The sequence below is a fragment of the Mirounga angustirostris genome, unplaced genomic scaffold (genome assembly GCF_029215605.1).
Source record: "Mirounga angustirostris isolate CCGP_5_RB_7025 unplaced genomic scaffold, mMirAng1.0.hap1 SCAF_14, whole genome shotgun sequence".
Classification (NCBI taxonomy): Eukaryota; Metazoa; Chordata; class Mammalia; order Carnivora; family Phocidae; genus Mirounga; species Mirounga angustirostris.
In genome coordinates, this window is record NW_026991722.1 from 16,597,105 (window position 1) to 16,703,369 (window position 106,265).

Below are 106,265 nucleotides of genomic sequence, written 5' to 3' on the forward strand. Positions count from 1 at the left end.
AGGGACCTTGCTTCAACCTGAAAAACGTCACGATACGAAATGCCATGTTAAGGACCTAAGAGACTCAGCCCCCCACATCCGGAAGTGGCTTTTAATTGTTGACGGCATCCCCACGGCAGCGGAAGGGCACCCAGGCTCCAGAAGAACAGAGCTGGGGGCCACCCCCACCCCCTCCGCAGGCCGGCTCTCCCCAGCCCGCCCGAAGAAGATCCCAGGTCATTTCTCCCAGGGAGGAACGGGAGCCCTGGGCCACGATCTTTCCCGCAACCACTTTCCTCACACAAGTCCACAGTCTCTGCCACATCCCCCTGCTTAGGCTCCTCGTTCGCACGTGGGGCTGCTGTGAGGCTTAAGAAAACTCAGGTGCACGCAACATGGAGCCCGGGGCCTGCTGCACGCAGAGCACCCTCACCTGTGTGCAGACACGGGAGGATTGCCTTTGATCTTGTGGCCTTGGGAACGTGCCTAAGGGATGACCGCAGCTCACAAGCAAAGAGTGCACGGGGATTGTTAATCCCAGCTCACAGACCTAGAAAGGGAAGCTCAGGCAGTTTCCAGAACTTGGTCACCCAGCGTCACCCAGCCGGTGAGACGGCGCAGGCTGGATTTGAACTCACACACTCAGCAACCCGTGGGCTCTTTCCAGAGCGGCCACCGCCTCTCCTTCATCATGACAGTTTTAGAAACGGTTTGCCTCACCTGAGTCCTTGGAGGTTTGTGCTAGGGAGACGAGTCCATCATGTCGATGCATTTGAAATGAACTAGAGGCCGTCCTTCAGTGCATGGCTTTCAGGGCCTATTAAGCAGGTGGGGAAAGAACAAGATCAATGCAATGAATGTGATGTGTTTGAGGCTCCCTAATAGGGCCTGTAGCCCTGCCTGTGCTCCCAGATTCTCGGACAAGGCTTAATTGTAAGGCCTCCGAGGAGAACAGCTTTGCACAAAGACAGAGGAGGTAGGTTTTCCCATGCTGGTGTGATTTTAGGGGAAGGGGACCTTCCCTGTGGATGTATCCTTTAGATCCAGATTGTCTGATATGAAATGCACCTGAAGAGCCAACATTAAATCATTCTTCTGAGGTCCCCACTGTCTAGAGTCCTTTTTTTCAAATATGCCTACAAGAAGGAAACCACAGTGCTGGGCCATCTTCCTGGAAGACAGAAAAGTAGACTGTCTAGGCCTGGGGAGGAATGGGGGAACCGGGGGAGGGGGTGCATGAGGACTTCAGTGTTCTTCCCAAGACGTCTGGGGAAATATCTTTGATTGGATGGTATCTGTGTTGTGATCTCTGCTGGGTCTTCTTGCTCTTCTCTGCTAGTTTTTGACCAACAACAGAAAAGAAGGATGACAGAGAAGGGGGCATCTGCCTAGCTAAGTGGTGGTGGGGAGATAGGGAAGCTTCTCTCACCCAGCACACGTGTGTGCACAGGTACACCCCCCACACCCCCCCACGCTCCCACACCCCTCCCACACCCTCCGCCTCATTTCTTGAGAATAACAGTGCCACCTGCTGGTTCTTTACATTCAAAGTTGCCTCTAAACCTTAACTGCAGAATACGTTAACACAAGTCGGTGTTATTCTGTCCTTATTTACTCTGGTTTCCCGCAGTTGAAAGTCCCTCCTCACCCTCCTGATTTTTTCTCACAAAGTGAGCCAAGCTGTGAATGTGCTTCTGAGAAGTGTTCTACAGCATTCCCCAACAGTACTCTGGGCAAGAGAGACAATACTCCGAAAACAGCCTCCCAACAGAAACTCTGGGTTCTTAAGTGTCTTAAAACCCTGGCATTGTGCTTCTTTGGGAAAGAAGCAACAGGCTTGAGGAGCAGAGGTATGTGAAGCCGAGTCTTGACTGCAGGAACTGATCCCAGCCACTGTCCCACACGGTCCATCTTAAAAAAAAATCTATAAATTACCAGAAGAGCAGAGAACCCTTTATTATCAGTCGCCTCCATTTCTGCTTCCCTGACTCAAGCGCGGTCTCTCCAGTAATGTCTCATCTCATTTGCTGTAATTATATGAAATGCCATCCATCTGCAGCACCGAGTTCCCACCCTGTGCCAGGTGCTCTGTAGGGGGGCTCTTCCCATGGCTGGTGACATCAGGGTAGAAGTAAGCACACGTGTGGGGCTTTGTTTTCCTCCCAGGAATGCAAAGCACAGGTCACAGGTGATCTTTATCTCCCTAAGTCAAGGAGATCGTGAGTATGATGAGCATAGCTCGCTGCCTGGTACCTCGTTAAGTATCCTGTAACCGCTGCTATGAATGTTCCAGGTGGGAACACGATACCCATGTGTGCAGCTAATATCTATGCTGAGGGAGTAATGCAGAGTGTTCGGTGCTTTGGGATTTTAAAAGGACTCATTACAAGGCATCAAGATTATTACCTGTGAGGCTTTTTATTTATGTAGGAGTTCAAGGAGTTCTTTCCAAATATTAACTCGTGAATCCTTGCAAAATCGCCTGGAAGTGACAGACCAGGAGAGGGAACACCAGCAAATCATTAATCTGCATACTGTGGCTATGGAATCAGGACAAGGAGCAAGCGGTTCTTCCAATGCCCCCCCTCCAAAGTCGGAGCAGTAAAACTCCCAGGTAAACAACCTGGCTTTGCATCGCTCTTGCCAGGTAAGGGAGATGACTCCTCGTTTGCCCTGAGGCAGGGAAGGAATCAAGCTCTGAACAGTAATTCTGGGTTAGTCTGTAAGCAGGACAACAGAGAGGAGGTGGAGGGCTCATGTCGTCCCTTCTCCTCCCAACATGTGAATACAGGTGCAACCAGGCTAAAGTGAGTATCAAGAGAGCTTCAGGGTGGAGGACCCAGATAGGAGTGCTCATTGGGACATCAGCGCCTGCAGGGGGCGGTGGAGGGAGAATCCGTTTCCTCGCCTTTTCAGCTCCCACTGGCTGCCTGGGTTCCTTGGCCTGTGACTTCTTCCTCCATCTCTAAAGAGTCCAGCTCTCCCCTTATAAGAATCCTTGTGATGGTGCTGGCCCATCCAGATAATGCAGGACAATCTCTCCATCTCAAGATTGTTAGTCGAATCTGCAAAATCCCTTTGCCATATAAGATCACAATCCCAGGGAATTGGGATGTGGACAACTTTGGGGGCTTTTTTCTGCCTCCCACACTGGGAAGTCAGGGCAGAGAGACTGAATGGCATTAAATCTTTCCATAACAGCAATCTAAGTCCAAGGACTATGGGATACCTCATCCATGAGTTGCCCCGGTGGGGGGCTGAAATGTGCCAATGTGGCTGTGCTTCTTGACGTGTCCCCCACCTCCCCCCAGAGAGGTCATTCTTGGGACTCTCCTGAGCTAGGGGTGGGGAGGTATTGGTGCAGCTCAAGGTTCTTCTCCTCCAGAAAGCCCAGGAAGCCCTTTAAAGTTCAACTACCAACTGGGCGGGCCACTCGGCTTGCTGGGGAGATGCCCTTGGCCACAGCAGTCATGGGGAATGGAAAACGGGTTTCGTAACAACCAAACCTCATCAAGTTCTTTTGGACCATCTCTGATGAGACTGTTTCTGGCTTTGAGTTAGTAAGAGGAATTCGGATGGAAACCACAAACACGAAGTGTAAGCATTTCCTTCTGCTCTTCAAGAGAACCACGTTCAAAGGAAGAGTTCTCATCTGCGGAGATGTGTCCTAGTTCATGGGTCCTAAAACCTCCAAGATGGTTCTGGCCACAAATCGGCCTTGCTGTCAGGTCTTGCAGCAGATTCTAGGATCTGATCTGAGCTCACGGGCGCCTCGGACGCCCCCTGCACTGTCGCAGGCACCGGGGTCCACGTGGGCCCTGAGCACTCCGGACTGCTGCCCTCTCTCCTGGTTCTGTGGCTTGGACGTCCCCCGGGGGACCCTCTCTACAAACCATGGTCTGCCCTGAGCAGGACCCACTGGTCGATTCCCCTAGAGCCTCGCATCCCTGCCACGTTTCCTCTCTGAAGAAAGTTCGCTCCATCTACAAAGTCTGGGATAGTCCCAAGTTTGGGATCAGCACACTTTCCCCGCTTGAAAGCTCTTATCATTCCATTCACACAGCTCTTTCAGTCCTTTGATGAGGAAGAACAGTCTTAGTGAGGGGTGTGTCAAATAGGAATTTGTTGGGTGCCTGGGTGGCTCAGTTGGTTGAGCGACTGCCTTCGGCTCAGGTCGTGATCCTGGAGTCCCGGGATCGAGTCCCGCATCGGGCTCCCTGCTCGTCGGGGAGTCTGCTTCTCCCTCTGACCCTCCTCCCTCTCATGCTCTCTGTCTCTCATTCTCTCTCTCTCAAATAAATAAATAAAATCTTTAAAAAAAAAAAAAAGGAATTTGTTAAGATGCAAAACAAAGAAATGTGAGTAATGCTAGGTGAGACCCGGTGGGGCTCTCAGCACTGGTGACATTTGGGGCCAGATGATTCTTTGTCATAGAGGCTCTCCTGTACACTGTAGAATGTTCTGTCACATCCCCAGCTCCTAACCACTAGATCAGCTCTTCCTCACAGGGGGCGGTTTTGCCCCTGGAGGACGTTTGGCAAGATCTGGAGATGTTTTTGGTTGTCAGACCTGCGAGTCGGGGGCCGGGGCGGCTGGGTGATGCTAGTCGCATCGAGTAGCGCTGAGCTGCACAGGACAGCTCGCAACAAAGACTTATCTGGCCCCCAGTTTCAGTGGTGTCAAGATTGAGAAACCCTGGTTGAAAGAGATGGAAGGGGGCACCTGGGTGGCTCAGATGGTTAAGCATCTGCCTTCAGCTCAGGTCATGATCCCAGGGTCCTGGGATCGAGCCCCGCATTGGGCTCCTGGCTCAGCGGGGAGCCTGCTTCTCCCTCTCCCTCTGCCTCTCCCCTGCTCATGCTCTCTCTCTGTATCTCTGTGTCTCAAATGAATAAATAAAATCTTTAAAAAAATAAATAAATAAAAAAAAGAGATGGAAGTGGACATTTATAGTTGGTCCAACAGGATGGGACGAGAAAGTCCTGAGGGAAGGACACGCCCCCCCCCCCCCAACAGAATTCATATCCTGTTCTCTGTGCTGATACAGCCGGAAATAGTCCGTTTTAGGTGACTGGTGCTGGGATGAGGGTCCTCACCGGAGGCATGCCTGGCAGGAGACTCAGGGAGGCGCGCACAGGAGAGCGGGCGCACGCTTCGTCTCGGGCCTGGCTGGGGCAGCACGGGAGAGCGTTAGAAGATGGGCGCAGGGACCGCAGAAGTTCTGGAAGCACAGAGGCCATGGGCTCAGATGCCATGCCTCGGCCACCCGGACATCAGGCGGGCCTGTCCACACGTGCTTGGTACTTTCTGTCGTTTGCACTCGTTTTTTGTTGGTTTAGCACCCCATTTCTGTTGAAACACTTACAGCTCAAAGCACATGCAGACTTCACCCATTCGTACACACAAACGCAAGCAAGCCTCATTTACAGAAAATAGCGAACAGGTAACAAAGGGAATAAGGGGATCAGTCCACCCCTGGGGCGCTAGAGGCTGTCGGGTTTGTTCTGTAAGTAGGGCTGGGTGCTGGGAAATACACAGACCCGGTTGTCCCACTCAGAGCAGCCCACTCAGAGCAGTGGCAGGGTCCCTCCCCATGGCCCCGGCCCTGGTGACAATGAGGTGGGCGCAGGCCGAGGGAGAAGCCCAGCCACTGGCAGCCACAGAGGTTCCTAAAAATCCCCGCGTGCTCAGCTGCCTGCCTCACCTGCCACGACACTGTTTTGAAACCCTGTTGGACCTCTCACTAGCTTGACACAGAAGAGCCAAAAAGCATTTCAAAAGCCAAGCACAGGAAAATAGACCATCATTCCCGATGTCCTGTTCCGCCTTTTCTCTCTGCCCTTTCGCATCGAGGGATCACACAACCTCCCTGGGCTGTCTCCCGGCCAGGTGCTCTTGGGCAGCGAAGTCAAGAATGAAGAAGGGACAGGCTGAGGATGGTCTTCCCCAGGCAGCACTTCCCAAGAAGTGTTGGAGTGGTAAAACATTCCGGACTTTCTCTGGTCCTTTGGTGACATTATTTTCCCACCGAGGCGCGTGGCGGAAAGAGGTGGTGTGACCAGTGAGCAGACACGTGAAGGTCCCTATGGTTGCACCAATGCCTCTTATTCAAGTTCTTATGTGGATCTTTACCGATCCAAAGGGACAGATGTAGGTCAGCGCTAGCTCATCAGGACCGGTGACTCTGACATTGTTCCAAGACAGGGGGGCTCACCCTTCCACCCATTTCTGAGCTCCCCCAGGGCAGGAATGCCCCCAGTCCACCTCCTAGCTGTCCTCCAGCCCCCAGGGCTGTGCTGGTCAGAGAGGGGGTCCTTAGGCCATGTCACTGCAGCCAATGTGCAGGTGCAAATCCAGGCTCCATCACTCACTTCCTCTGTGAGCTTGAGCAAGTCAGCCTTGGGCGTCCGTTTACTTCTCTCCAGCTTGGAGCTGGTAACAGCACCTCCATTGCGAAGGCCTGAGTGAGAGAAGTCAGTCCGGTCCCAGGCTCATAGGAGATGCCGTCTAAACATTCGACATTAATATTAGGGGTTCAAGTTCTGTGTCGTTCAGCTTTGTAGCTCATCAAAGGCCAAATATCTAAGGTATTTTACTGCTTAAATTTTGTCCTCAGTGCTTCTCAGTTACATACTATACAGATAATTCTCAAAGTGATATTTGAGGGGATTTTGAATGGCTTTGTTCCCGGTTCTGAACGTGGGCAGGGGTCCCTTTGGGGTACTCACTGTACTTCCAGATGAGCTGCAGGTTCTGAGCCCCCAATGCACAGGGACTGCGTGGGGCAGCTCCGACGGAGATGTACCGCATAGGACACCCCGAGCCCTGGGGCCCATGCGTCCCGGAAAGCTCATCTGGGCCCGGTGGTCTGAAAAGCCTCTCATACCCGCTTTGGCTTCCTTCCATATCTTTCTCAGCAAAGTCTTTCTCCAGATCTCTGCCTTTTCTTTGAGGTTCGCTCTCCGTGCCCCAGGCTCTGTATATGAAAAGTCGCAATAAAAACAAAGAGTGGGAACAATGTGAGTGCACTTAACACTCCTAAATTGTACGCATTTAAAATGGTTAAGATGAGGGGTGCCTGGGTGGCTCAGTCGGTTAAGCAGCCGCTTTCGGCTCATGGCATGATCCCGGGGTCCTGGGATTGAGCTCCTTGTTCAGCTGGGGAATCTGCTTCTCTCTCCACCCTTCCCCCCTGCTCATGCTCTCTATCAAATAAATAAATCAATAAAATCCTTAAAAGAAATAAAATGGTTAAGATGGTAAATTTCATGTTAGGTATATTTTACCACAATTAAAAAAATACAATCACTAAAAAAAAATCCCAAAGAAGTGGAGTGGGAGGGACGGAAACACCTTCACTCGTGATTTGACATCCAATTCTAGGAGGTTCATTCAAGCCCAGAGTTGCGTCTTCCGTGAGCAATCCTCCTTCCCCCTCGCTGCGGTGGCGGGGGGAGCTTCGGAGCCCAGCTGGGCCTGCGGGTTCTCTTGCTTCTGTACCCAGACTCCTCCCAAGAGGGGCTGCAGGTGGGCATTTGTTGACTGTTGCTCAAAGCAGAGCTTCCCCCAGACGGTTCCAGGAGCTTGTGGCCACGCCCATGCCCAGGAGGGGCGCTTCTGAGCATCTCTGTGCTTTTTGGTACCAGGGCCGTGGGTGCAAGAGGACAGCACAGGAGAAGAACCCACTATCGGCAAGGGCTTGTTTGAGCCTGGCTGCCAACTACCCCTGGGCCGGCAGCCCGTCCTGCATTCCTGGGCCTGTCCGGCTTCCTCTGGCCCCCTGACTTCCCGTCATCGTACTAAGCCACCGGCTGGGTTGGGGAGGCCCTGAGTGCACGTGGAAGCTCAGGGTTATAAAAATGCAAAGCTACTTCCTCCTGCGTCTTCCCACAGCCGATTGGGAAGGGCCCCGTTGGCTCCCAAACCGGAAGGCCCAGGCCAAACCCAAGCCTGTGCTGCCCTCTGCTGGTCATTCCAGCCCATGGCATTCCCTGGTCTCAGAACCAGAGGAAAGGGGAGCCTGGGTGTCTCAGTCGGTTAAGCGTCTGCCTTTGGTTCAGGTCATGATCCCAGGGTCCCGGGATCGAGCCCCGCAGCATTGGGCTCCCTGCTTGGCGGGGAGTCTGCTTCTCCATTCTGCCACTCCCTCTGCTCATGCTCTCTCTCTAATAAATAAATAAAATCTAAAAAAAAAACCCAAAAAACAAACCAGAAGAAAACCAAGGTGAGGCCGGCCCCAGTGAGCAAGGGCAGGCCCAGGAGGCCTGTGGAGAGCTGCAGACCTGAAAGAGACCCCTGGCTCCTAGCTTCCCTGGGGGTGCAGCCGCGCCCTGCTTGTCCCTCCGGGATGTGCCCTGTCACCAGCTTGTCTGCCCACCATTGCCACCTGCTCCTATTTTCTTTCCAGAACAGAGTTCTAGGTACCGTCCGACCCCATCTTGCAAGAGTCCGTCTCCCGCCTTTAGGCCATCCCGCCCGACCCTGCAGCCAGTCTTAAGCAGGCTGCCCGCCGAGCAGGGAGCCCGAAGCGGGGCTCGATCCCAGGACCCTGGGATCATGATCTGAGCCAAAGGCAGATGCTCAACCAACTGAGCCACCCAGGCGTCCCTATTTCTTTTTTTTAAAGATTTTATTTATTTATTTGAGAGTGAGAGAGAGCACGAGCAGGGGGAGGGACAGAGGGAGAGGGAGAAGCAGATGAGAATAATTTGTTAAAAAGAGAGACGTTGATGATGTAGACGTGAAGGGATACCCAGAGAAATGGAATTTGGGGGAGAAAAAAGGAGGCAGGACCCCGAGGATCTGTGGGGGGTATTAGACAGGAGGAGGTCGTGCAGGGAACTGTGGGTGCAGATGTGGGCTTGCTAGTGGTGGTTGTGGCGGCTTCCACGGTCTCCGGGAGGGCGGAGGCCAGGCTCCCAGCCAAGACGGAGAAGGTGGCAGGAGGAACGAGGGTCTGCGGAGGAAGAAAATGTGCGTGAAAGGCGGTTGGGGTTGAGTAAGCCAAACAGACGAGGGCCAGAGGGCAGAGGGGGTGGTTGGTGTTTGCAAGAGTCATAGTAGAATGAGCTGGAGCATCCAGGTTAGGCAAGAAAGTAATTTAAGTCAAGAGAGGCTGGGAATGAAGTTAGAGCCCCCCCCCCCCCCAGCAATATGGATTCGGCTGAATAGTTACTGTCGAGGGGACACCGGAGGAGGTGAGCTGGACACACAGAGTTTGGATCAGAACGGGGACCGTTTAAATTGCTTTCTGGGGTGACAGGTCCAGAGTGGCTCTGGGGAGGTGTGGGTCCGGTTGCAGGAAATGGTCTCTGTTGATGAATCAAGGAAAGGAGAGGAAATTTGCCATCAACCGCGGAGTTCATTTCCCGAAAAAGATGGCAGGACACAGGGCAGAGCTGAGGCTTCGGGACAAGTGCCGAAGGCTTCGCCCTGTTTTTCAAGATGGGGTGGGGGCAAGAATGCACTGTTTAAGAATGTTTTCTTACAAATGGATTTCTGTGTCCGGTTTTGAAATTCCCCGGTTCTCCCGTTTCCCCTGAGATATCAAATAGCTCCGGGGCTGGAGGGGGCGCACTTCTCTCTGCCAGCCAGGAGGGGGGCGCAGGAGACTGCCGCCAAAGAGTGACTCTAGGGAAGGCTCTGGAAAACAAGGTGGATCAGCTCAGGAACCACTGGGCATCCTCTGCCATCAGTGTCCTTGCGAAGTCAGGCTGGGGCTGGAGCCATCTGACGGCTGGTTCGCTTTGTGAGCGGCCCTTCTGTGTTAGTTTCCTAGCCAAGTCCCTTGCTCAGTGCCTTAAAACAACAGACGTTTATTGTGTCACAGTGCTGAGGCCAGAAATCCAAATTTAGTATTACTATTCAGGAATTGGGGTCTTGACAGGGCCATGCTCCCTTGGAAGTTTTTTTGTTTTTGTTTTTGTTTTTAAGATTTTATTTATTTATTTATTTAACAGAGAGAGAGACAGTGAGAGAGGGAACAAGCAGGGGGAGTGGGAGAGGGAGAAGCGGGCTTCCTGCAGAGCAGGGAGACCGATGAGGGGCTCCATCCCAGGACCCTGGGATCACGACCTGAGCCGAAGGCAGATGCCCAACGACTGAGCCACCCAGGCGCCCCTCCCTTGGAAGTTTCTAAGGGACAATCCTGCCTTGCCCCTTGAGCTTGCGGTCCTGCAGGTATCCCTGGCCCTGGGAGCTTGGGGTCTAGGCTGGCTGGGGACCCCAGGCCCTGTGGCATTGGATTGGAGAGATTTCCTGCAGCGTGGGCCAAGAGGCATTTGAGAAACCAGCTGCCCACGTGTGCCCCCTGCACCCCAAAGCCTTCATTCCTTCCTCCCACCTCTCACCTGCAGGGGGCCGGCTATGCCGCTCCATGGGGCAGGGCTTGCTGAATAGTCTTCCTCACCCTTCCTCGCGAAGTTATTTGGTGACATTCTTCTCAGTCTCTGGATGAAGCCGATGCTGTACAGTAACCCCTGCGGTGTGTGCAGCCCTCAGCCCTCCCAGCTGGCCCTCTTGGTCCCCCGTGTCCCACACACGCTGCCACCAAGGGTCCAGGCCCTGAACAGGAGCGGAAGGGTGGTCCTGAGACCACTGGCAAGGTTGGCCATCGAGATGGATGTTTGCGGCATCTTAGCCTGGTGTCCTTAACCACAGGATTCGATGGAGCGCCTCCTCTTGTTCGTACTTACAAGAATGCCTTTGACTGTGATTCCGCCTTCTGCATGCGCCTGCTGCCAGGGAGGGCAGGGCCCAGGATGCTGGCCTCAGAGCGCCACCGCTTGGCCTCCCCCAACAAGCACACTTTGCCTTGCTGGTGGGAATGCCACCGCGTGCCTCCAAATCATAGATCTCCCTGGGCCACAACGAGGTCAGGTGACACCAAAGTGAAAAATCAGGTTTTAGGAAACCTAATACCTATTTAGCAATAATGGGTTCAAATGGGAAAGTATCAGATGGCGTCTTGCCTTGTTAATAACACCTACCGAGAAGCCACATCTTGAATGACAAAGTTGATGTGAGGGCCAAGTTTTGTGTTGTTTGCCAAAACTGCTGGTCAGTGTGGGCATACCCCAGAGATACCATGGGTTTGGTTCGCAATAACGCGGTTATTGCAATAATGTGAGTCCAATGAACTTTTGGTTTCCTAGTGCACATAAAAGTTTATATGTTAACTTATGTTTATACTGAAATCTATTAAGTTATGTTTATACCGTAATCTATTATGTTTATGCTGTAATCTATTAAGTGTGCAATTGCATAATGTCTGAAAATGTACATACCTTTATTAAAAATACTTTACTGGGGCGCCTGGGTGGCTCAGTTGGTTAAGCCTTCCAACTCTTGGTTTTGGCTCAGGTTGTCATCTCATGGGTCATGGGATCAAGCCCCAAGTCCAGCTCTTCGCTCAGCAGGGTGTCTGCTTGAAATTCTCTCCTTCTGCCCCTCCCCCTGCTCTCTCTTTCTCAAATAAATAAATCTTAACAAATACTTTATTGTTAAAAAATGCTAAACATCACCCGAGCTTTCAGTAAATCATAATCACTGATCACAAATCCCCATGACAAGTATAATAATGAAAAATTTGAAATACTGCAAAAATGACCAAAATGTGACACGGAGACATGAAGTGAGCAAGTGCTGTTGGAAAGATGGTCCCTGTAAACTTGCCCCGTGCAAGGTTTCCACAAGCCTTTAATTTGTAGAAAACCCAGTATCTGCGTGGCACAGTAAGCAGAGCACAATGAAACGGGGTCAGCCTGCACCTGCTTGTATGGCCTTTGTCATCGGCAGCCCACACTGGCCTACTGAGCCCTCCCTTGAACGGGGAGGCTGGAAGCCCTCCGCTCAGCGGGCTTCTTTCCCTCCTCTTCTTTCTCAGCACCGTAGCCTGCTGGAAGTCACCCAGCCAGTATGGGGAATGGCTGTGACGGGAGGGTCCCCAAGCAACGGCGGGGTCTAGTGAGAGGAGATGAGGTCCATTGTTTTTCACCGAGAAACTTTCTATGCAAGCCAAAGGTAACTTGGAAAGGCAGTGTGTAAACAGATAAAGGAAGAGATGCTCTGGATGAAACCGGTGGGGAGTCCTAGTCCCACCAGCCAGAGAGAAGCTCTTTTTTAGAGAGAGAATGAGAGAGCATGCACAGGTGGAGGGGGGAGAGGCGGAGGGAGCAGGAGAGAGAATCTTAAGCAGGCTCCACGCCCAGCGCAGAGCCTGACATGGGGCTCAGTCTCATGACCTTGAGATCACGACCTGAGCCAAAACCAAGAGTCGGATGCTCAACCGACTGAGCCACCCAGGCGCCACCCCCCTCCCCTGAGAGAAGCTATTCTGAAGAGTTTGAAAAGCACTGGACTCAGGTGTGAGGTCAACTGTTACAACAGGAAATTGGGAGGGGAGACAGAGCCGCTTACCCAAGCTGTGGCACAGGATAGAGGACACCGAGGTCAGATAATAGTGTCAGAACCCAAGTTTGGCAGCAAGGGGAATACGTGTGCATGGGAGAAATATAGTATAAAAATTATCAGTCTTCAGGGAAAACACTCAATCTTTGCAATAAAGAACATTCTGCACGAAGATGAAAGTGGTGAAACTAAAGCTTATATGAAAATACTTTAAAAAATATATTTTAACACCTTCCCCCGTTAGAACTCTCTTGAGCGTAATATAGCAACATTACTAATTTTTAGGTCAACTCCTTTAGAAATGTTTGGCATGTGACCTGTGACTTTCATCTTTAGAGATGGTAAATTATTTTCTCCTTTAAGAATAATGTTTCAGTGTTTAAAAAATATTTTTCATACACTTAGAAGAATGAAGTATTAAGCCACACTGTTAACACGTCATGAAAAATCACTGTTTGGGGGGCACCCGGGTGGCTCTGTCAGTTGAGCAGCCGACTCTGGATTTTGGCTCAGGTACGATCTCAGGGTCCTGGAATCAAGCCCCGCGTGGGGCTTGATGCTCAGTGGGGAGTCTGCTCAGGATTCTCCCTCTCTCTCTGCCACTCCCCTCCTCCCTGCCCCACACGTGCACACACTCTCTCTCAAATAAATCAATCTTCAAAAAAAAAAAATCACTTGTGGCTCTTTTTCTGCTGTGTTGGGAAAACAGCAAGTTTAAGTTACCAAACTCAAGATGCCATTCCTTCTGTTTTCAAAGTAGGACAGTTTCTTGCAAACTTCAAAGACTTGTATCTCTTAGATACAATATTTGATACTCTATCAAATACGAATATTCAATGTCATGCCACTTTCACACTGAGTGAGCATTTATGACAATAATGATTGTGCATCTCCTCATCATTGGATAATTAGCAGCGTTGGGGAATAATAATGGGCTCTGGTCTGGGTATGAGTCATCCTGCTTCTGCCACTTGTCAGCTATCCACGGTGAATTGACATCTTGATTTAACCTAACAATTTCCTCATCTACAAATTGCAAGGCTGTTTAGAATTAAATGATACTGTGTGTAAAATGATTGTAGGTAGCATGTAGAATGTGAAACACTCCACCCCCGAAGCTTGCTTTCCTTCCTTTGCATAAACATGTACACCTGAGGCTCCCATGTATTCATTTGATAATGTTGATGAACCACTTACTCTACAAAATAATGGATGCAAGCTGCCTTTTAAAAAGTGAGTTTGGAGAAAAAAAATTTTAAAGTCAGTTTGGGGGTGGAATTGCAAATAGGAAAGGGAATAGTTTGCCCACAGTGGTGTTTCTTGCAATGTATGCAAAGTAATCCAAAATTATTTTCAACTATGTGATTAGCTTTAAAAATCACTTACAGATGGATGTTCACTTCCAGCCATGATGTAATGATAGGACTGGATTCACTCTCCCACCTTAAACAACTAGAAAGCTATACACAAAGTATGAAACAATAGTTTTTAGACATTGGACCAAGATCACAGGTCACGATCTGTGAGAGAAGGGAAAGACGAGGGAAGGATTGTGATTCCCAGTGTTTGGGCTCCAGCAGAGGGAGGTTCTGGCATCCTGTCTCATCCGGACAGTTGTACTGTGGTTATGTAGGAGAATGTTCCTGTTTTGAGGCAGTACATACTTAAGTATTTATTTAGGGGCAAAAAGATAACACTTTTGAACAGCTCGGGAAAAATATCATTTGTAGATGTATGTACATATACATACAAACATATATATGTACATATATATATACACACACATTTATGAGACAAAATGATAAAACATGAAAATATGTTAACACGGGGAACCAGGGTGAAGGGAATACGGGAATTCTTTGTACTGGTTTTGAAATTTTTCTCTAAGTTTGGAAGTGTTTCAAAATTTAAAAAAATAGTCAAAGCCTGGTGCTAACAACTTATTAATGTAGGAATACTCAGCCAACCCTTCCTACGACTTAAATGCTGTTCCACAAAACTCGAACATGATGCAAAAAACTGGGAATTACTTCAGATTTGTTGGTAGTTACTTTAGACTTAGCTACTCTGTAACAGGTAGAATGAAAAGTATTGAAGTTTAGCATATTTACATTATACAATGCATGTATCTATTATCTGCAAATTATAGAACAGCTGTTTCCTGTATAAAAACTGGAAAATCCAGGTAAGCAAAGACAAATAATCCCAGCAGAGAAATACTGCTCATCAATTTCTTTGTGTGTAGACACAATGTATTTTATACTAGTAATTGGTGACGTTAAATTTCCATGTTTTTTGAAAAGTGATTTTGGGGTGAACATTCACTTGCAACTTACTTTTTTTTCTTTTTAAAGATTTTATGTATTTATTCATGAGAGACAGAGAGAGAGAGAGAGAGAGAGAGAGGCAGAGGGAGAAGCAGGCTCCCAAGGAGCAGGGAGCCCGATGTGGGGCTCGATCCCAGGACCCTGGGATCATGACCTGAGCCGAAGGCAGACGCTTAACCATCTGAGCCACCCAGGCGCCTGCAACTTTTAAACACTTTTAATTTTTAATGTTTGTTAAAAGGTATACACCCAACATGGGGCTTGAATTCACAACCCCAAGATCAAGAGTGGCATGCTCTACCAACTGAGCCAGCCAGCCATCCCAATTGCAACTTATTTTATTTTATTTTTTATTTTTTTTATAATTCAAATATTTAATGGCATGCAGCCAAAAGTTTGATGTATCCATAATGTGAGGGTAGCCTTTGCAACTTATTTTAGAAGGCAATACTTACTACAGGGCGTCTGGGTGGCTCAGTTGGTTAAATGTCTGCCTTCGGCTCAGGTCATGATCACAGGGTCCTGGGATCGAGCCCTGCATCGGGTTCCCTGCTCGGCGGGGAGCCTGCTTCTCCCTCTCCCACTCCCCCTGCTTGTGTTCCTTCTCTCGCTTGGTCTCTGTCAAGTAAATAAATAAAATCTTTAAAAAAAAGAAGACTACATTGCCAGTACTATGAGGAGTACTTTGTAGGAAGCACCTTGGTAACAAATAATACACACCACACTATGTGCGTACTGACTGGTATGGTTTTGAGAAGGCCAGATTTGAAGGATGACGAGCCTTTTCAAAGAGCAGGCTCTTCAAAGGACTTACCGTCTCAGTACTGCCAGTATTAGAAGCCCTCTGATGTTATATCCTCATCCCCATTTTACAGATAAGGGAGCAGAAGCATGGACAAGTTGGAGCCCACACTTCAAACCACACTGCTGCTGGGTGGTGAAATGAGCCGACTCCTCCTTCCTAACATCACACTGTGTGTCTGACGCCAAAATATCTTTAATGCTGTCAAATTGCAAAAAAATTAAATACATTTATACAACATTCTCATGTTCTGGGTATCTTTTTCTTTACTACTTAATCTTTTATCAGTATGAGAAACAGGTCATATAATTCAAAGGAAAATATTAAAAAACATATTTTAGTTAGGCCTGGATAAAAGTTACAGTGTCAAAATAGAAAAAGATCGAAATTGCACAAAAGTAATATATAAATTTAAAAAAATTATTTGGAAAAAAATTATATTTTTGAAAGAGAGCAAGCGAGCACATGAGCAGGAGGAGCAGAGAGAAAGGGAGAGAGAACCTTAAGCTGACTCCACACTGAGCGCAGAGCCAATGCAGGGCTTGATCTCAAGACCCTGAAATCACAACCTGAGCCAAAACCAAGGGTCAGATGCTTATCCAACTGCACCACCCAGGCGCCCCTAAAAGTAATGGGTAACTTCCGAGTGTTTGGCATCAGTTAACAGTTAAAAGCAATGATAGTATATAAATACTAGGGGAGGAGCGTCTGGGTGGCTCAGCTGGCTAGGTGTCTGCCTTCGGCTCAGGTCATGATCCCAGGGTCCTGGGATCAAGCCCCGCATCGGGCTCCCAGTGGGGACCCTGCTTCTCCCTCTACTTCTGCACCTCCTCCACCCTCCCTGCTGGTGCTCTCTCTCACTATCTCTCAAATAGATAATATCTCTAAAAAAAAATAAATACTAGGGGAATGTTCAAATAAGAGGAAACAATTTAAAATTTATGAGGCCTTTTGTTAAAAAATCAGATCTCATCCTGATATTAAACTTGTGCCGATCTATGCATCAATGTATCAATTATCTGAGCTGTGGCTACATGATTGGATTTCCTGAGTCTAATAATTTTGACTACCGAAGAGACCACCTCATGGCTGCTTTGTGTGCAAGGAAGAGGTATGAAAAGTAATAAACACCGGAGAAAAAGGAAAAGTCTACTGTCCCTTTTCTGTGTCAGTATCCTTCAAAGACTTTCCTTCTCAAGGCTGTGATTTGACCTGTTCGCCTTCAGATGGATACCACTTTCATGTTTTATATTTGATGATCCATGTGTTAACTTTTTAAAATCAGAAAACATGTAATTTATAAATTGTTAACTTTAGAATTTTTTGTTACTTTCCAGAAAATATCCCCTTCCCCAGAATCAAATACTAGCTTTGGATTTAGGTGAGACTTTACTATCCTCATCTCTTCCTCCCATTGTAATTGTTATCAATGGATTACCCTTCCTAAATTGTACTGATGTAGAAAATCCTCTGCTGGGGTGCCTGGGTGGCACAGTCGGGTAAGTGTCTGCCTTCAGCTCAGGTCATGATCCCAGGGTCCTGGGATCGACGAGCCCCGCATCGGGCTCCCTGCTCCGCGGGAAGCCTGCTTCTCCCTCTCCCACTCCCCCTGCTTGTGTTCCCTCTCTCGCTGTGTCTCTGTCAAGTAAATAAATAAAAAAACTTTAAAAAATAAAATCCTCTGCTAATGTTATAAAGCAACTGGCATAAGAAGTCAACTAAAATAAAAGCATGGCTGATAGAAGAGACACAAAAAAATGCACAACTGTTATTCAAAAAATTTTTTTACACAATTGTTATTTTAAAAAATGTTTTAAAATTATAAATACATGTTTAAAAAATTCAAATATACAGAATGAACAGCCACACAGTTGAATATGGAAGCCACTAGCTCTGCGTCCACGGCTCAGGTACCAACATGGGGCCAGGGGCACACACGGCACTTCTCCATCCTCACAGAAGGCCCGTCGGACAGTTCACTGGTTACTGCTCTCCGGTAACCGCCATTAAGCGCTAGTATATAAATGGCTTATTATAAAAGTTCTGGTTACATGTACCTTATCAGACATAATTTTCAAAAAACTCTCCCATTCTGTGGGGTGTCTTTTCACTTTCTTGATGGTGTTCTTTAAAACATAAAAGTTCAATTTGAGCAAGTCCAATTTTATCTTCTTTGTTGCTTGTGCATTTGGTGTTGTATATAAGAAACCATTGCTTAGTCCAAGGTCACAAAGATTTGCTTCTATGTTTTCTTGTCAGTTTTACAGTTGTAGCTCTTACATTTAGGTAGATGATCTATCTTGGGCTGAAATCCGTGAGGAGGGGAATCCTTCAGCATGCGGCTATAGTTGTCCTAGGACCGTTTGTTGAAAAGATTACTCTTATTGAATGCTTTGGCACTCTGGTCAAAGATCAATCGATCATAGACATTATAGGCTTATTTCTGGATTCTCAGTTATAGTTTATATTCCCTTAATCCATGTTTCTTTGTGCCGTATCACGCTGGGTTACTGTAGCTTTGTAGTTAAGTTTTGAAATTGCTTAAGTGTGAGTCTTCCAACTTGGTTCAAGTTTATTTTGGTTTTTGTATTTTCCATGTGAATTTTATCAGTTGGTCAATTTTTGCAAACAAGCCAGCTGGGATTTTGACAGGAACTGCAGTAACCCTGTGGAGCAATTTGGGGAGCATTTTCATTTTAACAATGTAAAGTCTTCCAATCCATGAACAAAAATTTATTTATTTAGGTCTTAATTTCTTTCAACAATGTTGCATAGTTTTTATTCATCTTGATGCTACTATAAATAGAATTTCTAAAAATCTCAATTTCAGAACATTCACTGCTGACATAGAAATAAAACTGATCTTTGTATATTGATCTTGTGTCTATCCTGCAGCCTGGTGAACTCATTTAGTAGTTTTTAAATGAATTTCTTAGAATTTTCTATCTACTAAGATTATGCCATCTGTGAATACATAGTTTTACTTCTTTTCCAGCATGGTTGACTTTTATTTCTTTTCCTTGCCTAACTGCCCTGGCTAGAACCTCAAGTACAATGTTGAATAAAAGGGGTGAGAGTGAACATCCTTGTCTTGTTCCTGATTTTGGGGACAAGGACATTCAGCATTCAGTCTGTTGCCAACAATGATGTTAGGTGTGGACTTTTTATAGATGCTCTTTATCATATTGAGGAATTTCCATTTTATTCCTAGTTTGTTAAGTATTTTTATCATGAAAGGGTACTGACTTTTATCAAATGTTCTTTCTGCAACTGTTAAGACAATTCAGTCAATGTAGTAATTTTGTCCTTTATGAACATGGGACAGTTGATTCTCATTATTTGAGTCTGTATTTGTGAATTTACCAACTTATTTGTAAAATTTGTTTGTAATCCCCAAATCAAAACTGTCAACACGGGGGGGCCTGGGTGGGTCAGTCATTAAGTGCCTGCCTTCGGCTCAGGTCATGATCCCAGGGCCCTGGGATTGAGCCCTGCATCGGGCTCCCTGCTCCGCGGGAAGCCTGCTTCTTCCTCTCCCACTCCCCCTGCTTGTGTTCCCTCTCTCGCTGTGTCTGTCAAATAAATAAATAAAATCTTAAAAAAAAAAACCAAACTGTCACCACTTCTATGATCATTCATAGGTATGTGCAGACCCATGAAAATTTTGAGTTTCTCCATATGCATCTTCCCAGCGGGGACGAACAAGACAATGCTTTTGCCTTCCTGTTTCAGCCCCCACCCCCAGACATGACCAGAAGATGAGGGGGCGGAGGCAGGGCTGTGAAAGCTTTGGCTCTGGGGCCAGTTGGACGGGTATGAATCCCAACTCTGGCAGTTATTAGTGGGGTGGCGTGACCTCAGGAAGGTCACTTAATGTTTCTGAACCTCATTTTCTCTTTTGTAAAATAAAACAGTATATCAGGATAAATTGTTTTCAGGATTTAAGATTATAATCTACTTGACATATGAATACACATACATTTCCCCTAGGAGCAATGGCTCTGCATTCACTAGTTCGGTATTCACAGCGACTTCCTAGACTGTAACCACTGTGAATAACGAGAATCGTTTGCATAGGACATGGATTTTTGGATGTTAAACAACCCTTGCATTCCTGGGACAAATCTTACTTGGCCGTGGTGTATAATCCTTTTCATATGTTGCTAGACTCAGTTTGCTAGTATTTTGTTGACGACTTTTGAGTCCCTTCACGTAACAGATACTGATCTTTGGTTTTCTTGTGATGTCTTCACCTGGTTTTGCATCAGGGTAATACTGGCTTCATAAAATGAGCTGGGAAGTGTTCTCTCTCCTTCCATTTTTGAGGAGAGTTTGCAAAGGACTGGTGCTAATTCTTTAAATGTTTGGTAGAATAGAGCAGTGAAGCCATCCGGGCCTGGTTATTTCCTTTGTGGAATGTTCTAAAATTACTAATTCAATATTTTTGTTACTGGCAGTTGCCTTTTTAACTTGCTTTAGGTAGGACAAAAGGTGGTAAGATTCTCTTTTAAGGCCAGTAAAATTCATTAAGAAAATGTTATCAAGGAAGACATATCCAGTGTTTGTAAGATTCAATAAGCAGCTGCCAAGATTATCCAGTAGGAGAATTATCTTGCTGTCTTGCTCTAACAGAGACAAATATTTCATCACCTCTCCATGTGCTTTCATGGCCTTAGGAACAAGAAACTTCAGCCTGTTCTACATAAGATTTATATACAAACATCTTAACTAACACTTGCAGTAAAGTCCTATAATCACAAATTAAAGTTTGTACATTTCTAGATTATATACAGACATGCATATTCATATATTATCTTTAAATTTATCTACAAACATAATACTTATCTCAGAACCTGTCGGGAAGGCAGTGTGTAGTGGAATAAACACTGGAACAGAAATCTGGAGGTCTCAGTTCTGGGGCCAGCTCTAACGTAAACAAGATGCCTCAATCTGTTTCTCCCACTGATGAAACGAGGTTAAGCCTGATGATCACCAAGGTTTTTTTTCCTGATCCTAAAAATACAATGACTTACACTACAATGCCATTCCCATTGTACTTACTTCAGAGTGCTCAAAATGAAAATATTTTTGCTATAAACACATAAACATATACCCACCCATCCTTCATTCTTACAGAACAAGTCAACCAATTCACCAACTCTTAGAAGAGAACAAAGAGGAAGTCCGTGGGTAATATAATTCCAACACCTCAAAGTCCTGGGTTTGCCAGGAAATAGCATGACTAATCTTCTCTCTGTACAAAATACGTATTTGCTTTTTCATAATGCCTCCCATCATGTCACTGCTGTTGCATATGAGGCTTCTAGTAATTACGATAACTTCCAAAAACAAGGAGGTCACTTTTCAGAAATCCGGAGCCCCTCAGAGAGACTGAATGGCATGTCATCAGTTGTCTCCACCGGCACGTTGCTCCTACCAAACTGGCATGGATAATGGTGGGTGTGGTGACTTGAAATGAATCCATCTGCCATCCGGCTGCAGTGACAGCCATCTGAGGGCAAGACGTTACTGGAGTTACCAAGGTGCGAATGGTAAACACCGTGGAATGAGTCTTGAGTCGAGTGGTAATGGCCGGCTCCCGCTGAGGTGGATGCCGAGCTCTGGTAAGGGCCATTACACATAATACAAGTTTGGAAGCAAGTCTTCCTGCCCAAACCTCGGTGAATGTCCAGTTTGGCAATGAGGGGTTTCCCAACATTCACCTCCTGCTTCTCCTCTACGGTATCTTCCAATCCTGAGTACTGATATGACAGGCAGACTGTGAAGATCAGATGTTCCTGAAAAGGAAAAGAATTATTTTTATCAACCGTGAAAGCATATCAATCATAGAGTAATACTGACAAAAACAAATACACACGTGATCACACAACAACAACACACACTCTCACTTCCCTTTCCCAGGTTCCAAATCCTCAAGGCTCGTTTGCACCTTCCCCACACGAAGAAAGGCCAGCTATAATCACCTTCCCTTTCCCTCATCCAGTACTTAAAGTTCTTGCTACTGACAGAAGCCAGAATCACAGAGATCTTGTACTGTATTCCGGATGAACAGTTTAAAGGCATCTTCCAAGTAGTGGGGTTTGGGAAAATTACCCTTCCCTACTAGTGGAGATGGAGAATGATCCTTTAATGAAGAAACCTGGCTTTACAGCTATGCCAAAAGTTTAGCTGTTTTAAAAAACATGAAATAATAATCCACAGTCCTAGGTGGAGAAGTATAACTGAATCAGATCATACGGTTATTTCAAAGACAAAGGAGACTGTAGGTAAGATTAGCTATAAACAGGGTGACAATAGTCTGTCTTTTGTTCCTTAACTAGGAGATGATTATTTGGAGATGCAAAGGTATTTAAAAGCAGACTATGCAGGCGCCTAGGTGGCTCAGTCCTTACGCGTCTGCCTTCGGCTCAGGTCATGATCCCAGGGTCCTGGGATCGAGTCGGGCTCCCTCCTGGAGGGGAAGCCTGCTTCTCCCGCTCCCACTCCCCCTGCTTGTGTTCCCTCTCTCGCTGTGTCTCTCTCTGTCAAATAAATAAAATCTTAAAAAAAAATAAAAATAAAAAATAAAAGCAGACTATGCTCTTTATTTCTAACTTTTCAACAATATGGAGACTAATCACATGTACTCTCACACAAAAATCCTCAGGCCATTACCAGGGACAGAAGAGAATATGACCAGGGCCACTGATAAGACTCACTGTGTATCACTTATCTCTACTTCAATTTAATACCCAGTGAAGCAGTTCATCTATAAACTAATACAACTGTCACATGCCAAAATGAATTTTCACTTTCATAAAGTCAGTAGTTAATAAACAGGAAAAGTATTAACCTTTAATTTTTGCAGCGAACTGAGCCTAGTGTAGAGGCAATGCTTGGGAAGATCCTTAGATACTAAATAGCTGCCAGTTTCTTCAGGCGTCCCTTTATTTGCATCTTTTGGATCAATATCTAAGTCCTGTGAAAATCAGTGGATGTTATTAATGAAATCAATTAAAGTCACAACATTGTCTATGACAGTAAAATATCTTAACAGGTATTGTCCTCTTATGAATTTTGGCCTGAATAGGTAAGCCCATAGACAGGACTAAAGAAATAATAAAAACAACATTTTAGAGTATAACAGGAATTCCAAATTCTGCACAGATACACTTAAAAAGTTAGCTCTGCAAGGATAGTTACTTTCAAACTATCCCTACAAACACTTCTTAATCCTCTCAAGCTTCCTTTTAAGTTCCAGCCCCGTTAGACTGTGACTCCTGGATTCTCACCCTGCTCACTCATCACTTTTGGGAAGGTGCGGGCGGATTTATATGATTCATATATTTAAAAAGAATAAATGGACATGTACAAGCAGTCCTTCCCTTTTCCTTCTTTAAGAGCCAACCCCTGGGTAAGAGCGGGAGATCTGTTCTGGAACGTCTGAGAGAAGGCCTCAGGCTCTGCCCTGCCCAATGCCCAGGAGGCCCATCTGAGTCCAGCGCTGTTACGGCTGGTAGACAGACCTGTCTAATTCTGGGGTTTAGTGCTGGACCATTTGCTCTCACACTAAGCAGTGTCCTCCATGAAGTCTTTATCAGTAGCAAAGGTGATGTTCTGGATTTGTCTTGCTCCTTGCTTACTTCTCAATTTACTACACTCATGTAGGAAAGAGGGGTATATTTATTGGCTTCTTTAGGCCAACATGAAATAAATATCATATCTTAATTTACGGAAAAACAGAACTAAATTTCTATGCTTCCAATATACTACCATGTTACTTCTTCATATTTGATACCCTACTTAGGGTAAAGGAAATTAAAGGCTTCTTTCCTGGGTGAACTTTAGACATTCCTAAATTTGATAAATTTAAGGTATTTTAGGGATTAGTTTTTAAATATTTTCACCATTGTTACTAAAATACAAATAAATATTTATATAAATGGAATATATAGGTATTCGTATTTCCCTTACATTCACCATCAACTTTAAGTTTCCAAATGTTTAGTCTTTAGTAAGTGAGGCTACACTGTGCTATCCTGGATCAAAGAAGAAAGGGGGCTCTTACAAGAGGAAAATCGGTGACATACGCATCGCACATCAGTACGTCGGGTGGCTTGTGGACTATGCTTGTGTAGATGATCATGACGTTGGAGAACTCGGCGGCAAACCCGAGCTGAATCTGAACACCGCACTGAAATTTAAGACACATACTTTCTGGGAGTTCTGAAAAAGAGCAAAAAGAACAACTTACAAATAATCCCTTGAGGAGCGCTTTGGTAAGTTTTCTGTTAAGCAACGGACAATTGTTCTTTATGGGGCAAAATAACAGTGAGAGCTTTTGCTTTCGCTTAAAAATGTTCTATAACTAACACATTGTTCAAAGACACACAAACACACATGCATGCACTTAAAGAAAGAGAAAAAGCCCCACATTCTGCTGGTCAAGCAAATAAAAATCTTTCATTTACTATTTCCTTCCAGTTCTCGTCCTTCTGCATATGTAATTTTTACAGTGGTAATCAAAAGTATCCATACAATTGTAGGTAACTTTTCACCGTTGCCTCAATCTTCATGAAAATAGTTTTTAATAAAGCATAGTGTCACTGAATATTTGTTACTCTGAACAATTCCACTACTCTTGAATATCTGTAATATTTCTGGGTTTTATTATTTTTCTATCATAGTCAGTGTTTCTTATACATATGTACTTAATGCTTAAACATTATTAGATATAGTTGCTCGATGGTTCCTCACACATGTGATGTTCTCCATTTATACAGAATATAAATAGATTTCACCATAACATTTCCAAAATGAAGTAATATTAATTTTCAAAGTGTTTACCTAGTTGATGGGATTAAAAAGGAAAAACTACACTATCATAATTTTATTTTCTCTAATTACTTAAGCTTACCATTTTCTATATTTATTTCTTAATTATTAATATATTCTCAATTGTGTAGGCTGAATTTGCATCCTTTGATGATTAACTGAGGCAGTTTTTTTTTTTTTTTAAGATTTTATTTGACAGAGAGAGACAGTGAGAGAAGGAACACAAGCGGGGGAGTGGGAGAGGGAGAAGCAGGCTTCCCACTGTGCAAGGAGCCCGATGTGGGACTTGATCCCAGGACCCTGGGATCATGACCTGAGCCGAAGGCAGACGCTTAGCCATCTGAGCCACCCAGGCACCCCTAACTGAGGGAGTCTTAATGTTTTTCCTTTTACCATTTTGCATGAGCTCTTTAACATAAAAAATGCCAAATCTGTTACAAAAAAAAGTGCTCTCTTTCCAAACTACTCCACATCTCTAGAGCCTGTTTGCCTTTGGTAAGATGACATTTACCCATATCTAAAAGATAAGAAATAAGTATTATTTTAAGACCACAATCTTTTCATTATGTTTTAAATATTTAGGCCACGAACTCTCATGCAAATGCAGTTATGTTCTGAGTATCACTCATTCACTCACTCACTCAACAACAATTTTACTGAACACCTACTATGTGCCAGGCATGGTTCAAAGTAATGAGCAAACTGAAAAATACTGGACCAGCCCACGTCTAAAGTTTCTTTTTTTTTTAATTTGAAGATCTAATTGGCTTTATTAGGCAATTCATGAATTGGGCAGCATCTCATCCACCAAGTAAAGAGACGCTCCCTTAGTTTCATTTCATAAAAGGTGTTTTTTTACTATTGATCTTTACCACCATGATTTTGTTACTGTTGTTGTTTAGAGGTTTTTTAAAGGAAAAGAATCAATTTCAATTACTTATCCAATTATCTGGAAAGCCAAGACAATATATTTATGGCATTTTATATTTTAATGTGCTTTAACATATCTAACCAAAAATGTATCTTAGAGAACAGACTATTATGAAAAGAAAGATATTATATAGAAGTTCACCAAATACAATTTTCAACTATCTACAATAAGGGATTCACCATACAGATATTTGGGACTCAGAGAAAATCCAAAATCTTCATTTCAGTCAATAATTTAAACTTACCTTTTCACTAAATCACATAGAATTACCAAAGGTAATTAAGTTATAGATATGATTTCCACCTCACCTTCTCTTTTCTTGCTCACCGACTCACTTATTCAAGAGTTGAAAAGAGAGAATACTAATACTGATGAGCAGATAGTATTTACTGACCAGCATGCTTGTCCCTTTACATGTGTGATAGCATTCAGTACCAACAACCCTCCCAAGTATTATTTCTTATCCCCATTTATATATAACATGTTTATCAAGTGGTAGAGACAGGATGAGAACCCAGGCCTGTCTGATTTTTCAAATAGCATACTTCCAACAGCTCACAATATAATGCAATCTAAGGGACTGTATATTAGATAAGTTGTTTAGTTTTGGGTTTGCCCACCAGGCTAAAATGTTTTCACTACAAAATTGAGAGGAAAACTATTTATCCAGGAGGAAAAAAACCTCCTTCATGATTTAATACAGCATGTTATAGAAAAACCTCATAAGAACCAGGCTTCACCATACCATGTGCTTTGGCCCACTGCAGATTCCGTACCAGAGACTCCGCAGAATATGCTGTTCCCTGAATTGGGTCAGTAAGTGCTCTCTTTTCAGACAAGCTACTCCGAATCTCTAGAGCCTGTTTGCCTTTGGTAAGGTGACATTTACCCATATCTAAAAGATAAGAAATAAGTATTAAGACCACAATCTTTTCATGTTTTAAATACCTAGGTCAAGAACTCTCCTGCAAATCCAATTATGTTCTCAGTATCACTCACTCATTCAACAACTATTTTACTGAACACCTATTATGTGCCAGGCAAGGTTCAAAGTAATGAACAAACAGAGAAAAATATTGGGCCAGGCCACTTCTAAAGACCCCCCTTTTAGCTTTTATCTTCCATAATTCTATTATCATATCCCTAATATTCTAAGCCTTAAAATTCACGAAGAACTGAAAGTATACTTTTTTTTTTAAGATTTTCATTTGAGAGAGAGAGAGAGAGAGAGAACAAATGGGGGGGGGAAGGGAGAGAGAGAGAAGCAGGAAGCCCGACATGGGGCTCGATCCCAGGACCCTGAGATCATGACCTGAGCCAAAGGCGCTTAACCAACTGAGCCACCCCAGGTGACCCTGGAAGTATATTTCTTTACTGAAAGGGTAGCCATGATAATTTTATGTCTATACTCTGTTGAGAAATACATGTATCTAGTAAACAAATGACTACTTATCTATGAAAAAGGTAAGATATCATGCCATCTTTACCTCAGATATTTTTAAGAAAGGAAATAATATGTTATAACCACTGATATGGCTAAAGCACCACCACTCCTCTCCCCCGACTCAAAATAACCACTATCCAATGTAGTATATATATTCTCATGCATATTTTAATTTTCACTCAGGCACAGGCACTGGCAAGTAGTTTATGCTAATGTTTTAGTTTTTTTTTTTTTTTAAAGATTTTATTTATTTATTTAAGAGAGAGACAGATATAGCGATAGAGAGCATGGGCTGGGGAGGAGAGGGAGAAGCAGGCTCCCCGCCGAGCAGGGAGCCTGATGCGGGGTTTGATCGCAGGATCCTGGAATCATGACCTGAGCTGAAGGCAGACGCTTAACTAACTGAGCCACCCAGGCGCCCCTAATGTTTTAGGTTTTGAACGTAACAAAAATGTTATGCTACATGCATGCTCTGTAATGTGTTTTCATTCAACATGTTTTAGGCAAAGACTTGTGACTATTGATAAATGTCAATTTAAATTTACAAAGCCATATATATCATATTCTTTAATATGAACAAATTACAGTTTCTCTTACTTCTGTATATATTATTAATTATTAATAAATAAAGTTATAAAGTAATAATATCTGGTCTTTGGTATGTAGTTACTTATCTGGAAAAAACAGAAGTAAAACTAAGATTCTTAAATAGAAGAATCTATTCTTAAATAGAAGCCAAATATAAAAACCAGATAAAAGCAGAACTTTTCCGGTTGAAGCAGGATGGAGGGAGGAGGTCAAAGCTCTGGCTGGCTATGTTAAATGGGAAAGTGGTTAAGTCAGGTGATCCAGCTAAAAGATCTACACTGATAAAAACATGAAAATAAACAAAGTGACTCACAGCTCTTAGTGAAACACTCACATACCTTATACTCCACCTGCCATCTTTGGAACACCCATGAAACTCCATTTCTCATGGGCTGGTTTGCAAAAGGATTGCCTTTTGGCATGGCTTTTAAAATGGCATTTCAAAAAATACCTGGCAGTCTACCAGGATAATAGGATATACTTGTTTGGCACCTGACAGAAGCATAACATTATCCCAAGAAGGAAAGGGAACAGAAGGAAATGGAAGACATGATGTTAGCCCTCTAGGGTCATGTCCCGAAAGCAGAATTTAAAAACCATTAAGTCCATCAAGAAAAAAATGAACCCAGCCTTTTCCACCCGAATCTCAAAATTTCTGCAAAGTTGGATCTGTCTGATCCTGGGAGAGGCTGCTCTCTGGACAAGGTTTTCTGCAAACAAGCTGACAGGGCTGCACCAGGCCCGAGGCAGAGATGAGGCACAGAGCTCTGAGGATGAAACTTTACTGATTTCAGCCATGCCCGGGACCAGCCTTGCAGCTCGAGTCATGCTGTATAGTTGGTGCAAAGCTCAGTCACCAGGAAGACGAGGAGGAAGGAATGAAACAGGAGTGCTGAACGTTCTAGAAAAAACTGTTTTATCAAAATACATACTAACTCCAAACCTGCACAATAACAGTAGGAATAAAATAATTACCAGAGAACCCTGAGTAGCTTTCTCTTTTTTATTTTACCTTCTGCAACTTCATCCAGTAACACAGTAATTTTCTTGTCTTCTAATAATCTATCTTTTAAAAATTTCATGAAAATTCCATTTGCCAACCCAGAATGCTGGATTTCAAAGGCTTCTGCTCCTTGACACCTTAAACACAGCAAAAAGACAGAAATTTTTTAAAAAGTAAACACTTGCCCCATGGGGCTTGTGTAAACACTGATGAACCTCATTTGCTTCTCTGCCTCTCGCATGACACCCTCATTACAGAGCTGACCTTTCAGCAGGAGCTAAATGCTCTGGGGCTTAGTAAAAAGAAGATGCCGAGACGTGAGGAGCTAAAGGCAATTATTTAACTCATTTATCCTTTCAAGAGTATCAAGGATGGAAATTTTTGCCTACATTTCTATGGATATATCTAGGCTTCTAATCTATAACCAAAAAGAAGTCATCGAAAAATGAAGGTATCTCGAACAGGAATGTAAAACCTCCTTACGTGGCGTATCCAAACACAATATTGGCGGTGACTTTTAGCGCGTCCAAGATTGGGATGGTGTCATCATAGTCATTTCTGTTTAAAAGGGAGGAGGGAGAAGGGCAGACACAAATGTGAAAGAAGTTCAACAGCATTTTAAAGAGAGCATAAATAATAATGAAGAGGTGAAATCTGATAACACTAATCTATTATACATAATTGAAGATTATAGATTCAAAATTCCTTTATCAAATCAGGTACATATTTACCCCAAATAATCTAGGGCTCCTCTGCTGTTGAGACAGCAGACAGTCACATCATCTTTTCTCTGGTTAGCTTTAAAACTGGAGTTACATCTGAACTCTAGCACTGGTTTCTGATCGGTAAATGCTGAGCAAGCACAAAACTGTATTTCTGAGAGGAATAATCACTGGTTCTGTTTCTCAGTAACCCAGTGACAAACAGCTTCAAACACCTGGTCTGGCTACACTTTCTGTATCTGCGAGACCAGGACTGACAGAAGCCCCACCTCTATGCGGGCTGTTTCTGTCCATTTCTGGAGAAATAACTGCAGTGATGACTAGAGACATCTACAGGCATTCTGAAGAGCTGAACCTTCTGGGGTATGAATAAATACCCATACCCTTCAGTTCCTCACTTTTGTTCTATAACAAATAGGAAAAAGGTTAACGTAATTAACTACATATAGAGAAAACCTATTTCCTCCTAGTTTCCTTCTTGGTCAGCTTCAATCTCACAGTTACAAACTCACAAGCTTAAGTGCTTCTTGGCATTCCTAGGTTTCGCTGTCAAGGCTGATATTTACCTAACGTCCACGAGCTTTGTTGAACAAAGATGAGGCAGTTTACCTTTTCCTACACATGTCCAACAAGAACACGTTAAGTCCAGTTTCCTTTTCTTGCATCAATTTCAGTATATTTTGTACACACAGACAGTTTTCAGACCTGTATGGATTTGGAGCATCAACAGGGACCATAAAGCTGTTGCCGAAGTTTTCATAACCATGCCCTGCATAATATAATAGTCCTGGAAAGGAAAACGGAGGAGGTAAACATTAATTCTAAACTGCACTCTGAACATGCATGTAGCACGCTTTAGGGAAAAAACCAGACTCTGTTTTCTTAAAGTTAACGCAAGCTTATTTAAGGATACCCAATTATAAAAACAATGTTAACTAAATTCGAAGACAACAGTCTTCAAGTACTGTATTTTTTTTTTTAAGATTTTGTTTATTTATTTGACAGAGGGAGACACAGCGAGAGAGGGAACACAAGCAGGGGGAGTGGGAGAGGGGGAAGCAGGCTTCCCGCGGAGCAGGGAGCCCGATGTGGGACTCGATCCCAGGACCCTGGGATCGCGATCTGAGCCGAAGGCAGGTGCTTAACGACTGAGCCACCCAGGCGCCCCAAGAAAAGATTTTTTAAAAAGATTTTATTTATTTGACAGTGAGAGATACAGCGAGAGAGGGAACACAAGCAGGGGGAGTGGGAGAGGGAGAAGCAGGCTTCCTGCCGAGCAGGGAGCTGGATGCGGGGCTCGATCCCAGGACCCTGGGATCACGACCTGAGCCGAAGGCAGACGCTTAACGACTGAGCCACCCAGGCGCCCCAAGAAAAGATTTTTTAAAAAGATCTTATTTATTTGACAGTGAGAGATACAGCGAGAGAGGGAACACAAGCAGGGGGAGTGGGAGAGGGGGAAGCAGGCTTCCCACAGAGCAGGGAGCCTGATGCGGGGCTCCATCCCAGGATCCCGGGATCGTGACCTGAGCCGAAGGCAGATGCTTAACGACTGAGCCACCCAGGCGCCCCTAAATGTAGCTTTTTCTAAGCAAAGAAGGGAAATCTAATTTCATGGATTATTTTTTCTTTTTGTTATGAGATATAAATATCACTAATTTTCCATCTAGAGTCTCTTGAATTAATAATCTAAAATTTGGGTTCCTTTTAGTATTCCATAGATGAGTCATTATTTCTTTACTGAGAAATGATCCTATAAAAACTGCACCAAACAACTCTGAAGATTTTCTTGAAGTTTGTTTTGGCTGTACAAAAACTCCCCCAGAATATCAGTATGGGCTTATTAAAATATTTGATAGAAATACTTGTGAAGGGGCGCCTGGGTGGCTCAGTCGGTTAAGCGTCTGCCTTCGGCTCAGGTCATGATCCCAGGGTCCTGGGATCGAGCCCCGCATCGGGCTCTCTGCTCAGCGGGAAGCCTGCTTCTCCCTCTCCCACTCCCCCTGCTTGTGTTCTCCCTCTCGCTGTCTCTATCAAATAAATAAATAAAATCTTTAAAAAAAAAAAAAAAGAAATACTTGTGAAGACATATTCCTCTGGGCATGCAATCTCTAGGGCCCACTGACATTGCTTTCTCAGAATTCTGGATATGACGACCTCTTTCTATGGTATTCTAACGTTAACAGTAAAAAGGCGTTTAGACAGGGAACAACAGAAAAGCTAATCCTTTGTATCCATAGTCCCTATTCCTAGCAAAGAATGGGGCTTTGAACACTAAAACAATGTGCTTCATTTGGTCCTAGAGGGCGGGACCCCGGTCTACTTGAACTCCTACTAAAATGAGAAACATGGTTCTTTCATGTGTAACATTTCAGGTAAAAAATGACAAAATGGGCACATCCATTTATTAAGTGTGGGTTTATTCTATCTCATCTGTGCCCTGAATGAAATCATGTAGGCATTGAAAGAAATGAAAAAGAAAAGGAAGACAAAGTTCCTGCCCCAGGGAGCTTGCAACTCATTCAGTCCTGCTCATGTTGTTAGTTAAAGAACAAAGAAAGTCAGCACATAATGAAATACCATAAATTATGTGATTAAGGAAACCTTGTCCAATAGGAATAGGGTGCAGAGAGGAATCAGTGTGAGGTGAAGCAGCAGTGGGTGGCCTTGAGAGCCTGGGTGCAATCTAGAAAGGCAGAGAAAGAGTGAGGTTCATGAGAGGCAGGCAGAGCAGAAACAAACAAGGTGAGGACCGAGAATGGCAGCTCATAGAAAGGAGACCAGCCTGGCAAGGAATCCAATTATCATTGTAAATGGAAGTGAGTGTGCACTGATAGGGAGCGTTTTGAAAATCATGACACAGGGAGTAGATTTAATACACTAAGCAATGAAGATCAAGTAAGTGAAAAGAAAACCCGAAGAATGAGGGAAAATATTTGCAAAGCATGTATCTAAAAGGATAACCCGTGTCTAGAATACATAAAGGACTCTTCAATTTGACCATAAAAAGACAAATACCCACATAAAAAATGGGCAAAGGACCTGAATAAACATTTCTCCAAAGAGGATATACAAATGCAAATAAGTACATGAAAAGCAAAACAAAACGATGAGACACCACTTTGCACTTAACTAGGGCGGCTATATTAAAAACACAGGCAGTAACAAGTGTTGGCAAGATGTAGAGAAAGTGGAAACCTCATTTACTTCTGGTGGGAATATATAATACTTCTGGTGGGACGATACAATATACAACAAAGTGCACGCGCTTTGCAGAGTTGAGGCAGCTCCTCAAAAAGTTAAACTCAGAATTATCATGTGACCCAGCAACAGCAAACGCAATCCAATCCAAGGTACATACACCCAAGAGAACTGAAAATGTGTGTCCACACAAGAATGTGTACATGAATGTTCACAGCAGTGTTATTTATAACATCCACACAGTTTAAGCAACCTAAATGTCCATCTGATGAGTGGAAATGTGGTAGGCCCATACAGCAGATGATTATCCAGCCATAAAAATAATGCAACAACACGAATGAACCTTGAAAACAGTATGCTAAGTGAAAAAAGCCAGACACAAAAGGACACGTGTGGAATGATTCCATTCTATGAAATGTCTCGAAAAGGCGAATCCATAAAGCTAGAAAGTGGATGTGTTGTTGCCAGGGCTTTGGGATAAGGAGGAATGAAGAGTGACTGCTCATGGACATGGGGCTTCTTTCTGGGGTGATGAAATGTCCTGGAATCAGGGGACTGATGCACAACTCTGTGAATACACTAAAAGCTGCTGAATTGTACACTTCAGAAGAGTAAAACGCGTACTTCTTTGTCAAGTACAGGTACCCCTTGCTTTTTAAGTCTGCGTCAGACCACTTGGCTTTTACGGAAGACCTACATTAGTACCTGCTTTTGCTAATCAAAAGAAACCCGAAGAGGATTTTTGCTTTGATGAAAAAAGGCAAAAGCAAAAACAGCACTGAGTGTGTGTCTCCAGCGAGCACAAGCCCCGTAGGGGCAGCGCGAGCGGCACCTCAGGCTCCTTCCCCGGGAAGCACCCTGGGCACCCCAGCAGCAGCCCCAGCTGTGAACGGTGTCTGTGAGCCTCTGGGCTTTGTCTCCATTTGTGTCGTGCATCTGTTAGCAAGATGTGTCCTTAGGTATTAGAGAAGCCTGTTTGGGTCTGGGAACGCTCCCAAAATTTTCCATACAAATGCATGGTAAGTGCTTCTTCACCGTAGGCCACTTGGGCTTATGGAAGGTGTCGCAGGAGTGCTCTGCATTCCCGTAGCGGGGGACCTGCGTACAAGATGGGATGGTCTTCCCCACTGGTCTGTTCACCGCTTCTGAAAGCAAGCTCTGCTTATTTCTAACCTTCATGACCCTGCTCTGGTGACTCCTTCCCATCCACCCAGATTGTGACAAGTCCTCAAGGGTCTTCTCAGGCTCAGAACGCTCGGCAGGTTATCGTCCAGTTTCTAGCTTTCTGACACACCTCAGGCTCGCCCCGCTCTGAAGCCCTGCAGCACCACTCGGGGACACCCTGCAGTTCTTTGTAGGTTTAATTTCTTGGATAAAAATCACAATAGACATTAATCTTACACAGTGGTATAGCTTTTTCATGGTTTTGAAAGCACCTTCATATACATGAACTGATTTTAATCCATATAAGCAACCTTTAAATGATTTATAACCTTATTTTATTCTTTTTTTTTTTTTTTAAAGACTTTATTTATTTATTTGACACAGAGAGAGACACAGCGAGAGAGGAAACACAAGCAGGGGGAGTGGGAGAGGGAGAAGCAGGCTTCCCGAGGAGGGGGGAGCCTGATGCGGGGCTCGATCCCAGGACCCTGGGACCATGACCCCAGCCGAAGGCAGACGCTTAACGACTGAGCCACCCAGGCGCCCCTATAACCTTATTTTATTCTTGAGGAAATTAAAAAGATCAAATGATTTGCTTAAAATCATAGAGGTGCTAGGTATTTGGACTCCAAAAAAGCATTTTTTTTTTCTCATTATATTAAGGGACTTATAATTTTGACAGTATAAGTCATGTTCTTTATTTTCTGTATCTCCTTCAATACTTACACACTCCTTTACCTGGGCTATGGATATAATGGTGACAGAGCCAGAATTTGGATGCTGGCCAGGTCAACCACCGTGTTCCCACAGCACTGTCTCTTAATAATCTACTGCTGCTTTTCTAGGGACCTTTGCTCTAGAAAATACAAAACGTCAGCGTACTGGTTTTTCATGGCTTCACTACACTAATGTTTTAAAAACTCCTTTTTTTTTTCAAATGAACTCTTGGGCTGAACCTTAATATATTAATGACATATGAAAGCTGGGTTTCTCTAATTGAGGCCTTAAGTGGAATGCTACCTGGTTCAAATCTCCCATCTAAAGATGAAGGAAAAATGGAATTCAGGAAATTACAACAACAATAGCCACAATACTTTTAGTGGGCCAGGCGCAGGGATCATTTTGTCTTATTTATTCTGCAATCACCTCATTTTATGGTAGTCTACCCACTTCATAAATCCTTTTGGGCTTATGAAACTTAACTAACTTGGTTCTAGTTATACACTGGTCAGCAGAAAGGCCAGAGTGATGGACATGAATGAGCTTACTTGAGGCCTCCTGCTTCACCACTCAGCTCTGCTGAGCCGAACGACTCCTCTAGAGTAAATAAGTTTTACGCCATATTCTGACCAGACTCCTTCAATATCCTTCTCCACAAAAGCACAGCGAAGCTGCCACAGGAGATGAGTATAGAAAGGCACAGGGTGGGGGAGATACCGAGCCAAACAGTTACTCTCTATACATATGATAACTGGAGATCTTTATCTTCATTTGTCTGTAAGGACATGTAGTAGAAATCAGTTATTCCTGCTCTTCGAGTGTTTTATATGTTTTAGAAGTAAATTACCTATTTTCTGTTCTGTTGCAGTTTTTGCTTCTTCTACAAACCCACGGGCAACAGGATATAAAAGGGCATAAACTTGAGTGTCTGTGCTTTTCACATCTAAAGTTGTTCACGCTGGAATTCCGACGGCTCTGCCTCGGCCTCCCCTCCGCCCCCCCGCAGGATACTAGCCGGGACCTGGGGCTGCCAACTGGAGGTAAAGGCAAGGTGCAGGAGGACAGCCCTCACCCTCAGGCCTCTACCACACTTTTATGCATTTAATGCAGATGTGCCTGATGTTTGGGGTATTCACAATACTTCAAAATATAATGCAGTCCCCCTGTTAAGACACGAATCAGTAGGATTTAAAAGGCTTCTAGCTTCCTTCAGCTGCCATTTTGCTTTAATATGCTTTTGTATTCTGTACTCCAAGATGATGTTTTTATATTGGGGCAAAGTTTCAGCATCAGCTGAGTTTGTTTTTTTTTTAAGATTTTTTTAGTTGACAGAGAGAGAGCACAAGCAGGGGGAGCAGCAGAGGGAGAGGGAGAAGCAGGCTTGGGGGAGCCTCAGCTGAGCTGTTCTTGCCACAGCTTTTTAATATTTCTGATTCTCGACTTTGCAGGGGCAATTAAAAGTTTTGATTTAAAAAGCTAGACAAGGGACGCCTGGGTGGCTCAGTTGGTTGGGCATCTGCCTTCGGCTCAGGTCATGATCCCGGGATCCTGGGATCAAGTCCCGCATTGGGCTCCTTGCTCAGTGGGGGAGGCCGCTTCTCCCTCTGCTTGTCACTCCCCCTGCTCGTGCTCTCTCTCTGACAAATAAATAAATAAAAACTTAAAAAAAAAAAGCTAGACAAAGGGCTTAAAGCTAAGGTGATAATGTCAGTAAGAAATGAGCATAATCAGGGGCGCCTGGGTGGCTCAGTCGTTAAGCGTCTGCCTTTAGCTCAGGTCATGATCCCGGGGTCCTGGGATCGAGCCCCACATCGCGCTCCCTGCTCGGGGAAATTATTAGAAATTATTGAAGTAAAATAATTTGAAAGATACAGAAACTAAACCGATACTTTCTATTTATCACCGGCATGCCTAATGACAGGCCTGAAGATGCCTCTGTGCTGGTGGTCGGCTGTGAGCACAGGGTACCACTGTGCGTGCACCCCGGGAGATACAGCTCAGATAATCCCGCCGCTGGCCTTCCGTGTGTGCTTCTACCCAGTACAAGTAACTTACCGAAGAAATTACTACTGAAGGCATATTCTGGCTCTTTAAAAAATCTTTACCATAAACGTGGTGTTCTTAACATTTAAATGAGAGAATGAGTAAAACGATTACAAATTTACCATTAGAATTTTTGTGGAGGTCCACCTTTAACTATGTTTGTGTAGAGCTTTCATTTACAAATTGTTTTCATGTGCTTCATTCACCAACATATCCTTGCTAAATTCCAGTTCCCATTAAAGGACTAGAAAATACCAGGCAATAGTCAGAAAAAGGAATAAAACATACAGAATGTACACTTGGTTCCCTTTGTACTACACACGCGCACACACACGCGCACACATGCACACACCCAGCAGGACTGTACACATATGACTATACAATGTGCTGTCTGGTCACTGAGCTTCACTGTACTTGAATCTTACCAATAAAAAAATCACCTAAGATAGGAATAACAATATTGTTTTGATAAAACAACAGACATGAAAGTAAAGACGTTGAGCTAATTAGTAATTCCCATGGAACTACAGAATGAAGATCAAATCCATCATTTTTACAAAAAGAAGAAAACTCTTCAGTTGGACGTACTTACCACACCTTTCTCTGATTTTTATCTCTTAACCTAACTTGTACAATGAAGAGTGGATAATTATAAAAACAAAGATTATAAATATCTTACCATATACTCCTTTGTCTAAAAGTAGTAAAAATTCATCCACAGCATTTCGCATCTCATATTCAGTAAGATCCAACAGTGAAACAACTTTGAAATCTAGTTGTCTTAACAAGTTGGTCAATTCATACACATCCACCAAAGGAGCTTTAAGCTTGGGGTGCTCCCAGTAATTCATATTTCCTATCAAAAGAGCAACCTTGTCCTTTGCTGTTAAAAAAAAAAAAAAGAGGGGGGATTTAGAGGAGGATATAAAGATTAAAATAAAACCTATGGAAGTGGTATACTTATAATAAGACATATACTTTACAAATAAGATCTCATTATTTAACTTCATTTTAGAACTATTACTTTATGTAGTAGGCCACTTTATACGGTATACTCTCCTGAGGAACACGGGTTGATAACTGATGAAACGAAACTTATTGATGCTTTTGAGAACCAGGCAAAGGATATTTATGAGCAGCATATGAAGCGTAATGGTAACACATATTAAATTAATACTTTTTTTCAGTTAGTAAAGAAATTAGTAAAGAATATTCAACTAGACTTTTAGAGCAAATTTAAACAAGCAATGTTAGTAAATTGGGTTCCCATCAAATTAGGTTCTGTTTTGCTGACAGTGGAAAGAGGCTAAAAACAAAAGAAATACCAAAAAGAGGAACAGGACAAATTTTCGTCAGAGCAAGTATGGGGAAAACCAAAGAGGGAGAAAAGCAGGGACTTAACAAGAACTCTATCTGTATTTTTTCAGATGATGTACTGTCTCCTTTCGGCTTCCTTAAAAAAACAAAACAAAACAAAAAAAACCCTGTTTGGGAGACCTTAGGGATACGTGAAGACCTTTTGTATGAATATCTTAACAGTTTATTTTCTGACCTTAGTGCAGAGACTTTGCTCAAAGATGTACTCTCGTATGAGGAATTTCTGTTTTTAAGGGGCAAACAGACCCACACCTATGCCTTAGAAAGTACCAGCTAGCTTTACCACGTGTAGAGCTTGTCCTGAAGTGGCTGTAGAAGGCTGGTCTGGGGTGCGGTCAGTGGACAGAGATCGGAGACCGTGCCCTGAAGGGAGGAACCTGTGAGGACCGGCAGTGGGGACGTGCAGCGCAGGTTCAGGCCCAAACCGTGCCAGAGGTGCCGGAAGCAGCGGACAAGGTGTAACCAGGGCACCTGGCAGAGCCCAGCCAACTGGCTGAGGAGCCGCACGGGGCAGGATTGGGAGCCGTCAACTGACACAGGCCAGGACTAGGTGACCATCCTCTGTCACTAAATGCTGCTCAGTAGTTTCTTTATAAATGATAACTACTACTCTCCTGAAATTGAAACAGGCATAAATAATCCCATTGCTGACTTGATGTCTACAATATGGGGTAGAATTTCAGATGTTTCAAATCATTAAACTGATGAAAAATCTTTGGTAAAATGTCTTTTCTTTCCACAGAACATTTAGGACCAGTGTTAAGCCAGGTCTGGAGAAAAACCAGTGCCAACTCTAGAACGGGGCTCTCTCAGAGTGAAAGAAAACCCCACTTTGTGAAAAGCCTCAATCTTTTTGTCATGACATCTTTATTCTAACATTCACAGTCTTAGAGGCTTCCTGCAAGTTGCCTATTGTTATAAGTACATGTATTTTAGAAAAAAATGAAATCATACTTAAACATTTCTAATTCAGTAAAAGTCACTTCAAGGCCTACATAAATGATAATTTTTTATTCAAAAGAAAAGGTCAATTATCAAGACTATTTAAAACACAAAGATTCAGACATAAAGTTGCTACTGAACTGCCTTTAGTTCTAAAAATCATTGAAAAAGTTGAGGACACTCAGGATAGAACTCAATAGGAGGCAGTATAAAACTTAACATTGCTTTTGTTTGTTTTAATTTCTTCTTAAATAAACTAGATCTGTGCTCTTACATCAAAGTACCCACTGTATGGCAAGACTGTTAGCTGGCTAATCCACAGAAAGAAAATTCTCAGTGCATTTTTTGTGAGTCCATCAACCCCATCAGAATTTAGACCCGTCGAGGGCGCCTGGGTGGCTCAGTTGGTTAAGCGACTGCCTTCAGCTCAGGTCATGATCCCGAAGTCCCAGGATCGAGTCCCATATTGGGCTCCCTGCTCGGCGGGGAGTCTGCTTCTCCCTCTAACCCTACCCCCTCTTGCACTCTCTCTCTCTCTCTCAAAAAAAAAAAAAAAAAAAAATCTTAAAAAAAAAAAAAGAATTTAGACCCGTCGATACAGTGACAGACTCAGTGCAGTCTACCTCTAAGTGGGGGAAGTAAGAGAATGTGTGTGTGGCTTACACACTACAGCCCAAATCATGGGCCCCAAAGTTATGCAGGTAGTGAAGCGTTTGTAAATCATTTTTTTGATGGAATATTATAATAATAATAATTATTTTTTAAAGATTTTATTTATTTGACAGAGATAGAGAAACAGCGAGAGAGGGAACACAAGTAGGGGGAGTGGGAGAGGGAGAAGCAGGCCCCCTGCTGAGCAGGGAGACCAATGCGAGGCTCGATCCCAGGACCCTGGGACCATGACCTGAGTCGAAGGCAGATGCTTAACGACTGAGCCACCCAGGCGCCCCTACTAATTTAATTCTAATATACGTCCTAGACTAAGTTTTACTGGCAAAAAACAATTATAAGAAATATAACCGAAAAAAAAATTCACTGGCGTCTGGGGGGAAAGACCAGTTTTCAAACTAAGCATGTTTTTTGCTAATGTCAACTCTTTATTCATGGATTTAGTCATCTATTTAGAAAGAACACTCGGTACAGTTTACAGAAGGCCAGGGTTCAACAATTTAAGAACTATGTGGCTCAAAATATATGTATCAATAGTTGACCATGGCACCTTAAAAGAATTTTCCCCAATTACAGTTTTTAACAGCCAATTCCTAAAATGTCTTAGAGCACTTTCTCGAGTGTAATGGTAATAAAGATGATGGGTAAGTAAATCTTACCTTGCTCAATCTACTTGTGATACAATTCCTGAGTGACAGGCGAACTGGGGTGCATTTGGAATAGAGAAGCAGACTGCAGTGGTCAACGTAAGAGATGACAAAGACCCATGCTAGGAATTGGTTGTAGAAAGGAAAAGGAAAAGCCAGACTTTAGAGATATGACAGAGAAAGAAGCGGTAAAATGCAAAGTTGGGGAGATAAGGGCAAAGAATCAAAGACAATTTCAAAATAGCAACTACATAAGCAATTCATGATGGCTTGCAAGTGATAAAATAGAGGGAAGAAATCTTCTGAAGAAAAACATTTACTGTAAGAGCCACCCACAACTTCTTGAACACAAACCATTTATTGGAAAAAGGAAACAAAATTGCCAGTTGATTAAGCAACAGAATAATAAAACCACTTCAGAAAGCTATTTTAACTACATGATCCTAGGCATCTTCCAAAGCTTAATGCAATGTATTCTTCAAAAACGGGTACAATGTTACTGTATTAATTCCATGTGTAATTACTTGAATAGTGTGTTATTCATCTTACCTCCTCTAAAATAAGTAATATTTGTAAGTACCTGGAAAAGAACCTGATACAGATTAAGTGCTATTTAGGTATTTGTTAAGTATAAAAACACTTGGCTATCAAAAATTGAGTATTAGCACCAAATTTGACTGACTATACAGTCCCTGTTGGTCTGCACAAAATCTTTTAATCTCTATGTCCTATAAAGTCAAGTCAAAGCCTACCTCTCCAGATGTGGTAGAAGGTGTGGTCACCTCCAAGGAACCACGCTATCCTTGCCCTCAGGGTATAGACCCGCAAGCCAGCTCCGGCCCCGAATCTGGGCTGCCCTGTGATTCTCTCTGAACAACATAATTTGGCGTGACACTTGCCAGTTCTGGGTCTAAACTTAGGAGGTCCAGACGACTCCCACTTTTGAGACCCAGACACCATGTAAAGAAAAAATTTAGCTACACAGCAAGACCATGTGGGGAAGGAGGGGAGGACGGGGAGGGGGAGAGAGTGAAGTAGGCCCAAGGTTGTACAACGGGAAGACGGAGGAGTACAAGACCCTTCTAAGGGGGCGGCCACTATTTAGCACAGCTAAGCTACCCCTCAAAAGCTACCACTTTTCAAAAGAACCTAGAAATCTAAATTTTGATATAATGCCTGATTAATGACAACTGATTCTGTTAAAAAATACTATACGGACTCCCCTCCCCATCCCCACCCCCCACAAAGGTTACCCAGTTTGTGCCCTTTTCTCTGTGGTCTGTGGTAATCTCATGTATGCTACTGCTTGGTCTGAATTTCCATCTCTATGCTGATGATGCTCCTAACTCTACCTCTAATCCTGCTCCCACTCCCCGCCCCTCCGAGCTCCAGATCCATATACACAAATGCCTGCTGTATATCTTCACCTAGATGTGATCAAATACCTCATACAGGTTACGTCTCAAATGGATAGTCATCTACCCTCTGGATCTTGCCTTCCATTCTGTATTCTCTAACTCAGTGGACTATTATTGCTGCCCACCTAGTGGGACAACCAGGAATCCAAGCAGACATGGTGATTCCTCTCTACTTTTTATGCCCTATAGCAAGGTCATGAGAACAGCTTACTGATTCCATCGCCTAAAGGTCTTCTGAGTCTGCTCTGTCTTCTGCATTCCCACTGGTACCATCCTTGTTTAGATTCCCATGATTTCTTATCTAGACTATTGCAACAGTCTCTTAATTTTTCTCCTAACCAAAACATTGTCTCCCTCCAGTTTACCTTCTCCACCCATACCAGGCTGGCCTTTCAGAGAGACAAACCACAGCCCTCTATCAACAAGTTTCCTTCCAATGGCTTGCATGAGAAACGGGGCTCCTCAAGGGCTGGCGTCTTCCGACTTCTCTCCCACCTTCTCTTTGTGCTCTAGAGGACTGTGTGTTACTTGCAGTTCCCAAAATACAGTATACCAGCTCATTCTCTACAACCGTGTGCTTGCAATTTCATGCTTCCTCTGTCTGAAAGGTCCTTCTAGTCATCCTTTTTTTTTTTTTTTAATTTTTAAGTAATCTCTACACCCAAGGCGGGGCTTGAACTCATAACCCTGAGATCAAGAGTTGCACACTCCACTGACTGAGCCAGCCAGGCGCCCCTCTATTCATTCTTTAAAATATAAAGCTGCTATTGCAACCTCTCCTGCTTCCCCGATCTCTAACCTCACTAAGACACAGGATTAATCACTTCTATGTAACATGTGCGAGTTTCTTGTTTACCTAGTTGTTTGTTTGCATGCTGCCAAAACAAAGAAATTGCTCCACAGAAGTTGACTAGGTCCCAGAAACTGAATTCATAATCTTTTTAAGATCCCTGTTCTACAATTTCTTTTACAAATATCCAAAATAAAACATTTGGTCTCAGTGTCATTTAAATATTTATAATGTCAAATTAAAATATCTTGAATCCCCCTCATGACCACCATAAAAGCATTATAAAACTGCATTTTGACCCAGCATTTTATTTACTTATTTAAAAAAAGATTTTATTTATTCATTTTAGAGAGAGAGAGAAAGCTTGCGAGTGGGGTGGGGAGGGGCAGAAGGAGAAGAAGAGAGAGAATCTCACGCAGATTCTGCGAGATCACAATGTGAGCTGAAACCAAGAGTTGGACGCCCAACTGACTGAGCCACCCATGTGCCCCTATTTTGACCAAGCATTTTATTTACTTATTTATTAAGCAGGCATGGAGCCCAATGTGGGGCTTGAACTCACCACCCTGAGACTGAGACCTGAGCTAAAACCAAGAGTCAGACACTTAACCGACCAAGCCACCCAGGCACCCCTGGACCAAGCATTTTAAAGCTCTACTCACCCAAAGGCTGATCAGCTGTTTGCTCTTTATTGTCTACAAAAAGATAAAAATATAAAAAAGATAAGGTGTTATTGTCCATGATACAAACATCTGCAGGGTTAAAGATATATGGAAACAATGAACAATAACATCAGCAGCATCAAAAGACAGAATGTGGTTTCTAACAGCTAACTAATAATTTTAATATTTTCAGATTATTTTTTTTTTAAAGATTTTATTTATTTATTTGACAAAGAGAGACACAGCGAAGAGGGAACACAAGCAGGAGGAGTGGGAGAGGGAGAAGCTGGCTTCCCACCGAGCAGGGAGCCCGACATGGGGCTCGATCCCAGGACTCTGAGAGCATGACCTGAGCCGAAGGCAGACGCTTAACGACTGAGCCACCCAGGAGCCCCTAATATTCTTGATAAATATACCTGGATGGACAGAGTAGAATCAGGACAGGGGACTGTTTTGGTAATTAATGACCATAGCTGGGGGTAGTAATCTTTAATATGCTAGGGAGAAATTAGTCTGGAAATGGTGGGTGGTGTACTAAGCAGTAGCAGGAATGGTCAGCAGTTACTGAAGACTTGCCTGGTACTGTTCTAGGTGTTTTAAATATAATGGATTTAGATAAGCCTCATCTTGTCTATGAGGTATATACTTCCTCCATAATATAGATAAGGAATCTGAGGCACAGGGAGATTGAGTCATTTGCTCAAAGTAATTGAGCTTCTAAGTCTCACTCCATAGTCCATGCTCTTTGCCATCTACATACATAAAATGAAAATAAATACGACCATGCAGGAAAAGATGCAGGGAAAGATGGGAGTTGAGTCAATAATGTGTCTACTATTATAGACAGGGTAACTCTGTTTGCATTCTTAATAATATATGTAACTATAGGAATCTGTTAAAAGTTCATTAAAAATTTTCTTTTTCAAAAACTCAGTGTTGGGGGCATCTCTTGATTCTTGAGGAATAAGGATATAATGAAAGAGCGGGCCAGGAAAATCTTAGAAGCTTAGTGGTGGTTTCTCGCAAAAGTTTTCCTGAAATAACTTTTCACAGTGTTCGCTGAACAGCAAGAAATGAGAGACCAACTTAGGAAAAGAGGATTCTAATGAGACCGAGAGAAACAACTAGCTCCGTCACTGCATGGGTCTGGATGTCTGAAGCACATGTCCCTGGGAGGCCCCTCAGGAGGACGGCATACCCGTAACAGAGGCCTTCCGGTTTGGCTCATTTGCATCTGTGTAATGGGCACAGCCCGATCATCACTAGCGATAATAGAGGTTTATTAGTAAAATGTGGGCACGAAACTAAGCAGACTAGTTACGGTGCTAAAATAATGAGAAATAACATGTGAGAAGACGAGGGATCACTGTAAATATTAAATGATGTAACTGACTTCTTAAACTACTCCTGTAAGGTTTTAGTTTCAGATATTTTCACAGGCTCCATCACTGCCTTTCAGGATCTCAGGCCCATGCTGATGTCCCCTATCTTTACGTGGTCTTCAGTATTACTATGCTTTTCACCATAGTTGAGGCTTTCCTTTCAGCTTTAATCAGAAATCTGATTAAAATTGGTGAGAGTGATGAATACTTCTGCCGTCAGTCTCTCTCTCTTATTATTATTTTTTTAAAGATTTTATTTATTCATTTGACAGAGAGAGACACAGCGAGAGAGGCAACACAAGCAGGCGGAGGGGGAGAGGGAGAAGCAGGCTTCCCGTGGAGAAGAGAGCCCGATGCGGGGCTTGATCCCAGGACTCTGGGATCATGACCTGAGCCGAAGGCAGATGCTTAACGACTGAGCCACCCAGGCGCCCCTCTTTTTTTTTTTTTTTAAAGATTTTATTTATTTATTTGAGAGAGAGAGGGAGATAGCAATAGCATGAGTGGAGGGGAGAGGGAGAGAGAGAAACAGACTCCCTGCTAAGCAGGAAGCCCACCTCGGGGCTTGATCCCAGGACCCCAGGATCATGACCTGTGCCAAAGGCAGATGCTTAAACTAACTGAGCCACCCAGGCATCCCTGCTGTCCATCTCTTAATGGTCCACGACCACCTATTTCTCTGTATAACACCAATGATCCTCAATCACACACTTTTACTTCAAATAAAGACACTCCAGGGGCACCTGGGTGGCTCAGCTGGTTAATCAACTGCCTTCCGCTCAGGTCATGATCCCAGGGTCCTGGGATCGAGCCCCACATCAGGCTCCTTGCTCGGCGGGGAGCCTGCTTCTCCCTCTTCCTCTACCTGCCACTCCCCCTGCTTGTGCTCTCTCTCTCTTTCTCTCTCTGTGTCAAGTAAATAAATAAAATCTTTAAAAAAAAAAAAAGACACTCCATTAACTGCCTTTTTATGACAGAGTTATACACAATGATAAAAACATACATTGATATTTTCTGTTGCTACAGTATACTTATTCTGCAGCCCTATAATCTAGAATATTTTTAATATTTTCACTTGCATGAAATTATGCTTCATATAAGTACTAATTTCAACCCTAAATTATATTATTTTAATAATGAAAAAATTTACTAGTACTACAACAGAAGAATATCTAGTTATTGTATTCAAGCTAATGTTTTATATTACTCACCAGGATGTCCAAGATTATTTAATTCATCTAAAATGAAATAAGAGAAAATAAATTAGTTTTAAATAATCAAACTGCCAACTTAGTACAAGTAGTAAGACTAATCAGAAAAGCAGGTTTCAAGCTATTAAATCATGTTATAATATTTCATTAGTTTAGAACTTTTCAAATGCCTTCAGGGAGAAGCCATGCAACTACCAAGCATGAAAGAATGCTACTGTTGATATTGTGTAGAACTTTGAGCTATTGCTACTTTCATTAAATGACAAAAAGCTGAACAGACTCATTCATCATTTGTTCAAAGTTTTAGACATTCTGGCCTTTTGGGACAGAAACAGTCAAGGGATAGGTCTGTGGTCTCAATGGTAAACTTTGGGAAACTAAGAAACAATCTCAAATGATTTCTTCATTTTTAATAAACTTTTAATTTTAGAATAGTTTGAGATTTACAGAACTAAAGTGAAGACAGTAAAGAAGAGTTCCTGCATACACCCATACCCAGCCTGTTTTAACATCTTATGTTTAGTAAGGTGTATTTGTCACAACTAATGAACCATTAATGTTCTTTTCTCCCCCGGGACCCCATGCAGGACACCACATTATATTTTCTGAGGTCTCCTTGGGCTCTTTGTTGTGACCGTTTCTGAGGCTGTCCCTGTTTCTGATGGCCTTGACAGTTGTGAAGGTTACTGGTAGGGACTTTGTGGAATGTCTCTTACTTTGGATTAGTTGATGTTTTCCTTACGCTTAGACTGGTGGAATGTGTTTTTGGAGGTACAGTGGTTTCAGAATTATTAACCCATACTCTCCAGCTAAGGGAGAGATAAAATCATCTAAGCAAATACCCATGACATTATAGCCATCTATTTTTCCTTTACAAATCTTATGAAGATGCAAATTAACATTAACAGTAAATTACGAATGTTATGCTGTTGATAAGATGTCACAGAGGAACTTATTCTTATCTGTGATGTAAAGTCAACGGAAGAGCATCATCAACTAGAGTACAGGGCTCCATACAATTTCTTTTACCTCTTGTCTTATAGACTTCATTCATTTCTAGTTACTTAGGTCAGCACCTTGTTCTTCCTTCCCCTCTTCACTGAAGTTGCTGCATACATTTGTAACGCATTTAGATTCTCTGGTCACATTCTGCCTTCCATCCCGGGATTCCCCCTCCCCTGACCTCCTACTAAATGATTTTAAAAACTTGCACACATGTATTCACCATTACAATGATCATACAGAATAGTTTCACTGCCCTAAAAAAATCCCCTGAGCTTCACTTACTCAATCCCCACCTTTTGTCCTGACCAAATATCTTTAACAAAACACATAAAGTGAGATAAGTAACATCATGTTAGGCAGGTTAAAAAAAAAAGATCTGATGTAGGATACTGTTAATGGTATGTGTCAATCCACCAATTATGAAACATCTCAACATTTACACTTTTTTAGAAAGAAAAGTTGGATCTAATTCTCCCATTTGAAATTTCTGAAGTAGTTTTCATGCTTGGATCTTCATCTCTAAGTGTGCTGAAAGGCTTATGTGAAAATTAGAATTTGACAGTGTGCTTGCTACTGTAAAGACTACAGAGATAATCATACAGGTAAAGACACAGCACAGCAAGTAATTTCCATGCATCACCCTGAAGCCGAACAGCAGGGCTAGTTTATATCTGTTCTTAGAGATATTCAACTTTGGAAAGTTTAAAAATCATGCAATTAGGCAAAAAAGACGTAAGAGAAGGAAGAGGAGTTTGTTAGGATTTCTTCACTTAGCTTCCCTCGTGTAAGGCCTCTATAGACAACAGGATTGGAATTCCCCTTACGCTAGAGAATTCCTGTTCAAAAGTATGCATTAGGACAAAACAGTAATTACAGCATTTCAGCGTGATACCATAGAGATACAAAAGACAGGAAAACCCAGGAAACAAGAGATTTAACTTTTTTTGTTTTTTACTTTATCCAAGTAGAGCCCAAGATTATCTAATAGTTTAAAGAAGCAGAAATTGAAAAAATACTTTGCTATTTACAAACCAAATTCTGTAAAACAATGTGATGTACTAAGGGAAGGTAACAAGTATTAAAATTTACTCATTAGAACTTATGTACAATGCTTTGCATAATTAAATTTAAAAGCTTATGTTGAAATAGATTTTCCAGTTCTCTTTATATATTATGGTAAAGATGACACGGTAGATTAATCTACAGACTTAGAGCTTCAAAAAATGGATCTTACTAATTTTCTACTGAAACAGAAATATTAGGCATTTGATAAAATGTGTTGAACAAGAAATCGCCTGTCCTGAAACGCTCACAAAAGCCACATTTACATTTGAACAGCAAATAATCATGGCTAAAAGGACGGCTAAAGTCATTTAAACAATTATCCATGGTAGTATAGCCGTCCATCTTTTTAACGAATTTTGTAAAGATAAAAATTAACATTAAGAATTAGTTGTAAATGTTTCCTATTGGTAAGATGTACAGAAATGCTCTTCTTATATGCAACAGAAAATCAATGGAAAACTAGTTACCTTAATAGTGTGTCAGTTTAACAATGTCCCTGGCAATTTACAAATCCTGAGGCTCAGTGAAATTTCTCTCTTACAGCTAGTATTTTTTCCATCACTGCACTCAGCAGGCTAGAGCACTCCACCAACCCCCAGAGGAACCAGCATGCAGGGTATTACACTACCTTCAGTGCACTCCACTGCCTCATCTGTTCTTCCTTGTTCCAGAGAAAACAAATGTGAACATACTGTAATTCATGATCTTAGGAAGGGCAGCCATCAGGTAAACAGAGAAATAAGTATCATAGAAATATGTTGGCAAACCAACATATGCATCAACCCTCCTACTGTTGACAACTTAACTATAAATGCATTAAGCTTCAGCAGAGCAAACTCCCAGATTACAAACTTTATAATGGGGACTGCTGATTAATGATCATTCTTTCCTTTCTATGTCTGTGATGCCTGGTTTTTAAAAGTGTTTTATTAAAAATCTTTTCCCACTTAAAGTTTTTTTATAACTAAAGTTTTAAAGAGTACTTTTTTTTCGCCACAAATGTTTATGATTGTGAATTTAGTATGTATTCTCTCGACTTTCTATATAAATAATATAACTCTGGATACTTAACACGACATTAAATAGAATGAGGTAAAAAGCAGAATTTCCATTGCTTTAATATTTCATTTTATATCATTTCTACTCTACTTACCAGAACACTAAGATTACTTACCTATGATGATTTCTACCTTCTTGCTATCTTGACTGTCTCGGTCATTATATACATGACACCAGTAGGTTCCCTGATGTTCCAGATCCACATAAGGTACCTGTTATCAATATCAGAACACACACACACACATTTCCTTTCAATTTAATTTTAATTGGCTTGGAGAGAAACTTATTTTGAATTAGGAAAAAAAACCTGTAACATTTAAGAGGACTTTAGACATTCTTAGATTATTTCCATTTATTATTAGATTAAGTATTAGCAGGCAAATGATACAATGATTCCAATAATGGTGAGTTAGGTATAGTACTATTTGACATTTTAAAGATTTTATTTTAAGTAATCTCTACACTCAATGTGGGGATCAAACTCACAACCCCACAATGAAGACCTGCCCACACCACCGACTGAGCCAGCCAGGCGCCCCTATCTGACATTTTAGTATAAGCCCTTAGATGTGGGCTAGTGTTATGTTCCAGCATTTCTGTAAATATAAGAATGAGTTAATACTGAATAACAAGGGACTTGAAATGAAAATAAGGAAAACATTAAAACACCTCAACGAATATGAATTTTAATGTTGGTCTTAATTTTCAATTATACTACTTATTTTATGTATCTACACAAAAAAATACCCAAATAACCAACTTCTTACCATGTATAGCTTCTTGGTCTCATGTATTAATGGTGATTCATTTCTGAACCACTGGTAGTGAGGAATAGGGCTTCCAACAGCAACACACTGTAAGACCAATGTGTTACCAAGCATCAGCTTTTGGGACCTTGGTTCAACGCAGATTTGCAACTTGGGTTCAGAGATGCCATCCACACTTCCTTAAATTCAAAGAAAAATACCACTGAACATAAATAAAATCCCTAGGTCAGTAAGAAAAAATTTCCCTCCTTTAACTAAAAAAAAAAAAAAAACCAACAACATAAAAAGGTGTTTTCAAGTTATTTTTTATAATCCTTAACAGTACCTCCTAAAACCGTTTCATAAAACTGTGACAATTCTAGAAATACTAAGAGATGTTCTGTGGATAAAAGGATGCTGTAGACAAGTATGTTTAGAAAATTCTGGGTTAAACAGAGTTAAACAGATTTTTTTACTGCAGGACTCCTCAGAGCTTTAAGTGTTATATGCTCTGTTTATTTAGAAGGGCAAAATAGTTCAAGTGGTTTCCACACATGTTTGGCCACAGATTCTTTTTGGTGGGGGCAGATAACTTATTAACATCTTGAGTGATACTCACATTCAACACAGAAAGTTCTACATTCTGCGGTTTAACTTATTAAAAGACGGAGTTTTAGCATGGAATAAATATGGATGGATGATTGCTAGCATTTCTTCCTAAGGCAGAAACCAGAAAGCATTATTACTATTTTTTTTTTTAAGATTTATTTATTTATTTTTTTAAGATTTTATTATTTGACAGAGAGAGACAGCGAGACAGGGAACACAAGCGTGGGGTGGGCTGGGGTGGGAGAGGGAAAAGCAGGCTTCCCGTTGAGCAGGGAGCCTGATGCGGGGCTCGATCCCAGGACCCTGGGATCATGACCTGAGCCAAAGGCAGACGCTTAACGACTGAGCCACCCAGGCGCCCCTAAAGATTTATTTATTTTAGAGAGAGAGAGAGCATGTGCACGTGTGCACCCATAGGGGGTGGGGGAGGAGGAGGAGAGAGAGAATCTTAAGCAGACTGCACGCTCAGTACGGAGCCCAACACAGGGTTCAATCTCACGACCCTGAGATCATGACTTGAGCCAAAATCAAGAGTTCAGTGCTTAACTGAGCCACCCAGACGCCCCCAGAAAATGTTACTTATTGAACCCTCATGTGTTGCTCTAAGGTCCTCGAGGAAGGAGGACTTGTCATTGTTACCCAATACCAAGTCTCCATCATGAAACTCAGTGTCTCACACATTGCAGGTGATGAGTCTTTGCTGAATGAATAGGATTTAATTTATAAACATATTAAAGTTCATTACACGCACAGAAATATCCTAGAAAGACATAATTCCCTTGCTTAATAATGACTATTTTTAGAGATTATTTATTTAGGTGTAGGAAAAGCTAAATTGAGAAAGAAGAATGGAGACAGGTAACAACAAGTCTGTTTCCCACCTATTCTTTCTGTCTGGCAAAATGACAATATAGTTCTTGACTGTGACTATGAATACAGAAAATAACATCTGATGGCTACTCTTTAGAATAGGTTGATTTTTTAAATCAGTACTAGTTACTGTCCTAAGAAGCTGAATGACAGAGAGGAGAAAAACAGTCTGATGAAATGCTTTATTGTGGGGAATGATACGCTACCTGCCCTTTCACGCCAAAGGCAACTCTAGAAGTTTTTATTCCGCAACATGATTTTGTCAGTGTAATGCAACAGTTTGGGAGAAAGACACACAGTGTAGAAAGAAATAGGAGGGACGTTTGCAGAGGCCAGTGGCAGGGTCGGCCTAAGGCATCTATCTGCATGTGCACATGTCTGTGGAGAAGGGACCAAAGCACACGGGATAAGGTCTGACCAACTGGTGATAAGAACGTACATGAACTTCCGGTCCTGTTTGTGATATTGTGAAATTCAAGTAAACATTCAAAATAAAATAAGGCAATTCCCATCCCAATATTCAACTTAATTTATCACTTACCCTGAAAGCTTTCTGTTACTTCAGTGACATCACAAACATCCAGCTGTGACCACTGGCTGAATTCAAAGGTGAAATTATTATTAACTCGACAGACATAAAAGCCTGCATCTTTTACGTGCACTGTGTTAAAAATAAGTTCTGATGCATTTCCGTTTGGGATCTGTGAAAGAATCAGTAAGAGAATGTAAATGAATGACTCATCAAAACATGCCTTATAAAAATGTGCCATGCAAAAAAATGTGTTGATTTCTTTGGAGCTTTGAAAAGCATATTTCTCCCCCAAGTTCTAAAATATTTTTTACTTAAAAAAAACAAACAACATTTTGAATAATTTAAGACTAAAGTCTTAGAAATCCACACTCTTTTACAAATCCATTAACTAGAGAGTTAAGATCTCGTCCAAAGATCTTCCGGAAACTAACAGAAAAGTATCTGTTCTGTCATTTAAAATTGTTCAAATCATTAGTATTTAAAGAATCTGCAATGGCAAACTTATAAATAACACGGAAGGTTAGGCCCGACTATTCATTTCAGTTCTGGCCAAATTAGCTGTGAGTACCTAAGCAAGTTATTTCACCTTGAGACCCCATTTTCTCATCTGCAAAATTCTGTAAAAGGACAGACTCCTGAACCACCACTCTTCTTTCAGGGTCTGGGCAGGGAAGGGCTATGGAAAGCATGTCAGTGATGGGAAGAAATGGCCACCCAAGGGTTTGCCAAGCTCTCCCCCAGGGCTCTGGTCACCACATTAAGGTTTCTTTCACCTTTGCTGCTCTCATCAATCTGTAAGTGCACTTCTGCCACATGGTCAAGGGGCTTAGTCGAGTGCCCTGTTATATTACATTAGTTCCCTTTCAAAAGTATCCCTCTCCAAACCCCAACCAACTGAATTCCACTCTTGCCCCTTCAGAACCTGCACCAGAACAAGAGCATTCTGCTGAGGATTTGACAACTAGGATGGCAGGCTGCACTTGGCACCATGTTAATGTACTAAGTCTGCTTTTCTACTAGACTATTAATGCATATTTTGTGTCTCTTCAAACCTCCTACAATCAACCCTGCTTCTCTCAGCTACCGACTTCAGATAGAAACTCTCCTCTTCCTGCCACCAAAGCTATCTATGTATCTCTTTATAACTGCTCTCTTCTCTGTGTTAAAATGGAAAATGCGTCTTCCTGGCAAAGGCTACTTGGGCTTAGGATCTGTGGGGATCCACTCAGAACCTCAGACTTGGTATGTAGACTAGCTCAAGCTGCAGACATTTGGGATCAACAGGTGCAGAAAGCAGCTTTCTCAGAGACGCCCCTATCTGACTAAAAGTAGACACTTCTGGGAAATGAGGCTACCATAAATTCCTTCTTCAGGGTGGCTTTATCCAGGAAGGAGACCAAGAATAAACCTACTACAAATCCTCTCCAGGAGAGTTTTATGGCCAATGATGAAGATGGGAAGACCATTTTCACCCACATGAATAAACACGGCCAAACTTTCTTATCTCCTGTTTATTCTTCTAGAAACCCCTTTGTATTTCTTAAAGAAATCCATCTGTTCCTCTCATAGAGGCCTTTGTCCCTCCACCCTTTTCCCTAAATTAGGTATGTAAGGCTTTAACTTTAACTAGTCATGGAGCTATTTCCTTTGTAAGTTCCCATACGAATAAACTTCTTCTCTTGTCAATCTGTATTTTGTCAGTTAATTCACAGGAACCCAGAGAATGAACATAAGAGGGCAGAGGAAAACTTTTTCCTCTCCTGTCAATTCCATCCGCTCTGACCTTGCTCCTGCAATTTTCTCTCTGCTTTACCATCTATTTCTCCTCTACTGTATCACTCTCGAAAACATACTCTAGTCCTTTGTATCTTAAATAAGTAAAAAACCCCAAACAAGCCTCCCTTGACACGCACCCCCTCCTCTCAGCAGCACTGAAAATGTTAACTACCCCTTTTTTCTTGAAATGCCTTCCCTTTTAGGCTTCATACCATCCTCTGCTGGGTTTCCTCCCATCTCTCCTGCAGGTTCTTCTTAGTCTCTTTACTGGTTTGTCTTCTGTAACATAAACTTTCAAAGACTCTCCAGATATCCAAACTGCCTAGCTGATTCATGTAGATGTCTAATGGGCATTTTGAACTTAATGCATCTAAAACCAATCCTTGATTTTTCTCCTTAAATCCATTTCTTTCCCAATCTTCAATACATCAGTATATAACACGTCCCTGGGTGCTTCCATAAAAAATCCCGGGGTCATCCTTGATCTCTCTTCCTTTTTCTTCATGCTCCACCTCTAACGTATCAGGTGTGATCAACTCTCCCTCTAAAACAACCTGACCTGAGCACTCTGTTCCCTCTCCACTGCCCTGCCACTATTTCCAGCCTAGCACAAGCATTAGCTAAATGGTCTTCCTGCTTCTCTCTTGCTTCTCTTCAAGCGGCAGCTTTGTGTTTTAAAAACACAAATCCTATTATGTTACTTCGGCTTAAGACGGTTAGTGGCATCTCACTTTAGATCACCCTGCTGATTCTCCTCGTAGTTCTTAACTCAAAGAATTCTGTTTGTTTGCTGTCTCTCCCCACCAGAGCACGACCCTGTGTGTCAGTGCTTCATCATCACGGCCTGAGATCACGGCCTGGCACAAAACAAGAGCTCATCAAGTTCTTGTTCAATGAGTATCTCTTAAAATAACCTCATGGCCATAGAGGTAGCCTGACAAAACTCGAGCTCGTGAGGCTTCAAAATCTATTACAACTCTTCCAATCTAAGAAGTACTCCCCACCTCCTACATTTTTACCTTTCTCAAATCAGGGCATATTTTACAAACGATATGCTTAATGTACCAAGTTTTATCTGTCATTTCTCCCTTTTCAAAAGACATTTATTAAGATAAAAGCAACTTTGCAATTGAGAAAATGTGAAAAATAGCTTTAGTTACCATCTCCTGAAAGCCTATGTACATGAAACACATTGTCTATTAAATTCTTATAACCCAAGGGGCGCCTGGGTGGCTCAGTTGGTTAAGCGACTGCCTTCGGCTCAGGCCATGATCCTGGAGTCCCGGGATCGAGTCCCACATCGGGCTCCCTGCTTGGCGGGGAGTCTGCTTCTCCCTCTGACCCTCCCCCCTCTCATGCTCTCTGTCTCTCATTCTCTCTGTCTCAAATAAATAAATAAAAAATCTTAAAAAAAAAAAATTCTTATAACCCTGGATGACAGGAATTCATATCACAAAAAATGACACTCAGGGTTCCAACACAGGCCTGTCCAGCACCAAAGCCTACATGCAACCTTTTTACTACAGTTCAGCGGCTCTACCTTACCTGTGTGTAAGGGATGGGAATAAAAAATTGTGTAACACCACACATTTCTTCTAAGGCACAGGATGATCCCATTAAAGGAAAGATCATGACCTTAGAATGGCTCTTTAACTTAGTTTCAGGTTTGCAAATGTAGACTTAGTACTGAATTTGGATGAAAGCTTAGTTATTTGACTAACAGGTTGAAAAGAGTATGGAGTTTCAAGGTATAATCTAGGAAGGAAGGGGGCTAGGGGAGGTGGAGTGGGAGAAGAGAGGAGCCAACCAAAGCGAGACTCAACATGGGCCAGCCAGACCAGTGGGAACACTCAGTGGCACAGGAGCTCGAAGAACTTTTTTTTAAAAAAATATTTTATTTATTGGGGCGCCTGGGTGGCTCAGTCGGTTAAGCGGCTGCCTTCGGTTCAGGTCATGATCCTGGAGTCCCAGGATCGAGCCCCGCATCGGGCTCCCTGCTCGGCGGGGAGTCTGCTTCTCCCTCTCCCTCTGCCTGCCTCTCTGCCTACTTGTGCTCTCTATCTGTCAAATAAATAAATAAAATCTTTAAAAAAAAATATTTTATTTATTTATTTGACAGAGAGAGAGAGAGAAAACAAGAGGGTGCAAGCAAGGGGAGCTGTAGAGGCAGAGGGAGAAGCAGACTCTCAGCTGGGCAGGGAGCCCCATGCGAGGCTCGATCCCAGGTTCCTGGGATCATTACCTGAGCCGAAAGCAGAAGCTTAACCAACTGAGCCACCCAGGCACCCCTAGCTCAAAGAACTTTTAAGAAAAAAGAATTCCAATATGTAATTTTAAATTATTTATTGGGTGGTGCAGGGATACAATATTTCCACCAAAAGAATAATGCCCCACTCCACCAGCCTGAATTTTACTTCAGAATCTACCACAATAGCCTAATCTTTTGATATAATAGTTACGTGGAACATTTAAAATAATCTTCCATTAGCCTTCCGTGGCACCTTAAAAATCTTTTAATTAAAGATTTTGGTTTCCGGGCACCTGGGTGGCTCAGTTGGTTAAGCGACTGCCTTCGGCTCAGGTCATGATCCTGGAGTCCCGGGATCGAGTCCCGCATCGGGCTCCCTGCTCAGCGAGGAGCCTGCTTCTCCCTCTGACCCTCCCCGCTCCTCATGTACTCTCTCTCATTCTTGCTCTCTCAAATGAATAAATAAATCTTAAAAAAAAAAAAAAATTTAAAGATTTTGGTTTCCTTTTTTCAGGTGGTCGGGAAGATGGTGGACATTCATACTGAGTGCACCTACCCAAAGCAGCCAACCATTTTTCAAAATAAGAAGAGGGACCTGCTTGGAAAAACCGGTAAAGAGAAGCTCCTACAATACCATAAAAACTTTGGTCTGCATGTCAAAATGTCCAAGGAGGTCACTGAGGGTCCTATACCGACAAGAAATGCCCCATTACTGGTAATGTCTCTATCTGAGGGCAGATTCTGTCTAGTGTAGTGATCAAGATGAAGGTGCAGAAGACTGTCATCCACCGAGACTTCCTCCACCGCATCTGAAAGTACAACTGCCTTGAGAAACACCACAAGACTATGTCCGTACACCTGTCCCCTGGCTTCAGGGACGTCTGGATGGGCAATACTGTCACAGTGAGTGAGTGCTGACCCTTGAGCAAGACTGTGTGCTTCAGTGTGATCAAAGTCACACAGGCTGCTGGCCCAAGAAACCATTCCAGAAGTTCTGAGACTAGAGGGCACACACAGCCCAAGAAAATAAAGTTATTTTGAAAAAAAAAAAAAAGAGAGAGAGAGATTTTGGTTGGAACATAATTTGTTGTTAAGGAATTCTGGATTGGTATGTTAGAATATACTGGTGGTATTTACTATTTGTTAATGTTGTTCTAAGTAGTAATACTGATTTCTACAATTTTTAGAGTCTAGAAAATTGATTTTATTATTGCTTACCATTTTAAAAAAAATATTTTATTTATTTGAGAGAGTGAACGAGAGGGATAAAGAGAGCACATGAGTAGGGGGACGGACAGAGGGTGAAGGAGAAGCAGACTCCCTGCTGAGCATGGAGCCCGATGCCAGGATCCTGAGACCACGACCTGAGCCAAAGGCAGATGCTTAACCAGCTGAGCCAGCCAGGTGCCCCATTTACCATCTTTTTGTAAGACAACTTTTGGAACCGTCTTACCAAAATAATGATTATTGACTACTTCAGTAATAACACAGCCATGTCTATCAGATCAAAGTTCCAAAAAACACACTGAGGATAATGATGCTAAATAATTTGCTATCATTCTCTCTTTTTATGATAAGGGAAGTAAAATACTTAAAAAAGTTACCTCTTTATTCATTTTAAACCATTGATATTGTACAAAGGGATGTCCAGTTGCCCGGCAACACAGTTTCACAAACTGTCCGGCCAAGACTGCCTTTGACTCTGGGTTGACAGTGATCTTTATGCCTTAAAGGAAAAAAAAAAAAAAGTCAGTCACGGAAGAGAGGTTTTCCTTGTTTACATTTCTGAAACCAAAACGTATTTTGGAAATAACCTGTATATTCATCCTAGCTGTAAACTGCCCATTCATATCTCCCTCCCTGCCAGATTATGCCTCTGTGAGTTCCAGGCTTTGTAAAACCAAGAGGAAAGAAACTCATCCACAGAAGACTTTCATTTACTGTACTTCCCATGGCTGGGGGAGAAAACTGTTTGCCATCTTTCTTCAATTCTTAGAAGTATTTTTTTCATGTCCTAACCCCTCTGAAATCAGGATGCACCTTACAATAGATGTCTGCTAGACAGCAGGCGTGATGCAGGTCTCAGTGCCAACTCTTCCAAAACTCGGTCGTAAACGCTCATGTGGCTGGCACTCCCACTGACTTAGGGGCACTGCTGCAAGCGGTGGCCACTGAAAAGGTCTTCAAGACACATTTATTTCAGTGCTATGATTTAGCATTAAAATGAAAATCACTCTGTACGCAGAAAGGCACAGAAACAGAACAGCAGGATATAAATCCGACACATGTGATACTTCTCATCTGAGAAATGACTCTCAGCATCAAAGCTTGGGACAGCTTTAAAGAAAATGCTAAGTCAATTATGGAACTACCTCCCCGCCGCCCCCCCACCCCCCCAGCCGTCTCCCTTTCACTTACTCCCTCTGGGGAAGCCTGCTGCCACATCATGGGGATGCTCAGGCAGCCCTGTGGGAGGCCCAAGTGATAAGGAAAGAAACTTTCATGTAAGAGAACCATCCGAGAAGAGGACAGTTCAACCCCAGTTGAACCCTAGACAGCTGCAGCCCTGCCCCAACGGCTTGACCCTCACCTCATCAGAGGCCAAAACCGGAGCCAAAACCACCCAGCTAAGCCATTTCCAGGTTCCTATCCTCAGAAACCATGTGGAGTAAAAAATGGTTGTTGTATTAAGCTTTGGGTTTTGGGGTAATTTGTTATGCGGCAACAGATAACGGACACAAAAGAAACCAAAGTTAGGAAATTCTACGTTTGCCAAGATTATAATACATAAAACTGGGTTAGCTGCCTTCCAGGAAGGAAGAAGAAAAGATCATTAAAACTTGTAAAATGTAACTCCCTGCACCTAGTTTTATTTTCTTTCTTCATCTATCCTGAATATGATCTCATAACAGTATCTTTTTCTTCTATAAGCCACCAAGCCAAAGGAATAAAACAAGATTACAATTGAAGAGGAGTTAGTCCAATAATAGCACTCATAGTACATCCAAGATACTAACCTTTCCAGGATAAAAACAGTATATAAGGTAAAACAGGTATGTGAAAACCATTCCAGAAAGATACCAAGTAAAACCAAAATCCAAAATAAATAAATACTTATTGCCTACCTGTTACATTTGAGGGTCTGGAGAAACCCTAGAAAATCTTTAGTAAAGAGAGTAGAGCCTCTCAAAAAAGAATTTAAAACTTTTGCCAAGGGAGAACTTTCCTATTCATTAGTTCTTTACGTTGACGCCAAGTGAGCACAGTATGGCAGAAGTAACAGTTCTTCGGGAACCTGTACTATGTGTTGCCAAGGACATGGTAAAGACGGAAAATGGGATGAGCACTCTCACTTTGGCCGGCAAATTCACAGCACTGCATTTAAGGCTCCAATGCCATTCTTTGGCCACGAGAGACACATGTCACAACTTCAAGATACCAAGATTCTGATTTCCAAAGTTTACGTGTGGTAAGAAAGAAAAAAAGTTGTAACAACAGAAGAAGGGAACAAATATAAATCTGAAAAAGAGGATCTGTGGCTAAATGGGCTTTAAAATGTGGCTGTCTTCTAGCCATCTCCAACTTAACGTGTCCCAAATTCCTCCGAAACAAAATCTACTCCTGCATGAGACCCCACTGTCTTGCCAACTCAGCCTGTCCCCATGCATCCAGTTACTCAGGGCAAAAACTTAGGAGTGCCCCCCCGGAATCCCTCTTTTCTTCCTCATTCTCCACATGTAACTTCTCTGCAAGTCCTGCCAGTTCCGCTTTTCCCCGTCTCCACACATCTTCAATGCCATGATCTTAACCCAAGCCACCATCAGCTGTGATGAAACCATGTTACAGCCTGCAAACTGGTTTCCCTGCTTCTGACTGGCAGCCCAACTGTCTTTTTATTTATTTTTTTATTTTATTTTATTTTTTATTTTTTTAAAGATTTTATTTATTTATTTGAGAGAGAGAGAGTACATGAGAGGGGGGAGGGTCAGAGGGAGAAGCAGACTCCCCGCCGAGCAGGGAGCCTGATGCGGGACTCGATCCAGGGACTCCAGGATCATGACCTGAGCTGAAGGCAGTCGCTTAACCAACTGAGCCACCCAGGCGCCCCTCAACTGTCTTTTTAAAACATAAATTAATCCAGGGGTGCCTGGGTGGCTCAGTTGGTTGAGCGTCCGACTTATGATTTTGTCTCAGGTCATGACCTCAGGGTGGTGAGATCGAGCCCCACCATGGGCTCCACGCTTAGTGGGGAATCTGCTTGAGATTCTTTCTCTCCCTCTCCCCTCCCCTCTCTCTCTCTAAATAAAATTTAAAAAACATAAATTAGTCCATACCACTCCTCTGATTAAAACCCTCGACTGACCTATTGTACTTCGAATAAAATCTACATTCCTTATCATGGTCACAAGGTCTTATATAAACTGACCTCTCTAACCTTGTCCCCTCCCGTCCTCCTTGCTCCAGCCACACTGGTCCTCTTTTCGGAAGCCAAGCTATTTTCTACCTTTTTACTTACTAGTCTTCTGCTGGATTTCCCCTCCAACCCCCTACTGTTTCACGGCAGACTCTTTCTTTCTCATAATCTAGGTCTCTAGCTTCTCTGGGAAATGTCTCTAAACTAGCTAACCCCCACCCCCACTTCTCGATTACATTCACCCCACTTTGTGGTCTTCACTGCACTAACCATCTGAAATCCCTGTGTTTTCTTGTCTGTCTCACCTACTAAAACAGAAGCTTCATGAGAACAAGGACGTTGTTTGTCTTAGTCACCAGTTTACCTGACACCCAGAACAGTGCCTGGCATATGGTGACACAGTGTTCCGCATGTATTTGTTGGATGACTGTGTATCATCACCATAATAAAACTACTATGGTAGCAATTTACTGACTGCTTTATATGTGCCCAGTGTTTTGATCTCTAACCTTCAAAAAAACCAGATGAGTTAGATATTAGTTAGATCGATGTTACAGTGAAGAAAATGAAGTAGTTTTCAAAAGATCACCCAAATTACCTTGAGTAAACTATTTAACCTTTCTGAGACCAATTTTTTTCCCATTGTAAAAACAGCAGAACCAAAATACAAACCTAGGTTTTCTTGGGCTTTAAAATCCCCCTGCTTTTGTTAATCCAGTGATTCCCCCACCCTCCACCTTTATGGAAGTATGCTCAACAAACGAAAGTTCTATACATTTATAGCGTTACCATGTGATAATTTAATATACATATACATTGTGAAGTGATTACCACTGTTGACTTAATTAATACACCTATCACCTCATATAGTTATCATTTTCCAGTGATTTTTTTTTTTTTTTAGAGATTTTATTTCTGAATAACCTCTATGCCCAACATGGGGTTTGAACTCACAACTCTGGGATCAAGAGTCACACGCTTGGGATGCCTGGGAGACTGAGTCAGTTAAGCGTCTGCCTTTGGCTCAGGTCATGATCCCGGGGTCCTGGGACTGAGCCCCACATTGGGCGCCCTGCTCAGTGGGGAGTCTGCTTCTCCCTCTCCCTCTGATTCCCGCTCCCCCGCCCCTGCTCTTGTTCTCTCCCTCTCTCTCAAATAAATAAAACGTAAAAAAAAAAAAAAAAAAGAGTCACACGCTCCACCAACTCAGCCAGCCAGGCACCCCCCCAGCAATTCTTAATGTCCCTCCCAAGCTGATCTTTTGCCACATGAGCCTCTCTTACTGAAGGGAAAATGCCAAGCAGAGTGCAGTGTCTTGCACCATGGCAGTGCTTATAAACTGACCACGGCAAACATTCTCTCCTATTATACAGAGACAAGAGTAATGGAAATTAAAAAAGCTTTCTCCCTAGAATGTCTTACAAAGAAATGAGTAACTTTAATGGACATAGGGCCCATAGGGCCAGGATATCCTAAAAGGTGTCCTTCTTTTGTGTGGGAGACAAGACTATATGCTTTCTAATGTACGTTCAAGCTCAGTTTACACATCTGTCCTAGACCATCCATTTCAATAGTCTAGTCTTCAATAAGCAAGCAAATAAATACATGTATTTATTACTTAATGCTTCAAAGACTGAGAATTGAAAGGCACAATGTGATTTGGAAACCGCCCTTGGTGAATAGTAAAGACAAGAAGTCGCAATACCTCCCGTGCCTTAACCACACAAATTTCCTTCCTCCCACATAGTGTTGTACGGCAGGGAACCATGGTCAACCTGTAACCACCCTCGCGGGGCGCCCACCAGTCAGAAGGTGCTGAAACAAAGGTAAGGAAAGAAGATGGCACAGAGCTACGGAGGGTGTACCAAGGCATACAAATGAAAGTTCTATTTTAAAGGGTGAATGCACAGTTTCCTGGCAAACAAGCGTATTTTCAGATAACATCTGCAAAGAAGTCAAAGACGTTATTTGATTTCCTGTAAATCGGGGAGAATCTGAACTAGGTACGATGGAACATGAGGACTGTTCATTCAACACACACCTATGCAGATCACAGATTCATGATACTGAGCAATAAAACTAAAAACCTGCTGGAATTTCAAAACAGTAAGTTAGGGTGACTCTTGACTTGACAGAAGGATTCACCATAGCTTCCCTTTAAGTTACCCTCTCTCAGGATGCTTTAAAAAAAATTTTTTTTTTAAAGATTTTATTTATTTGAGAGAGCGTGAGCGAGAGAGCACAAGCAGGGGGAGCAACAGAGGAAGAGGGAGAAGCACACTTCCCACTGAGCAGGGAGCCCGACGTGGGGCTTGATCTCAGGACCCTGGGATTACAACCTGAGCCAAAGGCAGCAGCTTAACCGACTGAGCCACCAAGGCACCCCATGGATGTATTTAAATATTGATACAACTTACAAACAGCTGTTCCAGGAACAGGTCTATTGTATACATGACAGTGCATCTGTTTTTAGAGGCTACAAACCAAAAATTTCTTTCCATCAGTTTCTATCTTAAACTCTTCCTCAGAGTTATTCTGAAAATTTCTAAGCTATCATTGAAAAGTGCCTCATCCTGTCCCAGAATAAATACCATTTCTCTCCCTCCAACAGTCTCCCCTCAACACAACCAAAGCATGTCCATGTACGCCCTTCCTACAAGTCAGTTTACATTTGCACCTCTTGTGGCTAAACCCAGTTTCCTCATCATACTCCGTATGCTTCCATATTGCCCAGGGACCCTGAACACCTCAATGCAGACATACATTCTTTCAGACGTCACGACTCCCTTTCTATCGCTCTCCTCCTCCTTTGTCCTTATTCCCGTCCATACCATCATTGCCTCTTCCACTTCTTGGTATTTTCCTTTCAGAAATTTCGTCACTCACACAACAAGAAAAGTCCTTTATAAAAGAGGATCTAATATGAGTGTTTTTTAATTTGGCAAGGACAAAAAATTGCAGTCCACAGGTCAAAGAGGCAACTGGGAGAATAAGTCATCACCAAGTTCCTGAATAACCCAGAAATTTCCTAGCATGATAGAAATGACACTGAGTTCAGGTCAGGTTCAGCAGACCTGGGCTCTAATCCACTTCTGTCAACAACTGTGATTCTGGCTAAATGATAACCAGTGGAAATCTCATTTTCCACACAAATGTTTGCTCACATTTAAAATTTAAATGTTCATAATAGCACAGTTCTGTTCCTTCACAGAACTGTAAAGATAAGATGGTTCTGAACTAAAGGTATTTTGGAAATTAGAGAATAATATTCAACAATCTTGGTCCCTGTCTTTTTTTTTTTTTTCCTCAAAGATTTTATTTATTCATTTGAGAGAGAGAGAAAGAGAAAGTATGAGAGGGGAGAAGAAGTAGACTCCCCACTGAGCAGGGAGCCCGCTGCAGGGATCGATCCCAGGACCCCGGGATCATGACCTGCGCCGAAGGCAGACATTTAACCGACTGAGCCACCCAGGCGCCCCTTGGCTCCTGTCTTAAAGACAAAAAAGGTGTGGGGCAAGTGGAAAAGGTGCCACTGAAGAGGTCTCAGCCAGAGCCGTCTGGTATGTATGGAGAGTGAAGTACCTTTTATATAAAGAAAGAAATAAAATGATAACATCACAGAACTAGAGTTGGAACCCTGGGATTCATCTAATGAAACCCATACATAAAATGTTAATTCTCTCTAAATATCCCCTATCGTCTGGCTTCTGCTTAACCAATTCCAGGCCAGGGCATGACTTCCTTGGCAGCCATTTTGTGATCTGCATAACTACCCTAACTGATGGAGCCTATAATCACTCAAAATATTTTCACTTAAAAAAAGAAAAAGAAACAGGAACATCTTGAACTGCACATCTAGGCTCAATGACATTTGCGAGGGACAGAGATGCCAACGTCAGTTGCTTTGGGATCAGGAGTTTTGATCCTTTAATGAGAAAATAAAGGTCTAAAAAATCATTACAGACTTCTGGTTCAAACAATTTCAGCACACTCATTTAATGCTCCCACTCCCCTCCAATTCCCACTGGAATGACCAAAAGAATAAAATATGGAAACAATCAGTGCTGGGAAATGGGCATGGGGAGCAGCTAGCCATCCATGTGCTGTGAGAAAGCCCAATTAGAGAGAAAGCAGAAGCTCAATCCTATGGGGCTCCTTCAGAAAATATATTAAGTGTCAAAGTCCACAGAGAGCAAGAATTTAGGGATGAGTTACCCTCAGCTTAGATCCCATCCTAAGTGAGGGACCACGGAGGCTGGCTCCTAATCAAGGGAATCGTTCTAGTTAGAGGCAGGGGAATGCTGCCCCAGCTATTGCTGGGCTACCAAAACAAATACATAAAAGAAACTCAGTTTCTCAGAAAAACAGAGAAACTCCTTATTATAGCCATCTCCCATGGCTATCTCTGGCTGTCAGCCCACAAACAACCAGAATGGAATGGGGCAAAATAAAACTAAAATAAATCTAAAGTTTCCTCTTATTCCTGCATTTAGGTCTGAAAGGTCTGTTCAGAGGCTCACAGCATCTTTGACAGAACTCACCGCCCTCACCAAAAGCAGACCTCTCTATAGAGACAATGAGAGAAAAGTCACTGGATTTTCTGTGGAATAAGAACTAATGTCCTCCTATGAAACTGTCTTACTACAAAAAAAGAGAGAAAACATAAGAATATTTCCTTTTTTTTTTTTTAAGATTTATTTATTTATTTGAAAGAGAGAGAGAACACAAGCAGAGGGAGAGGCAGAGGGAGGGGGAGAAGCAGACTCGCCGCTGAGCAGGGAGCCCGACATGGGGCTCAATCCCAGGACCCTGAGATCATGACCTGAGCTGAAGGCAGATGCTTAACGAACTGAGCCACCCAGGCGTCCCAACATTAAATATTTCTATATTGTATTTTTACCAAGATACAGGAATACACTGAAAAGGAAAACCCAAAGATCAGATAAGACTTGTTCTACTTGTGTTTACGATTGTGTTGGATGTGATCATTTACAGGTTTGTCTTTCCTGTTAGACTACGAACCTTTCCTAGGCGAGAATTTTGGTTCTAGTCATCTTTGAATCATAGTACCAAGTGCAACGTCTGGAACAGCAAAGGTACTAGAAACCTGTAAGTTTTTACTGAATGAATGAGTAAAGTCTTAAATAAAGTTGATTCTATCAGAGCTTACCTTCTTAAGAACAATAGTTTTTATTCTCAATATCCTTATTAAAAATTAAAATTTTCTCTATAATTCTTATACTTCTTTATTCTAATATCTGCAAATACAGTGAGTTTTAGATTATTCACATAAAATGCACATAGAAAGCTAACAGTAAATTACCTCTTCCTGAAATTACTGAGCTTTACAGATCCTAAAATATGTCCTCAAAAATGAATACTTAATATTCAAGAAACTGATTCCCAATGGACACTTTTTACAGCTAATATGAGATAAAACTTCACAGAAATAGTGAATAAGTGTTAATGTAGAAATGTTAACATAGAAACTGCTTTCCTTTTCCTGGTCTCCCCTCAAATGCAAGGAAGTCCTAGGGGATAACTCTGAAAAAGCTGGTAGGCCAAGTACCAGAATGATCTATATGGGGAACACTGATGGTAAAGTGCTAATCCTACTATGTGGAGAAAAACACAAAGAGCAGAAATGGATCTGTGAAGGGATTAGATTACTGATGTTTATTAGGTTGGCTCTGTATTCACTGCTGGTTTGTCAAAAATTAAAATATTGTCAAAAATTTCAGGCAGATCGTTACACATAAACAAACATGTGACTCAATTTCAGGAAAGCCCAGTGTCATGCATGGGAAACTGAAAACGTGGAAGCCCGAGATCTGAGGCCAGTGATCCCACCACAGATCAGGAGACGGGAAACCTCTGTGGCTGCCTAGAGACCATTCCACATGGCATTCATGTAACTCCTCCAACTCTGCCAGGTAGAGAACACTTACTCTCATTTTATAGACTTGGCAACCAACAGTCACAGTGATTAGTGTAATTACTGAAAAAAGATAATGAGATATACAAGTTATATTCACTTCCTGGAGAGGTTTCTTAAGTTTTCAGAGGCCCTGGTATAGTATTCTAGGAAGTATGAGAACTTAGTAGCTAACTGAGTGCCCCAACTGGCAGATTTCAATCGTCGCAACTCCTGGGTAATATTCAAGGCACTGGGGATATAAAAGTTAACAAATGTCACCTTATGAAGAAGTTCACTGACTGGTGACAAACAACAATGTCATCTAGACGTAGTTACTCCTACCCCAGACCTCTTGGTATGAAGAGGCACTGAGAAACAGATGTCAAGCATCCAATGCAACATGTAACCCAAAGGAGGCACCTATTTTATCATCACCTTAGGCCTTGGGAGGCAGAGGATGATCTGAGAGTCCAAGTTTCCTGACTTGTAATCTAGGGTCCTTTTCCTTTGTAGTGGACTCAGGCCCACTTTTGTTTAGTATCCTATGTGGTTTCTGGAAAGCTGACTCAACCCAACTCCATTCCTGGCTCTAAGCCAGCAAATGGGTACATTCCATCTCCCTTGCCACAGTGACAGGTGTAGGGACACGCATGTCATTGAAATTAGTTAACTAGAGTGAATCTTATGATTTTTGCTGGGACAAAGATGAATGCAAGTCAGTAGAGATCTTGCAACTATGCAGAAAGTCACTCTTGGAAGGAAGCCAGTAACAAGAAAGGAGGGGCAAAGATGAAAACAAACCAATTCTTTGAAAACAGGGCTGTCCTCAGCCTCTCTTGAAGCCCAGCCTGCTTCAAGATTTTTCAGTTAGAAGATTCCCGAAACCCAGAACTGACAAAAATAAGATCTGAATTATGATTTTAGCTTTCTCATGTTAACTTCAAAATATGATCACAAATAGGCTGGTTATGTAATAAAAACTACACACATCAAAACCATGTAACATAGAGAGCATGAGTCCTTAGACCATGGCCCTCCCAACCTCGACTGGCTTCTCTGCTTCTGGTGGAACCTATAATGGTGAACTGGACCCGAGAAGGGAGGTCTGCAGTGCTGTCATCACGTGACTCCGATCACATGGTCTCTCCTGCCTGACACTGCTGCAGGGGACCAACTTTATCTGTAGCTGTGCAGACAGGGGGCTGTTTCCTATTCTTCACACCTGACCTTGCAAGTGAGAAATCTCACTCAATATTGGTATATTCAGAAAAAAAATCATGGTTGAATCAATCCACATTTCAAAAGCATCATGTCGGTGAAATACTTAAACAGTAAATATCTACCATATTTGCTTGATCTCATTTGTATACATACATACATATTAATAAATGTTTGGCTGCACTATTCCTCCCTTCCTCCCTTTCTTCAGTTCAAAGTAAACTCTACCCCCAATATGGGGTTCAAACTCACAACCCCAAAATCAAGAATCACAGGCTCTACTGACTGAGCCTTGGCTGCACTATTTCAACGTGAGTTATAGAAATCCTACCCCTAGGGGCGCCTGGGTGGCTCAGTTGGTTAAGGTGTCTGCCTTCGGCTCAGGTCATGATCCTGAGGTCCTGGGATCGAGCCCCCACATTGGGCTCCCTGCCTGGCAGGGAGTCTACTTCTCCCTCTCCCTTTGCCTCTCCCCCTCCCATGCCCCTTCATGCTCTCTATCCTGCTTTCTCTCTCTCAAATAAATAAATTCTTAAAAAAAAAGACTCTTACCCCTAATACTTTACCTTTTTATTTTTAAGTAGGTTCCACATCCAATGTGGGGCTTGAACTCACGACCCTGAGATCAGAGTTGCATGCTCTCCCACTGAGCCAGCCAGGCGCCCCATCCCCTAAATACTTTAGCATGCATCTCCTTGGAATAAAGACATTCTTCTACAGACTACATCACCATTATCACACGATAATTCCCTAATACCTAGTACACGTTAAATTCAATTGGCTTTACTGGTCTCCAAAATGTCTTCTATAGTTGATTTTTTTTTTTTAATACTTTTTAAAATTTATTTGACAGAGACAGACACAGTGAGCGAGGGAACACAAGCAGGGGGAGTGGGAGAGGGAGAAGCAGGCTTCCTGCCGAGCAGGGAGCCTGATGTGGGACTCAATCCCAGGACCCTGGGATCATGACCTGAGCCAAAGGCAGATGCCTAACTGAGCCACCCAGGGACCCTACAGTTGATGTTTTTGAACCACAATCCAATCAGTGTTTATGCATTGTATTTGCTTTTTATGTGTTCCTTAGTCTCAACCTGGAGGGAAAAAATGAGTCTCCATATGTTTACATTTTCCAAAAATATTTAATACAATTCATTGGCAAATGAGATATTTTCCTCTACGTTTGTCTCCACGAACTCCTGGAGAAGAGACCTCAGAGAAGAACCTACCTGGGGGGCTTAGAAGCAGAAGAACCTCTGTGTGCTCCATAGTTTGCAGGAAGTCACTCAGTTCCGTGACCGTACAACCTTTTTCACCCAACAGCTTCAGTAAACATAAGCTTGGACTTCCTTCAGGCTCCAAGACCTTAAGAGAGCACTGCTCCAAGTCCAGGCAACTGCAAACAACAGATTGAAGTCCAGTCAACAGTCTTCTCCAACATGATATGCCTGCTCTATGTTTGGCATGACTGCAGGTGTTGTAGGGATAAACCGTGAGTCAATGAGTGGTGAAAAGTTATTTCCATTATGAGTGCTACTGTCCTTTCCTCCTCTGCCATCATAGGGAATTCCTCTTTATGCCCTTCTCCAACTCAGCTTCCAAGACTACTAAATCAGAAGATGAGAGAAATCCCGAAACAGGATGTGAAAGAAATGTGGTTTTGATGTTGATCAAAATTTTTACCTTTAATTTGGGACTATGGATTAGGAAGATCAGATACATTTCTCTACTTGTTCTTCTGCTTTTATTAAGCATAATATGACCCCAAAAAGAGGCATAGATCTTTGAGATATCTTGAAAAATGAAAAAACTTAACATACAATATTTTGTATTAGTAAAGTAGTGTGCCTACATATGTATTCATAAAGATACAGAACAGTGTTTGTTCTGCATGATACCGTTTTTATTAGTAAGAGTATGTGTTTGTTCTTATATGTACAGAGTTAACTTTGAAAAGATAGCCAAAAAACTAGTAGCGATTTTCCTACAAAGGGGGGGCCGGAACAGCAGAGCTCAGCTGGACGATTCAACTTTTCACTATAAACCCTTTTGTACTGTCGGACTTTTTATTACGTGTGCTCATTTTTTCAACAATTTTTAAAAGACTATTAGTGACATTCAAAGTACTTCTAAGTACCTAGAAATACCCTAACACAGGGGCAAGACAAACGCTGGTCTGTGGGCCAAACCCACCCAGTCACCTGATTTTGTAAACAGTTTTGCTGGAACACAGCCACGCTCGTTCACATACACGTTTGCAAAGGGGGATGGCTGCTTTCCTGTTAGAACAGCAGAGTTGAGTCATTGGTCTGCAAAGCTGAACATGTGGACTATTTAGCTCTTTATAGAAAAAGTTGGCTGACTTCTGCTCCAAAGAATCTACTTTCTGTCTCATTGTCCTTTTGTTCAAACTATTTTTTTTTATTATCACTATTTAACATACATAACAAATTTCCTTTTCAGTGTTATTATGTTCAGTAGGCATGTACAAGGTTAGAAAGACAGGTAAGATCAGACTACAGAAGGCCATAAATAATGGGGCAAGGAGTATGGACTTCAACCATTTCACAGAAAGGGAAAGCACAAGTATAAAACATTCAAGAGAAGAAAAACAATAAAAGTTAAACCAATCAAAACAACAGAAAACCCCCAAAAAGATGATGTCATGTATGGTGATTAACATAATAAAAAAAAATCTTCCCAAAGAGACATAACCAGTAACAAAGGCCAACCAAAGTCTTTAGATAATCTTCATGATATACTGTAGAATTCGCACGTCACACACCTTTGCGGCGACCTCTCCCTTTCTTTCCAATTTGTAGTCCTATATAAACTTTAGCTTCTCTGTGAGGTTCACCCAGACCACACAAGTCCCCCAAACACACGTTAGACATAGTCTCCTGATGGCACTTATCTTCCATATTAAAGGTTGACAAATTTCTGTAAAGTGCCAGAAGGAAAGTATTTTAGGCTTTATGGGCCATATAGTCTACTGCATGTTCTTCTTTCTTGTCTTTTGTTTTGTCTTACAATTTTTTAAATATGAAAACCAATCTTAGCCCATAAACTGCAAAAACAGGGGCAGTGTCCCAAATTTGGCTCAGGGATCATTGTTTGCAGACCCCTGTTCTCTATGTCTCAGTTGACACAATTTTGCCTTAAAACCATGAGCTTTTCGGGGCACCTGGGTGGCTCAGTTGATAAGCGTCTGCCTTTGGCTCAGGTCATGATCCCAGGGTCCTAGGATCGAGCCCCGCATCGGGCTCCCTGCTCAGCGGGAAGCCTGCTTCTCCCTCTCCCACTCCCCCTGCTTGTGTTCCCTCTCTGGCTGTCTCTTTCTCTGTCAAATAAATAAAAGCTTTAAAAAAAAAATAAATAAAACTATGAGCTTTTCTTTCATAGGGATGTCTTCTCTACCTAACTAGATCACAGTACTCCTTGAAAACAGAAACCCTGTATTTTTAACCCCTCAATACCTAAAATCTGTCTTGCCCATATTAATTATTCATAACTGAATGATTACTGCATGAATTTCAATCATAACTAAAAAGGCTGGAGGACTGGATAGATGGAAAGGGTCAGACATAACGGTATCACAGCTGTGCCAGATGCAAGGTGAGCAAGTTTTCATAGGACTTGGAACATTCTTTTCCTTTTTTAGAGAGAGAGAGAGAGAGGCGGGAGGGGGGAGAGGGATAGAGAGAGAATCTTAAGTAGGCTCCATGCTCAATGCAGAGTCCAACACGGGGCTCGATCTCAAAATCAAGAGTCGGACGTTTAACCGACTGAGCCACCCAGGCACTTAATCCACATTCCTTTTGATCAGTTTTATTAAAAGGCTACCATAGCATTTATATAATGGTCACTCAAGATTTATAATTCTGTGGTGAAGTTGGTAATCTCTTAACTTTAGAAAAAAAAATGTATCCAACCAAAATAATTTCAATACTAGTATCATCTATCTCATAGGATTGTTAGAATTAAATTAGATAATCCATGCTAGAAGTACTTAGCACAGTGCTTGGCGAATAATAAGCACTCAATAAAAGTGAGTTCTTATACAATAAAAATATGGGATATTAAAAGAACAATAGTTTCTTAATTATGCTGATTTCTGAAACTGTTTTCCCTTTTCCTTAAAAATGTTTTTGAGTAGTTACTAGTTTGGTAATCTGATCATGTCCTTCAAGGCCTCCTGTCTCTATACTCACTAGGTGTTCCTTCTAAGTGTCTCAGTTAAATGCATATATTCAATACTCTATTTTTGTTAAATGTGAATCATAATATAGGTCAACTGTTCCCAAATGCTGGATGGTAGACTAGTGGCAGCACAATTTGAAGCCCAAGGTAAAATGATAAAAACAAGGACAATAAGACTGCCTTTTTCTCTGAGATGGTCTTTCCTATTTCTTAGTGTTAAAGCATCCTTTCTCCTCTGAGATAATGGTGACTATGAAGACAGCAAGAATGAAAGCTGCAGATGCCCGCCACTCCTCTACTCTGTAAAATTTTCTTCCGTTAGTCCCTGTAACACCCAGGTCAAGAAACCAGTATTAGAGACAATAGAAGGATTACCATTCTTTTAGATAATTAGAATATGAGATTTATAAAACCAAGGATGTTGTATGCTAAATATAATTTTTTTTTTTATGATTTAGAAAGGTGGTCGGACTCTGGTACATAAAATTCAGAAGCCATCTCACCAAATGCAACCAAGTGATGCTTTGATGTTTATACTGATATAGAAAAAAGCGAAAAACAATTTGACTTCTTTCTTCAAATGAAGAAAGAGGTCGAGATGAAGTAGACAAAATTTTCCAATACAAGAGGCACAGGAGAAAAACATGATTCTGTATCTCCTTTCCTTTTTTACTGATTTTCCGCCCAGGCACTGGCTTTCAGCTCAGATGATGCTTCTCAATACCCAGCCTCTTTCTTTCCTTTTTTAGTTACATTCCTGTAAGACTGTGCTTTGAAGTGGTTTCTACCAGGCCTATTTTGGAATTTCTCATTTAAGTTAAAAGACTATTACCGAAAAAATGGGCTTTGCTTTTAAGAAAATATATTTGTATTTCTCTTCACTTCATACATATATATAATCACGTCAAAAAATATATAATCAAATAGAACACATCATACATCCCTTAGGGTACAAACCATGGCACTGCTTTTAGGTTCTTTTGCTTCTCTTGGAACATTTACTCTTTGAAATCTCTATTCATTAATTCAGCAACTACTTGTTAATCATCTAAAATAGGCCAACTATCTTTCCTAGGTATTTAGGATACTGCTGCAAACAAAACTCCCTATCATCCTGGGTTTTTCTACAAGATATAAATATACATATGCACGCAGAGGCAGACAAACGGGGGGGGGGGGTGGTGTGTGTGTGTGTGTGTGTGTGTGTGTATCCATCCAATGGTCGTAAGCGCTCTGGAGAAAAGCAAAGCAGGGGGCTAAGTAATGCTGGAGCAGATGTATGGGGTAATTTTAAATAATGTGATCAGAGAAGACCTCACTGAAGGAGGTGACTTGTAAGTAAACACTTCAAGAGGTAAAGTCATGCAGTTCACCTGTGAAGACTATCTCAGACTGAGGAAAGAAAAGTACAAAGACCCTCCTGTGTTCAAGCCAAAAGCAAGAGAGCAAATGTGCAGAAAGCACAGAAAGGGAGGAAGATAATGGGGTCCAAGAGATGACTGGTGGCTAACTAGTGTTTTTATCCTGAAACAGAAAAGCAATTAAAGGGTTTTGAGCAGAGGAAAGGTAAGACCTGACTGGACATTTCAAAAGAGTATAAATTCTCACTGCTCTGCTGAGAATAGCTTGGGGGCAGAGGCAAAGCGGGAGGAGAAGTTAGGCGGCTACTGGAATGATCCAGGTGAGAGAGGGCAGTGGCTGGCCCAGGGCTGGGGCAGCGGAGGTGGGATTCTGGATGCACACTGAAGGCACAGCAGATGCGGATCGCTGATAAAACGGACGCGGTGTATAAAAGTGGAGTCAGGAATAATTTTGAAGTTTGGGGCCTGAGGAATCGGAGGGGTGCAGTTGCCATTTCCTGAGATAAAGAAAACTGAATGAAAAACAGGTCTGTGGGGGAAGACACGCTAAATTCTGGACATGCTACGCTCAAGATATCTTAGTCATTCATGAGGAGATGGCAAATTGGCATCTACAGGAACGGATCCAGGGGGTTCAAAGCAAAGATATGGACTGAGGATACAAACTAAGAGGAATCCACCTAAGTATGTATAGTCCTGAGACTTAAGGATACACCGAGAAGGGGGCTGGGTGAAGACACGTAGATAGACACAAAGCCTGGATCCTATGGCACTCCAAATTTCAGACACCGAAGAGACAGACCGGAGAGACAGAGGCAGGAGGAGATCCTTTGTTTCAGCTTTGTACACGTTCTCATTCTTATCATAAACTGCAGGAGGGCAGAAGTCTGCAGCTACAGAGCACGTTCTGTACAGCAGGTGCGCAGTGATGGCTCTCCTTGGTCCAAGTCCCAAAGCCCCCTTCCTATGGAGTCCAGGCAGTGTTAGGGCCTCCTGAAAGCTCTGTCACCTTCAGGGTGTGGTGGGCAAGACCCTCAGAACCTGCATCTGTCTGCATTGACAGCAAAGGCTGTTCAATATCAGGGCGGTCTGGAATGGCATTAGGGCTGAGTTTGTATTTACGGCACTCCCGTGTGCGCACGGTTGTGGGGAACTAAACTGGAAGCCAGGACTGATTCTGAGTCACCCATAATCGTATGAAGACATTTACAATTACTCCTAATCCCTGATGGACAGTTCAGGATGGACTCTTGGGGTTTCTTCATCAAATTCTCATCTATTTGAGGAAACATGTATAGAGTCAGAAAAAAGTGTAAGAAACAATAGGCAACCTTGGAAGATTTTAGGGAGAAAAGTCCACCACCTTATGGGAACTGTTGTCCACTTGGACCCTCCCACTTCAGTTCCTCGGTCTGACACTAGAGAAAAATACCTCTGGCACTTTCTGCTATCCTAGATGCTCTTCTAGCACCAGTATGAAATTACTCTGAAATAGCTTTTTTGTCTTACAGAGAGTAAGCATCACCAGCTTACCTTGCCCCCACTCAGATGTCACTCTCCAGCCCCTAAGCTCCCAGTGCTAACCTTTTGTTATGCCAGTTTAATTCCGATTTCAGTAGGTATATGACTTTAATATTCCCCAATTTTCTAACCTGCAGGGGTGCCCCCACTCCCACTGCCACTCACCTATTCTGAGCTAATCTTCACCATCCTGGAAGACTGGTGAAATCCCATCTATTTCTTTTCAGACTTCCCACCCTGGAATTTGCCAGATTCCATGAATGCATGCCCTTTGTTGCCCACGAGGCGACTGGCCTTCTCTCTATACTACCTTCCCCAGAGATGTGGCCTCAGACTTTTCTGTTAGTTTGCCAAACGAACAATTCTGTAGCCTCTGCAAAACCTGACTGAAGGCTTGGGGAGGGACACAGAACACCTGATGTCAGGTATCCACTACTTCAGCCATGCTTCTTCAGTGGCAGGGCCTTCCTTTCTTCTCTTTCCTCCACTGTCAAATTAGGAGCCCTCACTCCCAGGCCCTCCTCAGGAAAGTCCAGAGCCTTCCCTAACTAGCGTACTAATCACAAACTAACCAATCACAGATCTGATGATCTGATCCCAAAGAAGACAACTTTTTACACTATTAAGTCTAGAAATTCAGAAATCTACAGACCTAGTGTAATAGTATTTTGGATTTTCTTTGCACAGCCCCCTCTCCCTAAGAGAAACACGTTTTTTCCTGGAACAGAAAATTGTGCCATCTGTCTGCTCAATTTTGCAAGTTTACCACTTCTTAATCCCAACCTCACATCATAACTCCTCTCTGTGGCCAAAGAACCTTAAATCATAATGACCCTGGTTTAACCCCAAACTCTGAAACTCGAGGTTGTTGTGAGGGCTAAAGTAGATAATGCATGTAAATATTTAGTGCATCGGTATATACTAAGTGCTCAATAAATGGTAACAACCCTTGTTATTATTATTCACACCCAACACGGCATTTAACGTGTTATCTGTAAATGTCCCAGAATAACAATCCATTACTAGAGAGGTCCTTGTGAATAGGAACTAAGTATTTGTCATCTTTTTATCTTCTGGAACTTCCCACTCATAATAGGCACTCAATAAACATAATTGTGAATGAATGGCTCCCCTCTCAAAAGTATTTATAGTGTCTAAGATAGGTTCTATGCATAACACACAGAATCTTAACTGATGCCTCCTCTTCTCAAGGAGTTTATAAGAAAGTGTACAAATAATTATAGTCCAAGGCAAAGTTTAGTCATATGAGAAGTTAAAAAAAAAATTCTAAGGGATTCCCAGGCAGACCTAACAAACGGTATAAAGGAATGGTTCTAAGTGTGGTCTGGGCACCCCTAGTGCAGTTCCTGAGACCCTGTCACGGGATCTGCAAGGTCAAAATGATTTTTCACAGTAACACTGAGATGTTATTTAGCGTTTTCATTCACTCTCTGAGTAAGTGTACATTGTGGAGTAACCAGTGTTACATGATCTGGGATAGTACAACAGACCGAATGCAGAAGCACGTAAAAGAGGCCAGTTCTCTGCAATAAAGACAAGACATAGAAGAGATCTTCAAAATGTAAAACAATGCCACTTTTCTAATTTTGTTTTGTTTTGGAAAAGTTTGTTTTTCCACAAAAACATGTAATTTCTGTTAACATGTAACAGGCTATTCTTTTAAAATTTTTAACGTTTCTTAGTTTTAATTTTTAATAGGGTAAATATATGTGTGTAATACATCGAACCCACATTAAAAACTCTCTGGGGTCCTCAGTAATTCTTCACAGTGTAAAGTACCGAGACCAATAGTTCGCAGTTCCTATCCTGGGAAGAGGAAAATAGTTTTACTTCGAGCTCAGTGCTCACGGTGAAGTCGAGAAGAGAACCTGGTAAGTTGGTTTGATGGAGGAAGATGGTAGTTTTAGTATCAGCCTTTCCCATGATGATCCTCTCCTATATAAAACTGCCATGAAATCCTGCACCCAAGCCCTTCGCTTTCATTATCTCTTTACCTGCACTTCGCCTTCCTTAGGTCTTCCCGGTCTGTGCCCACATCCCGTTCTTTTATACGCTAGGTCCTTCGGAATGACTGCCCTGTCCTAGGGGTTTCCAGACAGCCTGCCTTCCCTCCAGATCCTTCCGGGTCGCCCCCACTTCTCCCTTTCAGCTCACGGGGAGGAGGGTCCAACCTCGGATCTCTGGCATTCCCACGCTTTCCCGACCGAGTTCCCCCTCCGCGCGCCTTTCACCGCAGCGGCCCCCGCACCACTCCAGCCGCCGGAGCGTCGGTCCTCCCACCCGGGTGCCCGCTCGCCCCCGCCCCGCGGGCCCCTGCCCCGCGCCCCCCGCGCCCCCGCCCCTCACCTGAGCCGGAGGCGAACCCGACTCCCCGCCACCTCGGCCAGCCTCCTCCAGCCCCGGCCCTCGGGCGCTCGGTCCAGGCTCCCGCTGAGTCTCCGCAGCAGCGGCTCCGGAAGGCGGTTGAGGGTCGCGCCGAACGAAACGGGGAGCGGCGGCCCCGAGGGCGCGGCCGGAGACGGCTGCAAGGCCGGGGGCGGCGGGGCCTGCAGCAGCTCCCCGCACAGCGACCCGTCCGACGCCGGCGACCCTGCGACTTGTGCTGCTCCCCCCGGGCGCATCGCGAGCCTCGGCTCCAGCGCACCTTCCGCTCGCCCCCTCGCTCGCCCCGGCGCCGCGGAGGCAGGGGCGGAAGGACAAAGCCGGCTATGCCGTACCGCACTCTGAGGAGGAAGCTCCGCTCCCCGCCCAGCCGACACAGCTTTGCCCGGGGGAGCCGGGCCGGCGGGCCGTGCCCGCTGCGCCGAGGGGGCGGGGCCTCTGGCGGGGCGGGGCCTCTGGCGGGGCCGCCCTCCTGCGCGCGTGCGCGCGGCCGCGCGTTTCCTTCGCCTTCCCCCGCCGCCGCCGCCGCCGCCGCCGCCGCAGCCGCCCGGTCGCGGAGGCGCGCGCTGCGGAGCTGGGGAGGTGGAGTCTGGCTGAGCAGGAAGGGTCGGGTGGTTGCCGCTGGGGGAGGAAGCGGTGCAGGAGCTACACCCGGGCGGCTCCACTTCGGCTAGGAAGCGGCGGCGTCGGGGCTTCCCGAGACCGTGGGAGGAGGATTGCCTCACGCCGGAGACGGGAGCTCGCGGCTCTCCATCGCCGGCCCCCCGCCGCGCTCAGCTGACTCAGTGACTTGCGTGTGCCGGCTCCCGCGTCGGGCAACCTCAGCCGAGGCTTCCTCGTTTTAGGGTTGACGTGTATGGCATTGCTAAGGGAAGTGGTTCCTAGACATCAGATACCTAATGGAGATTTGCTCGAAATCTGTGCCTAGACTTTTTTTTTTTAACTGGGCGGCAGATCATGGAAATGATTGTTTTTAGCAGGAATTGCCTGGTTTCTTTCGAGTCAGAGTGCCACCCATTGAAAACTAGAGAGTAGTTTGGGACAAAAGCAAGCAACTTACGGAATGTGACCAGCCAGGTACTCTCAGACACAAGGCTTCCTTTCCCATTTTCCGGTGCCATTAGCTTTTTCATCACACAGGACAACAGGATTTTCTGTAGCAATTTGGGCACTCAAATTCTCCCTAACTTCTGGCGAGATAGTTGCTCCGTACATTCTCCCATCACATTCTAGCCCAAGCAATCACTATACTTTTTCATCCGGGGTAAGTGCAGAGTTCAGAATGCACCATAATGGCTAAGTGCACGACCTTTAGATCCAGAAAGATCTGCTGGACTCTAGTTTTATGACCTTGAATAAGTTACTTAATTCTCTGCCTCGTTTGTTAAAACGGGATTGAAAATACAGTAGTCTGTAGAGTTATTACCAGAATTAAGGGAGTTGATGTAAGTAAAGCATGTAACTCTGCTTGTCACATAGTAGATAACAAATGCTAGCTTTTCTCCTTAGAAATGCAAAAGCTTGTTTCATACTGTTTGACTTGGTAACCCTTTCCCAATTACTTCTGGTGCCTTCCTGCTTTGTTCGTAGTCATTGAACATATAGGAGAGTCTATTAGCTGCGTGTGCCAATTATGGGAATCAAGTCTTCTAGTTTTTATTGGTCTAGTCTTTATTAGTTGACTGGTCTTTTAAAATTGAGATTCAACAGACTTCTTTTTTCTAAGTCTGCTATGTGCAAGGTGTTGCGTATGCAGCTTCTCATAAGTGCCTAGGGGTTAAAATGCACATCTATCTTATTTACTCTGGAAGAATCCTTCCCAATTTGATCTTTGTCCAATACAGCTCAGCTAGATACTAACTGTGTCCATCTCCTCCCATCTCCTCTTCAGCTTCTCCTCTCCTGCCAGGAGGACTGCCTCCCTCACTTCACTCTACTCTGGGCCCTATTTCCCACCTTGCAATTTTATTTTATTTTTTTTAAGTAGGCTCTACCCCCAGCGTGGGGCTTGAACTCATGACCTCAGATCAAGAGTCTCATGCTCTACCGACTGAGACAGCCAGGTGCCTCCTACCCTTGCAGTTTTATAACCTATTCAGTCACCCCACCCACCACCCTCCAACCTCTACCATGGACTGACATTACATTTTATGATTGGTCTTTTTTTCCTCCTAATCAAATATTAATATCTCTATTATGTAATTTCACCCCCTGTGGTTCTCTTAAGGGGCATAATGGTTTAATAGGGAAAATTATGACCTTTAGAATTAGCCCTGAATTTGAATTTTGATGCTGCCTCTTATTAGAGACATGACTTGAGGCAAGTTACTTAACTTCTCGCTTCAACTTCTACATCTGTAAAAAGCAGAAGATAATAGTACCTGCTTCAAATGATATTATGAGAATTAAATGAGAGATAATAATGTATACATATAAAAAGTGTCTGGGAGAAGTAGATGCAGGCTATATTAGTACTCTCAAAATGGCCACATTAATTTTGGGGACAAAATAATAAACAAGAATTCAGCTTTCCTTTCCTATACCAACCATTAAATTATACACAAGAGAAAAATTGAGAGTGGAGATCTGGCTTTTAAATGCACCTTAAAATTTCATGCATATCGTTAGATGATGTACTTGGGAGTTCTTCTTCATTAGTTGAAAGAGGCACAGGTCTTTGTGAATCCAGACAGTCTGCAAGAAGCTTGTGGTTTCTTTTTATGGAAATCCATTGATGTAATCTTCAAAATACAAATCGGGAAACTGACTCATAGATTTCTCTTCCTTTACACAATTTGACTCTAGATGATACTTTAACTAAAAAAGCCAGAACAACATGTTGTTTCATATCTGGACAGGTTTTCAAAGGCCCAGTGCAGGAGAAAACCTGCAGGTCCTGGGATTGGTATACAATAGAGAGGAAGGAAGCAGGAGTCTTGTGACTTAAGTGGTACCCCTTGTCTTTCATCCTTATTCCATACCAGCACCTTTCACGTCCTCTGACTCAGCTCTGTGTTGAGGCCACTCAGTGCACCCTCAGATTCAAGGTTCTCCACATCCACTGCAGCCCCTTCTTGCTGCCATCTCCCAAAAGATTAGGGGCACTTTCCCACTTTGATTTCACCTTTGGAATAGTAACTAAGTGTTGTAATAGTATTCCATACTTTTCCATCATAATGAATCATCCATAGCGAACTACATTTACTTGTCTAAATTCATTCATTCATTCATTTGATCATTAACAAATATTTACTGATGCCTCCCTTGTGCCAAATTCTGTGCCAAATACTGTTAAAGGATAGTTTTTATTAAGGCTTTTTTGGGGGAGGGCACAATTTTAGACTCACGGCAAAATTGAGGGGAAGATACAGAGATTTCTCATATACCCTCTGCTCCCACACATGCAACCTCCCCCATTATCAACATCCTGCAGCAGAGTGGTACACTTGTTACAGCTGATGAACCTCCACTGACACATATCCACCCCAAGTCCATAGTTTACATTAGGGTTCACTTTTGGTGTGGTACATTCTGTGGGTTCAGACAAATGTATACTAACATGTATCCACCATTATTGTATTATATGGATGGTATCTTCACTGCCCTAAAAATCCTCTGTGCACCACCTATTCATCCCTTTGCCCTTGAACTCCCATGAGACTATCAATGGGTAGTTCAGCAGTGCTTTTTGAGATGGAAGACATTCATGTGCAACGCAGTCACATCGCTTTCATCCCCTTTCCTTCTGATTCAAGAAAATATAGCTGAGGGGCGCCTGAGTGGCTCAGTCGTTAAGTGTCTGCCTTTGGCTCAGGTTGTGATCCCAAGGTCCTGATCCCTGCTCAGCGGGAAGCCCGCTTCTCCCTCTCCCAGCCCCCCTGCTTGTGTTCCTGCTCTCGCTGTCTCTCTCTGTCAAGTAAATAAAATCTTAAAAAAAAAAAGAAAAATATCTGAGCACTGGTATGATGATAGAAATAATTTTATGTATCATGATAGATATGGCATTGTGATAGGAAAAGTCTTGAATCAGGTCTAATTTATTATCTACAAAGCAGATCACTCAGAAACTCTGATACTTAAATGATCATTACTAACAAATCACTGGGGACACATTTCAGCTGAAGGTGGGAACTGCAATTGAGGTACTATTTCTCATGGCCATGAGACACTTTGTTGGGGTTTTCAAAAGAGTACTGTTCATCCACCCAGTAGTGTTCAGACTTTGTGACAAAAACAACTGCATTGGACTGCAATACAATTAATGAAGGAAGTCACTCAATAATGTTTACCAACTACCAATTAGTACTCTCTTAGGATGTAGGAAAAACACCAGTGTTCCTCATCTTTGGCTTTACTTAAGAATCACATGAGGGTGAGGCGTCTGGGTGGCTCAACATGCTCAACCAGGGTCCCAGGCATCCTACTCTTGATTTCGGCTCAAGTCATGATCCCAGGGTCATGGGATTAAGCCCTGCTTCAAGCTCCACGCTCAGCAGGGAGTCTGCTTGAGATTCTCTCCTTTTCCCTCTGCCCTTCCCCCCGCCACTCTTGTGCTCTCTTTCTCTCTCTAAAATAAATACTTTTTCTAAAGATTTATTTATTTATTTGAGAGAGAGAGAGAGAGAGAGAAAGAGAGCATGAGGTGGGGAGGGTCAGAGGGAGAAGCAGACTCCCCCTGAGCAGGGAGCCTGATGCAGAACTCGATCCCGGGACTCCAGGATCATGACCTGAGCCGAGGGCAGTCGCTTAACCAACTGAGCTACCCAGGCGCCCCTAAAATAAATAAATCTTAAAAAAAAAAATCACATGAGGCATGGCAGTTCATCAAAAAGTTAAATGTACACTTTGGCAGCACATATACCAAAATTGGGATGATACAAAGAAGATTAATATGCCCCCTGAGCGAGGATGACAGCAAATTTGTGAAGCATTCCACATATATCTTTTTGTATCTGTATGAGATGATGGATGTTAACTAAACTGTTGTGACAATCACTTCATGATATATGTAAGTCAAATCATTATGCTATGCATCACTTACATCTCAATGAAACGGGAAAAAAATTAGACATAGAATTACCGTATGATCCAGCAATCCCACTTCTGGGTATATAGCCAAAAGAATTGAAAGCAGGCACTCAAGCAGATCCTTGTACACCAATATTCATAGCCTCATTATTCACAGTAGCCAAAAGGTTGACAGCCCAAATGTCCATTAACAAATGAATGGATAAACAAAATGTGGTATGTACGTGCAATGCAATATTATCCAGCCTTAAAAAGGAAGAAAATGCTGACACACGTTTACAACCTGCATGAACTTAGAAAGCATTACACTAAGTGAAATAAACCAGTCACAAAAGGGTAAATACTGTATGATTCCAATTATTTGAGGTACCTAAAAGGGACAAATTCATAGAGACAGTAAGTAGAATAGAGGTTACCAGGGCTTGCAGGGGAGAAGAGAATGGGGAATTATCGTTTAATGGATACACTTTTTGTTTGGAATAATGAAAAAGTTCTGGAAATTGATAGTGCACAACATTGCATTGTGAATGTACTTCACGCTACTAAGTTGTATGCTTAAAAATGGCAAAAATGGTAAATTTATATTATATATAGTTTACCACATACACACACAAAAAGAATCACCCAAGGAACCTGAAAAACACACTGATACCTGGGCTATAGTCCTGAGAGACTCTAATTTTAATTGGTCTCAGATGGGGCAATAATGTATTTTAATGTATCCCTCAGGGTATTCTAATGTACAGTCAGGCTTAAGAAGGGATGCTTAATCTCCAGGGCAGTGAGGCTCAGCCTTGACTACACATTAGAACCATTTGGGGAGTTTTAAAATACACTGATATCTGATCTTACGTCCAGGATTCTTATTTCACTGGCTTGGGGATCCTGCCTGGTCGCTGAGATTTTTTTTCTGCATTCCCCATCTGATTCTAATACGCAAGCTAAGGTGAGAACCTTTGCTCTAGGGACACCCCAGGATCTCTGCCTTTCATTCCACCTTGGGAGAACCAGTATTTCTGTCAGTGATGAAATCAGGGGCAGAGTGCAGGAAGGACTTCTGATGAGAGTCGAAGGGCCAAAGGCCACTTGGTTCCTTCTCTTTCCCTCCACAGAGTCAGAATGTTAAAAATGGGAGAAGCAAAGCCCAGTAGAGGGCCCAGGAGAAAAGGGTGAAAAAAATCTATTACGCTCACTCTTATGAGAGAGAAAGGCTCTTTATTCTTCTTGTAGGCATCTAGCTCCTAACAGCTTCTAACATGGGCAGTGTTCCCCGTCCTACCCCTCATCCCCCTTTGAGTTCCCCTCCCTCCTTAGGAGGGGCTCAGAGCTGACCTGCTCAACCAGGGACCCAAAGAGCCAGGGCTGATAGGAGTATCCCAGTCAAGGGGCTATATTGTTGGTGCATGAAAAACTGGCCGGCTTATCTAAAAAGAGCATCGAGATGGTAGACATACACCATCCTCTGGATGATCCTGACTTACCTTCAGCCAGTCTTTTGTCACTTGTATCTTTGGTATTTGTATTTCTGTTCTTCTACATACATGTTGGCTCATTCTGTTTATTAGGTCCTGTTGTATGCTGCTATCTTGTTTGGGAATGCCTTACTCCAGCCCTAGGTCCTTGGGACCAAGGCCAACTAGACCAGGCGTGGGGATTTAGTCATGCAGCTGAAAGGCAATGTGGGATCAGGGTGGCCCCTAAAGATAGGAAGTATGGAGAGAGCAGATGAGGCCAGTCCTGCTCTAGGCCTTGAGGTAAAGTAGTGGTTCCCCATTAATCTGTATCATTTCATCATGGCAGAATTCCACCATCAGGATTTTGGCTGGTCACTTGCCCAGTGGTGGTAAGTGCCTTTAATGTCCCCTATATCACATTCCTCTCTTCCATATATATGGCCCTTGGGAACCAACCCAACACTGGAGAGGGGACTTGGGGTTCCAGATCCTGGCTATCCCTCCAGGCACAGCAGACAAGGGACACAAATAATAAAACAGAACCTGTGTTTTCTAGGAACCTATGATCTTGTTGAAGAGATGAATTACATAAACATGAAAAAGTGGCAGAACAACATGTTGAACCTTAGGATTTCTGTACTGTTAATGTAGTCAAGCTCATTAGTTTTCCAGAGATGGGCCACGAACAGAGAGAAATAAACTTCTAGGATTAGGAATGGTGGACCCAGAGAGTTAAAGGAATCTGAGCAATGAGGGTATGATTATTTCCTGGATAATAATGGTATAACTTATATGTTTTTAAAAATGTGGCAACTGTGATCATTCTCAGTTAATGACATTAACCTTTGCATGTGAACATGCTCAGGGAGAAAGGTGCTGGCTCTCTACTCCATGCCTGCAAAGGTGACCTGTTCTGTTTTCTGGGGTGACTGATGGAGGACCTCAGCAGACTTTCACAAGATGTTAGTGATGATTCAAAACTCCTGATTGCGTGGGCTGTCTCTTCTGAGTCTGGGAATTCCTTGGCATGGTACCTTGAAGACACATTTGGTGGGTCAGATTAGGGGAGTGGACTAGACACTAAGTCTCCTTCAATCCTAAGGTTCTGAGTAGAAAGGCATTAGGTCCCAGAGGGAGGAAAGCATGTGATCAAAGACCAGCCAAGGAGGGTAATTGCAGCTGCTCCAGGATTGAGTTAAGCAAATTAACATGTAAATACAATTTATTTGTGTTGGGCAGAGGGGCAATATTTAAATGACTGACAGTTGAAGTTGTACCATATTAGTTATTTGCTAAAATTAGATGCTGTGAACAGCATGGCTATTTCAGGAGGATGGACATACACAGTATTAAATTAAAATGCAAGTAATATTTATTTGTTAGAGGAAAGGGGAGGAGAAGTACATGTTTAGTTGACCAACAGCTTAGATCATATTTAAGGCCTTTAAACATTAGTTATATGCTAAGCCTTATATGCTAATTACTAATTTGTTCTGTAAAGCCATCTCAGTGAAAACTTTTCTTTGAAACGTTTTTGTGGGAGGCTAGTTGACATTATGAGTAAAAGGTCATTTACTTAAAATATTCTATAAGTTTTTCGTAAGTGACAGTAATGAATTTTATTTAATGGGGTTTTGTTGTATATAGATCAGAGCTTCTAAATTCCTGGAAATTTTTATGGTATCTTTTTTTTTTTTAAGATTTTATTTATTTATTTGTCAAAGAGAGAAAGAGCACAAGCAGGGGGAGCGGCAGGCGGAGGGAGAAGCAGTCTTCCCGCTGAGCAAGGAGCCTGATGTGGGACTCGATCCCAGGACCCTGGGATCATGACCTGAGCTGAAGGCAGACACTTAACCCAGGCGTCCCTATGGTATCTTAATATAGGTAGTCAATAGTTATTTTCAGTAATATAAGTAATAAGAAAAGCTTGGCACAAATACACATGTAGTCACCTGTTTAACACTGTAAGCATGGGTGTCAGTCCTAAAGAGCATTTTGGCTGACCTAGCCCAGCACCTTCACTTTCAGATGAGAGCCCTGTGGCCCAGAGAGCTTTTTTGCCCCTTCTTGAACCTCTACATAGTAGTTCTCAAAATGTGGTCCTTGGACCAACAGCATCAGCTTTTTAGAAATGCAAATTCTCAGGCCCCACCCCAAACCTACTAAATAGAAACTCTGGGATGGGATCAACAATATGTAGCTTCCAGCCTTCCAGATGATTCTGATCCACCTGAACGTTTAAGAACTACTCCCCCATGCCTTGGCTTTAAAATATCTTGAGGCAATAATTTCCCTTAGATCACTCTCAGCCACATAGAGATTTACTTCCTGTTTTATGTCTAAATTTATCTCCCTGAAGCTTTGAAGGGCGTGTCACACAGTCTTCACAAGTGCCTTACGTTCTTTTGTGGGCAACAGTGCAGGTTGGGTCTCAGCAGAAGGGGAACCAAGCTGAGAGGGGAGATTAAGACAGAGCTGGCAGTGGGCAGGGAGGGGGGAAACAAGGGCTAATCTTCAGTCCCTCCCTGTTATCATTATTTGATGATTTGGTAAGCCAAGATCCACTCCAAAGAGGAGCACGGCACAGTTCAGTTGGGGGGTCTGAGTTTCTAAGACAAATAACATGGAATCAAGGGAGTACAGAGTGGGGACATAACTTAGGAGCTACATAGTAAAGAAGATGGGAATCTAGAATATTGGCCAACATTGTCCCAGAAATTCTCTGATTACCAGCAAGATAGAATCAAGAAGGGTCCAGCCCTCTGGGAGTTGAGCACTGTTGACAAGCTAAAAAAAGGCTCCAGATGGACTGGCTCTGATTCATGATAGGATGCTACTGCTCCCACCCACTCCTGCTAACCTGGTTAGCAGAGAAATCCAGGGATTCAGGATGCCCAAAAAATTGAGGATTCAGAATGCCAAGGGAGCCATGTGAGGCCGCTGTCTCTGAGGTCTTCACAATGCTGTTTGGAAAGACAATACAGTGCGTGGTTACTGTTTTGTCTATCTAGAGTAGAACTCCCGGCTCAGAAATACTGCTTCTCAATGTGTGGTTCAGTGGGAGCTCCCAGTTTCTTACCAGTCTGTTTCTTTAACTCAGTGATTGGCTGGAGGTAGGCATGTTCTCCAAGCTGGGCCAGTCCTGGGAATTTCTTTCTTTTTTTTTTTTTTTTAAAGATTTTATTTTATTTTTTTTTTTTAAAGATTTTATTTATTTATTTGAGAGAGAGAGAATGAGAGACAGAGAGCATGAGAGGGAGGAGGGTCAGAGGGAGAAGCAGACTCCCTGCCGAGCAGGGAGCCCGATGCGGGACTCGATCCCGGGACTCCAGGATCATGAACTGAGCCGAAGGCAGTCGCTTAACCAACTGAGCCACCCAGGCGCCCCTAAAGATTTTATTTATTTATTTGACAGGGAGAGAGCCAGCTAGAGAGGGAACACAAGCAGGGGGAGCGGGAGAGGGAGGAGCAGGCCTCCCGCCAAGCAATGAGCCCAATGCGGGGCTCGATCCCAGGACCCTGGGATCATGACCTGAGCCGAAGGCAGACACTTAATGACTGAGCCACCCAGGCGCCCCCCCCTGGGAATTTCTGACCTTCAACCAGATGAAGAGGGTCTCAAGCTGTGAGGTGGCAAAACTGGGAGGTATAAATCTGAGCTGTTTGGTGGGCATGTCCCCACTGGCTGTGTGGAAGAAGCCAGTAAGGTGGCAGGGAAAAGTGACTGGTACACTGAGGACGAGAAATGAGAGGTGGAGAAAGGATAGGTGGTGCTCCAGTCCCTGGTTGTGGTCATCCTGAGCCTGGCTCATATCTACCTTTTCAGCAGTTCAGTTGGCTGAGCCAACAAATTCCCTTTTTGCAGTAGGGGAGGGGAAAAAAAAGTTTCTTCTACCTTCTTGTGTTCAGTAATTGGGGCCTGCAAATTACACTGATAAAAGACAGATGAACAGGAGAAAAGGTTTATTTTGTATGCACAAGAGAACCATCAAAGAAAGCAGCTGGCTTCTTAAATGGTTGGAGTTAGAATATTCTATACCTAATTTAGTAGAAGAAAGGGAGGAGGGAAGAAAAGGCTTCTTATGGGAAGAACAAATAGGTTTTTTTTACATCCCTTTTTTTTTTTTAAAGATTTTATTTATTTATTTGAGAGAGAGAGAATGAGAGACAGAAAGCATGAGAGGGAGGAGGGTCAGAGGGAGAAGCAGACTCCCTGCCGAGCAGGGAGCCCGATGCGGGACTCGATCCCGGGACTCCAGGATCATGACCTGAGCCGAAGGCAGTCGCTTAACCAACTGAGCCACCCAGGCGCCCCAACATCCCTTTTTTTTTTTTTATTTACAGTAGAAACAAATGAAAATGGGAGAAAATGTTAGCATCAAAAATGTTGAGTAAGTCACTCTTAGAAAAGGTTTGTAACTTTTCAAATAGGTTTCTTTAGGAAAGGCAAATGGGTTTTAGGAAAAAGAGAGGAGGATAAGAAGGTTTGTGATAATGTTTTCTATATAGGTACGAGAGGTCTTTCCATTTTCAGGGTCATAAAACTGCCCTGGAAAATGGATTTGGGGTAGGTTTTATTCATGTTCTCCCTTCTCAGAGTAGATCAGCTCTGAAGAGGAATTTATGGCAGCCTTATTTCTGAGAAGTTGCTGCTTTTAGTCAGACAAGGGGAGCTCCCAGAGCCATACCCCCCCCCATCTGCTGAGTCTCAAAAATGTCTTCAGCTTAAAATAATCATTACGCCAAGGTGGCATACTTTGGTGTGCCATATTCTGATCCCCTTCATTGCTGAAGCCAATTTGTCTCTAGGTACTATGTCTCACTTCACAACAGCTTTTGTAGGTGCTTTAACAAAACACCTTGTAAAGTTTTTAATTATTTTACTTCCTATTCTTTTAAAGATTTATCTATTTGTTTATTTATTTGAGCGAGCGAGAGAGAGAGAGAGAGAGAGTGTGTGCATGCAGAGGGAGGGACACAGAGAGAGAATCCTAAGCAGACTCCCTGGTACGGCCCTGAGATCATGACCTCTTAACCGACTGAGCCACCCAGGCACCCCTCTTTTTTTTCTGAAAGATTTATTTATTTAAGGGGGGGAGGGGCAGAAGGAGAGGGGGAAAGAGAGAATCCACAAGCGGACTGCTCTCTGAGCAGGAAGCCAGACACGGGGCTTGATCCCAGTACCCCGAGATCATGACCCCCAACCAAAACCAAGAGTTGGACATCTCAACGGACTGAGCCACACAGGTGCCCCTATTTTACTTTATTTTAAAGTGGAGACATGATCAATTCATACTATTTTTAAATTTCATATTTCGAGAGCAGTTGTAGGTCTACAACAAAATTAAGATTTCCAGTATACCCCGTGTCCCGGCACATATATGACTTCCCCCATTATCAGCATCACTCACCAGAATGATGCATTTGTTAGAATTGATGAAATCTACCTTGTCACTTCATAAGCACCCAAAGTCCATAGTTTACCTTAAAATTCACTCTTGGTGCTATCCATTCTGTGGGTTTAGACAAATGTATAATGACATATATCCATCATTATAATACAATACAGAGTATTTTCACTGCTCTTAAAACTCCTCCATGTTCCACTTATTCTTCTCTGGCAACTGTGGATTTTTTTTATTGTCTCCATAGTTCTGCCTTTTCCAGAATGTCATAGCATTGGAATCATACAGTATGTGGTGTCTTCCTATTGGCTTCTTTCACTTAGTAATATGCATTTAAGGTCCTTCCATGTCTTTTCATGGCTTGGTAGCTCATTTCTTTTTAGTGCTGAATATTAATCCATTGTCTGGATGGACCACAGTTTATTTACCCACTCTCCTATGGGAGGACATCTTGCTTGTTTCCAAGTTTTGATGATGACGAATTAAGCTGCTGTAAACATCCGTGTGCAGTTTTTTTTTAATTTATTTTTATTTTTATTTTTTTTATTACTATATTCAGTTAGCCAGCACGTGTGTAGGTTTTTGTATGGACACAAGTTTTCTAAACTCTTCCAAAGTGGCTGTATACTTTTGATTGCTACAGCAATGAATGAGGATTCGTTTACTATCACTGAGCCCACATTGAACTTTTGCATGTTCTTTAATCTTATGAAAACTATGTGTTTAGAAAAATTTGCTTCTAGAAAATTTCTGCCAAAGAATTTTATCACTATAAATAATTCACATCCACTTATTTGTAAATATTAACCAATTAGGCTTTTCTTTTTTCTGGAAAGCAGGTTACTGTTCACTCTGTGGATTGCTTATTGTTCCATTTAGATGTTCCTACATTTTTTTTTTTTAAAGATTTACTTATTTATTTGAGACAGAGAGAATGAGAGAGAGAGAGAGCACATGAGAGGGGGGAGGGTCAGAGGGAGAAGCAGACTCCCTGCCGAGCAGGGAGCCCGATGCGGGACTCGATCCAGGGACTCCAGGATCATGACCTGAGCCGAAGGCAGTCGCTTAACCAACTGAGCCACCCAGGCGCCCTAGATGTTCCTACATTTTATGACAGATTCCACTAAGGGTATCTCCGGAAGGTCATTTTTGTTGTGGTTGTTGTTGTCTTGTTTGTTTTGTTTTAAAGATTTTATTTATTTGAGAGAGAGGGAGACAGAGAGCAAGCGCAGGAGCAGGGGGGAGGGGCAGAGGGAGAAGCAGACTCCCCGCTGAGTGGGGAGCCCGATGCGGGGCTTAACCCCAGGACCCTGAGATCATGACCTGAGCTGAAGGCAGACACTTAACCGACTGAGCCACCCAGGTGCCCTGAGCCTGAGGTCATTTGTAACATCAGTTGGACCAACAGTAACTCAGTTTCATTCCCAGATGTCTTCAGAGCTCAACAGATACTCCCTGATTCTGGTGACTTAATATTCAGGTGATTTGTCAAGTGAGTTTTAAGTATCTTCTGTTTAACTGAATGCTTTAGACCTATTCTCTTCAAAAGATATTTGGGGACAGGGGCGCCTGGGTGGCTCAGTTGGTTAAGCGACTGCCTTCGGCTCAGGTCATGATCCTGGAGTCCCGGGATCGAGTCCCGCATCGGGCTCCCTGCTCAGCAGAGAGTCTGCTTCTCCCTCTGACCCTCCCCGCTCTTGTGCTCTCTCTCTCAAATAAGTAAATAAAATCTTTAAAAAAAAAAAGATATTTGGGGACAAGCGTATCCCTAAAATATGGGGTAAACAAAGACTAAGGCAAAGAAAGCTTAAATGCTCCAATCCTATCATTCCTGAGTGCACACTTGCACTGCGCTTACCTAGTATCGAATGAAATAACGTGGACTCTTGAGATTTGGCTGCAAAGTTTTGGTTTCACCCTGTTATGTTTCCTCCCTTTGTGGTTAGCTACTTGGGAGGGGATTTCCGGAGATGTGGGCTATACAGTTTGTTTCCCAAAATATTTTGCATTGTTTTGGGTGAGAGAGTGCATTGCCTACTCTGTAATACCTAGATCTCAGAGAGCTGATACAACTTATAGCCATCATCACATGAGTATAGTGTGTCTCAGTGGTGACACATTCTTTCATAAGAAAAGAAAACATTAAAAAAATATTCTTTTTTAATTTGGTAAAATATACATAAGTATCTTCCATTTTAACCATTTTTAAGTGTGCAATTCAGTGGCATCAAGTTCTCAGTGCTGTGTAACCCTAGCTACTATCTATCTATTCCCAGACCTTTTTCATCCTCCCAAACAGAAACTCTCTGTTACACGGTAACTCCCCATTTCTCTCTTTCCTCCTGGTCCTTGGCAACCTCTCTTTGACTTCCTGTTTCTATGAATTTGCCTATTCTAGGTACCTGATATAAGTGGAATCATACAGTATTTGTCCTTTTATTTCTGGCTTATTTCACTTCGCAGAATACTTTCTAGGTTCATCCATGCTCTAGCATGTTTCAGAATGTTACTTTTTGAAAGCTGAATAATATTCCATTGTATGTATAGACCACATTTTATTTATGCATCTGATGATGGGCATTTGGGCTGTTTCTACCTTTTGGATATTGTGAATAGTGTTGCTATGAGCATCATTGTGCAAGGAGCTCATGGAGTCCCCACTTCCAATTCTTTTGGGTATGTACCTAGGAGTAATTATGTTTAACTTTTTGAGGGATTGAAGGAAAACTTATGAACTATCCTATTTTTTTCTTCATTAACCACAAGTTGTATCTGCAGGCCCCAGAAGTGTTGTGATAGAATGTCTCATATTACACTATTGTCCCTTGGGTAGACCCCACAGCACGTGAAATGCTCTAGAAGCTGGTTTGGTATTCCTGATATAGGGCATGGTCGGGGGAGGCAATTCACTTTGGGGTATCTTATCTGAACGCATGATATTTCCTTACAGAAGGGCTCTATGTCTTTTCCCAAAAGGACCCTGATTTTCAGGGCAACTCCAAAACTAACCCTTCATCCTTGGATTGATCCAGATTGGGTCCTAATAGAACTGGACTAAATCCCAGAGCTTCTCCAGGCAAGACTAGAAAAGCAGCTCCCTCTTCCGAAACTACCAAATCACATTCATCACCAAGTCCTGCCACTTTTTATTCTTCCTTGGCACTTGATCCTCTTTCCTTTCTATCTCTGCTGCGACCATCCTGGTCCAAGTTACCCTCATCTCTCTTGTGAACTCCTAAAATGGCATCTCTTGCTGGTCTGCCCCCATGCACGCATCTTCACACTGTAGCCAGAATGATCTTTCTGAAGGTCAGATCTGATCATGTCACCAACAGGGTTTTGGTGGAGGGAACCAGATAGGAGGATCATAAATTTCATATGGAGAAGTAAATAGGTAACAACCAGGAAGTTTTTGAAAATCAAGGGCAATGAGAAGAGACCAGCCTTTTCAAATATCAAAATAGATTAAAGAAGCCATAAATACTAAAATAGTTTTATGTCATACATGGGTAGGCAGATCAATGGAACAGAATACAGGACTGCAAAAGAGACCCAAAATAGATGTTTCCCTAACTCATGCATCGCACTAAAGCAAGTTCCAACTGTATCAACATTTTAGATAATATTTGAAAAAATGAAACCATAAAGATACAAGAAGAGAATTCAGGAGAATGTCTTTATATTCAGAGTAGGAAGGGCTTTCTGAATATGAAAAATAGATGACTTGAAAGAAAAGATAGGTGAATTTGTGTACATACAAATGAAGATTTTGTTTGTGGAGAAACAGCATACATAGCACAAAAATGCAAGTGACAAACTGGTAACTATATTAAGGACAAGGGGTATTATTCTTAACCTATAAAGTACTCATAAGATAATTTAAAAAGATTAATTATCAACAGAAAGCTGGGCAAAGAATATGAATAGGCAGTTCATAGACAAAAATAATTCGAATGGCTTTTGAATATATGAGAAGATACTTTACCTCTTTTTGAATAACAGAAATGCAATTAAGTAATAGAATAGTGTAATTCCACTATTAAACTGGCAAATAAAAAATCCTGACACTAGATTGCTTCAAATCTGGTATCTCGTATATTGCTGGGAAGAATGTAAATTTACATAACCAAATTGAAGGACAATTTAACAATATCTATCAAAATGAAAAATGCACTTACCGTTTGATCTAGCAGTTCCATTTCTAGAAATTTATCTGAAAAATATGAGACTCACCTACGAGGATGTCATGAGAACATTCTAGAACAAGTCATATATTCTGGCAGGAGAGCGCACACACAAGACTTTCAGGGAGGAGTCATCACTGGAAGAGTAAAACATCTGACACTTTCTTAGCTGAGATAAAAGAAATTCTCCACCATCAGCCAACATCTGACATGGTATACGTACATATGTATGGATGGGTGAAAAGATCTAACTGCAGCAACAACTGTTGTTGCTGAGTTCTAAGGTTGGAGAGAGAGATCCTCAAGTTTCCTTCTGCGACCAACATTAATTTTTAAATGAATTCCCTTCCAAAAAGTACCTGTATTTCCTTCCCCACGAGTAACTTGCACATCATCCCACACTTATATTTTCTGATGAAGCACATATCATATCTGCTCCTGAGACCAGCTCCATAATTTGCAGGGCCCACTGTAAAATAAAAATGTAGGGCCGCTTGTTCAGGAATAACTAAGAATTCCATGGTGGCAATAGCAGAGCATTAAACCAAACATGTGGCCAATGTGAGCAAGAGGCCCTGTGTGACCCCACCAGTCACAGGCCCACCCCTGCTAACTATAGTCCAGCTATACCAAACTCCTTTTTTAGTTCCTTTAAATAAGCTGAGCTTTCGCACACATCACTTTGCACAAGCTCTTACTTCTATCAGAATGTTCTTCTGCAGACCCCTTATCCTTCTCCCCAAAGCGCCTATTCATCTTTCAAACCCCCCCTGTTATGTTACTGCCTTGAGGCATCCTTCGCCCCGTTCCCTCTCTTCCCTCTGAGAAGCCCTCCTGTATACTTTCTTGGCTCCCTACGCACACCTGTATGAGGGCAGAGGTTCTGGCTTCCGCTTGTCTGTGTGCCCAGCCCCTCCCCTACACGGTGCCAATTACTAACAATTAGTGGGCACTTACCATATAGCAAGTAATGTATTAGGAACATTCCATAAGTAACTTACCACTACATCAACCTAAGGAAGAAGCTGTAATTATTCTCATTTACCAAAGGAGTTTCAGGGAGATAAAATGTGTCCAGGGTCACCCATCTAGGGGCAGATATGTTAAGGAAAGTGGACTGAGTTTAACATTTTAGTGCATAATTAATTCTGACCAGTGGCCTAAGACGTAACAATAGATTATGAAGCCCACGCTTGAAATAGCTTTGTATAAGCAAACTTAAGGAAATAGAGACTCTCTAACCAGGTAACTGAGGGTCTCCCTTACTTCAGAAGTACAGGAGTACCTTGAATATTAAAGACAGTGTCTTCTCACTGCCCCTTCCCCCATAATGCTGATTTTCATCAATGATGGTGATGTCTCAAAGTGGACCCTTTGAGTTTCACATCTTCTAGGTAAACATTTGCCCTCTTTGGGCATTCTCTTTAAAATGCAAATATTCTCCAAAGTTAAGGCATTAAATTCCTAACTCTGTAATGGGTATGAGTTTATCACAGACTTTTCTACTCTAGCCTAAAGTAGAATAGAGAAATATGGGGCTAAATCTAATTACATGATGTGGTGAAAGGTGGTTGATTGTCCATCAGTTGTCTTTGTGATTTTCATCATGTGGTTCACTGGCTACTTGCATGGGGTGTGTGGGAGGGGTTGTTGTTAAAAATGAAGATTTGTGGCCTTGAACTCAGACCCACTTAGTCTGAATCTCTGGGAATGGGCCCCTAAATCCTGCTTTTGAACAAGAGCCCCGAGAGATTCGGATACATGTTGAAATTCAAGACTAACTGCTTTAAGGGTCAATGTAAACTCCAGATAGAATGACATGAAAATATCCTGGACTTATGTTTTGTCCTTGTCGCTACTTCTATACTGGTATGAAAATTATGGGGAGGAGTCCCCCAACACTGCATGGTAAGGGCAGAAGGAATACTGGAATAGGGGAGAAAATGGAATCGAAAGAAAAGATCTAGGGAATGACACTTCAGAACTTTCAGTCTTTCCCAGGGCTGGTGCTGGGCCGGCTAAGGCTTCCCAGAATAACTGTAGTTGATTTTACGTGTGGTTCAGGAAGTTAGTCCTTTGAGACAGCACGAGCAACACACTACGTGAGAAGACTCTAGTATCTAAGACCTGTCCATTCATTCAGTCAACGACCATGGCTTGAGCTGTTGCCAACCAGGCGCTGTGCTGATTCCTGGAGCTGTAGGGTGAGCAGGTGTTTCTCATAAAGCTGACAGACTGGTTGGAGCGAGAGGTAACCCTCGAGAAAACTTAAGGGGTTGATACTGGACATTGCTTTCAACACTTGCGTGAAGTAAAGGAATAAGTTGTTAGGTCAATGATAAAAATGGAAAGCTATGTCGTGATAGTATTTCAGCTTCCCCTGTATGGGGGGAAAGTGACAATGAGGAAATCCTCAGCACTTTTTAGGGTTTGGGACATTTTATTTGCAGTGAAAGGGGCTGGTCAGACGGTGCGTAATGAGGCATCGTGGCACAGTTAAGGGTTATGTCAGCAGCGGGACAAATGGTTTGCTCATGATCGGGAATAAATTCATTTTAATGGTGCAGTTTTCAGACTAGAGCAGACTTATTCTTTACTCCCCGCCCCTCCCCCGTCTTCAACTCTGTCTGAATCTGGGCTTGTCGGAATGTGTGATTTGGGTAAAAAGAGGAAGTTGGATTAGGCAATCGGGAAGGCCCTGCAGCTATTTTTGTTCTTCTGGAAAAGAGGGATCCTTTGCTCCCGTTAGGCTGGAAATGGAATGGAGCAGCAAAAAGTCTAAAATGAGTCTCAGGTAAGTCTAGACAGGTGTATCTACACAAAGCACATCTACAGCAGAGCTGGTTCCAGGCGTGGCATCGATCGCGCCCTCCTGAGCAGGAACCACAAGGAAATGGAATGACGGCCTCAGGCCTCCAGGACTCCACGAGTGTAGCTGAGGAAACTACACAGACATGTGCACTAGTCGTCAGAGGCAGCAACAAAATGTAGTTGGCTGAGCCTGCTTTAACCTCCTCCTCTGGGCCACGGTGGGTTTCCAGGGAGGAGGTAAACACAGCCTAGCACGGTCTTCCTGCCCAGCCTTTAAAAAAACTCCCACCATCTCCACCCTGATTTTTGAGAATTCAAGGACCTCAGAGTGCCAGAACCAATGGGTGACATGTCTGTTCAGAGAAGGGAGGCGCAGGAATGTTGGATCGGGAGCTTGCCAGCAGGAGGGTGCCCCTCAAGTTGAGCCATGGAGAAGGCAGAAGGACCGGTCAGCAAGGATACAACGTGGGGTGTCCGGGTTGTATGTGTGTTGGGGGAGTGAAGAGGAGGGCCTGGTGGGAGCAGAGTGCCTATGGGGGGAGCAGAGTTCAGTGAAAGCATTTCGACCTACTGGTCAAGGTATTACTGTCCTGGCAATGTGCGCTCGCATAGTCCAGCTTAATGCCAGTATACGATAAGTTCTCTTTGAGAAGTCTCTGGGGTGCTGGTGACATGTGCCAAGGACAGTCTGTGTCATTGATTAGGCTCTGATTGTTAACCCATCGACTCGGGTGAGGGTATGGCTGAAACGAATAAGAACGCTGAGGAACCCGGGCAGGATGAAGGTTTGACTACAAGGCTTATACCCTCCCCACAGAAGAGCAGAGTCATCCAGAAACCAGGCCTACATTTCCCTCGGAATTTACTTCTGGGCCGGCTCTCATCACAGGACAATAGAGGACTTGGGAATGTCCACCTGAGATGTTTAGCTTTATTCCATTAATGATGGGGAATCATTGAAGATTTATCAGCAAGGGAGAAATATGAAAAACAACAGTGTTTCTAGAAGACTGGTCTGAAGGCTGCCTGCTAGTAGCCTCAGCTGATGGTGGCTGTGGTGCTGGGAAGTGGGGCTGACAGTGGTAGCCCCGGAAAGAGGAGGCTGGTGGGCTACTGCTGTGGTCCCATCACTTAGGGGTGGGGGGGGGGAGTTGGACAGAAAAAAATGGACTCAGATTAACCCTCATTGAGTAAGTGCATATGGAGAAGTGCCTGTGTAACACAAATATTAACTGGTGGTTATGTTGTTACAAGCACACACAGCCACAGTTCGCAGGTCAGAGATGACTGTTTTTCACCCTGCAATAAGATTCTCTTTGTGTCCTTGGGAAGACCGGTTTGGTACACCTTATGAGAAGAGTATCTGTGAAATAGAAAGAAGGGCCATATTTTCAAGGCTGTAGTCACAAGCCCTCTGATGGGGGCAGCAAAGACGGGAGTCTGCTGCGCCGGCAAAACCGAGCTCAGAACCCAGCCACACGAATCTTTTACACACAGAAAGGGACAGAACTGCATGAAGCTTGGCCAGGACTCTGGAGTTCAAGAAAGGGAGAGAAGGCAACAGGGGCTGTGATGTGGAGGGAATCTCTTTTGTGGAATTTTGCTCCAGGTAAGGAACTTACACGTTTCCTGCTCATTTATCACTTAGGTAGAATTGACTGGCCCCTTAATTGACCACGCAACTATAGAAATAAGTGGTAGGAATAGGAAACATAATAGTTTACCAAAAGCCCTGATTTAAGATCCTGTTAAGTTTTACTCTGCTTTTGAAATTGTTGTTACTAATGCAGAACTTGGGCATTCAGCTCTGCAAAGCTACCTCCCTGCAGGTAACCTGGGGTAAAGGAGCGCAGGAGCTCTTTCTCCTGACCTTTGCAGGGCCCCTTTAGAGCACACCATTTCCCCTGCTACCTATACGTTGTTGGAGGACAGGCTCGAATGCCGCCTTGTTGCATAAGAGAGTGGCATAATGACACTGTCAAATGAGCAAGTGTCACATCAGGTGGCTGGTGATAACTCTTGTCTTAGACTTTTGGCTCTTTGGGTATCTGTCATGAGGAATATCATGTTCAGGGGGATTTATTCACTAGGTATCTGTTTCTTGGGTTCATAGCAATTGAGATCTGAAGTAATCATTCAAAGTCACAGGTTTATCCAGTAGGTCCTCTGTTTTTTGACATGACTCTAGAATAAAGGTCAGGTCAAAGGCATCCAAACTGGAAAGGAGGAAGGAAAATTATCTCTGTTTGCAGATAATGTGATCTTATATGTAGAAAGCCCTGAAGACTCCACAACAACAACTAAAACAAAAACAAAAAAACAAAACCCCGCAACTGTTAGAATTAATAAACAAATTTGGTGAAGTTGCAGGATACAAAAACAAAATAGAAAGATCAGTTGAATTTCCATACACCAATAACAAACTATCTGAAAAGGAAATGAAGAAACAACTCCATTTACAATAGCACCAAAGAAAATAAAATACGAGTAAATTTAATCAAGGAGGTGAATGACTTGTACACTGAAAACTATAAAACACTGATTAAAGCAATTAAAGCAGACACAATTAAATGGAAAGACATCGTGTTCACAGATTAGAAGAATTAATATTGTTAAAGTGTCAATACTACCCAAAGTGATCTACAGATTCAATGCAATCTTTCTTTTTTTTTTTAAGCTTTTATTTTTAAGTTATCTCTACACCCAATGTGGGGCTCGAACACATGACCCCAAGCTCAAGAGTCGCATGCTCTTCTGACTGAGCCAGCCAGGCACCTCTCAATGCAGTCTTTATAAAAATCCCAGGGACATTTTTTTTTTAATAGAACAGAAAAAACATCCTAAAATTCATATGGAACCACAAAAGACCCTGAATAACCAAAACAATTTTGAGAAAGAAGAACAAAGCTGGAGGCATCACTCATCTTGATTTCAAACTATATTACAAAGCTGTAGTAATCAAAACAGTATGATATTGGCACAAAAACAGACACACAGACCAATGGAACAGAATAGAGAGCCCAGAAAGAAACCCATGCATGTATGGTCAACTAATCTTTGACCAGGACACTGAGAACACACAATGAGGGAAGGAGAGTGTTGGGAAAACTGGATCTCCACATGCAAAAGAATGAAACTGGACCCTTATCTGTCACCATACACAAAAAGTAACTCAAAATGGATTAAAGATTTGAATGTAAGATCTGAAACCATAAAATTCCTAGAAGAAAACACAGGGGAAAAACTTCTTGACATTGATCTAGGCTTTTTTGGATATGACACCAAAAGCAAAAATACACTAGAAAGACTACATCAAACTTAAAAGCTCTGTACAGCCAGGGAAACAATCAACAGAGTAAAAAGGCAACCTACAGAATAGGAGAAAATATTTGCAAACTATATATAAATTATACCTCAATAAAGCTGGGGAAAATTGAAAAATAATAAAGTACAAATAAAAATTGTTTTAAAAGAATAGGCAAGGGATCCATTAACTGTTTCAGTCTATTTTTTTTTAATGTTTTATTTATTTATTCATGAGAGTCAGAGAGAGAGAGAGAGAGAGAGGCAGAGGCAGAGGGAGAAGCAGGCTCCCTGCCTAGCAGGGAGCCCGATGCAGGACTCGATCCTAGGACCCTAGGATCATGACCTGAGCCGAAGGCAGACGCTTAACCATCTGAGCCACTCAGGCGCCCCATGTTTCAGTCTATTTTTTAAGCAGCTTTACTGAAGTATAATTTACATAAAATTCTTTGTTAGTGTACAATTCAATAATTTTTAGTATATCTAAAATTGTGCAACCATTACCACAATCCAGTTCTAGAGCATTTCCATCATTCCAAAAAGTTCACTCACATCCATTTTTTAAAAAGATTTATTTGAGACAGAGAGTGGGGGAGCAAGCACGCATGCATGAGTGGGGGAGGCACAGAGGGAGAGGAGGAGGTAGAGAATCCCAAGCAGAGTCCCCGCTGAGTGTGGAGCCCACCATGGGGCTTGATCCCAAGACCCTGAGATCATGACCCAAGCCAAAATGAAGAGTTGGACATTCAACCGACTGAGCCACCCAGGCATCCCCCATCATGGCCTTTTGCAGCTAAATCCCCACCCACCTTCAGACTTAGAAAACCACAGATATGTTTTCTATGTCTATAAATTTGCCTTTTTTTGGATATTTCATATAAAAGGAATAATTCAAAAGTAGTCCTTTGTGTTTAGCTTCTTTTACTTAGCATAATATTTTCTTCTAAGTTGTAGCATCTACCTGTTTGTCCTTTCTTTTTTGTTGTTGAATAGGATTCTACTATATGTATGGATGTATCATAATTTGTTTTATCCACTCACTGGTGGACAGGGACTTGGATTGTTCCTAGTTTTTGGAATACAGGATTTTGCTGGGACATGAGTTTTCATTTCTCATAGGTAGATTCCCAGGTGTGGAATTACTGGGTTATATGGTAAGGATATGTTTAATGTTTTAAGAAATTGCCAAACTGTTTTCTAAACTGGCTGTACCATTTTACATTCCCTTCGGCTTTGTAAGAGGATTCCAGTTTTTTCACATCCTCATGGACACTTGGTATTATCTGTCTCTTTTGTTATAGCCATCATACTGGGTGTGTCGTGGTATCTCAGTGTGGTTTTTATTTGTGTTTCTCTGATGACTAATGATGTTGAGCATCCTTGCATGTACTTATTAGCCATCTGTATATTTTCTTTGGTGAAATGTCTATTCAAGTCTTTTGCCTATTTAATTGGATTATTTGCCATTCTATTGTTGAATATATATGTGTGTGTGTGTGTATGCATAAATGTAAGGGTTTATTTCTGGATTCTCAATTCTGATAGATCTATACAGATTATCCCTCTCTATGATGGTGTGGCCGTATTGCACTATTTTGATTACTGTGGCTTCTTAGTAAGTTCTAAAATCACAGAGTATAAGTCCTCCAACTTTGTTGATTTTTGTCAAAATTATTTTGGCTGTTCTAATTCCATTGCATTTCCATATAAATTTTAGGATCAGTTTATCAATTTCTACAAAAACCCTTCTGGGATTTTGATGGGGATTGTGTTGTTTGCAGATCAATTTGGGGAGAACTGCAACCTTGACAATACTGAGTCTCCCAATCCATAAATACGGAATGTCTCATTTTATCTATCTTACTTTCTCTTTTCAGTGTTTTATATAGTTTTCATTACACATGTCTTCTTTTTATTTCTAAGTATTTTTAAATTTAAATTCAATTTAATTAACATATAGTATGTTACTAGTTTCAGGGGTAGAATTTAGTGATTCATCCGTATAACACCCAGTGCTCATTACATCATGTGCCCTAATGCCCATCACACCTAATGCCCATCATCCAGTTACCCCATCCCCCCCAGCTCCCCTACAGCAACCCTCAGTTTGTTTCCTAGAGTTAAGAGTTATTGATACTATTGTGAATGGAATTGTTTTCTTAACTTTATTTTTGAATTGTTGTTCGTATATAGAAAAATAATTGGTTTTTGTATATTCACTTACATCTTGTGACTTTGCTAACCTTGTTTATTAGTTATAGTGGTTTGTCTGCTGAAGCCTTGGAATTTACCACATACAGGATCTTGTCATCTGTGAATGAAGACAGTTTTACTTTTTTTCCAACATAGATGCTGTAATTTTTTTTTCTTATTGCCCTGCCTAGAACCTCCTATACATTGCTGAATAGATGTAGCAAGAGTCACGTCTTGATTTCCCCCAATATTAGGGGAAAAAAAAATAATAGTAATTCTGTCACCATTAAGTAAAATATTCACTGTGGGTTTGGTTTTGTTTTGTAGATGCCCTTTATTCCTAATTTCTGAGAGTTTTTATCATGAATGGATGTTGTATTTTACCAAATGTTTTTTCTGCCTCTGTTGAGATGATCATGTAGTTTTGTCTTTTATACTATTAACAGTGTATTACATTGATTGGTTTTCAGGTGTTAAACCATCCTTGCATTAGTAGGATAAATCCGAGGTGGTCCTTTTCATATGTTGCTCATTTCAGTCGGTAATATTTTCTTAAGGATTTTTGCATTTGAGTTTTTGAAAGACATTGGTCTTTGGTTTTATTTTCTTGTTATGTCTTTGGTTTTGGGGTATCAGGGTAATACTGAGTTTCTATTGACTGCTTTTTTCCTGTATAAGAATACACTGTCCTATTTCTTTGCATGTCTCATAATTTTGTGTTGAAAACTTGAAAATTTAGATAATATATTGTGGTAACTGAATTCTTGTGTGTGTGTGTGTGTGTGTGTGATAACTGAATTCTAGTCATTCCCCCCCCACACACACACAAGTTGTTACGGCTGCTTGGTTGTTGGTTTAGTAGCTTACCTGAGATAAATCTCTGAAATCTGTTCCCTACAGTTCGTGGACCCAGGTATTTCTACTCAGTTTTCTTTAATTTTCTCTCTCTCTCTTCCTTCCTTTTTTTTAGAGAGAGAGAGAGCATGTGGGAGCGCATGAGTGGGGGTGGTGGGGGTGGAGGGGCATAGGGAGAGGGAGAGAATCTTAAGCAGGCTCCATGCCCAGTGTGGAGCCCAATGTGAGGCTCAATCTCATGCCCCTGAGATCATGACCTAAGCCAAAATCAAGAGCCAGACACTTAACTGACTGAGCCACCCAGGCGCCCCTCTTTAAAATTTTTTAAAGCATGGCTTCCTAGGGGATCACTCCTGTGTCTATATAGCCTCATGTCAGCTAACAATTAAACAGAGGTTGTGCTCAAATACCTTGAGCCAGTAAAACTTCCATCCTCTGCCGATGTATCTGTGTGTGGGTAGGGGAACACATGCAAGTTTTGGCCATGTTTGAATCTGCCCTGATGCTTACTTTCTGCTGGGTCCTTTCATGTCTCCTCTGTGCATGCTGGGAATGTGTGGATGGACAGCTGGATCCTCCCTGGTCTCCACTGCACATGCCTGCAGCCTCAGCCACACAGATGCTTGCCCGAACCCCAATCCTATTCTCAAGCTAGTAGAACCTTGGCCTTCTCCATTCATCTGCTACCAAGAGTTACTTCCATTGCTAACACTGCTGGGCATAGCTGTTTTCCACAGCTCCAAATCCAATGAGTCCTCTTTGACCGTGGCAGAGAAAATGCCAGTGCTCCCAGCCTGCCCTAGCAGAACGTCCATGACCTTAGAGCTGGGTGGGGGAATGGGAGCAAGTGTGGGCAAGAATGCCATGGAGACTCATTGTTAGTGCCCCAGATTGAAAATTTTTTCAATCATAAGTGCTTCTCAAATTTTTGCATGCCTTTGGTTGATATCTAGAGCACTAAAACGGCTGCTTGTCTATATTTATTTATTTTTTGTATTATCCATCTTTATAGTTGCTTTCGAGGGAGAAGATTTTCCAGCCTCTTTATTCAGTCACAGTTAAAAGTCTTAACTCCCATTTCATTATATTTTTAATGAGAGGAAAATCTAGTTTTCAAATCAAAATCCTATCCATATCAATCTCTTAGTTGCAAAGGGTGGAAGCCCCAACAGCAGCAAGGAAACCGAGAATCTTAGATATCTGGGTTAAGGAAAAAGACACAAACAAATCCAGGCCATTAGCACAGATGAAGTAACATGAAAAAGGGGGAAGGGCTTGATTCAGACCCAACTTTACTCTCTGCTCTGCCTGTCGCAGCATGGATGGTAGGTAAGTGCGCAGAGGGATGGCGGCGTTAGAGGCCCAGGAAGAAACCATAGGAAAAAGATAGTTTTCTTTTTTGTTGTCATTTAAAAAATAACAACATTTGCCATTTCTAAGTGTGCATCTCAGCAGTGTTAAGTATACTCACATTGTTGTGAAACGGAACTTCAGAACTCTTCATCTTGCAAGACTGAAACTCAGAACTCATTAAACAATTCCTCCTTCCTTCCTCACCCCGAGATTGTTTTTAGTAAATAAAAATTCATAACTTCTGTATATCGGAACTTCACAAATAAAAGGTCAAACCATAAATTGGAAGATAGGGCCCATATCTAGCAAATTACATACGAAAGGCTTTTATATGTGCCAAAGGAAAATACTCAAAGTTGACAAAAAAAATTAAAGAGACAATCTGTAAAAGAAAAAGGGCCAATGAACACATGAAACAATATTGAGCCTTATTAGTAATCAAAGAAATGTACATTAAAATATCAGTTTTGCTTCTTAGATTACCAGATATTTTCAGCGATGTGCTTAGTGCCAGACATTGTCCTCTCAGTGAGATGGGTGGGCTCAGACCTGCTGGTGGAAATGTAATACAATACAACTGCTAGCATTTTATTTGACGATATGTTTCAAAAACCTTAAAATTTTCATACTTTTCACCCATTAATGTCACTTTCTGAATGTACAATCACCCAGAAAGGGAAAATAAAAGAGACTGAAGGAAATATGTCAGGATGGTGGCTATCTCTGGATAGTGGGAGATTTCAAAATCAAAATATCAAAGATTTTCAGTGAAGAGTTTATATTGCTCTTAGAATCAGAAGTAAAGTCTTAAAAAGGAAAATTTTATAGAATAGTATAAACAGCATACACAAATATTTTTTAGAATTTAAATTTCTATGCACTGTTCAACTAATTAATTTTACTTAGTAATTGTCTAAGGGTTTAGCATACAAATTTATGAAAATTGGAATTTTGCTCCTGTTCTGAGGAGTTGTAATACTTTTTTTTTTTAATGTCTGTTTTTAAAATGAAACTAAAACTGTGCCAAAATTTTATCTTGGAAGTTGAAGTCTGGATATTTTTTTGCAGATATTTAGACTTACATATATAGTTAAATTGAATTTTAACCTAGTTTTGATCCTTGTGGTTTTAGGAAGCTGAAATACGGTACTTTGGGAACATGATGGATTAAATACTTCTGTAAGGTGTTCTGTAACCCATTTATTATTTTGAGACTCGGGGAGAAAAGGAAATCTAACTTCCAAACAACATTCATATATTTGGAAAAGCCCCTTTTGGATATATGAATTCTGAGAAAATTGCATTTTAAAAATTATTTTGCAAGTATTTTTTATAAAGATTTTATTTTTAAGTAATCTCTACACCCATCAAGAGTTGCACGCTCCACTGATTGAGACAGCCAGGTGTCCCTTTTGCAAATATTTTTTAAACTTCATATTCTAATGAAGAATTTTATCTGCTACCTGGTATGAAAAACATCATGAGAGAACACAGTCCTATTTACATTGATCTTTCTGTTGCCACTGTACTTAAGGGATCAAAATGCCTGTTAAGTTGACCTACCTGATTGGCAATACGGGGAACTGAATGAAGGTTGCAAGAGTTGGATTCAGGTCGTGTCCTCTGAGCAAGATGCCAGACACAGTGCAGAAACTATCAGAACCCCTGGACCCTGCGTAGGGATGGACTGCTGAGAGAGGGAACCCGAGCTGACGCTGTCAGTAGTGGGGGACTCTCACAAACGTTGACTGTGCCCTGAAGTTGGAGTGGCTGCCTCAGCTCCAGCTTGGCCCAAGGACCCTGGCAGAAAATCGGATCTGACCTGACATGTGACTGGTACCGAGCCTCCGCCAAGAATGTGCTCTGCTGGAAAGGGCATTCATCACTCCTACCATTAGACACAAACATTTGAGGGCCTTCTCTGCCAGGAAGGATAAAATGAGCAGATAAACTCCTCACGTACCAATTCAAGCCCAATTTATGGGAATGAAAAGCAGCTTGCAAACCTAATGAATTGGCTTTAAATATTCAGATTAGTTGGGAACTGACTAGATCTGGTCCCCAGCAAGCCTACTGTAGCCAAGGAAATGTGAGGCACCTGTTCATTTGAGAAGCCAAGAAAATAACAAAGCCCCAGAGGCCTTTGAGAGAAGCAATTAAAAGACATCTGATAAAAAATACATTTCCAACTCTGCTCTGTGGATGGACAATCCCCTTACAGAGGGAGGGCTTTGTTTATCCTCCTCTAGCTTCAGAAAAAGAGATAACTTACACCTATTTTCTTTTATGCCATACTACTTTACCTGAAATGGTGCTACACATCTTTAGGTCTTCATTTTTAATCACAAACTCTGGTATTTTTTGATGCTTTTGAAAGGGCACAAATATATGCCCTCCTTTTTCTCTTCAACACCTTAAACCTTCCATCCCCTCCTTTGAATAATCACAGAAAATTCAGAACAGTGTCCTGGCCTCATTGAGTTTAATCCCAAGGTCTGTTTCTGATTGTCTTCTATTCCTGCTCCCCAAACCTAAGCTTAAAACAGATATTCTATGGCTGCAGGTTAATGAGATGAACAATAAAACATATATAGGCAAGCCTACTATATATATAATATATATAAACATAAATATATATATATTTTTTAATCCTCTGCTCCTTAAATTTATTTTACTAGAAGAATGCTAGGCGCTGAGGGAGTCCATCTTTCAGACTGTTGGGAACAAAAGCAAGTTTCATAATGAGTGTCAACTTTTCCATTTAAGAACTCCCAGGCAGCAATTCTTTCATGACCATATACGTCTGTCTACTGCACTGGGATGTTGATTCCTTTTTGTCTTTATCCTATCTTGCTGTTGTGTGATAACTTTTGTTTATTTTTTATCATCACACCTTCCTCTTATCGGCTCTCTTAACAACGTTCTCTCCTTTTACTTGGAAAGAGCCTCTATGAAGAGGATCCAGCTCTAAATAAAACCAGCTGATGCCTGCCGTCACCAAGGGGTGGTAATTTCTGCATCCGGTTGCATTTCATAGATGTGTTCCCAAAGAGACAGTCATTATTTTAGAGTCTCTCGGCTTTCAATATCTTTCTTCTCACATGAAGATAAAACTGAGAAACAGAACCCATCAACCGTACACTTCTTGATATTTAATAATTTTAGATGATGACTTTTCATCTTGTGGAAAATGTCATTCCATCCAGGTGTAGTGATGCACACACTGCGCTATGTAAGAACAATCTGCTTTTGAGGATTATACTGCCCAGGACAGAGTGAATATATCCAGTATGTCCCTTTCAAAGTCACCCACTCAGAGCTGCTAATTTTAGCCATCTCTGTGAGTGTCCTAAGAAGTTTCTTTCCAAGCTGTCCGTTTCCAGGTGTGGCACACACTTTTCCAGAGAGGCCAAGTAGTTACAGAAGAATACTTCAGGATTTTTTATCTTCTGTCTTGGATTTGGACAAAGTTC

The 106,265-nt window shown here is 42.5% G+C and overlaps 1 protein-coding gene, 1 non-coding gene and 1 pseudogene across 3 annotated transcripts; 2 read left to right on the forward strand and 1 right to left on the reverse strand.

Annotated features, from left to right (window-relative positions):
- Positions 1–18,845: 18,845 nt before the first annotated feature.
- Positions 18,846–76,601, reverse strand: MALT1 (MALT1 paracaspase). Of its 2 annotated transcripts, XM_045886627.3 has the most exons (17): positions 76,171–76,601; positions 67,951–68,117; positions 56,780–56,901; positions 51,161–51,320; positions 49,162–49,340; positions 48,510–48,606; positions 47,964–47,996; positions 45,266–45,292; positions 42,673–42,705; positions 36,847–37,050; positions 29,649–29,826; positions 28,801–28,875; positions 28,327–28,454; positions 26,028–26,177; positions 23,585–23,742; positions 22,370–22,495; positions 18,846–21,314 (listed from the first exon to the last, which is right to left on the reverse strand). In XM_045886627.3, exons 1-17 carry the CDS (start codon positions 76,443–76,445, stop codon positions 20,874–20,876), a joined length of 2,553 nt encoding a protein of 850 aa, XP_045742583.1. In that variant the 5' UTR covers positions 76,446–76,601; the 3' UTR covers positions 18,846–20,873. The 2 variants fall into 2 exon arrangements, with proteins under 2 accessions (XP_045742583.1, XP_045742584.1); XM_045886628.3 differs by lacking the exon at positions 47,964–47,996.
- LOC123852556 (small ribosomal subunit protein uS17-like) lies at positions 55,702–56,173 on the forward strand (annotated as a pseudogene).
- Positions 76,602–81,044: 4,443 nt separating the features above from the next.
- LOC123853312 (U6 spliceosomal RNA) lies at positions 81,045–81,148 on the forward strand. The gene has a single exon (XR_006793092.1). It is a non-coding gene; the product is annotated as a U6 spliceosomal RNA (small nuclear RNA).
- The last annotated feature ends 25,117 nt before the right edge of the window (positions 81,149–106,265 follow it).

Coding starts and splice junctions, on each gene's coding strand:
- MALT1 (XM_045886627.3), bottom strand. CDS start 76,445: ATGCGCCCGGGGGGAGCAGCACAAGTCGCAGGGTCGCCGGCGTCGGAC. Junction 51,321..56,779: donor GGTTTAAAATGAATAAAGAG/GTAACTTTTTTA, acceptor ATTCTTTCACAG/ATCCCAAACGGAAATGCATC. Junction 47,997..48,509: donor GAAGGTAGAAATCATCATAG/GTAAGTAATCTT, acceptor CTCTGGAACAAG/GAAGAACAGATGAGGCAGTG.